This window comes from Clinocottus analis, unplaced genomic scaffold (assembly GCF_023055335.1).
Source record: "Clinocottus analis isolate CAN_PGR_092001 unplaced genomic scaffold, fCliAna1.0.p SCAF_16, whole genome shotgun sequence".
NCBI classification, from domain to species: Eukaryota; Metazoa; Chordata; class Actinopteri; order Perciformes; family Cottidae; genus Clinocottus; species Clinocottus analis.
This window is the reverse complement of record NW_027175887.1, coordinates 2,418,949-2,530,361: the sequence shown is the minus strand read 5'-3', so window position 1 is coordinate 2,530,361 and position 111,413 is coordinate 2,418,949. Positions and strand designations below refer to the sequence as shown.

Sequence of the window (111,413 nt, the reverse complement as noted above, 5' to 3'; positions counted from 1 at the left end):
TTGGCTTTTCCTTTACGACCTCGGCTCGGACTTGAACGGGAGCCAGAAATAGAAACAGGGATAAAGGATGAAGCACGGTGTTGCCAGGTGAGGCGCGGATCAGAACATCTGGATCCAACGAGGGTCCAGATGTGTTTCTGTTGTTCCGGAGCGGCTCAGATGACGCGCAGCTGCTGTGTGGAGGTGTCGATTCGTTTTGACGGCGTGGCGGGTGAAAATGTGTAGATTGTGTTTATTTTATATTTGGGGGGGTTTCGCAGCACAGATGGATCCGTGCAGTCGCCTCGGATGACTGAGGATCCGATTAAATATGCATGAATACGATCTGTCAGACGGAGCAACAAAGGAGGCACGCGGGAGGGGGGGGGGGGGGGTAACATATTTCTCACAATATGTTGTGAATGATATGTGTTGCTTTTTTTTTAACCAGCGGAATTAAATCTTCGATTGAACTAGAAAGCCTGTTTTAAACTCAGACTAACTTAGACACACGGAGAGGTGAGGAAACAATTATAATCATGGATTATTATATTTATTTTCGAACGAGACAGTTTTTTTCCAGACTTGAAGCCAAATATTTGCGAGTGTTTCTTTCCGTTTCAAGAGTCCAGGACTTTTTTTTTACGCATTGCACAGAGTGCGCGTAGTGCGCGTGTGCCGCATCCGTCGCTGCGTACACCGAAGGGCTTTATGCGGGTTGCATAACACGAATTAAATAATGAAAACGGATCAAAGTGCGGGTCAGATTATGCAATTGGCGAAGAAAAAAAAAAAATCACATATAAAGTCTGTGGCTGTGCTGATGCCAATGTGGCTGTCGCGCGCACACCAGAATGTAGGTCACATTAGTCCTGTGTGTGTGTGTGTGTGTGTGTGTGTGTGTGTGTGTGTGTGTGTGTGTGTGTGTGTGTGTGTGTGTGTGTGTGTGTGTGTGTGTGTAGAGTGGGGGGGGGGGGGTCAGAAATCCACCAAAAATAAACCCTTGCTCCGCCATAACAAAGAAAAGAGGCACGCATGCAGAAAGATAAAGAAGTATCTAAACTTATTTAATTGAGGGAAGCAAACACACCCTTCAAAACATAAGATCCTCTTACAGCCTCTTGCATCACCGTGCTTGGGCAACTGGTCGGCAGTTAACGAGGTAGGATGAAGGGGAGCGGCTCTTCGTGCCGTCCCACTCTGTGGCCCTCCTGGCTATTCCCTTGGGGGCCTCCTGGCTCCATGTGAGACCACCAAACTACGAGGGGCCGCGCTTTGTTGTTGTGCTGCGGGTCTGGAGGCCAATTACAGCGGTTAGTGGGCCAATGGAGCACATGTGAGGGCGCAACACATGCAGGCTCTCGGCTCCGGATGGGATCCGCCTCTCTGGCGTGCTGCCCGATTTCCTACCCCCCCTCCCCCTCCTCCTCTCTCTACAACCCTCGTCTTTATTATTCTCTAATTTCAGCAATTCAGAATTTAAATCAAAGCACACCCCACCCATGACCTCCAAAAACCTGCACCACGTGCCACACATTGCATTATTCCTGAGCGGAGGGTCTCTTTTGATTTTAGACCTGCTCCCATTTCCTGAAACGCTCCACACGCGCACGCGCCCGTCAGGGGTTGAACCCAGTCCACCGTTTCCAGAGCCCTCACACACATTTAGGCTCTCGCGGCTCGCAGCCACGCGGTTTTTAGTAGTTTTTTTTTTTCTTCTTCTCTCTCTCTCTCACTGCGCTATCATTCCTCAAGTGCCATGAGGGTGACACCTGAACGGCACACGGTGGACCGGAAGGAGTAAATCTAGGTCACGGAACTCCGCGTGCTGTGGGTTCCGCTCGCTTCGGCGGGCTCGTGTGCACGCGCACGTAAAAACTGCATTTTTAATCCCCTCGCCCCCCCCCCCTCCCGCGAGGTCACAGCCGTTGTTAATTACGGCGACAAAGAGGTGAATGAAACCGGATGTAGGTCGGTTTGATTCACGTGGTGGACTCCTGCGCGGTGCACGCGCACGAACAGCGCCAGCGTTAATAATTAAAGCACCCGGGTTCATTCATGTATCGCGCAGTGAACGTGTGCATGGTGACGTCGACGTCCTCAGCCTTGTTGCCACGGAAAGTGGTTTTCCCCCCTCGCCTTCTGCTTTCAGCGGTATGAAGCCACTGGTTCAGAGGGAAGGAGAGAGAGAGAGAGAGTCCGACATGATTGGCTGCCCTTTCTGTTCTCCCCTCTTTTTGTTGCTATGGGTGGCACTTCCCTTCTGTTGATGCCATACCAACATTGTCGCATTTGCCTCTGGTTGTCTTCTCCCCCTCCGATCCAGCGCCAGTATCATCTCTTCTCCGTCCCTCTTTGTTTTAACTCCCTCATTGATTCTCAGGGCTTTGTCTCTGCCTCACATGCTCTCACCTCCTCTTATATCAGGATAACGCTCTACTTCTCAGCTCATTGTTTATCTTATCGTCTCCTTTTTTTTTTGTTGCTCTTCTTTTTTTTTAAAAAACCTCTCCCTCGTCTCTCACCCGGCCTCACCTCTCCGCAATTTGGCTGACACACATATTCCAGGCGTGGCCGCGCAGCAGTGGCGGCAGCTCCGACGTGTGTTTACAGACTGCAGCCGGCCCACAGTTTCTGGGTCAGTGGGACACGCGCTGAGAAAGAAGTCTTATTCGGGCTCTTTTGGGCTCGGCAACCACCCGTCGAAAACTCGGGAGGATAACTTCCAACTGTTTGGCCAAGCGGGGTGAAAAAAATCCCTTTCAGATTAATATTTTGGAGCTATAATGTAGATTCTGTGGAGAAATGTCTGCATTGTAGAGGTAAAATACAGTCCCCCTCACCTCATGAATTGGGGCTGAAATTCCTTATATATTGCCAAGATACGCTTGCAGTTACGTAATGGAGTCAGATCCTGAGAAGAGCGAGGTATAAGCAGCGCAAACAGCACGCCAGATTATGAGATTACAGATTCAGACAGTGTAATAGCGCTTATGCAGGAGCGCAGACGCTTGTACACTGCAGCTGGTTCAAAACAAAACAAGAGGGGGTCTACTGGCATTACGGATGCATTTATACATAGATCCAGTTTAGTAACTGGTGTTGTGGCCTTATTACCACATCGTACTGGTTGCACCTGTTCATTACAGAGGGCTCCCTGCCGCGTCCGAGCTCCGAGGAACCCGCCTCCGTGGTTATTACGAGACGTCCGACCACCCTCGTGCTTCACCCCAAAACGCTAACAGGCTGTGTTGCTCCCGCCCGTGTCTCGCCCCCCCGTTTCCTTCCAGGAGGTCTTGACCTATATTTGTCGGGGGCCCCACCTCCCAGCTGCCTCCGAATCTCTCCCCGGTCTCGGCCTCTTCATCCTTGACCTGCTGCCTTTGTCTCCCTTATCTGCTCGCTCCGCATCAGTGATTTGGCATTGGAGTTGTTCTGGGGGAAGAATGCTGCCACATTCCTCCGCGGACGCAAACGCATTGGGTTGAGGAGGAAGGCCGCTTCTGCAGGGCTTGTGGATTGGGGTGTGTCCGTGGAAACGCAGTCCCTCGTGTCGTCTTTTTTTTTTTTTTTTTGGTGTGAAATGTTCTGAAATGTATTCAGGCGTCTGACTCGCTCTCTGTGCCCAAATGCTCCTCAAGGCAAACAAAGAGAGCTAAACAGTCGAGTTTTGTGCTCTCAGCATGTGTCAGACTGATGCAAATCCTGCGGTCTTGCAATATGTTATTATTAACTTCATGCGTGCACTTGCCTCAGTTGCCATGTTTTGGCATTAGTCTTTTATATTTTGGATATTTCGACACGTTTCAAACGTCTAGAAACGGGACCGCCCGCCTCAAAAAGTCAACATCCAAATGCTCGGGGTAAATGTCAGGAGGTCATAGGCCGCAGACGGAGCAGATCAATAGCGAGGCCAAAAAAGGTCGGACGGGGAGGTCTGGCGGCCATTCATTAGTTGCCAGGGGCGACACCGCGGCTTAAAGCCAGACATGTCAAAACAGCACAGGAGAGCTGTTGGGATGTAGGGATGTGTCTTTGATCACTGTGCAGAGAAATGACAACCAAAAAAATACCGCAGAATAAATCATTCTCCGGCTGCTATCTGAATGCATAATGGCGCACCAACAGTCCACATGAATTAACGTCCCCGTTTCCCTGTTTGTTTTTCTCCGTCTCTGCAGCCTTTCATCTTGCAGTCAACTGAAGAGAGACAGACGGACGGAGCAACAGCGAAGCTCCCCGAGAGACTGACACGCCGAGGTAGACGGGCTGACCTACATCCTGCCGTTCGCGTGGGGATCTAGGACACTTCTCCGCCAGCTTAGCTTTGACAACCAACGGCGGAAGAGCCAGAGAAAAGAGCGGAAATTTGTTCTTTTCCAAGACTGATCTGATCCACTGAGGATCTGTGACAAGTCTGGACACACAAAAAACATTTCAAACTGGCCGCTACGAGACAAAAATGGAAAATCTGACATCAGCACTCAAGACATTAAACAAAAACTCAGAGAATAATAACTGCGGCGAGACCTTCAGCAGTTATGAAGAGTCTCTTCCTTCCGCCGAAGGGAGTCCGAACCGCCTGGGCCGCCTGGGCAAGGGCAAACCCAGCCTGAGCTGCAGGCGAAAGCGCGAGTTCATTTCCGATGAGAAGAAGGACGCCTGCTACTGGGAGAAGCGCCGCAAAAACAACGAGGCCGCCAAGCGCTCCCGGGAGAAGCGGCGTCTCAACGACATGGTCTTGGAGAACCGCGTCATGGCACTGAATGATGAGAACATGAGGCTCAAGACAGAGCTGCTCCAGCTGAAGCTGCGCTTTGGCCTCATCAGCACCGCCGCCTACATTGAGAAGACCCAGCAGATGGGCGCAAGCAGCAACGCGGTCAATGGAGGCTCCTCCTCGTCCTCCTCCTCCACCCAGTACTACTCCAGCGGTTACTCCAGCGGCTCTCAGGTGATGATGAACTCCGATTCCTCAGAAACCGAGCAGTCTGGACACAGCGAGGGCCACAGGCAGATGGTGAAATACTCCCCACGCGGCTCCCTGTCGGACATGTCCGACGAGGGCTCCTCCAGGGACAGCCCAGAGCCGCTTCCTTTTGAGATCAAACAGGAGGGTGACAGGCTGGAGATGGACATTGCCAGTGACACCACCACCCAGATCATGTTCAACCTCCACCGTGGTCTGGCCTCTGTGCCAACTCACCACCAGATCCAGCAGCACTCTCAGGAGCTGGAGGCCGCATATCACAGCCAACAGCAGCAACAGCAACAGCAACAGCAACAGCAACAGCAACAGCAGCTACAGCAGCAACAGCAACAGCAGCAGCAACAACAGCAGCTCCACCAGGAGCCCATGACCGCCACCAACGCCGTCAGCCAGGCCCCCCACCCACCTGCTGCCCAGAGGAGCGTCATCCTGTACGGCTCCAGCAGCGCCTCCTACCCCGTGGACGCCCCGTCGAGGCACCAGGACGTCGATGTGCCGGCAGCCCAGAAGCAGAGCGGCGGCAGCGGCCAGACCTGTGCCAGCCGGCTGCCCCAGTCCATCTCAGAGAGCTCCATAGAGACACTGGCTGAGGTGACGAAGCAGCTGGAGAGGAAGACATTGGACTCCCCTCCATATGAGCTCTCAGACAGCCGTAATGAGGCTGGGGAGAGACAGGGGTACAGGCTTTGCCAACCTCCACAGCAGCACCTGGAGCAGGAGCAGCCCCAGCAGGAGAGAGACCTGTCTGCAGGGATCCTCCACCAACAAGTGGAGGGGGTCAACCACTCCTACCTGTACCACCCTCATCAGCAGCCCCATCATTCATACCTCAGTGCCCAGGACGAGGAGCCACCTGTGCTCACCTACGAAGGCGGGCACGGAAGCGAGGCTTACTACAGAGGCCAAGCAAACCCCTCGAGCAAGGACACGTCATCCAGCGATAAAGAAGCTTCCACGGACGACGACGAGTCCCCCTCCTCGTCTTGCTTGGATTTGGGCAGCTACCACAGCCAACATGTCGCCAGCCTCCACCATCCTGCCTCGCCTCAGCCCTCCTCCCAGGGCTGCTCTCAGGCGCAGGGCCGGGACCCCCAGGGCGAGGTGAAGGGCACGGCGTTGCCCCACAAACTCCGACTCAAACACCGGGCCATGAGCTCCGGGAGCAGCGGGGGTAACTGCTCGGGTCAGGAATCCCCAATGACCCCTCCGTCTGCCACGCCGCCTCCCTTGCCCCAGCACCCCTACTTGTCCCTCATACCGCAGCAGAACGTTACGCGAGAGAGCCCGGCCGGAGGCTTCAAACTGGCGGCCTCGTTGGACGGGGACAGGACAGAGGGCGGGACGGAGGGACGACGAAACAAGAGGCGAGATTAGGAGACATTCACTGTGAGAAATTTGTCACGACAAAAGACAATGACTCCTCTGAGAATCACCCTGCCATCATGCCTTTGCCCTCCAATCAACCCTGAGCCCTTGGGACCTCTCTGCTTCCTGATCCCCCCCAACGTCCTCAGAAAGGCTGGACATCTCGTAGGGCTGTATCATATTTGTATATATTGTACAGATTTGTCATTTCTTACATCCTCTCCATACTTACAGAAGCACTTTTTTTTATGTGACGAGAGGAGGAATGGAACTACAATGCTTTTTCCCCGTTTTGTCATCCAACAAAACACAGCAGAGCACATTGACATTTAGATCACACACAAGAATGTAGGACAAGGACAAGTTTTGAGCTTTATCAGTACTCTAAATTTGGTACATATCTGACTATAGACAAACATACACCTGTATGGCTTTTCTGCCTTAATCTAATGCAAACGTACTGGGGACTTTCCCTCGACCAAAGAAGCACCAACACTACAAACATCCAGTTCCATACCTCTTCCCAGACCCTACCTCTACCAACCCATCCCCGACCATCTCCATTAGTTCACGAAAGATCGCAGTCACCTTTATTTTTTAAGCACTTGGTTTGTATATTACTGTGATATATGAATATATGTATCTTATACAAATATATATTTTACAAAGAAATTTGAATACAAAATTCAACGAAAATGCGACACGCCTGCAATGGAGAAAGAGGGTTTTGAAAGTGACCATCTTATTATGATTCACAATTACTGTACAGCCACGTTGTCCACTGTTGCTACAGGACCCATTCGAGTTAATCAAACGCCTCTCTCTTGATTGTTAGCTTTAGCATTAATCAGTTGTTAATGCCCCGTTTACACAGAAATGGCCGTCCGGTTTGGCGCGCCAACAGCACTGAATGGACAACGCGTTGTTTCCTGAGGCGAGGGCCTCAATAAAACGTTTGGATTACTTAACCTTTAACCAGCCTTTAAATAATCGGTGGAATTCACCAGCTGCAGGCGACAAGCCTTTTACTTTATTTGAGTTTCATCAACCATATCTTCTTCTTCTTGTTACCGTTCACTGGTCCAATGTATTTATTTCCTCTTCTCCACACGCCCATCACTGTAGAAAAGCCCACGGGAACATAGACGGAGAATGTGTACAGACCTTTTGAAGATGCATCCGGCAGGTTGAGCTTGATCTGTAATGGAGGTACAGGATGCAAAGGGAGTTAAGGTTCACGTAAACATGAGCGAGTCTCTCTTCTCTAAGGAGAGTTACTGCACGTAAATTAAAAATGAAACAAGGTTTTGTCTCATGACCCTCGAGGCTCGCGTTGGCTCCCCAGATAGACAAGTGAAACTAAAGCTACCGCAAACTCCAAATTCTCTAATCCCCCAATTTGTGCCGGCGTCCCCTAAATCTGCCCGGCAACAATCTGAGACTAAATGAATGAATAAAATGGCCTCCCATGTCTCCCGCGTGCCTCCATTAATCATTTTAGGCGTCATTCATCCCTCTCTCGTGGTAGCTCGGCTACCAGACAGCGATGAAGTGCCTGCACTGGATCCTAGTTTAGCAAAAGTCTATGTACCACGTTTGGCTTTCTGGGTATTTGTGTATAAATGTAAAGCCCCCACACCCCCTGAACAACACTGTAATGTTTATTTCATTGGTTTTATATCCTCTTTTTTTTCAGTCAAGGTGTTGTTCTGTTTTCTCTATACGGTGTCTTTTCTCCTATTGACTGTGATGACATGTATTTGCCTCATTCCTCCTCCCCCTGCCACATTTTTTAAGTGTGTATTAATCAGTAATGTTTGTGGTTTTGCTGATGGTTTTATGAAAAAGACGCGGAGAGAAAAAAAAAAAGAAGAAAAAACAGGCAGAGATAGCGTGGTGTTTAGAGACGGGTGGTGGTTGGTCTGCTTGGTCATTACCATCGCTTCTTTTTGACATAATATGTATGTAAAGACACTAATGTTCATTGTGGAAGATATGAGAGCATTTCAAGGTTGACAAAAGAAAATAAAAAACAGAATGTTGACCCGATCAACATGCCATGAAAACGTCTTGTTTCTCTCCGTTCTTTCGTCGCCGCTCTGGATGTGACACACACTTACAGCACTGGCACTTGAACTGAGCAGCCGTCTGGCTCAGAGCAGCGACCGTCAACACAGCAATCCCAGGGATTGGGCAACGCTGAACTGGCAACGCGACTCGTCATCGTATCAACTGTCACCGCGCTCTATGACCTTTGAGCCAGAACCCCCGGTTAGGTAATATGTTACCCATCAGTCACTGATTGACTTGAATGAATCACCGTCAGCAACCAGACAGAATAAATTAGGGCGATAACAGAATTATAACCGTTCATGGATGTAATCCTTATTTTATAGTCCTTGAGGGTAATTATAAAGATTCTTTATTATATGAGGACATGCCCCTGTTTTCTGCAAAGGCGCCAATTTATTTTCGTCCTTCTCATTTTTGAGAGGAGATTCAGACGAACAACCTGTTTCCATTGTGCAGGGACAGATCTCACCATGCCCCGTGGGCAACTCGCTCTTTTTTTTTTTGGCATCACAGGCTAATCTGCGACGAGAGGAGCTTCGCAATGACACACTTTGCCCGGTGGGGACAGCAGGCTCCCTGGCAAGCCAGTCTGATGTAACACTGGCCTACTTCTCCTGGCAGACGGCACCGCCGCATGAAAGTACCAGCAAATGGTGCGCTCACAGCCCAACAGCCAGCCGTGAGACACTGGCCTGCCAAGACAAAGGATCTTTCTTTTTTTTACTCACAATTTAAGCAAACATGTTCCCCAACGCCTCCTTCATAAATCCAGAATATTTATAGCCCAAATCTGGGACATGTTTCAAACTTAGCAGCCTGTAAAGACTGAACTAAGAGCGCGGCTGTACGGCCGTATGGAGAAGACCAAACATCACGATATTTGAGCCCAATTACCTCGATGCTAATATTGCAACTGTACTGCAGGGTTGACAAATAGTCATAGTGGTTGAGGGCAAACAACAGAACCGTGAGAAAACAGTCTGGTGACTTTAGAAAATGACTTAACTCTAATGTAGCCTTTAAAACCAGAAAATAAACAGCGCCCATATTCAAAATATCTCCAAACCTAAGTCGATATCGAGTCTCATGTCACAGGAATCGATAGAATATCAATATATTGCCGGGCTCGTATCTGGGGGGGTCAGCTCTGCGTCACGCTCGGCTCTGAGCCGGTCTGAGCCTCTCACGGTCCCGCCGGCCTCCGGGCCGAGGCCCGCTGCATTTTTTTGTTCTGACACAGAAAAGCCTGCTGAGTTGTCCAAACTCACAGGCCCATATGGTACAATATGTTTTCATCATACAGCTTGAATATGAAGTCAATAATCAATAATCAGCTATAATGTCTTGCCTTCTTGAGACTTTGTGTGGCATTGTACTGCTGTTATTACACAACTGGTTCCTACAATGGGTTGTTTATCGAGTACATGCAGTCTATTTCATAATCCCTTTTTTCTCTTTTGGGGCTGCAGGAGGAGAGGAAGGGAGGGAGGAAAGGAGGGAGGGAGGGAGGGAAGTTAACCCAGTGCACTAACTTGATCTAAGCTTGCAAACAAAGCACCTCTTTGAGGCTGACGCGTCAATGCCCTTCACAATGTTCTCAGTCACACACACACACACACACACACACGCACACATACCGATGCACATTCCCTCACACACACATGCATCCAGCATAGGGAAGTGAAAAAAACAACATTTTGTACCCGAGTTGCTCGGTGAAACAGAGTGGGCACCCCTTGTCGCAGCACCCGTGGGCCCGTGCCAGGGTGACACACCCTGCGAGCGTTTTTGCTGCGTCCCACGTTTCCCTGATCCGACTTGAGCGGCTGCTGCGCCGTTTGCTCGCGTAAACAGGTCAGGAGGAAAGTAGGTCAGTGTGCGTGAGGAGGGAGGGAGGGAGGGAGGGAGGGAGGGAGGGAGGGAGGAGAGAAGGAGAAGCAAAAATAGGCTGGAGGGCGGATCGATGGAAGGTTATGGGACCATTCTCGTCGCCCTTGTTTGTCTCTGGCAGCAGAGACGCTCTCGGCAAACGAAGCAGAAACAGAGCTCTCGTGTTACCTGAGAGGGGGAGGGGAGGGGATGGAGAGAGAGAGAGAAGGATGAGAGAGCACAACAGTCGGGGAACAGGACTGCAGAGATCTGGTTTGTGTCCAAGATGACACACTAGGAGCTCGGTACACATTACTCTCGGGCCGGTTCCAGAGATGAGCAACTTGTTTATCGCTCACCAGCCCTGAGGGCAACCGTTCCCCGACGCTGGAGCTTCTCATTACGGGACCGCCGAGGAATCATCGTGACGTACGCAGAACAAAACATGAGTGGGAAAAAAAAAGAAGCACTCCAGCACCTGAAGCCAGTCAAAAAATAACAAGCACATGAAGTCAGGATGAAAAACATTTTTCTTCTTACATAAGTAGCTCGTAGCTCGAGGCTCTGCGCTCATCTACAGTAAGAGGGAGCGCCGTTTGATCGACAATAGAGAGCTGAAGCATGTGAGGGGAGACGAGAAGGCGAACACGGAGCGCCGAGTGGTGATAATGTGTGATGTGGAGCGAGGGTGCTGAGACGAGAGGTCAGGCAAACGGGCAAGAGAAGAGTTGAAGGCTAACGGAGAGGACGGCGTGGTGGGCGACACACTGAACGCGCCACGTATATGTGTGTGTTGTTCACACACACACATATTCAAACTGGTCTGAGGCGGCTGGCGGAGTGAACAGAGCTGGAACAGGGAGTGGCCTGGCCCCGATTTAGCTTCGGGCCCACTGCAGCCCCCACTGTACTCACCATACTTTCTAGGTCATGCACACACACACACACACACACACACACACACACACACACAGAACCTGTTGACCTGCCGTCGCTTCAGTTTCTCTCAAGAGAGAGACGACGTAAACAGAATCACAGGAATGTCAGAGGCTTTTTCTTTTTTTTTTTTACCAAACGAGTTAGTGAAAAAAGCAAAGCAATTCAAAGGATGTGTGTGTGTGTGTGTGTGTGTGTGTGTGTGTGTGTGTGTGTGTGTGTCTGTGTGTGTGTGTGTGTGTGTGTGTGTCTTCATCCACCCATTTCCAACAGCAGCACCTGTCCTGATATGCGGTGGGTGAAATATTGCTTCCATAACCTCGAAAGGCACCGACACCTGCAGGGCAGCAGGATTCCCCCCCGACTGTCCTCGACCTTTGACCTTTCAGCGACGCCGAATACAAATGCAGCCGTGGCTCTGTGGAGAGAATAGCACAGAGGGAGAGAGGGTGAGGAAAAAGAGACAGAGAAGTTGTGTGTGTCTGTGTGTGTGTGTGTGTGTGTGTGTGTGTGAGCAGGAATCTGCAACAACAAGAGGTAAAGCGGTCCAAGTGGGGAGAGGCCGAGGACACATGATGGATGGAGGCCCGGAGGGCACAGAGCGAGGGTGAGCGAGGGTGAGCGAGGGTGAGCGGGGGGGGAGGGGAACCCTGCAGGGAGCGAACACAAAGAATATGTGTGATTCGCCCCGTGGGCTTCCTTCCTGTCGGGCAGCGAGCCAATCAGCGAAGTAAAACCAAACAAACAGAAGGAAAAAGGTGCACTCGGTGAAGGCCCGATCCCCAATGTCCACACTTAAGGGCTCGAGGGCCTCGAGGCACGACACCGCAAAGTCCCACCGGGAAGTCGCAGAGTGCTGGAGGGCTTTCCAGCCGGATATCTTGAGCCCTTTATGGACGCTTTCACTTTGCTCTGGGAAATCACCCCCCGATTAATCGTGACGTTGAACGCGGGTTACCTGGGGAAAGCAAAAGGCGAAGCACTCCGCCGCGTCGGCTAAAACGTCTAAAAAAAAAAGTCTAAAACGGCCGATCACAGGTGTTGGGAGGAAGCGTGCGTCGCGGCCTTGAGCACGCAGCCATAACTAGCCACACACAACTCTGTTGCAGCACAATACAAGATTAGCAAGTGAACGGACAAGCGGCGTATAGACACACACACACACACACACACAAGCCTGCAAGCGATCGCATGATTCTCCTGGCAAGGGATAAAAAAATCTGCTCAGCACACACACACACACACACACACACACACGGTAGCGGCTCAGCCCCACCGGCACCTCTCTTGCCAAACAGTGTGTGTTAACTCACAGACGTGATGTAAGAGGTGTGTGTGGGGCAGAGGCGGGGGCACTAATAACACAAATTCAGTTGTTCGTGAGTTCATCGGAGCCCCACGCGGGCCCTCCACACACACACACACACACACACACACACACACACACACACACACAAGAAGTCACAGTCACTTTCCCAGGTAGGGAGCTGCCGATGTTCCGGATTCTCATCACGCCGGAGAAATGTAAAACACTCACAATGCGAAGTCAAGTGGAAACAGACAATGCATGAGAGGATGGCCGGCCGGCTGTTCGCCAGCAGCGGATCAACGTCGTTGATGACGTCACTGAAATCACAGCGAGCTCAGGTGCCGCCGCATAAACAGTCTGGCACCGAGTGACGCGGAGCAGGAATGTGTTGTGTTGCTTTCCCGTTGATTGTTTCACTTCGCCGCACAATGCCTTGAACGAGGGGTTTCACGTGCACGTGCACGTGCACGTGCACGGCTCCACTGTCTGTGACATTTCGAGAGGAACAGTCCGGGGGCCGTTTATTATCTTTCAATGGTTTGCCACGCGGAACAAAGAGCGATTAAGTGACGACAACTGGAATGTGTTCATACCGCGTGATGATAAGCAGCAACGCAACTGTTGCCCCAAAGCCAGTCGGAGGACGGCAACGGCGTGTGATGCTGCCGGAGGAGAAGCGGCCATTTATAACAGAAAGTGTCATAAACTGTGCTCATCTCGCTTAAATATGACTTGATGGCGCGCGCGTGGATGAACATGTCCGCGTGCCAGCAAGAAAAGAAAAAGACGGTGAAACAAAAAACCTGCTGGCGCTTCTGTTTGGTTCAAATCTCGTAACTTCTGTCGTGGTTATTTCAGGGTTTTGACGTCAACGAGGAAACACACTCGGAAAAAGTGATTACACACAGAGGCAACAGGACAACAGCGTGGCTGTCGGGTGGAAAGCAGGGGGGAGGGTGTGTGTGTGTGTGTGTGTGTGTGTGTGTGTGTGTGTGTGGGTGGGGAGGTATTACACAACATTAGGCAACCTGCTGCCTGTAGTTACAACTTGAGGAGCAGATACAGCTGCCAGTGTTACTGTGAGATTTGGGCAGGCTGGAATGTTTGTTTGGATTTCAGGGGCCCCTGTGTGTGTGTGTGTGTGTGTGTGTGTGTGTGTGTGTGTGTGTGTGTGTGTGTGTGTGTGTGTGTGTGTGTGCGCGCGCATGAGGGGAGGGTTCACTCGCAGGCAAATTCCCCTCACTTGCCTCGCCTGTGTTTTTTTTTGTTGTTTTGTTTTCAATTCCTCATCCGTGGCGAAAAATTAGGTCAAGCAGTCACACGTGACGCGTCTCAGCCGGAGGAGCAAAACAAGACGCACGAAGAAGAAGAAGAAGAAAAAAGATGAAAACGACAACGCCAGACATTCTCAACCTGTTTAGCGGAGCCTCAAACTGAAAAGCGCGAAGCTTCGTCGGCTAACTGTCGACTTTGTGAGGCCACGACTTCATCACCCGACAACAAGGTTGTGTTGCTTTCACCGAGCTCCACAGAAATGTCCGTGTGTCTCACTGTTGACTCTGGACGGGCCCCAGTCTGAGTGACCTTGTAGAAATGTGTGTGTGTGTGTGTGTGTGTGTGTTTACAGGCAATGGGCGTGGCAGGAACGAGGAAACGAGGAGCAGAAAATGAAGTCACAAGTTAATGTGTGTCGTCTCGACATTCATTAAAGGAATCAGTTGAAACTTGACTTTCTCTTTTGCTTGCAGGAGGAGCGGGAGCTAAAGTAAATACCACGCGGCCTCCATTCACACGCCGCCCACGAACGTGCGGCTGTTTGTGAAATGTTGCGCCGCGGTTTGTGTCGAACCCCCGGATTATTTACCGGGGCAACCGAACGGACGAGGGCTGAAGGGGGAAAGTACAAGCGGGACGGGGATGAAAGAGGTGACGCAGCTTTCGGCCGGCCTCGTTCCCGAACACACGGGCTTAGTATAGCGAGAGCAGAACAGCGACGGAAAAAAGAGACATTTCACAGCTTATTCACGCTTGTGTCAACCCATGTGGAATGAGCGTGTGGACAAAGGACACGCACTGCGTCGGTGTTCAGCGTCTAGACCGTGTCATCGGCTGTGAGATCAGCTCAGCGGGGAGGGACAAGACCCCCTCGAGGGAGACGGAGGCTCTGGGGCAGAGCGCTTCAAAACCACCTCGGACGTGGGGCTCTTGACCCTCGTGCGCCGGTCGGGTCTGTTTTCATTTCCCATCAAAACCGAAATAATGTGATTCAGTATCTTTGAACTCAGACTTATTGGCCTCGGCTCATTTTCTGCGAGGAACATATTTCAAAAACAAAATTTAATCGACCGCATACCATAACCCCCCCCCCCTCCCCCATACACATTTATATTACATACAGGGTGTTCAGGCTAATAAAAGCCTGGATATTGTGTACCTGAATGAAATGAACTATATTTTCTGTTTATATTGCTTCTCATTGGGATGAAGAAATCATCTGTCGAGTATTTCAACGTAAAATTGTTTGATTATGTTGAATTAAAAACCCAGACATACAGCGGGTCCAACAGACCCACAACACCTGCTGAGTAACAAAAAAATGAACGCCTTACGAGGGGTAAAAAAGGAGCGAGAGCAGGAAGTGACGCTGGCTGAGGGGCGCTGCCAGAAGGCACCGTCTTAACTTGAGTAATTCCTTGAAAGTAAATAAAAACTAAACTGTAATTTTCTGGAGATCCTCGTCATTGCTAATTCCCTGTGTTTTGCCTGTACTGATGTCGGGGATTAAGGATTACGACGTGCCCTGAGCCATGCGTGCTGTCACTGTCTGCTTTTCCACCTGTGAGCGTCGACAGCAGGGCGTGACGTGCACGCCATCGCCCCGTGATCGCAGCCTTTCTTTTGTTCCTCCTCTCACGTCGTGCTCTCATCCAGCGCTGTTCAAATCGCCCGTGTTTTGTGTTGCTCCGCCACTTAAAAACGAAGCATTACAAAGATGAACGCCGTTGCGTGCTGCAACGCTCTGTCAAGAGGGTAGTCCCACGTCTTCAGGCGCCTCGCGGCCAAAATCTAGACCAGTTATTAGTCAATCGGCCCTTTGTGGGGATCCACACGGAGGAAAAGGCCAATTTCTAAAAATGTAGGTCAGCTCCGCCCACTTTCTTCAGCGCGGGGCCCCGCCCTTTCCGGGCGGCGAGGCCTCGGGTGAACCCGCGCGCGAGCAGCTGAGGCCGGACGAGGCTGCGGGGTAACAGAGGGGTGAAGGGGTTTAGTGGGGGAGAGGCCCTGAAATTCAGGCTCGGCCCTCCTAACAAGGCTCGGTCTCTCGGCGACGCCTCCTTTTTTTGTTTTCTCCCCCTGACTTGTGAGGAAACCTCCTCTCCGCTCCAACAATCCTGACCATATACAGCCGCCTGTGAGATCACAGACCGCCGCGCTGAGCCGCGGTCACGTGTCCCAGCTGCCTTTGGAGTCCGCCTCCAACGGCCCGAGTGCAGGAATGTCGCGTCTCTGAGGCGACCCCTCTCCGGAGCGACCGGGTTTTCTACTTCTTCTTCTTCTTCTCCTTCTTCTTCTTCTTCTGTTTTTCATCACTGCTAATGCAAACGGCACATACTGCCGTTTCTCTGTGGAGGGAGGGGGGGGGGGGGGGGGAAGAAAAACGCGGGTTGCCTTTTAAGGAGGCAAAAAAACAAGGGTGCTATTTCATGTGTGGTGTACAGAAGAGAGAGAGAGAGAGCGAGAGAGAGAGAGAGAGAGAGAGAGAGATGGGGGGGGGGGTCTTTATTTTCTCCTCAGACTGGAATGTGAGTGGTTTCGGGCCCCCGGCAGCAGCTGACTGCATCAGTGTGGGTGGGTGACTACAGCTTTTTTCCATGGCGAGCGCGTCGTTCGGGGCAGCGTGTCACGCTCTCGGGGGCCGCGCTCTCCACGCTGGCCGACCGCGCGGCGAGCCAAGGAGTGGAATGGGTTAAATCCTCAGGCTTGAAAGCGTTGCACAGCCGGGCGGCAAGAACATTCTCGGGAAGCCGGCGGCGAGTCGTTTGGGCCTCGACTCGCCTTCACCTTGTGTGACCCGGAAGCAAAAAAAAAGGAATCTCGCCGCTCAATCATGGAAGACACCCCAGTTCCTAAAATGCATTCGGGTGGAGGAGCTTAAAACATCAGGTTCAACACAATTCTTCATCAGCTTCATCAAGTCCTCGTGCTTCAGCTAATGGACACCAGAGCCTCTGGTGTGACATAGCACAGCCTCACGAGAGCATGTGAGTCAATGTTACACGCTTAGAACACAATTCAACCATATATATTAACACAAACCTTTAAGATGACTTGAAAGACTCCAAAGTGACTCGCGAGAGCTCCTCAAGTTATAAAAATATACATTTTCATAACTTTAGCTCGATGCTACACATGAGTGACTTTTCTGAAACTCTTACGACCTCCAGCGTCCACCAATTGCCCCAAAACCACAGTAAGACAAAGATATTACCCACACTGCATTTCTTTCCTGCCAAATAACAGAAATATGACTGACTTATGGATTAAACGACTTGCTTGGCATGTACTGGTGCATCTGCTGGAGCAGAGCCCCTCTGTTGTGGAACCAGAGGCGTTCAAGGTCCAGGAAGAAAGTTAGGGCATTTTTTTTTGTCTTTCAGCAGAACTTAACTTACGGTTCACGAAATCTGCACTAAATGATTTACTGAAAATATTTAGCTTCACTTATTCAAAGTCAAACTTTGCAGAGCTTCTGTCAACACATCGTGATATTTTATAGTAGAAATAAAGCGATGATATGAATAATTAAAAACAGGAACTTTTCGTTTTTTTCCTGTGTTCTATTATCAACCAATAAACCAGTAACACACATCCTGCTATACGAACCTCTCCACTGGTCTCACAAGTGTTTTCTGTACGTTTTACCTTTTGAAATGATTCAAATAGCCTTTGAGGAGATGTTCTGTATTCATTGCAGGTCTGCAAACCATTCGGGATTTTTGAGAACGATGTCAGGAGTTCATCTGGGGCTGAACCGGTTAACGGTACTTGTCACTTCAATGTTTAACCATCCACAGCGTTAACAGTTAGTGTATCTCTGTTCAGATTAGGAATGGGGTTGAATGGGGTTGAATTGGTGACATTTAGCCAATCTGTTACGCACTTTCCATGAAGTCTTGAGACGGCACAACAAACCACTGACGAGTTTACCTTTCCACTCAATTGTTGTCTGATCCGAGCAAAACTGTTTTCACAGAGTTATCGAATAGTCCTTGTGCCCCACTCTTTATTGCTTTATTGTTTCTTATCCACACAAGACAAGGCCTCGCGTCTTTGTTCGCAAAGATATTTGACAGACCTTGGTGCAAAAGAGAGTGGGGGGGGGGGGGAGCAGGGTCAAGGACAAGGTCGGCTCTATTTTTCTCCGACTCTCTGTTTACGATTCATCATTTGAGAAGAGGAAAATCATCCTGAACCCTTCAGTCATGATGCCTGAGAACCGGAGGACTCCTCCTGATCATAAAACACTTTAGTTTTTTAGTGTGCCATATTATAATGGTCATAAATTACTGTCCGATAATAAAGAATTGAAGATGATCCCAGTAAAACAAAACAAAATCTTGAATTATTTCGAGCTAATTGAGTTAATTCAACGCTGATGCGTCAAGTTGGTCTTCATAAACGAAGCAGAGCATCAGTCGGGTCGTTTGGGTTTCATCCCCGTGGAGTCGTGCGCGCTCACATCAATGCAACACTGAACCTCCTCTGAGAGGCTTTTATGATATCAATTAATCTTTTACTGCTTGTAATTGGACCCGTTCGCCAAATGTATATCTTGGGAGTGTTAGAGGTGTCATTTTACTGTAACCGCTGGTCAGTAAAAAAAAAGAAAAGAACGATAACGATGATAATTGTCTTTCTTGGCTATTTAACCTTGATGGATTACCAAAGACATACTTTACCTCATGACAATCCAGTGAAACTGATTTAAACTTAAGCTGCATGACATCTCAGCAATGAGTCAAACGGCTTGTTTGACTCATTTCACTCTCTTATTTCCTCTTCTTTTTTCTTTCCTCTCCTCCTTTCTTCCTGTAACCGAACAGCGCCTGGCGTCCACGCTCCGAGGTCCCGCACATGTCCGCGTAAACAATGACCAGTTGTTCCGGCGTGTATCCTCGTTTGTTTTTGTTTTTTTTTTACCAGTAAAGACGAGAGGATAGAAGAAGAGCATGTGATGGAGAGCGATGGTGAGCTACAGAGACATGGACTGAGACACAAGGCCCGTCTTTGTCTGGGAGCTGGCACAAGAAACCACATCCACATGGAGGCTCGTGAGGAGTCCGGGCTCACGGCCCGGTCCTTTTGTCTGCGGCGGGAAGGCCGATGTCGCTGTGCGGCGGGAGGACACGTGTGGAGGCCTGTCAGTCAACGGGACACCCTCCCACACCTGCGGAGTGGTCCATATGACCCTGCTCCGACTTTTATCTGAACACATTTATGAAGCCGGGAATGTCAAACTACTGCTCTCCAGCGGGGGAGACGACGGTGACGACAAATACGCGCCGCCGGACGGCTCCAGTCCCGCCTGTCATTACGTCTGACCCGGATACAACACATGCAAAAGATACGTTTTTGTGATTGGCTGATGAGTGGCTCCTCGCGGGGGGAGGGGCTTGATTCCTCCGCGGTGAGGGCAGCGAGCGACCAGGTCATTAAAGAGCCTGGAGTGTTTTTTCAGCGCGAGACATACGATGTGTGGCGGGAGGGCGTGACTTAAGACCGATATGCGTGACAGTCACGCTCAATGCGTGACACTTGAGAGCCCTGCTGCTCTGATCCTGAGATCCGGCCGTCCAATATGGCCGACTGGGCGCTGAGGCCGGTTCCTCACGCGGGCCGAGAGGCCGAGTGTTTATTTGTCACGTGACTGGTTACGGCGCTTCTGTGTCTGTTTGAACCCGGTTGATGATCGTTACCTAAACCTGACGAAGCAGCTGTGTTGCCTGAACCCAACCTCATTTTGAAAGGCCGCGTTTTGAGCCTCGCCAGCGTAAATCGCCGCATGTTGCTGGACTTTTCGCAAGAAAAATCCAGAGTTACAAACTGTTGCGTGAGGAAACGTTGAACTCTTCCATCATTTCAAGCGGAGGCTGAAGGAAAAGATCACAGCCTGCAGACAGAAGTTAGTGTGTGTGTGTGTGTGTGTGTGTGTGTGTGTGTGTGTGTGTGTGTGTGTGTGTGTGTGTGTGTGTGTGTGTGTGTGTGTGTGTGTGTGTGTGTGTGTGGGTCTGTTCTCTCAGACAACAATTCAGTCAGTTCTCTCCCCCTCTGTGATGTTTGTCCAGTGTGGCTTTGACCTCTGACCCCGTCAGGAAGCGTCTCTCTTTTTTCTTTTTTTTCTTCTTCTTCCTCTGCTGACACCCGATTCCCCAAAACAATCTCAGGAACGTCCGCTCACCAGCCTCTCAGGTCTCAACTCACCTGAGGCTCCTCCGCCGCCGCTTTGAGACAAACCGGCTCGGACTGGATGAGAAAACGGGTTCAGTGGCGTTCAGTGTGTGTGTGTGTGTGCGTGTGTGTGTGTGTGTTTCACAACAGCGAGAGATGTATGTCAGCAGGTCACTGCATGGGGCTCGGCGCTACACCTCCGTCACCGCTGGTGCCAATACACAATTAACACAATGCCAGCTTCAGGATTGGACCGTTTGCGTTATGAATCTGTTAATGCGGTGATTCCAGAAAAAAAAAAAATCAAAAAGAAATCCCCCAAAAAAATCCCTGCATGGGCCCGGGGGCGGTGAGCTGGAAACAGTGGGCTGCTCGATTAAAAACAATGCCAGCGCCTTTCTCGTTTCCCAGTTTTGTACACCCTCGATTCTTTTCCTTGCCTCCTCTCCTTGCGTCTAAGTCCCGCCCACGGGAAATGTGATTGATGGCTTTTGAGCAAATGAGAGATTTTTAAAGTATTTGTAGTAAATAGGCCGCGTGTCGCAGCTGTGACCACTTTTTTTTTTTTATTTGAAAAAACTGAACAAATAAAGAGGGTCATATATTTTACATGAGAACGTGATATATATTTATGTATATTACATGAACAATAACTCAGCCCTGTCTATCTTGAGGGAGGCATGAAAGGCCTGTCGGGGCGGCAATTAACTCGTTCATGTTACCCATCATGTGATGAACGCAGTAAACTGCAGCCGGTCTTCTGAGTGGCCAGCAGGGGGCGACTCCTCTGGTTGTATAGAAGTCTGTAGAAAATGATCCTCCTTCTCTCTTCATTCATTCCCTCAGTCAACACTGTGAACATTAGTTTATGGTCTCAATCTCTTCAGCACACCGTGGCGTTCATGTAGTTTCGGCGACTCGACTGCCAGCTTCGTTAAAAACGCCGCGCTTGTCTTCGCCTGTTTTTTCGCCTGTCTTCGGCCTACATTATAGTTTCAACACTTGGGTTCATTACGCAACACCTGCACGACCAATGACACCCTCAGCTGTACTTTCTTTTGGATTAATGCTGCTTATGAAACACAGATACACACGCACCTATAATCGAGAACACGTGACAGTCTTTCCCGATTACACAATCGTTGTCATTACCTTCTCGCACAATCATTTTATTATGACAATGATTCCCCTTGTCCTGTGTTGGAGAGGTGGTTTCCACTGCACTCGTCTTGTGTGCAAAACACTGGCAGCACATTCCTCATATTAAACTGATAATTACAGATAATAGCTCAGAGGCACTGCTGCCAACATGTGAAGAAACAACCTGTATATCTAGGTCAAACTATTTCTTACAGTTGCTCATAGAGTCAACAGGTATACACACACACACACACACACACACACACACACACACACACACACACACACACACACACAAACTAGGTGGAGCTAAGTACTTTGTGCCACTTGTTCCACTGACCTTGAAACATTTCCTGGCTGTTTTACTTCCAGTTCCTCTTTATTGGCGTTGTTTATGACTGGCGGTAGGTAACTATGTACCTTTGACCACAACAGCTGCTGATAATACCCACTCCGCCCCGCACTCATTGAACTCAACACATTCTTCATAATACGGACCGAAAGATATCGACAATATGGACGCAACATTCGAGTGTTGAAAAAAGTTTTCAACAAATGTGTGTCAGCGTGAGTGAGAGTGTGCTCCTGCCCTAGTTTACATGGTGATTATGAAGAAATGAATCACTGAAGAAACTTACTCATCCATGCAAACACACACACACACACACACACACACACACACACACACACACGTCCAACGAGAAAGCACACACCCATGAAATGTCTTAATGATCAAATCACAGTCACATTATCTCAACAACCAGCAATCATGTCTGCAAGAACGGCAGGAGTGGCAGTGTGACCACACACACACACACACACACACACACACACACACACACACACACAGATTCAGACACATACAGTATATGTCAGTCACGTAAGCTTCTGGAAAAGAAGCCATGTGTGTGTCTGTGGTGCCACGTGAGTTGTTGCTCTAGTAGGTCAGTCGGTAGTCAGGAGTGGCAGTGAAGGAGTGCACAAACAGGCTCAACTCCATTACCTCATCCTGTGGATTAGTGTCAACAGGCCTCTCCATCTGTCTCCAGCCGTCCTGGTTCAAGTGACAGTAAGGAGAGCAGCTGGGATTCCTGTCCTCCTCCTTCCCCCTAAAAATGCCGCACAGCCACAAACGCACCTGAAAGCAACGCACACAAACATCCGGCACAAGGAGAGGGGGAGATTTCTTGAGCAACAACCTCATAAACACGCCTTCAGTGCTGACTGCAGGATGTACAGGAACTCACTGAACGTACGAATGCAAGGCGCTTCGGCCAATAAAGTCATAAAAGCTACACTGAGGAAGTTCACTGCAGTTTAAACTTTGTGCATCACTTAGAGGACAAACACGATCTAAAAACTGCTACGAAGCAGATATGAACACGTTATAATTTCACTTACACTGAATGAATCTTTAACTTCAGTTGATCATAACGACTAAATATTCATTCAGTTTCAGAATGTTAAATGTTAAATGTTCTGCTATTATTTTCACCAGCTTCTTGATGAATGTTGTCTGTGCAGGACATGTGAGTGACACGTGAGTGACAGGTAGTGACAGGTAGTGACAGGTAGTGACAGGTAGTGACCGTGGTTTTCTTTTCTTTGAGCTTGTTCACTGTAAACAGATTCCTGCTGCGTCCAGAAACACTCGATAAGAGCCGTGAGAGAGAAGCGCAAAGTGAAGAACATAGAACTGAAACAAAGAACAAAGGGACGCCGGGAAGCTGCAGACGGAGCCGACAGGGACCGGTTCCCCTGTGGGTTTGTCACTAAAACCAGTGCAACCAGTTAAGTCTTGTTATTATTATTAATAATAATTATAATAATTATACACTGAAGAAAATAATTGATGGATTCAACCCGTCAAGCCATATCATTTCTCATAACTGATCTTCAAAGCTTTAGAAAGTGATGTATTTACATTAATAAAGCCATTAGATTACACATGAGATTACAGCCTGCAGACAGGATGTATAATCTGTCATGTTGGAGCCAAAGTCTGGAGTCTCTGCCGGTTAATCATCACATGAAGTCCTGATAAGAGACTCACACCCACAACGAGAGAACATCAAACACTGAAGGGATCTCCTGTCACGGGAGCAGGAGGCACCGTGCTCGCTGCACGCCGCCACAGAACACAGAACACAGAACACAGAACACAGAACACAGAACACAGAACACAGGACACAGGACACAGAACACAGGACATAGAACATAGAACACAGAACATAGAACACAGGACATAGAACATAGAACACAGGACATAGAACACAGAACATAGAACATAGAACACAGGACATAGAACACAGAACATAGAACATAGAACACAGAACACAGGACAAAAGACATAGAATATAGAACACAGGACACAAGACATAGAACACAGGACATAGAACACAGAACACAGAACACAAGACATAGAACACAGAACATAGAACACAGGACATAGAACACAGGACAAAAGACATAGAACACAGAACACAGAACATAGAACACAGAACACAGAACATAGAACACAGAACATAGAACACAGGACAAAAGACACAGGACATAGAACACAGGACATAGAACATAGAACACAGGACATAGAACACAGGACACAGAACATAGAACACAGGACAAAAGACACAGGACATAGAACACAGGACATAGAACACAGGACATAGAACACAGGACATAGAACACAGGACATAGAACATAGAACACAGGACATAGAACACAGGACACAGCACCGGTAACAGAAGCACGAGGAATCGAGTCTTTTTGAGGTGGACGGAGAGAAGAGAGGCAGAAGACTTCTAAAAGTGTGCTAAACAAATACTAGAGTGTCAAGAGAGTGCTAAAAGAGTGTTAAAGAGTGTTAAAGAGTGTTAAAGAGTGCTAAAAGAGTGTTAAAAGAGTGTTAAAGAGTGCTAAAGAGTGTTAAAGAGTGTTAAAGCGTGTTAAAGAGTGCTAAAGAGTGCTAAAGAGTGTTAAAGAGTGGTGAAAGAGTGTTAAAGAGTGTGAAAGAGTGCTAAAGAGTGTTAAAGAGTGTTAAAGAGTGTTAAAAGAGTGTTAAAGAGTGTTAAAGAGTGGTGAAAGAGTGTTAAAAGAGTGTTAAAAGAGTGTTAAAGAGTGCTAAAGAGTGCTAAAGAGTGCTAAAGAGTGTTAAAGAGTGTTAAAGCGTGTTAAAGAGTGCTAAAGAGTGCTAAAGAGTGTTAAAGAGTGTTAAAAGAGTGTTAAAGAGTGCTAAAGAGTGTTAAAGAGTGTTAAAGCGTGTTAAAGAGTGCTAAAGAGTGCTAAAGAGTGTTAAAGAGTGGTGAAAGAGTGTGAAAGAGTGCTAAAGAGTGTTAAAGAGTGCTAAAGAGTGTTAAAGAGTGTTAAAGAGTGTTAAAAGAGTGTTAAAGAGTGCTAAAGAGTGTTAAAGAGTGTTAAAGAGTGCTAAAGAGTGTTAAAGAGTGTTAAAAGAGTGTTAAAGAGTGCTAAAGAGTGTTAAAGAGTGTTAAAGAGTGCTAAAGAGTGTTAAAGAGTGTTAAAGAGTGCTAAAGAGTGTTAAAGAGTGTTAAAGAGTGCTAAAGAGTGTTAAAGAGTGTTAAAGAGTGTTAAAGAGAGGTGAAAGCGTCCTCAGCGGCAGCAGAGGAGTCCGTTGACACAGAGGGCCTCCCTGCTCCTCCTCACCGCTCAATCCGTCTTCCACTAATCTAAACACCTGGAGGGGGCGGGGCATGAGGACGCTGCCGGCCGGCGCCTTGTGAGGGGAGCAAACAGGCACCCATCGTGTAACAGTAACATCTTTTTGGGGCCCAAGCGGGCGGTTGGGTCATGCAACTCCTACATAGACACACACACACACACACACACACACACACACACACACTATATGCATACATACAGAGGCGGTGGGAGCAATAGGGACTTCGCCGCATCAGCTGCCGTCTTGTCTCTGCGGTGACGAGCCGCGTGAAAGTGTGCCACCTTAAGCTCCTCCATTGTAACCGCAGAGTGGCGACACAACGCAACACAAAGGGTCAGGAGGGTCAGGAGGGTCCTGCGAGGGACCAAGACGGGTTAAACCGGGGTTTCACTCGCGAGCATGCGGGCCTCTGAACCCGTGAACCCGGGTTGTTCTGACCCGCTCCCACCATGCTGCTGACGGTAGCCGCGCTCCTTCAAACACTTCACTGCTGGATTCCTCAGCCGTGGTGACGGTCTTTGTTCACGTCTGGAGGCTCCATTTGATTTGACCTCCAGTGCGATCCTCAGTGACCTCTTCATGGTACGAGTCCTGCACAGAGAGCTCTTACATGAACATCAGCGACCGCTTTGAGCAGTTCGGACGTGTTGACATTGAGCCAGTGAGACCAGGTTATCCACAGGTGCTTAAACCGGGGGAATAATGGCTGCCATTATCTGTGAAGCAACAGGCAGAGCTGAGGAAATGGATGGGTTCATGGTTTGAATGATAAAAAAAGGCTGAAAAGATGGAAGAGGACGGGATGTGAAGGCAGGGAGCGTGCTGCCCGAGAGCCACGGGCTCGGGCCACCGGCGTGCCAGAGACTGAAACGCGTCACCGGATGACACACGGGAGGCCGAGCCGCCGCACACACACCTCCCCTCACACACATCTCCCCTCACACACACCTCCCCTCACACACATCTCCCCTCACACACATCTCCCCTCACACACACCTCCCCTCACACACATCTCCCCTCACACACAAACCCATCCATAAAGGTAATGCCTGCGAGGGACGCCGAGGCGTCTAAAAATAGACGGGCACACGCAGCCCAACCATGCAATGCGCATGACACACGGATGCAAAAGAAAAACACGCAGAGGAAATAGGAAAAGTACAGACGTTGAGCTCTCCTCCAAGGAAGCGAGGTAATCATGAAGCCTCCCCCTGATTGGCCAGAATATCTCAGAGACGAGTCAAACAGGATCTCTTCTAACTGGATAAGCATGTCCTGCCAGAGATATGTAATAATGACTCATGAGGAAGTATGATTATCATGCCCCTGTGTCATAACAAGACATTATATAATATTTCCCATCACACATGAGCTGATAAGTAATTAATTGACAAAAGGGGAAGCGAGCCAACGCAAGGTGCCGCACAAAATGTGTGTGACGCAGTTTCGTTTCATCAAATTTGAGATCAGAGAGCGATCGTTTCAGCCGCGAACAAGACACGCGCGTGCGGCAAAAACATCCCTACATGTGTTTTACACGCGTGTGAAAAGGCATAAACGTCTGCATGGAGCTGGTGGAGGGTTCACGTTCATGTCTTTGAGCATCATGCAAGAGTCTGTGTGCGTATGGCACAACCACGCTGCACCCTGCCGATTATATCAGCATCTGTCAGAGTGATTCAATGTTTAAATACATTTATTAGTGTGATGTATTCGTGTGTGTGTGTGTGTGTGTGTGTGTGTGTGTGTGTGTGTGTGTGTATATGTGTGTGTGTGTGTGTCGAGGAGGGGAGGTTTATTTCAGCCGCTGGAACATGTGGCACATGTAGAAGACATGGCAGCAGCTCACTGACCTCCACACACGTGTAATATCACACGTAGGCCACCGCATGCCTCTCATCGTCGGGCAGATGTTGCCTCACCTGCTCGCGGCCTCCACGCCCGTAATCACCGCGGTTATGAAACAACCAAAACATTGCGACAGAGGTGTGTGTGTGTGTGTGTGTGTGTGTGTGTGTGTGTGTGCGTTCGAAAGGTGGAGACGGGTCCTTACGCAAGCCTGAACGACCGACAGGAAAGACACAATGTGATAATAAATGATTGAGGCTCATGACCTCTGAGCGTCTGATCTCTTCCAACACCTCTTCTGATGTCAGCGTCCTCCTCCAGAGGATCTAACATCACATCCAAGAGGAAACTAAATGCTAAACAGGCGACCGTGAAGTGTCCCCCCGACTTCCCTCAAACACTCTCGGGGTCAACGGAGGTGGAGGGCCGGCGATTATATCGACAAGCGAAACACTCGGCGTCTCATCGCCGCTCGCTGGAGGCTGCGCGCCGGCTTCCTGAGAGGATCCAGATAAGACCTTGAACGTCTCACTCCAGGATCCCTCGGGGCTGTGAAGGGGCCGCGGTGATGCCGCGTGTGCACTTCTGTGGCTATACGTGCAGCTCGCTTGTACACGCGCACACACACACACACACACACACACACACACACACACACAGTCAAACTCATGGCCGGACATCTCAGCCCATGCATAATACATGAGAAAGTATGAGACGAGGGGCAGTGTCCTGTTTCTCCTCCAGAACTGCTGACCTGAGCGTCCACCCTCCCCTCCCTCTCTCTCTCTCTCCTTCACACACATACACACACACACACACACACACGCACAAACACATGCATGCACACACATCACAAGGGAAGTTTTAACCTAATGAATTCAAACCCATATCCCTCTGCTGAGTGTGCATCTACAGAGCCAAGAGCACTGAGTGGGAAGATTCAGAGCTCAATATAGAGGACAGGCTCTCTCGGGTCTTCTTCTACTGCGCTGGTCACGTGGTCAGGTGGTCACGTGGTCAGGTGGTCATGTGGTCAGGTGCGGCAGCTGAGCACAGCTGTTATGTCATGCACATCTTTCTTATGTGTTTTCTATTTATAAAAGAGATCACAAATTCCCCTCCATTCAGAGCCAACTTCTCATACAGGTTTGGCGGAATGACGCAGGGCCGATGACGCCCTGGGGGCGTGGCCTGCGCGCGGTTCAGAGCCCCGCGCGCGAGCACCCAGAGGTGTTTTCAGAGGGAGCGGAGGAGACGTCACCGCTGACACGCTGCTGCCCCCTCGCGGCGACCCGACGTCCGAGCGGTTTTCTTGGTGGATTAGCTCAAGCTGCGGCTGAGCAGGCGGCTCTCTGACGTCATCTGGTGGCGACGTTTGGTCTTTTTTTTGTTTACCTGTAGGTTTATGACGCGGACTGTTTTTGGAGAGCAGTCCGTGTCCGGCTCGAGGTTATTCCTCGACGTTACCCCTTTCCTCTGTTTTTATTTTTACCTTAATAGATGCGCCGTCCACAGTTTTGTGTGTTTTAGTAGCGAGGCCATGATGCAGCACGCGCGCGCGGCAGTAGGGGTCAGTGACGTCACGAGAGACAGGAACACAAAACCTTTCTTTGTGTGAAAGTCACTGTTAAAGTTAGTTACTTTATTAATTAAGTAATTCAAGTCTGTTTAACTTACAGAAAAAAACGGATAATAGACTCAACCAGTTTGTTTTATGCATATAAAAAAGTTATTTTGCATTCTTTATCATTTATCCATGTAATTACAATGTATAGAAATGTACTTCTCTGAAATGGATGTGTTCTCCTTGAGAAACCAATATTTAATATTAATTTAATCAATGTGTGTTTGTTTCAGGCTTTAATATTTTCAATTCATAAGGAAAACATCTTGAAAGCTGCAGTTTATTAATCAAACGGAGTTAAAATTTCAAATACAAGCTTTGAAATCAATTAAAAACAAATTTTAAAAAAAGGTTGAAGAAGGTCGTGGGATGGTTGAAAGATCTGGAAAAGCGTGGAATTTAAACCTTATTTTAACCAACGATATGGGATCATGTTATTGATCTCTCCGTGTGTAAAATCCTGCTGTCTGTATTTCACTTAATTTAATTATTTTCCTATCATTTATATCATGTTCTATATGGGCTATACTACATTATATTTTAGATCCAATTTAAAAAACAGAAGACATAGGCAATATACTCAAATTTCTATCATATAATAGAATAATTCATTGTTTTTGTTGGAGGATTTCAGGCCGTTAAAATTTGTGATGGCTTTCAAAATATCTTGAGGTCTTTTATGATGAGAAAAAAAAAATCATTGTTTACCTGTGACAAGGAATAAGTGCTGTAATGTTGATATTGCGATAAAGAGACACTTAACTAACCCACAACGCTTCATTGTGGTTCAGCAGAAACCATTCAGACAAATGGGACCGAAAAAGTCTGTCACACCGTTTATTTCTCTTCGTTTTACAACCGTGACACTTAATTCCTCGATCACAACAGAGATGAATAGCATTGTTACGTTGGCCCGTCTCAAAGCCCCAATAGACAGCGGCGGTTCTTCCCTCTGTGCCTTCGAGCAAGGCTCTTGACACTCCCGAGGGCACGCTTAACTCCTCCTCTTTGCAAAGAGTCCGCTGTGCGCCAGCTGTCCAAAATATGAAATATGATCCTCATCAGCTGTCTCACGAGAGTCTTGACGTCAGTTGACGTCATTGAAACGATTACAATCAAACTTAAAACCTCAGCCATTTGTGCAGCGGTTATGAACCGAATGAGTTTAATGCAATTTAACTTCTTTAATAATAAAAAACGGAATTTAATTAAAAAATAGTGTTTTTTTAAAAATGTTTAAACGTGGTCATTAACATTTAAAATCTCCTCAGAAGTCCTCAGGAAATAAGGCGTCTCTCAGATGATTACCTCACTGGTGAAAGCTACAGTACAACCACAAAGAACCACAGTGGAAAATAAATACAAAACATTAGAAAACATAAAAACTTCTGTTCGTCCTTATTGTCCTCTTATCGAGACGTGTGCACGCGTGCATCAAAAGTCTCTGCTGCCGGTGCCGCCGCCGCCACCGCCGCCAGGATTACCCCCCGACTCGGGAATGCCGTCCTTCCAGTCGGAGCTGCTTTCCTCACGTGATGACGATCACAGCAACGACCCCGCCCCTTTCGCCGGGTACAGGCATGGGGCCATATTCCTCAGATGGCTTGTAACACCACGTCCCAGAGGGGATCTTACCAACAGTCCGATCCAGATGTTTCTTCAAGCACCCGCTGTCCCGTCGAGGCGAACGTTCTCCTTCATAAAGTGCTTCTGCATCCTCTTGCTGTAAAATAAAACCTCACATTTCTCCCTCTGTGGTGTCCAAAAGGAGAACGATGGACCATCTTGGAGAAGATTTTTTTTCTTCTTCTTATAAAAAAAAAAAAAAAAAAAGGACGATGAAAAATAAAAAGACCTTTCTTCGAGGAGAGTCCCGCCTGCTCCGTTTAACTCGGAGGAGCTACTTTGTGTAGCGGCCCAGGCTGGACGTGGCCCTCAGCGGTTTCTTCTGGCCTTTGGGGAACTGGCGCAAAACAAAGTCAAAGTTCGACACCGTGGACATGGCGTAGAAGACGTTGGCTTTGTCGGGTATGAGCAGCTCTGGAAACACAGAGGAGAAATTGTCAAAAGGGACTTCATTTTATTCAGATTTTTTTCCCCAGTACAACTTTCAGCGATTCCTTTAAGAGCAAAGTCGTTCTGTGTCACTGACCTCGTTCCTGAGAGATGACCTGAGTCAGGCTGAAGTCCTGCCAGGTCATGTGCTCCAGGTGATGCTTGTCCAGAGCGCGTTGGATCACCTGCGCAGTTTTATCCTGGCTGGTCAACTGTGAGAGAGACAAAGAATAATAAAAAGTTAATAAAGACACGTTTGAGCTTTGCAGAAAGACGCATGTGCAGAGTTTGATGGACGTTTTGTTTTATCTGATGATGATGATGATGATGATGGTGTTGTGTGTGTGTGTGTGTCTTAAATCTCAGTCTAACATGTGCAATGAACAGGCATGATTTGTGACATCACAACTAGCAGCCAATCACAGTCCAGCTTGCAACTTACAAAATGTGATCCCACAATGTTACTTCAGGAAATGTGCAAAGTAGAAATACAAAACAAGACTGAAGTGGTAGATCTTCTATTTGAAACCGGGACTCACCAGGATGCTTTTGTACATGTTGCCGTTGTTGTGGCCCAGATCCACGCTCACCCGGACGATGCAGGAGTCGGCCACCTGCCGGTTGTACAAAGGCAACGAGTTCATGGACACGGAGCGCTTGTGGTGGGAGGCCAGCGTGGGTTTCGGGCGAGCGGCGCCGCAGGACGAGGCCGGAGAGCAGAGGTCAGCGCGGCAGGAGGAGGCGGAGGAGGAGGAGGAGGAGGAGCTGGAAGGCGTGGGGGAGTCTGGAGTGGAAGCGGCAGTGGAGCAGAGGGAGGACGAGGAGGAAGAGAAGGCTTCGGACACATTGTTGCAAGAGCTGTGGAAGCACTGAAGACAAGACGGGGGAGGAGCGAGAGAAGGAATAATGATGAGCGCCGCTGGATAACCGTGTGTGGTGGAGTGAAGCCTCCTCCAGCTCCAGCTAAGCACCCGCCCCATTGAACCTCCACCTACGGCAGTTTCGATGGCCCTTTAGAGAGAATATGTTGTGCCTGCGGGAGATTACACAACTTTCCCCGGTTTCAAAAGCCCTTCAACGCATTTTACTTCTTTCTTTAGAAACGCCTCGGGGCTCGTTTGACCACAGCGAGAATAAAAAATAAAAGCAAAGAGTAAATAGTGGAGGTGCGCAGACGGCGCGCGGCACAACCGGGGATGAAGAGTGTCGACGGACAACAAAGAGGCGTGCGGACGCATGCACAGCGGCTTACCTGCAGTCGGATGGAGCAGGCCGCGTTGGGCGAGGACGGATCCTCCATCTCGGAGCCGCTGGAGCCGGAGGACGAGACGCTGATCAGGTCGGCGGAGACCTTTTTAGACCCGTCGCTCACCGTCAGGAGCCTGGAGGACAAAACTCTTTTTTATGACGACGGTAATGCGGTTTCATACGCGATCGTATCACAAAACAGACTCTGTTCTTACGTATTGACACAGCACACAACAATTCATACTCAAAACAATTGATTCCTTTCATGTTGGGGCGGTGAAAATACTGTTCGGACTGGATGTGACTTGTGAGTGTGTGTCCGTAGGGAAACAGTCAAATGCAGCGTACTCACGAGGACAGCTTCTTGGAGAGCGTGCGATGGCTCCAGGGAGTCGGCGAGCACACGTCCAACGGAGGCTCCAGCTGTCTGGACAGCTCGTAGCTGGAAGACAACGAGAAATGAGAATCTACCGAGCGCAGAGGACAACGGCGTGCTTGTTACGAGTGTTCTCGCTACAGACGTTTAACCCCTGAATCCTCTTCGCCACGGCTCGGTTGTGTTATCTTCTCAAAACATTAGTTGTGGCTGACCAAGGTGTTGTAATCTTTTTTAACTCGACAATTCTTTCCCAAAACATAATTTTACAGAAATACAGTCACTAATCGGGTAAATTCGCTGCTAAAACTGGCATGACTCAATAACCAAAAACGTAACTTTGATTGAAACACTAATGGAAAGTGCCCGCGTCCTCCTGGTGCAAAGTCTACCTGAAGTGCGTGTCCACATTGAAGCGTATAGGAAATACTCCATCTCAGTAATCTCTAATACAGGTTTGTGAACCCTCAGGAAGCTGAACGCTTTCTGATCTAGTTCTCAAAAAGACGAACCTGCGTCTAAAATGTCTGTTATTTTAGTTTGCCCGTCACGTATTTGCCTTGTTTCATTTTGATGGACGTAAAATGTTTAATTGATCTGAATTTAAAGCATATTTGAATCGTACTTTCGCTATTAGCCAGCGGGATCATGATCTAAAACTGTATAGCTGGTTGTGTCTGGTTGAGACCATCAAAGGGTTAATCACAGAGACGGCGTACAGGACTCCTTTTCTTTTTGCTAAACACGGCAAATGTCACGGTTATAATCTGCTGTCCTTCATTTTGTATTCCTGGTATGCATCGACAGATTTATTGAACAGCATGAGCTGCATCACCACCAGAGTTCGGTTGTATTAGTTGTATCAAACTATTGCATTATAAATGTCAAAGGAGCGGCTCCTTTACGACGAGGCCCCGACAGGGGCCGCGCTAAACACACGTCGCAACTGATAACAAGAATGATTAGCTGACCAGACGCCGGGCCTCGATCTGACGGGACATTGTGATTAATGCTCACCGCGCCCAACAACCACCTTATCAACACACCTCTATTTGTCTGCATTTGTACCGCGCGTCCTTCAGACTCTTTACGGAAACTTTTATTGGGTTTCGGCCGGTTTCGCTCCGCCTGGGATCCGATCGCGGGCGCGTCGTGTGGATGGGCGAATTAAAAAAAACAAAAAAACAAACCGGCTCACCTCTCCTGGTCGGTGAGCAGCTTGTGTCCCTGCAGCCAGGCAGCGATTCTGGAGTGGTGCGGCAGGTTGTAGCGGGAGCAGGACGCCTGCAGCACACGGATCTGTGACAGCACCTCAAACTCCTGCAGGGAGGACGCAGTGTTAGAGACGTGAGAGATGTGCAGCGCTGTACTAAAGTGTTCCTTCATGAGACGTGTCAATGTCTAAAAAGGTCTCGAGCTATCAGCAAGTCATGCGTCCTTCTCTCCGTTCACTTTGGCAATGCAAATATACTGCACGATGTTACACAAGGACGCGTTTGTACCTTTTTTTTGACTACTGTGGAAAAGGAGAATAAATAAAAAGTGGAATACATAAAAGATGACACAAAGAGGAACCACTTACCCTCCTTCTCTTCTCAAAGTTTATGAGGCCACCCTGTGGAAAGAGACATATTGATTTAATGCATTTATCAATGATTACTTGGATCAGAAAATGAACTAAAACACTAACATAGCCTTACGTAGATATTAAATATCAATGATTAATAAAATGGTTTATAACATGTTGTTTAAAGGGAACATAAGAACCTCTTCTAAATATTTATTTATGTTGTTTACAACCCACATAAATCGTCCATAACTGATTAACTCTGTTTAATCTCACAACAAATTTTATGCCATAGAAATCTTATTTGAAAACAGCTTTTAAAATTTGCAGCAACAATAAAGACTTAAGTAGAAACCCAAGTAACTGGACTCTGCGTTTGTAATGTATTTATTTTTGTGGAGACAAACCAGCTAAAGCAGAGAAAGCTTTATCAAGCTAGCTGGTGATGTAGCCACTGTTAGCTTCAGCTAAAGCTAACGCCAAATGTCCACATTGCTTTTGTTCTCCAGCTCTGCAAATTATAATTCTACATTTAGGATAAACATCACATCTTGGTCATTTTGTTCAACGTTACAAAATGAGTCGGTAACTAAACAATGATGGATATTTAAAAATATATAGAACTAAACTACAACTAAAGGAAGCTAACGTTAGCTAAGCAGAACTCGGTGGCTGTCAGTCAGACGCCGAGCAAAACGGGAGTTTAAATACTGCTTACGAATAATTAAAAAAGGGGATTAAAGTAAAGTTGATGACATGTTGAGCGGTACAGGATTCGCCTAACCGCTGTCACGGTCGAGCAGAGGAACCCGGCGTCATGTACCTCCACTGTGTCCAGCAGAGCCGTGTCCAGCATGGTGAGGACGCTCAGGTAGGTGCCCAGGTAAGGAACCGAGCCACTGGAGGCGCTCTGCAGAGAGACATGCGAGCACACTCTGACCATGAGGGTTACAGCAGAAGTTCCCTGTGTCACCGTGTCTGGTTATTTGTGTCTTTTGAATCCAGTCATTATAGCTTTTTCTCCACCCCCCCCTCGCGCACACACAGACACACACTGAATGCGTTGAGTTCAACCTACATTCACACATGATAAGTCACAGTCGGCCGCACCGCAGGCTCGTGTTACAGCCCAGGAGAATGCTGCGTATGACTCATAAAAGATCCCGCTGCAGTCTATTATTACTGTCCTATAATCCTGGTGATCTGGGAGCATCTGAAACTTGTTCAACACAGAGCGAGGGCTAAAGATAGGTTTGGGTATCAGCCATGCCAGAGACACTCTGCCCACACCGAGTGAAATCGTGCTCCACTGTGGCTTTCAGAGTTGTGCGATATGGAATATTTCATGTGTCCTTTTGAAACTAAACCCTGCCTCAGGTTACACAACGTTTTATCAAATCATTATTCCAAATGTGGCAAAAGTGGAAGGCTGATAAACTTCTCACACTTTTCTCATCCTGAGGTTTGGCTCACCATCTGACTTGAGGTCGGACATCGCTTGGATATCTTTGGAGAAATTTTATCCGCGGTCGCTTGGCTTCCGTCCTGTAGAAGTAGGTCAGACAGAGCTATATTCAGTTATAGTCTATATTAAAATTTAAAAAAAAGGTATATAAACATTCAATTACATGCATGCACACATGCACGTACAAGGGCTTTAAATGAAGTTTGCTGTCAAACTGTAAACTGCCTTACGAAGCAAGTTCTTTAATAGAACATATGACTTATTACACATTAACTTTGACGTCCTGTTTAATCATTATCTTGTGAAAGGGAAGGGAGGCCACAACCAGGCATTCCCTCTGGAGTCGTCGTGAGTAATATCCGTCAAAAACAGCAATTAGGCTTTGAGCAAAGGCTTCGGCTTGCTCGCATAGATTAAAAAGCCTTCCTGCTGAAAGACACCGCCTGAAAACAACCACATTGAAAAGTGAAAAGGAGGAGAAGTTGACAAAAGTGGGGCGTACAAAAGTTTTGTCCAGGGAATAAAACCCCTTTGAATGTTTTTGTGACTCGGTAAATACTAGTGAAGGTTGCGCTGCAGTTGTGTGCAGAGGATGCAGGTCTATCTAATGCATGATGTATTGACTTTAGAGCCCTTTCATTGTAACTAGACACAAGTGGCCTCTGACGCAGTCGCCTAAAGGAGGCTTCATAAAAGGAAAAGAGGGAACACGGTGTGCTCGAGGCCTCTAGTTTCCAATTAACAATCTGTTAAACATCTCAGTAAATATTCAACTCAAAAATGAATGAGAAAGGAAAAAAAAATCCATACGCTTCGGAGGACATTCATTACCAAACATGTTTTCAATATGGGAAACATTCTTCAGTGTTACGTGTACAGTGCATACCCTGTTGCGTTTATGGTCACAAAAATCAATATATGACAAAAGGCATTATCTATACGATTTTACTTCAGAAAAAATGAAAAGTGAATGAGAGTAAAATTAGTGATATTATAAATCGAAAGTTGTTTTCACATTTACACACTATTTAGTTTTTAGTAGTTGCCAGTTGCTTTTTTATAGCTAGCCAACGTTGGCTTGCAACTAGCATGCATGTGTCAGTGGTGGATGAACTGCCTTAAACAAGCAGGTCAGCTAGCTTAGTAGCATAACTTAAAAAGAGAATTTTAGACAATTACTTTGTGAAGTCTATCATAATCAAACAACGCTACAAAAACAAAAATGTAGCTTGTTAGCTAAAGTTACTGTTGTTGTGTATGTACTGTTGGCGACTAAGTCAGCTTACTATTTATTTTTTGACAAATTGATATTTTGGGAATACTTGTGAAAATGCCCTGTTTATATCAGCAATCATAAACACTTGATTACATAATCTGTTAACACTGGAGTGAACCTTCGTGGTTTCCTTCTCACCTCCACCAGGAGCTCTCTGTTGGTCAGAACACAGTTCTCGTCGGGGAAGGTTTCCAAGAGGTTATCAAACGTGGCCATGCTCTCCCTACAACAACAGAGATAATATGTAGTAAAACATGCGGCACCGTAAGCGAAAAACCGGTACTTTTCATTGTGGACCAACTCTACTTGGTCCTTGACCAGATGTTTACACCATAAAGAGCACCCTTGACATGATAATGGTTTACTGCATTGCCCATTAACCGGCTGACTGTGGCACGAGGACATTTGCTGACTTGCTCTGTCAGTCACATTGAATTGCACTTGATGAGGGTTCAACGTCCTCCTTAAAAAAAGGGCAGGATACCTTACCTGCTGACAGCAGCCCAGGTCTTCCTCAGCCTGTAAACTGCGTTGGACTGGAGGGCCGACAGGATCGCCTTGAGAGAGGAGAAGTTCTTGAGCCGACGACAATCCTGCAGAGGAAAACAACTCGCATTCAGTGGCTCCACTTCAAATCAGATCGCAATGGTACCCATGCTTTGTGTTCGTCGTCGGTCTCCTTTTAGAAAAGGTTTGACTGACCTGGGCTACTCGGATCCACTTCTCTATGATGCGGGCCCTTTGAGCGGGTGTTGTGGGAGGCCTTTGGGAGGGGGTGGGGCTGGAGGTGGCGTCTGTGGGCTGGCAGAGCAGGGACATGCTGACCTGGCTGGTGATGGCGTTGAACTGCGTAACGGTGGCTCGGATGGTTGGCGACATGTTTTCCTTCTTGTCTCTCTGCGACCACACGCAGCCCAGACACTGGTAGGGGATCACTTTGACGAACAGAGCCTGGAACGCCACGAAAACCCAGTCAGCTGCCGTAAACCATCAATGTTAAACACCAGAAATGTGGAGGGAACATTGCAAAACACAGTCTCTCACGTACGGAGTCCGTTCGGGTGAGCTGTTCGCTAATAGCTGCGGCGGAGAAATCCATGATGCCACCTGGATCCGGGGAGCGTTCCAATCCTGAATCCTCGTCACCGGAAACCTCGTCATCCTGCTCCGTGTCTGCCGGCGCGGGACGGACGTTCGTCTCGGCTCCTGCTGGACAAGCAGCGCGGATCAAGAGAATAGTGAGCCGAGCTTTTTGCAGGACGATTGTGGGATAATGGCACTCGTTGGGCAAAAGGGCCTCGTCATTATTGGTCATGTCACGCGGTGGAGGGTCACCTTGTCCCTGGAACCTCTTGAGCAGCGCCTCAGCTTGCCCAGCCAGCGAGCTGAAGTTGGGCTGACTGCGCATATTGTTGTGAACTGCTGAGCTGATCCTCAGGTGATCCAACAGAAGCCTGAGTGCCGGGTGCAAAGGAGCATCCCTGAAGTCCTCACTGTACTCATCCAACCACGTCTGGACGAAGGCCAACAGAGGGCTGAGGACGCAGCAGAAAAAAATCATGACAGTTTAACTATTTCACACAACACTTTAAGCCGCAGTGACGTATTAAAAATCATAATATTAACCGGATAAGTGTTCAAGCACAGTGTAAACTCAAAAGTCATCCACTTACCTGCTGTAGCATTCACTGTTGTCCACATCAGAGACAGCATTGTCTCTATTGGGAGAAAAAAAAACAGAAAAATTATTATTTACGCCCATCTTGAAGTCATCCTGAGCCTGATCCCAAACATGCCAACCACAGCCTAAACCCGCTGTGCGCATAATTGTTGTTGTTGAAAGCCTCAAGATAATGAGCACCTGCAATGTGCTTATTACGACATCAAAGCAGGCAAGAGATGGTCGCCTCGTCAGGGAAACAATGTATAAAAAGATCCTGACGCATCGCAGTGTTTTCCCAGAATCCAGCACAACGGAGATGCTCTCCACCACGTCCAGAAAAAAGGAGCCTGAATGTTCTGATCGGGGCAGATAACCAGAGAAAGAGACCGGGCTATGTTAAAGGCTAAGCTAGGCTAAACTCTTAGCATTTGGTGGCGGCTGAAAGATTAACGGTAACTTAATTATGTACTCATGAGGGGGAACTGAAAGACATGTCTCATCAAGCTAACCAGCATACTTTGACAGTCCTGATAGAGGGTTAAATTAGAGGAAGGACACTCGGCTACAGTAAATATGATGCTACTGAGAGCAGCAGATAGCTTAGCATTAAAACATTGAATGGTAACAGTATCAACCTACCAAAACCTGAGTATCATAAAGCTAACCAATTAGTCTCATTTGGTTACCTTTGATGCTTTAGACAAAGTCAGGCTAGCTGTTTACCCGCATTTTTAGTTGTGCTAAGCTAATTGCCCTGTAACTTTACTATACAGACATGAAAGTGGCGTTAATCTTTTCATCTGTTAGTGTATTTTTCTAAAGAGTGACTGTACCTCTGGAACAGCAGCTCTATGAGCGTTGAGGTGCCGGTGAAGGTTCTGTACGTGGAGAGGAAGATCCTGCCGTAGTCCTGCTCCTGGCTGCCGGGGTCGAGGAGCCGGTTCACCAGGAGCTCCAGGGTGGCGGCCTTCAGACGCCGCACCTTGCAGGTTCGGTAATGAACGAAAGCGCAGCAGGGACTCTCCTCGCCGGCGTCGGGGTCGGAGGGGACGGGCTCCCGGCGCAGAGTGACCCCATAAATTGCGCCGTCCTCGAACTCCTCGCCCCACTCCTGCACTGGGTTCTGGGGATGGCGGAGGCGGGAAATAATGTGCGTCAATGTCCTGCTCGTGTCCTAAAAATATACAGTTACGGGTCAAATAAATAAATATTATACATATGTCTTGGATTGTCGAGTCAGAGGTTGGGCCATGAGAAAAAAAAGCAGCCAACCAACACAAACAAGTGACATGATATCCCACTAAAACTCACACTAATCCCATGTGGGCCACAATGATTATGCACTATTTGCTCCGGGCTCCTCGTACACATCAATCCACGCCAAGAACGACCGCACAAACAGTTTATTGCGCAACGATAATAATCATCAGATGCTCATTTCCCTGCTGCACAGCAATCTGAAATTTTCCCAGAATTTTGAAGGTTCATGCGAATGTTTATGGACAAATACCGGACTTTTAAAAAGGTTACGTCAACGAGAAGACCGCAGCAAAAACACCACGGCCGAAGCTAAAGTGTCAGCGGGTTTCTGTCGACATCACTCGTCCTCCAGCGACCGGAGGACCGTAATGGCCGTCGGTACAGCTCGGAGCGTCGTGATATTGTTCAGACACACTCGTTCTTTCTTTAGGTTCGCCTGCGTTTGATCTCAGCGAGAGCCATCAATCAGCGTTGGAGCGGTGGCTCCTCCAGAATGCTCAACAGCACTTGACACGGCGCACAAGTGGGAACGGGGTCACCGAGCGCCTCGCCCAGGCCCTCCGATTATGCAAAAGTATACCGGCACAACAGCTGTGACACATAATTTGTGAAGACTGAACAACAGCTGCATTATCAGGTCACTGCTGACAGAGCGAGGTAACCAAGCAGAAGCTACGTCTCCTTCCAAACTTCTTTCCCTTTTTGTCTTCGCTTCAGATGGAAGCGGACGTACGCCACTCGACAGACCGCCATAGCCGCCATCTTTACCGTCATTAAAGAGACAGCCTGACTTTTTGTTTCTAGCATGAATGAATCCAGCAAAAATGAATGAATCTAGCAAAAAAAAATGCTGGATCCTACATTTCCCATAATGCAACTTAATAGTGTCTGAGTCAAATCAGATTTGCAGTCTTTTTACACAAAAACAAATGTGTTTGACAGGAAGACATTTTTTTCAATATGAGACATGTTACTCGTAGAGCCGTGCAACAGTGTAAACACATCTAAGTGATTGGAAGGCACAAGCAGACGTCATACTTTTCATTACTAGCCCTTGAATATTGAAGAAAAAGTGGAAAATGGGAGGATTTGGGGCTCAAGGTAGTCCTTCAAAGTATGGGCGTTTTAATCTGCCCAGTATTTGATTAATGTGACAAACCAGGGACTGAATTCAAGATATGGAAAGCAAGGTCTCACTCGTTGCCATTTTGAGATGCAATGTGGACTCATACCTAGGAACCTGAATGTGTGTGAAAAAGGAGAGTTATGTATGAAAATGTTAAACCCTGAATATGGCATCCTGCCAAAGGACTTTTCTTTTTTACTTTTTTTTTTAATAGTGCCAATGGCAAAAAGAAAAAAATGCAGCTCTCTAGAGTTAGCGAAAACATTGTTGGGTCTCAAACAGCACATAGATACGGTTTGAAGTAAATGTGCAATGTAAAAGAAATACAACTGATTGATTTGACGTTACACTCGCTCTCCCTGCCAAAAGTCTTTCAAACAGTTTACTCCCAAAGCACAAAATGAGGTAAACCCGATGACATCACGATATTTCATCAGGGCCATTTTCTTACAGCTGTTTAAAGTAAACATGAGTAAAAATCTGTGTGTGTGTGTGTGTTGGGGGGAAAGCGGGGGGTCCTTTAAATGCCTCGTGGGTTATATAATATCAACACCAGGAGTCGATAACACATGACCCCAGTGGTTGCCATCCAAATGATTCACAGATCCATACAGATGCCCTGGAGTGAAAGCAAGTAGACATTCAATATCAGTTTCTGAGCTCTGTTCAGAATAGAAAATCCTTTTTGTCATTAGCTGCTAGACCTGATTGAGCAAGCAGCCAGAGTGAATACAGAGGTGGAGAATCTGCCAGCTCTCACAGCGATTATTTAAAGTCAGTCATCTTGACGAGAGGACTCACATTCTGGCATGTAAATGATCCTTTAAATGACTTTGTGCCAGGAGAAAAGTCCAGCTGCTGTGCCCGCCGGTGCCAACCAGTATCACACCAACCCCCATTGTCTCCAAGAGGTCGTTTGTTCGCTGCACAGATGTGAAAGTGTGCATTGTGTCTGGGACCGGCGGTACCGAGCACTCACAACTGCCTCGGATCAGAAAAAAAATGATCCATGGAGATGTGATTGTAAGGCCTCTGCAGCGTAAATATGAATGTAAAAGGTCATTTTCACCCACAAATAGAAGTAAACAGTCCCAGTTTGTGTCTCTGGTGTATTATTAAGCTACCTGCTGACCCAGACTACATATTAACATATGTTTATGTTGCACAAATGCACTTTTATACTGAAAACATACTTCATTTCCTGCTAGTATTGCAAATATGAGAACAAAACTAGGAATATGTTGTTATTGTGCAACTGACTGGTTGCAAGGATTCCTGAGAACAGAAAACAAACATTGACAGATACCAGTTTTAAGTGGACAATAACAATGCTTCGCTCTCAAATATAAAAAGGTAATACATGAGAGGAAGACACCAAACAGACATTTTGCAGCTTGACTGCAAACAGCTGACTCCTACTCAATGTTTTTTTTACAGAGATTATTTGAAAAAAGATTGACTTAAACACGAAGAGTGAGATTTAACCGAGTGGGACTTGCAGACCCAAAGATCTCGTCCCATAATATCGCATTAAAGCAGCAGATAGTGTCCACACTGAGCAACACATCGAGCACTTCTTACCATCGTCAGCTCCCATTTCCCCATCTCTCTACGCCTACGGAGCGCTGCTTTCCATCTTGACAGGAACAGTTGGACTGAAGAAAAAAAAAAACAATAATCAACTTCCACCTCGCGAAAAAGTTTATGGCTGCATCCTGATATAATAAAAGAGGAGCAGGAGGGTCACTGTCTTCTTTATAGCTACATCGAGGCGCCTGTATGACTCGCGAAAAAGACGACGTGTTTCGCTGCAAAAGTAATCTCTACATTGTTAAGCGTGCATAGAAATGTGTGTCGCTGCTGCCATTGCGACGAGGCTGAACTGTCCCGACTTGTTTCCTCCGCTTCCCGCTGCAGAGTCTCTCCTTCACTGCGGCCGGGGGGCTGAAACCCAGCAGCTTTATAGTGGGAGGCGGCTGTGGGAGGAGTGGGAGGAGTGGGAGGTGTGCTGGGTTTTTTCTTTCTTGAAAATGAACCCAGGTTTTTGTTTTCAGAGAAATAATGTTCACAAATGAACGCCACAATTTACACACAAACATGTTTTAGCCATGGATGTATTTCGGCGCGAGTATCAAGCTAACGTTGAGGCTACAACGCACGACTCGCTACCGCTAGCTCGACAGCGGTTTTTTTGTAGCGTCATTTAGCAACTTGCTAGCGACCGCCTTAAAAAAAAGGCTTCAAAACTCACTAGAGGGGTGATTACTTTACTTGTTTTACCCAATATCTAAACAAACAAACAAACAAAAACATTCAAAAAACCTGTTGACCTTGCGATGAGGGAACCAAAGTGCAAAAACGCTGACTCGTTTCACGGTTTGTCGTCTCCGGTTTCAAAGCTAAAGTGAGGAGAATATATTGTTCTCCTTTACTGAGAGTTAGATGAGAGGAACGATACCACCCTTATATGTTTGTATGGTACAAAATAAATACAGCTAGCAGCAGCCATTTAGCTTAGCTGAGCAAAACAACTGGAAACAGCCCCAGTTAGGAGAGGCTACATACTAAAAAACATAGTGAACCGGTGATGTTTTAAAAACACTTTGAGTCGTTTTGGATATATATTTAATATAATATTCTGTCCCCTGCCCGATAAAAATAGGTTTAAAGAAAGCCTTGATATTATCAAGAGGCTGACAGACAATCAGCCTATATTATCTTCTTTCTTTTTTTTACCAAGCTAAGCTAATTAGCTGCTCGCTGTACCTTCTTATTAGGCGTATATTGTTACAGCGATCAAATAAGAAAAGTATAAAGTACCACATCAGTTACATTTTGCTCCAACTTCGTCAAGTGCAACATTAAAGTTTGCCTCAATGAATCGATCAAGCTAATGCTTTAACGTCGAGCTGAAATGAAAATGGCGTCTTTAACCCTTTTAGATATCACGCAGCTGGTTATATTGAGCAGCAATACATGCAAAAAGAAATACAAAGAGAGCAATTCCTGCGTATACATTTACAAAAATCCAATCATCTTATGTATGCCAGTACCGACAATTTGTCTGTGTGTGTGTGTGTGTGTGTGTGTGTGTGTCTGTGTGTGTGTGTGTGTAACCACAGCACCTTCGTGTCACACTACATTCTGAGAACGGTCACCTTTTTCCAATCATATGCGAGGGATGTGATTTAAAAGCCTCTTGCAACTGTACACCACTCAAATATTGAGTTTCATTATATCACAGTACAGAAACTGTAGACGCTCCCACGTTCACTGACGGGGACTATACGTAAATATCATTACTGATACTTCTGTACTTTTTTGTAAACCGGGTACATTTCATACTGAGCATTACTTAAGTAAATGATCTGAATACTTCCTCCACCGCTGTACGTGACACAACATTTGAAGCTGTTTTAGGTGAAGGCAGCAGCTAAAAGTGTGAATGTTCTGCTCTCCGAAGTGTCCTGAGACACAAGAACACAAGCACAAAGAAATTAATTCATGAAAGTTGACAAAACGCTGCCAGGTTCATGTGACCGGTCCCTCTTGTGATCTTAGATAAGATAACAGCCGATACCTGAGAGATCGTGATCAAGCTGAAAGAGTTTGACAGCTAATAAAGACGTTAACCGGCTGCATTATGTCATCTCTCAAAAGTCCCTCAACTTGAAGTTCAGCATCAGCGGAGTTCCTTTTTAATGTCGTGTCACTACTGCTCAAGGATTTTGCTTTTCTTGCTTAAAATCACATTTAATTTTCCCCGCCACACGATGAAAATCACAATAGAATAAGTCCAGAGTGAGAGTGAGCGTTGATAGAGCGTGTGTGTGTGTGTGTGTGTGTGTGTGTGTGTGTGTGTGTGTGTGTATGGGTGTTGGTTTCAAGGAACAACTTACAGTTGGACCAACATGATGCTGGCTTTTCCAAGAAAGCATAAACAAGCTTATATCTTTTCTGTGAAAGCCGGCTGCTCCTTCCTGAGCGTGGCCTTTCGCTAACGCTACTTCACAGTGCTGAACGCTAGAAGAGTCCTCGTCTCAGCGAGGGAACCACTGACCCACTGGTTGTGTCTAATGTTAGTCATGTTTTGTATACTCCTGCGCCGCACGCCTCACGGGGTCACAGATACATCTTTTGTGTCCACAATAGCGCTGAGATGACGGGCACAGGTGACGTTTGTGTTTCCTTCTGGATACAGATTGAGTTTCCACGATCCGGCCTGAACAGTGAAGCCTCTGACGTGAAGCCTCTGAGGCCGATAGGTGCGGTTCATCGCCCGCTGGCCTTTCAATGTCGACAGCGTCGGTGTCATATTAAATGAGCCCGCTTCTGACCTGCTATTAGCATGTCACCTCTGTGACGAGGCTGTATCAAATACATTGTAAGTTCAATAGCAGGTCATGTCCCGGGGCGTTAGCGGACCTAGCTTACTTTGTTTCTAGTGTTATGAAGCCTTTTCTGCTGAAAGACGACACGATCTTTCCTGTGAGGTCGAGCGTCGTCAGTCGAGTTAAAGGAGAACTTTGGGCATCACAGCCCCGCTGCGCAGCGTCTCTGTGACGCTGTCCTTAAGCACGAGCAGCGCTTCGAGCTAAATGCGACGGTCCGCCATGCCGGTGTTTAGCACGTGTTCTGTTTATCGTGTTCACAGCTCTTTGTTTAACATGCTGGCATCAATTAATGAGCTCTGAAACACTACGTGCCACTGCAGGGCTGATAGGAGTGCCATTCCTTTTGAGGTGTTTGGACTGAAACCAACGTGTTGGACAAAGTAAAAAAAATTCAATTCATGGTGATTCATCCTCGGGGGAACAGGAATGGCCCAAATACGCATGGCAATACATACAATAGCTCTTAGTAGCTAAATTAAAAATAAATGTAAACATTATGGGGGAATCTGGGGGCCAACAGGGTCAGTAGGATTCACCCTCCGAGGACCATGAGTCCAATACGGTAATTGAGATATTTCCGTGGTTGCCCACTCAACTCCCAAAAGCCACGCGGCTAGCATAGCTTAAAAAGGTGTGCTAGCTACATATGATACAATCTGCAGGAGTTTCACTGCATGACACGATGCGACCTATGCATGCGTATCAAGAGCGCTTCAAGTGGACATTGCAGTCGATTACAATCTCCACTTTTTGATGATTGCAATCGTTGGGTTTGTAATTACTCGAAAGAAGTGTTGGCCAACGAGCTCCAATCAGCAAGGAATACAAACTGGGAAATCTCACACAATTCACAGACTTTGGTCCGTGGGTTTAGGAATTCGAAGACTTCCACTGCAGGCTGACGCACTGCGGTTACGGCAGCGGTAAGGAATGCAGATAGACTGTTTTCTTTATTATCGACGCAGACAGGTACCTTTTGAAGCGCTGAGCATTCGTGAGCCTTCAGGCTGAAGCATAAAGTTAACAGTATGTTCTGTGATCGCGCGTCAATCCCCACAGCACAACTGAATTCAGCGAAAGGAGAATGGGACAATGTACTGTGACGAAGGTTTAAGGTAATTCTCGAAAGCAAAAAAAAAAAAGTAAAATATAAAAGGTGGCAGTGTGGTGGCCTGAGGTTAGAGAAGCGAGCTTGTGACAGGGAGGTTGTCGGTTCATTCCCCCGAAAAGGCTGGATGGGATGGGATGGGTTTCCTCCACTGACGTGCCCTTGAGCAAAGTGCTTAAGCCCCAGCAGCTCAGAACAGACTGTGCTCCTGTGATCAGGGCGCTCCTGCAAAGAGAGGCGTCGAGGACTTGTCCTTGAAGGAGTGAAAGAATAATCAAACAACTCATGTTTGCTTTAATTCAAGCGACAACGTGTGCCAGCGGGTGAGGAGTTGTAAAACGTGATTCAGACACCAACCTTCCTCCAACATGAAAAAAAAAAAAGAAATGCAGAAAATGTAAACACGCAGAGCTATCGCCAAAAGGCCGTTCCACACCATTGACTCAGGGTCAAGTATCAAGTGCATACCGGGCCGCTCTCGAGAGCTCCAGCACTCCTGCTTTCATGACTCAGCGGCTCCGGGACGTTCAGGTGTTGTCGGCGGGAGACTGCCATGAGAGAAACCCCTCCAGCGCTGCAGCCACTCACTGGAGGCCCTGTGGCGCAAACCCGCTCAGGGAAAGCACAGCTTTCGAGGCTGGACGGGCGAACAACGGCTCGGTTCGCCCGCAGACAAAGAGAAATGAAGCCACGCCGCCCGCGGACACCGGCGGCGCCGATGAGTCACGCTGTGATTCAATGAGTCAGACATTTGGAAAAGGGTGTGGCACAGTTAACCTTTTAAAGGCTGCACAAAGAGATTGTGATACCTGGCATGAAATACAAACAAAAAAAAACACACACAATAAAAGTGGGTAATGTTACTGAAAAATGATCTCTAAATTGTGATCACGGATAATAGTTGACCCGCCAAATGCCGTCACAACGGCGGACAGTGGCAGGTGCCATTGCTGCCTCGTTCTCTTTGGCAAATACGTTGAATGGCTGCCGCTGTGCGTGTGGCGTTTACACATCCGACGTCACCAAGTCACCCGTCTGCAAGTTAGAGTCTCCAACACATCGGACACAGAGTTAGAGTGACGGGCGCCGGTAGGAGTCTTAGAAAGGTGTTTGTAGTGGAAGAGCTTTTCTGACGAGGCCTTCCTCCGCTCCACAGATTACACGCTGCACAGATTACACGCTGCACAGATTACACGCTCCATCTCATGGCCGACAGCAGAACAGCAGGAAGCTTTTCACGGCTGTCGTCATGCCGTGTGTGTGTGTGTGTGTGTGTGTTGCATGTCACTTCGGTGGTCATTGGAACTACAATTGTTTTATCTCTTATGTATTTTCAGCCTCGTCGTCGTTCTTATTTTATTATTGTCGAGCACTTTGTACCTTTTGCTTTGAGAGGCGCTGGATGAAGGAAGTTGTTTTGTTAAGGGAAGAAGTGTGGACTTGTGCATCTTGTAAAAAGTATTGGGAGGTTAAATTAAGAGAATCATGGTTTTAAAGGATTAGGGCATTTATTTATTAAAACCGGTACAATCTGTAATCCACGTTCATATTCACAGTCTGTAAAAAGCTCAGCGGCAGAGCCCTGTGCAGCGCAGAGCTTACAGGAGGAGAGACAGACTCATGCAATTACGTAAAAAACTATGTTTATTTCAAGAAAACACTCAACTCAACAATGATCAAATGAGCACCAAAGTATATCCCTATACATCCGTTACAATATAGATGTCGCTTTGGTTCCAGTTTAAATTTCTCTCCATTTGCGTGCTGATAAAGGCAATAGTTTCATTTGTAGGCGTGAAAGACTTCCACTATGCACGAGTGGCATCGTAATGGCTTTGGTAACAAGGTTAAATATTTATTCAAATATAATAGAAGATATATATATAAAAGACAAAGACAAAATAAACAACTTACGCAGATTGCATACGAACGAACCTTCATGTAACACAAGCATTTAAAATTTACCACAAGTTAAAAATACAATTTTCTTTTAGCTTTTAAATTTACAACTACAGTCAAAATGAAAAATGTTTAATTCCACAAAGCTCTGAATTGAAAACCAGACCTTTACAGATATGCAAATTAACGTTTTTTGGCGGTAACAAAACAGTCACTGAAGGTCACCTGTCGGCCCCCGATGGTGACCGACGCCGTCGGTTCTCGTCCACTGAACACAACCAGAGTCCGTCCCTCGGTCTCGCCTTGCAGGAGGAGCCGCTCTACTGAGCCGGCTCGGCCTTGTTCTTCTTGTTCAGGACTTTGCGGAGGCTCTCGGGCATCAGGTAGGGCCTCTCGACACTGCCGTCGTTCCTCTCGAGATCCTCCACTGGAACAAGAGTCAAGAGACAGTTCAGGACCAAAAAAAGAGGCCAGTAGAACGCCAGAGACTAGAATAAAGATAATAAAGTATTTTCACAACTAGTAAACGTGAAGGACAGAGTTAATTTGGCTTGTTTCCACTTTAATGTGCATTTAGTAAACACATGCATATTTGATGAATAGTTTGAATCAGCAATGAATCCATTCAAAAGATAAATTACTCAGGTTGAGGCTCCTAAACTGTTTATTAAACCAACTCCTTTGTAAAGACGCACTGAATGAAAAAACTACACACATCGTAAAAACTTACAACAAAAGAGACTGCAGAGAAAAATAAATCACCAATATTAATATTTTTTAAACATGAATCCCTGTTTTCATGGTGTGAACAGAAATGAAAGTGCATCGATAGTGCAGAACGTAGCGCTGATTATCTCGTTGTCCTGATTGCATAAACTCTAAAACAATCAGACCTCAAAAGGTGCAAACAGACCTGCGTTACACTGTAAATTAGGCACATGGACGGCTTCAAGTTTCTATCGGCCCTTTTGGCAGTGCGAGAACCATCAAAAGGCTTCAAAGAAATGTCATAAAAGAAGTCAGTTTGCGACAGAAATGTCACAGTAAGCCATTCACATGATTGTTGAAAAAGTACCATGAGCTGACGGGAGACATTTCAAGCACCACGTCATGAAGTGAGGAAACACCTGGCTGTCAAACGGTGTAAACTAAGTCTCATCGCCTCAGGCAACAACTGGCCCCGGGAGACGAGCTTCATGTTCAAATTGACCAGTCGCTAATGGGATCCGTTACTCTGACTGCTTCGTCATTTTGATAGGCAGGATTTTATGTCGGGTATTTAGAGAGGAAGTGTTGAATAAAACAGATTGTTCACCTGTAACGAGGATTAACCGATGTGTTTTGTGAACATAACGCCATCTGGAATAATGACTTGTGTGTACACTCACTGACGTAGCGTCCAGGAAATACAGTGAACCTCTTTTAGGTAAGAACTACAGGTTGTAAGCTAGTTAGCCCAACATGCTAACGATAAACAGCTTAATCCCTCCCATGAACCGTTGCTCCTCAAGTTATTCAAACTTCTGCCGAGCAGGTTACATTTGGTTACGGTAAAAACTACCGGCCCCGATTTTCACGCAACACGGTGGACAGATCGCAGATCTGAACCCTGGTCATATACACGCGTTCTCCGAGTACTCTTTAAGTTCGTCTGTCCCAACACAAAAGTCTAAAGCATCTGGCCTCAGGTCAAGGTCGCTAAGCTGTGATTGGACGATCGCTGGTCGGGGGAGGGTTTTAAGTTTTTAGCAAATGGTCGATTAAGAAAACAAATCCGTCACATCTGGTTTTCTGCATTTTCTTGTGTGGAAACGAGAAGGCAGAAGAAAATATGCACAACTAAGCGGCGGCTAAAGGAAACACTGACTCTCAGCTTCAAGGCATGGCGCTCTGCTTCTCTACCCCAATATAACTGTGAGGAGTGAGTTCAGTGCAAGGAAGGGCAGGACAACCTTCCAGCTCCTCGCGGTCATCGTTTAAGATCTTTAACTCGAAACCGTAAAACAAAAACAGTCCTGCAGGGGTTTTGTTAAGCCCGTAAATCCACACAACTCCTCTTCTCTAAGCCGCCTCCTCCTCCCGAGGCGGCTGGCGCTTCAGCTGGACGTCTCCGTCGTCCTGTTGCCGAGCAGAAGACGCAGACGGATCCTCCGCCGCGCTCTTCCACAGAATCTCGCGGAGCGTTGAGGAAATGTAATAAGGCCTCGCGGCTGAACCGTCATTGCGCTCCAGGTCTTCACCTTGTTGTGTGCGTGTATTTGTACGTATTAATGGTTGGAAAATTAGTATTGCGTTCAAGGGGGGGGGGGGGGAAGAAATAAAAAAGGTGTTAAAGGATAAGAAGGAGGTGAGTGGTGGGATGTGAGGGAAAAGAAGGAGACAAAAAAAAAAAAGAGAAAGACAGTCAAATGGCAAGCAAGCAAAAGGCACCCACAGGCATTTTGAAAGTTAACAGTTCAACACCGAGCAGCTGCACAGTTTCAGGTCCACGCTCTGGACGCCACACACCGTTATTTTGAAGTGTGGCACACCGTAGTCATGCAATTTAAGAATTAGTGACAGCCCAACACCAGAAGCAATGGGAGACTTGAAGGGAAGAGTGTTTTCAGCTGGTAACTAATGAGCTCGTAGCGTCGCACGTATGCGAGGACTTTCTCTAAAAAAGGCAGCAGATGCTGGCTCCTTTCATGTGTGGACGACGTACGACGTACGACGTATGACTCCCCCGCCCCCCTCACCCCCTCACCCTCACCCTCTCGGAGAATATAGAAGCAAGACCGAGTCGGCTGCACTGCTACTTACAGAAACAGAGGAAGAGGGTGTCCACACACATGGCGTACACGCTGAAGAATCCATGGGCAATGAGGTAGGAGCCAACGACCACGGTCTGACGGGGACGACACACACACACACACACACAGACACACACGGGTCAGGACCGAAGGGAAAGAGTTACACTCTAATTGTGTCGTGTTTTTGACGGCACAGCGCGACAGTTGCCACTCACCAGGATGGGCACCCAGTAGTAGTGGAGGTTGGGGGCTGTATTCTCAAAGGCCTTCACTCTGCCGGAGAAGAAGAAGAAGGCAAAGATCCCTGTGGAGGAGAGGACCAGATACACTCAGAGTTAAACCCCACTGACATGCACTGTATTTACTCCAGGCAGGCCTCAAAGGGCTCCATGCTGCACACCGACTGGCTGAGAGTATGCACATTATGTTCAGATCATCTACCTGACACATCAAAAGTCTGTGGAGATCCAGTCGGACACATTGTAATTTGTTTTGTGCTCGTATGCCATTGAAATATGAAAACGCTCCGTATTTCCCCACTTATCGAATGGAAAGAAGCTCATGATGACGACATGTATAATTTATGAGTCGTAGTTCACATTGAAGTCTGCAGAAGCTCCTTCAGCGCGCGTGGTGCAGCTGAAGGAGCTCATCACGGTGACCTGAGGCTCCGTCCGTTCAGTCACCGGCATCAAAACTCAAACCCACACGCTCACATCCATACGCTTTCATATTATAACGTCTGACTGCAGACACAATATACATCAAATAAAAATATAAATTTTAAATTTCTGCTTCTATCAGTATACCTGTTGCTTGTTTATTGATCAAATCAAACATTGGATATATTTTTCTATAACTATTCTTTTTTTAAATTATTCTATGAAGAAAATAAATGAATATACATAGTCTATAAATAAATAAAAATATTTAAAGAGATATATATATATATATATATATATACACACACACACACACACACACACACACACACACACATATTATATTATACATACATACATATTATATAAAAACATACATACACACATTATACATACATACTTTCATTCATTCATTAGCAGTTTTATTTGTTTAATAAACAAGCAACAAGTAGACTGAAAGAAGCATAAAGGCAGAACAGAGCACACTTTAATATCTATTTATTGCAAACAATATTGTGTTTGCAATATTCAGCATTACATCACATGTTCCATATTGACAGCCCTATTTAATGTCATCTAAATACTGTATTTGTCGAATGAAATATTCAAGCAGGAAGAAATAAAACAGACTCACCCACGAGCCCAACAATGAGCAGTTTGCCCAAAAACAAGAGGAAGTCTGTCATTTTGTCCAAGACGGCGACCCTGAGGAGCAAAGAGGAGCTTATGATTTGTAAAAGAGACACTTTTGATTACATGAAATCAAAACTTAAACAAAACATTACACTACTCTCACGCCCTGCGTCCACTCACCTGATCATGTTCCTCATGAGGAGGAGGAAGGCGTCTTTGGCGGAGGTGCAGAAGTTTTTGCCGTACATCGCCACCTGCAGGCCAAACACACTCATTACGCTCAGGTGACAACGGATAACCACCAGTTTCCCTTTTAAATGGCGGGACGAGCGCAGCGACTGAGACCACCCACCATGATGTACGCATTCCTGTTGAGGAACTTGATGCACTTCTCCAGACACCAGAAGCAGCACTTCATGCAGCACAGCAGGAACTTGGTGAACTTATTCTGGGCTCCTGTGAACGAGACGGCGATTGACAGGTGAGTGGCGGTCCGACCGACGCTGGAGACGGGGGTTCGACCCAACGACGCAAGAGAAGCTGGCGAGTGGAGTCGGGTCTGTATTGAAAAACAGGAAGCAGCACCCGACCTTTCAGCTTGTGGTCCAGATACTCCAGAAAAACCCTGATGATCTGAATGATTGAGAGGATGAGGGATCCGAACGCCAGAGTCCCCGTGTGATACCTGAAGCACAAGGCGGGCAAATAGCTCGGTTACACTTCAGATGTCAGGCGTGAGACAAACGCATGCAGACACACACACACACACACACCTGAGAGATCTCCCCAGGGAAGAAAAGATCGGGAAGGCGGGCATGTCGTCCGGCTTGACGGCGGCCCAGTAGTACGAGGCGAAGGCGCCGGCCAGGGTCATCTGTCCCATGGCCGTGACGAAGTTGGCGCACCAGAAGAAGAGGAAGACGTTGTAGAACTGCAGGCTGATCAGGTACTTGTGGTAGGCGGTCTCTCCGCCGTAGAAGGCGAAAAGGCACTCGGACGCGGGGCAACGCGCTTTCTCGGCACTGGTGGAGTAGTTCTGGGGCACAGGTGGAGGTTATGTGGAGAGCGTGTGGGCTGAGAGATTTATCCGTCGCGCGACGGGGAAACTATTCACTCCGCGCGAGAACCGTGTTGGATCGAGCACGAGACGATGTCAGGAGGAGGGGAAGAGTCAGGGCTTGAGAAAAATATTAACACGCTGCCTGCAGGATCCAACATGCATATGAAATGAAGAATCACATAAAAACTTACTGCTGGGTCACAGGTTTTTCTCGAGTGGTCGCATTCTGTCTCATTAAAGATTTTGTAGATGGGTTCATTCGAGGTAGACAAGAAGCTGATGGGCTCCGTCAAGGACAACGAGCAGAACATGCGCTTTTTAAGTTAACCTTCAAGGCTGAATCAAAATGACTTCCCTCACAGTGTGCATATAGGAAGTGGAGGCAGTCATCGTGACGTCACCGATGGGTTTGTGGACTGCGGTTTGAAGCCTTGAGTTTGGCCGTTTGGCCGTCGCAGGTTATTTTATTTTTACATTTTTACAGTAGTGATATGAGAGACCGGAGCCAAGTACAACCAAACGCTGAGCAAGATGTTTTTAGGCGACCAAAAGTGTTACAATTTAGTGTCATGAACGGGAAAAGCACTGCAAGGGTTAAAGTCATAACAAAAGAAAACCCCGGCCAGCTCCCCAGCAACAGGATTGTCCACCTGTTGCTCTACGTTATGGAGCCGCGCGCGACCGCAAGTCAATAAACAGTGACGCCGGCTGCCAATGAGGTGAAAGGATACACAGCAGTGACGGCCCAGAAGGCGATGACGATGGCCAGGAGGAGGAACGTGAACAGAGGGTAGAAGAGGGAACTCATCACATGACCGATGGCTCTGTGAACACAGTCAGACACCATGTGACCCATCCACACAAGTCACCGTCAAAAGGTATTTAGTTTCCACTCCTCCCCTCCTCACCTGCTGGCTTCCTTGATGAGCGCGATGGCGATGAGGAGCCTCTTCCTGAGGAAGATGAGCAGGAGGATGATGATGACCTCCATGATGGCCAGGATGATCACTAAAAAAAAAGGGAGAAGGGTCGCAGAGGGAGAGGAGAGGTCACGGAGGGGGGTCTCTACTTCCTAACGGCAGAATCTGCAGTGGCGTCGCGGCGTCGCGGCGTTGCGGCGTCGCGGCATGTACTGACTGAAGGCCAGCCAGGTCTGTCTGATCTGCAGGTAGACGGTGAAGTCGGTCTGGAAGCCCAGCTCCTGGAGCGTCACGTTGGCGCCCGCCTCCCCCTTCAGGTGGGCGTACTCCATGTAGCAGTGGAAGATACCTGGACAGCGATGACGCACACGGTGTTAGACAAACAGTCAGCAGCTGGACTTTCTAAACACAACTAAACGCAAGCAGAGTGCAACAAAAAAGAAACGAGTGTGATATTAAAAAAAATGCAGTAAATATCAGGAGTGAGGCTGAAAGAATACGGTTGTTTTTTTCCCCGTGAAGTGTTTAGTTAAACTCTGAGTTTGTGAAATGTGAGTTGATGGAAAGCTTCCTTTGTGACTTACTGAGCTTACAGGAGCCGGTTCTCTGACTGAAGGTTACGCTCAAAGCTTTTACGCACTTTTCTTTTCACAGCAATCTTTGAGTTGAGCCCTTGTTCAGATGTGGAGTACGTAACGTGGCTGCTCTGTCTCTCTGTTTAAGTCTGATGGCTTTTTATTGCCATCTACTGCAGGAAATAGAAAGTACACAACCCTTCTAAACGCAGCGATGAGACACTTTGATAGCGAGGAGGAGGAGGAAGAGCTCTCTCTCTCTCTCTCTCTCGACCTCTCCCTCTCTCTCCCTCTCTCTCCCTCCCTCTCCCTCTCTCCCTCTCTCTCTCTCCCTCTCTCTCTCGACCTCTCTCTCTCGACCTCTCTCTCTCGACCTCTCTCTCTCTCTCTCGACCTCTCTCTCTCTCTCTCTCTCGACCTCTCTCTCTCTCGACCTCTCTCTCTCTCTCTCGACCTCTCTCTCTCTCTCGACCTCTCTCTCTCTCGACCTCTCTCTCTCTCGACCTCTCTCTCTCTCTCTCGACCTCTCTCTCTCTCTCTCGACCTCTCTCTCTCTCTCTCGACCTCTCTCTCTCTCTCGACCTCTCTCTCTCTCTCGACCTCTCTCTCTCTCTCGACCTCTCTCTCTCTCCCTACCTCTCTCTCCCCTCCTCCCTCTCTCGACCTCTCTCCCTCCCTCTCTCGACCTCTCTCTCCCCCCCCTCTCTCTCTCTCTCTCTCTCTCCCCCCCTCTCTCTCTCTCTCTCTCCCCCCCTCTCTCTCTCTCTCTCTCCCCCCCTCTCTCTCTCTCCCCCCCTCTCTCTCTCTCTCTCTCTCTCTCCCTACCTCTCTCTCCCCCCCCCTCTCTCTCTCTCTCTCTCCCTACCTCTCTCTCTCTCTCTACCTCCCTCCCTCCCTCCCTCCATCCATCACAACTTTAAAGCACATTGACACGTTTCCCCTCGTTCAGATCATACCCTTACGCTGCAGTATTACCTTGTTCCACACGGGCATGTATCACTACACATCTCGAGCTCTACTGGATTAAAATGGAGACCCTGCTCTTCATTCTTCCATCGCTACCGTGAGTCCTAACGTCAGAGACGCGTTTAACTTCCTGATGTGTCCAAATGTCACACTGCAACCGAGTCTCAGCAGGCTCCGAGTGTGTAGTTTGTTCACACTGGAAAAGTGCAGAAAACTAAAACTGTCAGTATAGATCTTATAAAAACACACCTGATTGTTCAGTGTGCTGTTCACCCACAATGCAATGCACAAAAGAATGCAGCTAAAAAAATAGAAAGCAAGAAGTTACTTAGTTATTTTGAGGAGAGGAAGCATTCTGCCGTCCCTTCAGTTTGCTCATTAACTCCTCGGTAGTCTGATATGTTTTGAATCATTTTCTTTTGTACAGAAGGGTAAAATGTTTAGATTTCTTCGTCGTGGTGAACACGAGGAGTCGCGTGCGTCGGCCCCGTACCGTATCCCAGCACCACGATCAACAGGGCGATCATGATCCAGACCATGATCCCGGCCAGGAAGCGCAGCAGGACGATGAAGAGCAGGCTGGTGAGCATCGCGATGATCAAACCTCTGGAGAGAGTTGATGTGTGAGGAGGGAAGGTGAGCACACACACACACACAGATGTACAAAACGTGGGCGGGTGACTTACATCAGGATCCAGTACCAGGACTGCGTGTAATCCTCGAAGATTTTCATGACCGTCTGGCGAGCCTCAATAACCACGGTGGCGTTCCTGCGGAGAGATGCCCGAGTGTTAAAGCGCCGCGGGGTTCCTCGTCGGGTTTATAAGATTGTTATTGGCAAGACACGTTTCAACACGTGGACACACACACACACACACACACACACACACACACACACACACACACACACACACACACACACACACACACACACACACACACACACACACACACACACACACACACACAGCTGTTCACAAGAGCGATGCACTCACTTGACTCCGTCCACGAGATCCTTGGCGTCCCTCATGTTTCCACTTCCATCGTCAAAGTGCGAGTTGTTTCCCACGGTCACCACGCCTCCCGCCAGGCCCAGAGCGGGGAAACACCTGCGAGTGACTGAAGGAAAGCAGAAATGGGAAATGAGGCTGCTTGATTTGATTGAAATGGTTATGGCAGAACCTCCCAGATATCCAGCAGCAGTCCAGATGTTTGCAGCAGTTTTGCCCTCACTCACATGGTCTGCTGGGGGTCAGCATGGCGGGACAGAGGCCTAAACTGAGGAGTGTGGGTATTCCCTGAAACACAGCAGACACACATGAAGGTGGACCGTCTACGTCAGCGCATGGCGGCGGCGGCGGCGGCGCGTCCGAGGAGGCGTTGAGCTCACCATCGTGTCAGACACGCCCTCCTTGCAGAAGGTCTTGTAGTAGTCAAAGTCCTTCCTGTTGGAGTAGGCCTTCACCAGCGTCATGAACTTGTCGGGGCATTTCTCCACACACATCTACAGTGGTTCAAAGAAAAAAAGGAGGAAGCTGCACTTATTCACAGGCAGGACACGGTTGCGTGGCGAGCGGCTGGGGGCGTTCACTGGAGCGGAGCAGAGGGAGGAGTTCACACCTGCGTGGTGGGACACTGGAACTCCAGCAGCACCATGGGGCTGGCGCACTTCATGATGTTGAAGTAGAACAGCACCGGCTTGTTGCTGTGAAGAGACGCAGAGCGGTCAGAGGACGAGAGCGGCGGGAGAGCCACGTCTGCGCATCCAGCGACTGAACCTCAGCTTCATTTAGGTTTTTCACAAAGCCATGGTACAAATGAGGGGAGGGGGGGGGGGGGGGATCATGGAAAAAGTGTGCGTATGAAGAAAAAACAACACAGCAGCACATTTAATGAAAATGAATCGCTCTATTCTCGAAGTGAAGAGGGGGGGGTCAAAGGAGCCGCTGGAAAAAGGTGGATAAACAGCTTATTTCCAATAAACTCTTCGCAGCAAAAGTTAAATGCAGTCTTTGCTGCTTCCTCTTCCTCGCTGCAGTATTTGCATCCGTGTTTTTATTAAAGAACGGCCGCTGACGAAGCTCTGCATATTCCTGTTGCTGAAGTTAAATGGTTAGTTAAAGGCTTTTATTTTGAAACCATGCCAACTACCACTTGAAGGTGCTCCGTATGGAGGGAGGTCCTTTGGATTTTTAATTTAATTTTAATTTTTAAGTACAGGACAACAATAACGCTGCCATAAATAGTCGGTGAATGAAGCACGGTGTGCCGCGGGTCGTTTTTAAGGTTGAGGGACGTTCGCTGCACTGAAGCTGAAACCTTCCTGCCCATCAAGTAGAATTAAGACGTTGAAAACAACTCACGCAAGCGGCGTGCCAGCCTGCCCGCAGAACTGGCCTATGCTGTCCGTGGGATAGATCACCTTCCTGGGGTCGCCCTGGGACCAGGCTGGGAGCACAGAGGGCAAAGGTCACACACACACACACCTCTATTTGCATTAGAAACACTGTTTTCCTTACCCAGTATTCCCACTGCAATATAAGCCAGTATGGCAATAACGAAGAGGATGCAGCACACGATGTCGGTGCAGCCCCTGTAGAGAGACGACAGAGCAACGTGTGAGGTGTCCACCAGAAACATTTCCCTTTGTGATAACCAGAAGCCTCGTTCCCTCTCACCTGTTCTGGATCGGGCCCTTGAAGTTCGGGTCATACTTCCTCGGCTCGCCTGGGAAAAATGAAATAAAAAAGGGCGTGTTGGCTTTGTGAATTGTGAAGGCACCGCTTGGGGACATCTCACAGGGTGCGTTCAAAATAGAGCTGCATCTTGCACTCAGGGCTTTAAACCAAAGTAAAGGGGCGGTATAAGGTTAAGATCCCTGCATCCCTCCCCCCTCTTCCTCCTCTAGTCTTCCTCTCATTCTTCTGTCAGATGACTTTCCCCTCCAGGCAGACACGCCTGGCAACACAACAAATTCCTCCCTGGTGACTAAGCGGGGCAAACCCAAGAGAAAGAGGGAGCCCACACGACCACGAGAGGGGGACCAAATTATTTATTGTGCACACTTTTTAAAACGTTAAGCAACTCCATCCAACGAACAAAGCAAAGCGCGTGGATTTGATGGACCCATGCGCATTCATTCAAGTTGAAACATTGATATCAATATGTACACCTAATCAGACTTATATTCAGACTTCTCATCTTACTGTCGCTGTTTAATCTCACACACAAACTCAGCATGTCTCCTGATAGCAGTGAGACTGAATCTGTGTGTTTCTGTCTGAAAGAACGAGCAGTTCCTTTGTTATCACATGACCCTTTCTTACAAACCGCTCTATGGGACGAGGGGAAAGGTTCCCGGTTAGGCCGAAGACGTCATGAGGGTTTCTGTTCGTGGGTCATGATGAGTATTTAAGAGGTGGTTCTTTGAGAGATCTTGGATGTGCAATTTGTCACCTTGTACCTCTGACTCTGCTCCTTCCTTGCAACGAATAAATGTTCCTGTTTACTTATTTTACTCCGAGGGGGTCGAGTGAATTTTTCTAACAAAAGCACTTTACTGTTGTGTCATTTGTCGTGTCAACTGATGCTCTGAGAGCTGTTGCAGGAGCCGGCCTCGACGGGAGTTTGCTGCTGCAGGTTACCTGAGGGCAGCGCGTCAGGAGGACAGAGGAGCGTCTCCTCAGGCAGCAGATTCATCAGCGAACATTAGCGTCACTTAGCAGGTCAGCGCTCTCCAGGGGCCGAAATAAGAAATCCATGCACCACATTAGCGATGGAGTGCAGGCGGAAAATATATACAGAAATATAAAAAAAGGGGCGGGCTGCAGCCACTGCTCCAACACAAAAGGTTATTGGGTTTATAACCAAAACAAATCCATATTTTAACTGCCTTTTTAGAGCTTTACACCCTCTTAAAGCACCGACATCGGCCGCAGCCGAGCACCGTCTGCAAGAACATGTGAAACAAGGATCCAGACACCTTGAAGCTAACACGTGGAGAACCATATTCTCCGTGGCGTCTCTGCGTGTTAATTATGCATGTCGTCCGGGAGGCTAACGCTGCATCAGGCGTTTACCAGCCCAGCTCTCACAGGAGTCACAGCTTCCTGTTAGAAAGCGCATGGGTGCTGCATTTCATGGCGCCATGTGGCTGTCGTCACTCCCAGGTGCATTGTTTCTGTGGATTAACGGAGGTCAGAGACAAGGGAGAGGTGGGCCTGGTTAAGTTTGATGTGAAGCCGCAGAAACCAGCGTGAGGCTTAATGAATCATGGATTGGTAGGAAGTTAAAGCCTGCTCCCTGTAATGATTATCCAAACAAACACACCACACACGGCGCAGTCATGTGTGTGCAAATGGAAATAAAACACACTGATAAAAGATATCCCAGCTCTCGCCCACACACACGCGCTGCCAGCAGGAGCAGCCTCTCTGCACTACACTCACACACCCATCGCTTCCCCACAGTGTTGACATGCTGATACCGACACTGTGGTTTCTCTCGACACAACGTAGACACTTTTGGTTTCAAATGGGTGGGCAGGGCAAAGGGCTAATGATTAACCAATTAACCTCGCGTCCTTTGACTTCTCAGGGATTGATACAGAATGAAAAAAAAACAAAACAGAAGAAGCTGAGAGTCGATAGAAAACTAAAAGCAAAAAGAGCAGTTTACCATTTTTTCCATAGAATTCTCCGTCCTCGGGCATGTTGGAAGTGCTCTGTGGTGGAAATGATGGAAATGTACACAGAGCCCTTTCACTTTGTCTGCTTCACTTCTTCCTCACGCTCTCTGCCGGGACGAATGAGCCAGATCGGGGGAGAAAACCCGGGTATTGTGGCGGTGGAAACCAGTCCAACCTGTCTCAGTGTATCGCTGTGAGAGCGGGCAGCCAGCCAGCGCTCCTCCTCACCGCTGACTTCCCCTGGTGTTTATCCTGAAACAACTACCTCCTTCCAATCCGGGCCCCACCTGTGCGTCTCACTTTGTCTCCTCCCACTTCCAAACGAAAGACGTTCTGTCTTTCCGTCGGCCTTTTCACTTTTGTTTTCTGCCCCGAAAGACAACCAAACAGGCAAATCGGTTGATCAACAGGAAGTGTGTGAGAGAGAGAGATAGAGCGAGAGAGAGAGAGAGAGAGAGAGAGCGAGAGAGAGAGAGGAGCTGTGGGTGTGAATGTGGAGGTGGAGACTAAAGTAAAGTACTGAGATGTTATCAGAAACATGTGTTTTTGGAGAAACTCGCTGCCCCTAGTGGTGCTTTGTGTAGCTGCAGAGGAGGAGGTCCTATTACATTCAGGGTGTTTAATGTATTTTATTGTAGTTTTTTTTTTTTACAGATATATTGATATTACTAGGCGGGAAAGAAAATCCAATACTTTTTTATATTAAATAAATGCCGTTAAATTGCCATGTGGAGCAGCTGAAATACGATCAATTCAAATCTCTTCCCCTTAAAAAGGGGTTTCTCCCATCTCGTGGGGACACGAGATAAAACACAAAGCTATTTTAATTTGTTTTCTTCTTTCGTGCACTCCACACGTTGGGCCCCTCTCTGTTCTCTACACAACAGCCAAAGCCAATCAGAGTGTGTTAGATTAATTCATAAATCTCACAAAGAGTCCACAGAGAGACTAAATCAGAGACTTTAACTTCAGCTGGAATGACTGAAGGTTTCCATCCACTGTGTTCTTGTTTCATGGCCAATGTTACTGCGCATGGGGATTCCCATCAGCCTTTGCTGCAATGTAGTTTACATAACCCAAACATTTTCTTTCAACAAGTCATACTGACTCAGAGGCCGGTAGTTTTGGGGAAATTTAATTTCTTGGAAGACTTTCTTCCATCTGTTGTCCTTTGACTGTTCAACTGTGCGGTAAGTGATGGTTTAAAGGTTTAAAGTCAACCTGCAATTAATCCTGAACCTTTTGCTTGGGCTGGCTGACAGCAGTAAGTGACAGATGGTAAAGTAAAACCAACGATTCTGTTTTCTAATGAGGCTTAAATTAATTATTGGTCATCTTTCTTTCTTTTGGTGGCAGTGACCAATTGTTATTATCTATTAAAAGCCAAACAACCTTTGAGCATTTCCTAAAGTCATTAAAGAAAATACAAATTCAATTTGCTACATGTGTAAGAGCTTTGATTTCATTATGAAATGCCACACTGTTTCATAGAGTCTTTTTCTAGAGATAAGCAATCTGTCTTCATATCGCTTTTGTTTTGAGCACAGTATCATGCATCTCGTCACCAGAGAGCTCCGTTTTCACTGAAACAAAATCAAAAGTAAAACTAGAAAACCAAAAGTGTGTTTCCTCCTCACACACTGGATGTATTTTGTTCATTGTGTTTTGTGTCCTCAACGTTCAAGAGCTTCCCCGGTTTCATTTTGTTCTGACCTCTAACCTTCCCGAGGTGAAGAGACATCCGAGGGACCCCGCTGTGACAGCAGGGTCTCTTCCAATGAAGCGCGACCTCAGGGAGGTGGAGGAGGTTTGCGTGGCCCAGTGACCCGGCAGCTGTGGGGCGCGATAGCCGCTAGCAGGGTCCACCAAGGAGACAGTGGTCCCAGGGGAAGGGGCCAAACCAAGAGACATTCACTGTCCCCTGTATGGATCGGGCAGAAAAGAGTTACAGTTGTAATCCGTAAAAATCCCCGCTGCGAGGCTGATGAAGGATTATTTTATCTTATCTTAGCACTTCCTGTCGGATAAAGGGAAACCGGGGCTCTCTTCTGGAGCCAGACCTGGAAGGGTGGCCGGGCCTTGACGTGAGTCGCTGTCCGTTGTTTTATGAAGACGACATATTGTTCACTGTAAGCGATGCAGCTCATCAAATCATGCCCCCCCCCCCCCTCTTCCTCCCGCCTGCGCTTTTGGAAGCACAATACAACCCCACCCTGCCCCTAAATGCTTAAACTTAGTTATATTTTTTTATCCACCGCCAAAGAATCATATGCGAGCAGAAAGTCTCATTTTATTGAAATAATAGGAACAATACCTATTTATTTAACGGCAGACATCGTGACTCGTCCCAGCAGGAGAAGCACAGGTGGAGCTCGTAGACTTAACGATGCCTCCGTCCCAGCAATTAACGATGTGATTTGCTCCACCTGTGTTTGATCAGGTCAGCGCGCTCCGAAGTGAGGTCCGATCGTCATAAAGCAGCAAGGATGTGAAGCGTTTCGACGTGGAAGGGGCCAAAGCAACCAACTGTGGTGTGAAGTAGCACATACTTTCTTCCTTTTTTATGTCCGTGAGGACGAAAATAAGCGGAAGTGATCGTCACATCAATCGCAGAAGGAAGCAAGAAAGTGATTCAATTTAGTTGTTCGAGGGCTATATCTAAAAGGAGTGCGATGTGATAACCAGACAGCACAGTAGGCAGACTTTAATACCTCCTCAAGGTTACTGCAGCCCTCCATGCCCATCTCCCACATCCCTTTCATTACAGAGAGGAGAGGTTGTGGAATGTGTTGGAAAGAAAGCAACACCACAATCTCTCTGTCTCTTGCACACACACATCTTCAGTGCTACACACAGTACAATGTTGTTTCATTTGACACATCTGTCTCAAAAATGTCTGTTTCGAAACAAGTCATGAAAGGTGGACATGTCCTCCAAACCGCTGGAATGTGTCACCTCTGTTCCTGTTTCTACTCTCCAGCAATTTATTTCACTCACACACAGATGACTCGCATACAGAAAGCGAAACCCAGGTCCAGTTCAATACATGTAGACTACATGAGCGCGAGGCGAACAGGAAGTCACTGTCAAGACCCCACGTATGGTCTGAGCCTGACGACAGGAGAAGACCCTTCAGGAGACATAACAGCTGGAATTCTCCACCACAAAAGAGTTTAAAGTGTTGCTTTCTTTCATGTTAATAAAGATAAATATTTCTCATCAATGAGGAGGGTCCAGAGAGATCAGGGAACAGAGCTACAGGACTGGTGGAAACTAACTAGCGAGAGAGGACAGCTCACTGGGGGTGGTCCCGCTTTGAAAATCCCAGACCTCAACAACCAGCCTCACAAGGCCCAGGACGGGGCCGTTTTGTATTTCTGGACTGAGTCCCATGACCCCGTTTGGGTATTTAGGGAATGATGAAGCGCGTTTAAGTGGAAACCGGGCGACTGCAATGACGGGCTGTTTGTTCGTAGAGAGGAGGAAAAGATCCAACACTCAAGAACTGAAATTAAAACAGAACCGGGACTAAATCTGTACATGTAGTCCACGCGAGCTTCGACGAACCGCAAGGACATTAAAGAGAGACCAGAGTAGCTCAGCATCGGGTTTCACAAACCACTCTCCTAAATATGGCTTATAATTACTAATTTGCACCAGGGCATGGCTGCCTGGCTGCCTGGAGTCCTGTCATTGAGGTTTCTTGTTTAATCTTGGCCTGAAAATGGCTCCAGCATGTGCAGCTGGTGGATCCTGCAGAAAAGCTTCTGGAGGTTTAGATTATTGTCTTCGCGTCCTTTTTTTAGCCAGTCGCCCCTCTACACCAATAAATATTAATGTGCGTTGCACTAAGGGGTTTTCTCCAGGCTGTCCTCTCAGCCCTCGAGGCTTTTCTTAAGTGAGCCGGCAAGCCGAGTCGCAAACCATCTTCTCCTCCAGGTCGAAATACGATCGTGATTGTTTTTCCTCCGCCCGCATCCTTGACAAACTCAAGTGTTCGAGTATGTGTTCTGCCTCACGGGGAGGGGTTGGTAATGTGAGTCGGTTTGGGCGGAGTGGAGGAGGATGCGTGGGCAGAGAAGGGGAGGAAAAAGGCCACATCGTAGCAGACAGACGAAGGGCCTCTGGTTGTTTCCGTTACTTTTTTTGGATGGTTATAACATCCTGCAAGAGCTAGACACGCTCAACATGCAGAATATGCACCAATTGCCCAAACTCTGTTTTCTGAAATCATTTACCTACAGAAAAACACATTGTAATTTACCCAAAACTTACGCTTTATGGCCTTTGCTTGTGAGAAACCGAGCTGTATGTTACGCTGTGTAACAACAATTATGAGAGGTATTTGGGTAAGCAGGACAGGCCGAACTAAAGGGAGACTGTTTCAAACACATTTAAAACTAGATATTATGCAGTCTAGTGTAAAACTGAGCATGACATTGCTGATTTATGACGTCAACCACGGGCATCCTCTCACGCGCTCTATACATGGAGCTCCATACCAGTCTGAGGAATGTGGCAGCAACTGGTTGTGCTGCCACACAATGCACGAGGCACTCTGGAGCCATGGCTCTCTGACTGTGACCGAAATATTCGTTTTGAAATGCATGGCGGGCAAAAGGAAACCACATAACTGTACGTATGCACGTGTATTGGACGTGCAGACAATAAGCCACAGTTTTCAGTGACGTACAAGTTCATATTTAGGTGTGTATAAGTTCAAAAGGGAAAAGCGGTCCCCGCATAACGTGAGTCACCAGCTAACTACACGTACGTTACATTGTAAATATTTCAAGTATTTTAGCAGCAAATAGAAATGAAAGCCGCTGGTGTTGTTTACAGTCGTGACGTTACTTAGCTGACGTCCAGATCGCTGTCCCCTGGACTAAGTGGAGCAAAGCGAAACAGAACTTTAAATAATTACCATATTTTTGTTTCTCCTCCAGTTCCATGATAGCGGAGTGTTTCTTCCTGCTCCAAAGGTGTCGTCGGTATTGTTTTTGTTGTTTTGAGGGGGCGGAGACTAACTACAGCATATTTCCAGTCTTAACGGTCTTGACACTTTGACCACTCCGGGAGAAAATCCGCTCCAAAATCTTCCCCTGCTTGTTAATGTTTAGAGGGAGATTTCTCAGACGGGGAGTGCTGGCCAATGAAAACGCGGGATTCCGTGATTGACGAGGGTTTCAGCCAATCGCTGAGCCGAGGCGGGAGTTTACGTTCCTGGACTGGTTTAATTATTCGCACAGTTAACTAAAACAGGCGTAGCGGTCCAATGGGCTGTAAAACCATCTAACTAGCGCCTTATTTACTTAAAAAAATATATATTTTATAAATATATATAACTAGGTCTATATCACTTGTGCTTGTCAATCAGCACTCATTCACAGCAAAAATAAATCTACATCAGCCGAGAGTGCAGCCAATCATTTAGTGGAGCGGAACTTTTATTGGCCTGATGAAAATCAAGACCACATTAATTATAAAAGCAATCTATTCATTCATTATTCAACTTACATGCCTAACTTGGCCTGGGATGACTCTGCACTCTGTGAGTCTGGGCAGCTGCTCGTCGGCTGCAGAAGAGGGAGAAAAAACACCAAATAGTCAAATTAGAAATACTACAAAGTAAAAAAAGAAATACTACGTCCTGTCACACCGTGGTGAGGGTGGTCTTGTCTTGGGTTATTGTCTCGTCATTTCCTGTTTTATTTTGAAGACCTAACTCTCCTCCCGTCTCAGGTCACTTGCTCTTCCTCTTGTGTCACCTGCCCGTCATCCCTGATTCCTGATTGTGTCCACCTGTTCCCCATGGCCCTCATGTGCTTATAGTCTGCGTCTCCCCTTTGTCCTGAGCCAAAGTGTTCGTCCTTGTCCGCACACCTAAGCATTTATCGATAGTCAAGTTTGCCAAGAGCCTTTTGCCACGCAAGTTGTTTTCTGGTTCCTCCTTCGAGAGTGTTTTTTTTTCGTTTGTTAAAGTTTTTCTAGTTTAGCTTCGATTTGTGTTTTGTAATCTGTTTTCTTCCTCCCCTTTTGGAGCGATTTTGTGTTTTAATTAGTACTGGGTAGTTGTGGAGCCTCCTGTTTAGGTGAGCCTTTTTCTTTTGTCCCGTTCAGTAGTTTGGGGTTTTCCCCTCGTTTTTGATTTTTACTCTAGCTTTTGTTATCCTCCTTCGGGAGCGATTTATGTTTTAGGATCTTCCCTGTTTTTTGTCTCTCCTTTACTGCAGAATTCCTTTATTAGGCGTTGTATCGTCCGCGAGCTGTTCTTGCCAGGACTTTGTATTTAAGTGAGATTTTCATAGCCCAATGGTTTATCACTCAAAGAGGTTCTGAAACCAATAAACTGTGCTTGTACATAACATCCTCTGAGTCCTCAATCTAGTCAAAGCCTGACACGTCCCTAGTAAAAAAAAAAAAAAATCCAAACGTTACTTCAGTGATAATACAAAGAGGTATTAAGTGCCAAATGTAACGTGCAATTTTTTTAAACGTAAAATCATGAACTATGCAGAACAGACCTTCAGATGATTATATTGATGTAATCATGGGTTGTATTGCGTTTGGGTGACATTAAAGGGGCAATCCACCAATATTTCACATCAAGTGCACTTTACTCACAGAGAGTAGCCTCATGTTAAAATTGCCAAAACAGTTGTATAACGTATTCTGTGTAAAATAAATGACGGAAAGGAAGTTTATTTTATTGAGTGCTGCAACCTTCTGCTGTTATGTCATGTTTGTACTTTTGGAAAATGGTTGCATTGAACGTTTGGATTGGCCTCCTGCAAAGGAAACTTTCAGACAACTTGTCCTTTAGTAGCTCTATTAAGCATGTGTCATGAGAGGAGCACTGCTATGAGAATTTTGCGGTCAGGACCGGAGGGAGGTCTGAACCTATTGGGAAATTGGCAGTAACTGTCACCCTTTCTCTGCCATTTTTTTTATTCTGGGAACTGAAACATGAATACAGCACAACCACACGCTCCTCCTGCCAATGAGCCAATCACAATCGCCTGCGGTTGCTGAAGTTTCCCCCTAAAGGGCAGCCATCTTCAACGATGATGGACGGCACGAGCACATCCATAATGTTTATGTCAGTCTTAATAGTGCATATGTAGCGCTGCTTGCAGACATAATACGATTTTGCTACGAGAAAGCGTAGCAAAAAATGTTCATGATTTATTCTCGCATATTGACACGCCCAGCTCGGCGTGCTTTACGTGATGACGTCGACTGTGTTGTGACGTTCGGCGAGTTCGCCATCAACCTCAGTGACGAAACGGGGAAGCCAGAAGACGGGTTGTTGTCCCACTTAACGCAGGTACAAGCTCCTCAAACAAGTGACAACGTGTTTTGTACTGCTCTTCTCAGCGCACAGCGCTCATTCAGCACATTGTTACCGAGGTCACACGGGCAGTAACTAACGTTACGTCGTTTACGAGCTAGTTAGGAGCGAGCTAGCGCTGTTAGCTCGTGGCTACAACGACTTCACTGAACACGCAGGTTCACGTGTCTAAAATATAACAAAAGTCAACCCAACTGGAACGAAAGTCATTCGTTGGTGTCAATTTAACGTGTGTGTGTAACAGGTGTGTGAGCAAAGCAGTCCGGCGCTGCGTCAGAGTGACCGACGTCCCCTGAAGGCATCAGCTGTTCGCCATGACTTTCACCGCAAGCTGCGCGCTGGACTGTTTAGTCCGTTTCTCTTCGAGTTGTCAGTTCAATTAAATGTGGATTTGTTTGTTTTTTTTCTTTTGTAGACTCCTCTTCATCATGGCATTAAGAAGCGCTGTGTGTCGTCTCTTGGTGAACCATCACAGATGTGCCATCCTCTCCGCCTCCAGAGCCCAGGGGACCGCAGCGGCTGCCCGTAAGTCAGCACCGCGGGGCCGCGTTCAGTGTGATCGGCACAGGGTGGCAGTAAAGTACATTACAGTAAAGTACAGTAAAGTACAGTACAGTACAGTCCCTTGCGTCGCATGTGGCCACTGTCTAGACTGTAATGTTTCGGTTTTAAAAGCTAAACAGCAATGTGGCTGCAGCTGATGTCTGTAAACATTATTGGCAACGTGAAGGGAGACCCACGGTAGTAACTTCCAAGCTACATTTCATTTTCAGGGAAAACAGTCGTGTATCGTTTCTTGCAGGATAATCATTTTTCTCGTTTGAACTCTCCACAGATGCCGAGAAGGTTCAGCCGAAGTCCAAAACACGTAGGTGTCAACAGCTCCTTATTTCTGAAATCTGCGTCCGAGATCATGTTTTGAATTTGAGGCTTCTCACCGGAACATTATTATTTATTTATGTATCTGCGGTTGAAAGGTTTCTGAATTGTTCCTCTTCTAAATGTCCGACAGCGAAGGTCCAGTTCAACTGGCGCGACGGCCTGGACCTGGAGAGCCTTCTGACGGAGGAGGAGGTCATGATCAGAGACTCCTTCAGGACCTACTGCCAGGAGAAGCTCATGCCTCGCATCCTTATGGCGAACAGAAATGAAGGTGCGAGACTCCTCTTTGGTTTTTTTTTGTCTCCACGCGTGAGCCAGACTCCTCAATTCAGCGCTCGATTTATTTAACGCATGTTCTCAATAAGATCGTGACGTCTTATGTAACACATGCTGCAATATCACCACTTGAAGTTGAATATAACATCACGTCACAGCTGCTTGTGTCATTTTGTTTTTTACAGTCTTCCACAGAGAAATTGTGTCAGAGATGGGAGAAATGGGGGTCCTGGGCCCGACCATCAAAGGTGAGAGGCAATCCTAAATATGGTGTGTAACCTTTGAATAATCGAAACACAGTGGAAAATAAATGTGCAATCGTCTGATTAATTGTAGCATTTTCTTTATTTTTTTATGATAAAATGTCTATTTGTACTTCTGTGACATTGGACTTTGGCCATTTGCACACTGGACCTGTGTTTTGTTTGTTTTTGTCAATGGTGAAAGCGCCCACCCTCTTGTTAAACCTGACTTTACTTTCCGTCTTCGATTCTTTAACTTGAATTTGATGCTTCACAAACGACTCCTCTGCCTGCGTTCCACATGAAGGTTACGGCTGTGCCGGCACGAGCTACGTGGCCTACGGTTTGATCGCCAGAGAAGTGGAGCGCGTGGACAGCGGCTATCGCTCCGTCATGAGCGTGCAGTCGTCGCTCGTCATGCACCCCATTTACGCCTACGGCACAGAGGAGCAGAAACAGAAGTACCTCCCCAGGCTGGGTAAGAGGAGGAACACGACGACCACATATTAATGCATTCGTCATAAAACAAACAGTGATGAGCTCTTTGGTTCACTCCCCTCGGTCTCTGCCAGCTCGCGGTGAGATTCTGGGTTGCTTTGGCTTGACGGAGCCAAACCACGGCAGCGACCCGAGCGGCATGGAAACCAGAGCCAAGTACAATCCAACCAGTCGCACCTACTCTCTCACCGGCTCCAAGACCTGGTGAGTGTCAAGGAAATGAAATGAAGTGGATTAGAAGAGATGTTTCTCGATCTGTTTGCGTCTCATTGGAGGATGAACTCTTTCAGAATTCAATTTCAAGACCTCAAGTCAAAATTTCATGTAAAACGTTTTGCCATATTGTGTTATTGCAGGGTTTGGACTTTGTTGTTTTACTCGTGACATTAACAACTCTCCGATTGAAGGAAGAAATATACAATATATGTAAAAACTTAACGACAGCACGAACAATGTCTGCGTCCAAAAATAGAGAAAACAGTGTGACGTGTCTGATGGGGAAGAGCTCATATTAGTTCATCAAACCGATCACTCGTGTGTCTGTAATAACCAGACAAAAGATGACATGGCTGCATTATGTATCTGAAGGTAATATCTGTTATTTTTACACCGGAGTACTCTGAATGAATTCTCTGTCAACAGCATGGTGACCTTAGTTTTATGGGGTTTCTCTAAACTCTCTATGATGAAGAGTTGTGGCACAGGGCTCTGTGACATGAGCTGTCCACATGGTGGAGCTCTTCACAGTTTTAGTACTGAGTGAAACCCACAGAGAAAGCACCTTTCTCCCTCTAGGGTTTACCACGGTCACATTTGATGAATCGGCAATGGTCCTTTTTGTTTTATACATTTTATAACAAGTAAATAAGGTTATTGTGCTGTGAGGCAAAATAAGAAGTATTACAGTCCAGCTGTGAAGCACTGACTGATAGATACAGACTGCATAGCTACAGATCAGACCTTTATGTTTTACTCTGTAAGACTGAGGCTGACCAGTGCTCCTCCCCGACGCTCCTCTTTGCCTCCGCCCTCAGGATCACCAACTCCCCAGAGGCGGACATCGCCGTCGTCTGGGCCAAATGCGACGACGGGAAGGTGCGCGGCTTCATCTTGGAGCGCGGCATGTCGGGCCTGACGACGCCCAAGATCGAGGGGAAGTTCTCCCTGAGAGCCTCCGCCACCGGTATGATCGTCATGGACGAGGTGGAGGTCCCCGAGGAGAACCTGCTGCCCAACGTCTCCGGCCTCGCGGTGAGTGGAGCGAGACCTTCGCTTGTGGAACATCTAATCGTTCATGTCCCAGGGTGCAGTGTGGCTCAGTGTAGCACAGTTTAAACAACACACAGCGGTCATCGCTCATCACACTCCTCTTCCTGCTGCCAGGGTCCTTTCGGCTGCTTGAACAACGCTCGCTACGGTATCGCCTGGGGCGCTCTGGGCGCCGCCGAGTTCTGTTTCCACGCCGCTCGACAGTACACACTCGACAGGTCAGACGTCTCGGTTCTCTGTGTGATGTCACATGTTATTTGGTCAGAATGATATTGTTCTAGTTCCCTTTTGGATTGTTACTTAATAGACATGTGGCTAACACGGCGCCTCGTTGTCGTCTGCACCAGAATCCAGTTTGGCGTGCCGCTGGCAAGGAACCAGCTGATGCAGAAGAAAATGGCCGACATGCTGACGGAGATCACCATCGGCCTGCAGGCCTGTCTGCAGCTGGGAAGACTAATCGATGACAAGAGGTAAAGACGACGCTATCCTCTGAGGGAGGTTTATTAGATGGGGTCTCGGCATTTGGTGTTTCGTCGTAAAAGCACATTTTGACCAGATGGTGGCGCTAGATGAAAGGTTAAAGGGAACGCCGAAGTTCTTCAAAGTCAAACCGCTCTGACTTTGAGCCGGCGTTGTTCTCCTCTCGACAGGGCGGCCCCAGACATGATCTCCATGCTGAAGAGGAACAGCTGCGGCAAAGCCCTCGACATCGCCCGGCAGGCCAGAGACATGCTGGGAGGAAACGGCATCTCCGACGAGTACCACATCATCCGCCACGTCATGAACCTGGAGGCCGTCAACACGTACGAAGGTGAGGAAGAGGAGGGAGAAGAGACATGCGCGCACACACGATAATGTATTAGTTACTCATGGAGCAGATTATCTCTGTCATGCTGATCCCGGGCCGTCTCCTCCTCCAGGTACCCATGACATCCACGCCCTCATCCTGGGCCGAGCCATCACAGGACTGCAGTCCTTCACTGTGGGCAAATAGATCCGACCTCTTCCAGCCAAACAGGAAGAAATGTAACTCGCATGTCGACTCATGAGTGCCACTCTGTATTGTGACGATGTTTGTTTTCACTCTTAGAGAATATATAAATATATAAATATATATATTTAAATATATATATATTTAAATATATATATTTAAATAAATATATATATTTAAATAAATATATATATTTATTTATTTAAATATATATATTTAAATATATATTTATTTAAATATATATATATATATATTTATTTAAATATATATATATATATATTTAAATATATATTTAAATATATATATATATATATATATATTTAAATAAATATATATATATATATTTAAATAAATATATATATATATATATTTAAATAAATAAATAAGCGCTTTATTTTGAGAGAAAGAACAAGTCAATATTTAAGTGTCTGAACTTGCGGGCTGCTGTGAGGTGTCATTCTGAAGTAGATTTATTTTTAATCTTAAAGGGCTATTTTTCTACTCTCGGTCACAACACTATCACTTCTCCGCACCTCCTCCATTGCATTGTATAGACAATTTCTTTGTATGGATGACGGTTCTGAATGAGGTCAAGTTCTAGGTTTGCTGCTTGTTAAAACAAGGAAAACTCAAAGCGTTTCTATCGGTTTAGATCGTTTGAACCCTTTTGGGCCTCAAACTGTTGTTTGAAATGAAAGTTAATTTATTTGAGCTGCTGTGTTCATATTTGATTCCCTGCATTTCCCAAACAACGGTCCTCGCCTGTTGATTCATTCAAACTTTTCCATTGAAGTCAAATTTTTTTGGCATATCTGATCGTTTTGTCTGAAATAATCCCAACTGGCACATGTGTTCTCATCATTTTGACTTAAAAATGGACGACTACCTTCAACAAAAAATGTCTTGAACTGTCATAATATTCTGTCTGGTGATTTCAACATAAAGTAATAACTGGTCACAGATTGTTTGGACTTTTCTTTAAGTTTTACGGGTTTTATTCTGCAACATTGATTAATACGTCGGGCCTCAAACTGTTTTATACAAGAAACCATCTGGGAAAGACTTGTGAACTCATTGAGACGTAGAAACGCAGCTTTGAGGCGTCCTGCAGCGGACCTGTGACGCCTGAAGCAGCTTCAGAGGCGAGAGACAAAGTGCATTTGTGAAGTACATGCTGGCATGATGGAGTGAATACTAATGTGTGTTGCTTATTTTATATTTGTAAGAGATTGAGATCACTTTGTAGAGATTTATTTTCACTTTGACATTTAAAAAAATACAACTCTAAATTGCCCATAAACCCTTTCACTTACTGCTGGTGGGATAGAGGTTAAGCTGCCTGTGGGCCTCGGGCTGTCTCCCTCGGCTTCAGACCATTATCTGGGATTTAGATGATTGTAATAAAACTGAATGACGTTGTTTCCTGAAGGCCTTCACAACGGACTGATTCCTCTCTGAATTTAACTGACTGACGAACTGTTTGGTCACCGAATCCCGACACATGCTGGGAAATGTTTGTCCAGGTAAAGCGCCGTGCAGAGTCTAGCAGAGTGTCACCCTGCTCCCCTGGTGCAACAACAGGTCCCGCCTCCAATCCCATGATGCATTTCTGCCAATTTATCACAGGAGCCGATTGCAATACTGCAGCGAAAAACAATCCCTTTCTTCCCGAATACACCGCAGTTATTAAAGAGTCTAAAACAGGTTGTAAAATGTGACAGGTTGTAATGTAACATTACAATGTGACAGGTTGTAATGTAACAATGTAACAGGTTGTAATGTAACATAGTGTAACAGGTTGTAATGTAACAGGTTGTAATGTAACATAATGTGACAGGTTGTAATGTAACAGGTTGTAATGTAACATAATGTAACAGGTTGTAATGTAACAGGTTGTAATGTAACATAATGTAACGGGTTGTAATGTAACATAATGTAACGGGTTGTAATGTAACATAATGTAACAGGTTGTAATGTAACAGGTTGTAATGTAACATAATGTAACAGGTTGTAATGCAGGGTGTCAAACTCATTTTAGTGAAGGGGCCACATGCTGCCCATTTTGATCTCAAGTGGGCCGGACCAGAAAAATCACAGCATAACGCATAAATAACAACAATGTTTCTCTGTTTAAATGATTGTTGAAGGCTTTTAGATGATAAACTCTAATTTAAGGTCTTTCAATAATTACCTAGAAGCATAAAGACCAAAAATTCAGACATCAGCCCTGTGTTTATCTGCCTGGCTGTGCAGATTCCCTCGCTTTGTGACACGTTTGTGGCGCCACTTTCATGACTTGATCCATGTTCAACGACTTCTAAAACAATAACATCAGTGCTCGCATCAATTGCGACTGTGGATCAATGGTTTGCATGTCCGTCTTATAAAGCAGAGGATCAGAGGTTTGAATCCCAGCTCTGCTAATTCTGTACTTTTAAAAAAAAGAAAAGGTTTTGTTTTGATGGAGCACACTGGAGGGCGGACTGGACCCCCTGGCGGGCCGGATGTTTGACAGCCCTGTTGTGATGTATTGTAACCCTGTTGGTTGTAAACAGTGCAGTGTTGTGTTGCGCTCGTGCCGCGTCAAGGAAACTCCCCGAACAGCTCGGCTCGGCACTAATAGCCTCTGCGTCGGAAAGAAAAGGGCTTGATGGATTTTCCTACGAGGTGATTTCTCGGTAACTTGTGGGAATTAAGGGCACGAGGACAGCGGCGCGTGACCCTTGAGTTTGAGGACACGCGGAGCCGGCGAGTCGTCCAAGTGGGCGGAGCCGACGAGTTTATACCCGCGGCGAGGGCGCGCGCTTCATTTCAGCACCAGGGACAGAGGCGGCGGGGACGAGGAGGAGGAGGAAGAAGAGGAGGACGAGGAAGAGGAGAAGCTCTGAACTTGTGGGATTCAGTTTTTTTCCTGCAGGAATTAAGAAAAGTCTCGCTCAGGGTCTGGGCTGAGTCCACTTCTGGCTGAGAGAGGAAAAAAGAAACGAGGTCTCACTCGGTTGGAAGAATACGACCCCAACCATGAACAGCAACGTTGTCACGGGCCTGAACTACACCGGTTACGGTTTCCCACCGGCCACGGAAGAGCCCCTGTACCGGCAGTACAAGCCCCCGATAAAGGACCTCATCCCGCTGCCCAAGGCCGTGGTGTACGTGCTCATGGCGGCGGCGGTGGTGGTGGGGGTCGCCTACGCCATCGTGGGACATCTCATCAAGGATCTGGCCATCGACATCACAGGTAATGGCTTCCTGTCATTTACAGTCAGATACGTGGAGAGTTTCTTTTCATCAAGTCACGTTCATTTGAGCTTAAACTGGATGTTACTCATCACTGTTCATGTATAGGAGTGGATGTTGTTACAGGGTTCATACACATATTAAACCAGTGGATTTCCATGACTTTAAACCACTTTTCCAAAACCAAACATTTCGTGAAATCTCTGTGTAAACATAAAAAAAGTGATGAAATGTATTTAAACTGAGGATTCAAAGCATACAGTAGACCTTAAATGACACAAATGAACGAGAGACAATAGTTTGATTAAAAGAATAAACATTTATATAGATGTCTGTATGTATGCTGCTTATATTTTGAGCCTCTTTCTTTTAAAAGCATATTCATTTCAAACTCAATGAAGGACATGAACACATGAATATAACACATTCACATGGCTTTTACAACACTTTTGGGATTTATTTTTTATAAGGACTTTTCTAAGGCTTGAAAATAACATTTTAAAATGACCTTTCCAGGTTTTCCTTGACTGTTTGAACACTGTATTACAAAATATTATTTTAAGTGCATTTAAGTGCAAATTGACACTGACACGTAGCGAGTGTATAGACTGAATATACAAATATATTAGTTTTTTTTTTCATATAACTTGTCAATTATCTGCAACTATTTGAGCTAACGTCCCTCCACAGTCTTCACATATTCCTGGAAGCTGCAGGTCAGATCAGGCCTTGCTACTATTTTAAGGCCTGATCTTCAAAGTAAACCAGCCTCCATGAGCCACTGACCTCGTGCCCTTTTATTATTAACCGTATTAAATGTTTCCTCATTAAGAGTGTGTGCTGGGCCCGACCGGGGATGAAGAAAAGGACCTGGCCAACAACCAGCAGCACACGGCCTCCACCCACCCGGCCCCGGTGCACCCGTTCGCCCACAACGCCTTCCACGTGTGGGACCAGGACGACGTGGTCATCCCCCTGCACCACGACGAGAGCCCCCAGCTCAGCCCCATGCTGCTGGCCGCCATCCCGTACATCCCCTCTTTCTTCCCGCACACGCACAGCCCGACCAGTCACCACTCGCTGGTCTTCTCCAGCAGCCCGTTGGCCTCAGCCCGAGACCTCAGCATCTCCAGGGAGCTCTGATGGGGGACGGGGAGAGGGAGCGGAGGAGGGAGGGGGGGGGGCATGAAACACAGGCAGATATGATGATGCGCAACCGACGAGGCCGGATAAGACATGGTCGTCCCCGGTCTCATGTTGACTTCCTTCTTACATTTGGACGCTTTCTAAGAATTACGCAACGTGACTTAAGGAGACGCTGTCACTCACACGTCAACAAGTCAAACCCCCGTGAGAAGGGGAACCCAAGGACAAAACGGTATTATCGGAGGAGGTCTCTGGACGGCATCTCGTGTTTAGGTATTTTCTTATAAAGTGTCTTATTGACGGATCTGACTGGTGGTTTTTCTGTTGCTCTTGTTTTTGCTTCACCAGTGTGTATGTCTGCTGAAAAAAAGGAGAAAAAGGCTCATCAGATCAGACTGTTTGGCGTATAGTCTTCCAGGCTGTAAACCGACCAACCAGCTGGCTGCGTCCCACGCGCCCAGAGAGTAAAATGTTTATTTTGAGACACTGAGGGATTAGATTAAGAGAAAGACTTAACGGAGTTCCAGCAATTCAACATACGCACAAAACACGACTTAATCCCGCGGCCTGTACCCGCAGGTGTCACACACACACACTCACGGATACCGGCCCGCTGTGCTTTGGTTTGTTTGGCTGCTTTTATTTCAATTATAAACAAAGCTGCAAATTGTCCGAAAATCACATTTTTAAAAAGGCAAAACTACAAAGTACAAAACAATATGGTGGCTTTTTACTAATTTTAACAAGTATCTTAGGAAAGCACTAACGTGTACTCGGCGAGCAACTATTCTTGGGAGGTTTTGACCCTTTGCAGCCGAGCTGGTCCCGGGAGCTGGTCCCGAGAGCTGGTCCCGGGAGCTGGTCCCGGGAGCTGGTCCCGGGAGCTGGTCCCGGGAGCTGGTCCCGGGAGCTGGTCCCGGGAGCTGGTCCCGGGAGCTGGTGCCGGGAGCTGGTGCCGGGAGCTGGTGCCGGGAGCTGGTCCCGGGAGCTGGTCCCGGGAGCTGGTCCCGGGAGCAAGCGAGCGCTTGGTGAGGTCACTTCGGCCTGAAATGTCTCTGAACTCCGAAAACCTCGCGGGGTGAACTGCATTCAGCAGGCGGTTATAGAATTAGATCGCAAATGATTATTTAAAAGTCAGTATAGAGGACTAGAGAAGCACATGGGGGTCAAACGCAGCTAAAACTGACTCATTTTAAAGGTATTTCCATCCCAAGACGCGTCCCACGAAGCAGCTTTCACATGTTGAACAGACTCCGGGAGACAAACATGACAGAAGGAAAGGTTAAAAGGTGTAAAGATCATCTGTAATCCCGCGTCCCTGGAATTACAAACACAGCCGCAGCTTCTTCTGCTTCACAGACACGACACAGACCTGTCAGATAATCTGCATTTGTAAATTAGCACAAATCCCCAAAAACCCTGACATTTCGAGTTAGAAATGAGTATTCGCAATCTGGCCGCTTTAGAGAAATTAAGGATTTAAAAAGGTAGATTCTAAAAGAAACTTCCTTCATGTTATGTATTGTGTTTTTGCAGATACTTGTGTATCACACGTGTAATAAAATGATCAATTTTGAGGTTTCAGACCTTGTGTCATGGAGCAGCGAGGTGAGCCATTAAAAGTGGGACAGACCTGGAGATACATACAACACACACGTCTGGTTGTACTGGTGTGTTGAAAAAGCATTTTATTGAACCTCTTTTCCTGTACACGTAGAAACTGGTCGTCCAGTAATAAGTTCATATGAAAGCTTCCTGTGTGGCGAGGAACGCGTCCTGTGACCTGTGAGAGGAGTTGTTGTGAGTCGGAAACAGACTCTTCCTGCTGCGGTCGCCTCGTCAGACCGGCTGGTTTTATCGGGTCGGTGACAGTAACCGGTGCGAGGCGTGGAAACGGGGTGTCCCGCGGGGTCGGGCGAGCCTCAGGAATCCAGCCGACACACGGGGCTGTCGTAGACCATCTGCAGGTTCACCTTGTGTCCCACCAGCTCCCGGATGTTGTTGATGCCGTATTTAATCATGGTGGGCCTGCGGGTCAGAGGAGAGCTGGTTGTGGTCACGGGACAACGCAGCTCGGACAGAGGCAAAGCAGTGTGTGTGTGTGTGTGTGTGTGTGTGTGTGTGTGTGTGTGTGTTTGTGTGTGTGACTACCCCATTCGGAGAATGAACCTAAATGTGTTAAAGTGGGTCAGACAGAGAGGAGCTGGACCTCACAGCTTTAATCCCTAAATGGAAAGAGATTAGCAACACGGTATACAATGGCACAGATGTGCTCCCGGTTCCATCCCAGACACCAACCTGACCAAATAAACAAGGTCAGAGCGGCTGAGGAGCTGGAACAGAGTGTGTGTCTCTGTGTGTCTCTGTGTGTCTCTGTGTGTCTCTGTGTGTCTCTGTGTGTCTCTGTGTGTCTCTGTGTGTCTCTGTGTGTCTCTGTGTGTCTCTGTGTGTCTGTCTCTGTGTGTGTACCTCTCCAGAGACAGCCCCCAGGCGATTACAGACACGTCCTCAGGAAGGCCCATGGGCAGCAGCATCTCCGGTCTGAAGACCCCGGAGTTCCCCAGCTCCACCCACTTCTTGAGTCCTGCGTGACCGAGTGACAGGTCGCACTCAAATGAATGATTAATTGTTATAGCCACCAGAAACAGAACTGTCCTGTAAAAAGAAGGTTTTCGGGCTTTTAACAGATAGAAAGGTTGTAACACTGTATTTGTATGTGCCCTTACGTTTGTCTATTATGATTTAAATCAATACAACATATTAGTAGCAGTAGTATTGGTAGTAGTAGCAGCCACTGTGACCTTGTGATCTGCTAAGCTAGTTAGCATTAGCAGGGGTTTAGTCGGGGGCTTTCCCTCAGTCGTGGTGGGATTTAGCCTCCGTGTAACTCAGTTGTGGAGTAACAGCTAACTGTTTTCTCCAGGCCGGCTTTCACTTGGGACATTTAAAGGTTTCATGTTTGAACTCGTCGTGACGGCCGTTTGCCTTCGTGGAGCAGAAAACCTTGAAATGTTTCATTAAAAAAACTACATTGGGCATTTTTACTGCCATTTCTAACATCAGCGTACATCATGAAAATGTAAAACCATTTTAAAAAAACATACATTTGATGAATCCCGTCTTTGTTTCATGCATGCGTTCTAAACTTAAAACATAAGAACCAATAAATGCATTTAGGTGGGGTTCACAGGCGCTCTCTTTCTTTTCTCCCCAGCCGGTCATATAAACATATGACATTTATTTTATGATATTTATTTGGCGAAAGCGATTTGGGCATATTGTGAACCCGCAATAAAGAGTCTGGGACACGCTGCGCTTTACCTTCATGGTAGCTGAACACCTCCATGCTGGGCTCCGTGTACGGGTTGTAGGCAGGCTTGAAGCGTAGTTTGGTAATGCCTCGAAAGGAAACCAGGAAGTTAATGTTAGTGTGGCGTGGAAAGAGAGAAATGCAGACAGCAATCAGCATTTCATGTCTTCAACGCAGTAATACTAATGAGATGACAACACTATTAATCCCCTCAGGGAAAACTCAACAAGTTCACAGCAGACAAGAAACACTTTACAAAAGGAACAAATAACACCAGAAAATGCCAAATGAAACATGAGCGACATCAGGAAGATACTAAATATAAAAACTAAAGGTGTTCATTAAAAACAGTCTCAATGCTGCTGGAACAAAAGCCCTTCTGAGAGGTTCAGTAGAAGACTTTGACATGCTGATTCGCTCTCTGAGTGAACCTGCAGTGCAGCGTATTTCCTCCTCACCTAGTTTGGTGAAGAACTCGTGCAGGATGCCCATGAGGTCGCCCAGCGTGAGCCCGTAGTCGGCCACCACGCCCTCGACCTGGTGGAACTCGGCCAGGTGGGTGGCGTCCAGCGTCTCGTTCCTGAACACGCGGTCGATGGAGAAATACTTGACGGGGGTGAACTTCTCCTGGAGGGAGACGAGACGAGCAGAGCGCCACGTGGCGTGCATACGACATTGAGAAGGGGATGAAACTGTTGAGGTTTGATTATTGTGCAACAAACAGATTATATGGTAATTAATGGTGCACGGAGGATGCGTTGGGGAGAGACGCTGCTCTGTCTTCAGGAGGTTTCCCTTGAATAACCTTTTCTTCAGGACGTGGTTCAAGATTTCAATCCTATTAGCTTCTATTCTGGGGACTTGCCGAGCCGTGTTGGTGAAGCGTTTGTGTGCAAACAGCCGGGATCATCTTTTCCTGGCGTGCGACTCACCTGCTGCGCCAGTTTGTACAGCATGCGCGCGCTGACTGCCGTGGTGTGAGTGCGCAGGATGTTCTTCTGAGCCTCCTCGATCTTCCAGTCGTACTTGTACCTGAAAGACAGCAGCGGATTAGACGGCAGTCGCGTGTGTTGGAAGCCGAGCGGGAAACAATAATAATAATAATAATAATGAATGAGAATCCGCAGCGTGTTAGATGTCCGATCAGTGTTGATGGTAAACGTAGTCGACTGAGGACATGAAGTCCTTTATGCGTGTGCTGGGGGGACGCCCTAGTGTCAGAAGCCTGTGTGCAATGCATCATGGTACATGTAGGCCCCGCGGGTAAGGACTGCAGCGGACCATGAAAACTCACCGTTCAGACTGCATCACTGGTTCGAGCCTCAAGTCGGATCAACAGAGGGAAATGTTTCAAATATCAACTGCAGATCATCCATGACCCATAAGTCAGTGCGAACCAGCTTCCAAATGTGTTATTATACTTCGTTAAAGTTATTTGTGAACCATACAATTCAAATGATTGATAAGGAGATAAAAGATGATATTTCTGTTGAAACATTTGTAGTTTTATTGATGTATAAAAAGCTGCTTAAAGCTAATGTTGGGGAATTAAACAGCCTGTAATTTAATTGCTGTTAAAATATCCTGTTAAAACAACTGGATTTATTCACCAAAACCATGACATTTAAACACATCATGATACAGTTTACACTTATTTACTTTACTGCATCATAACTTAATAAATAAGCTCTCCTGCTGCTTTCATCACAGACGCGTCGCTCACACTGGAACATTGCCGTGGATCGATGAGCAGGAAGCTTGACGCTGATCCCCTAAACGCACATCTTCCAAAGTATCGGGCCGATAACGATCGACGGTAAAAGCGCATTTCACACTTTGATGGTTTAACTGTGGGATCATCAACCCCGGTCCGCTAACCGCCAGCAAGCCTCCTCGCTCGGTGCACACTGAGGAATGCATCGCTTCCCTCGACTACACTTACCATCAACCCACCGGACATCCACATGAAAAAAGGTGGCGACTCTTCCCTTTTGAAAACATTTACATTTGACTTAATGGCCGTCTCACCCTTGCGAGCCGTAGCCGCCCTCCGAGTGGACCTTCTTCACTCTCTCCAGGTAGGCCTGTGGGAACTCGTGTGCGAGCTCCGGGTCTGGAAAAATAAGAACACGTTTGTTTGTGAATGATCATCGGGAGCGAGTTGGGACGCGGCCGGAGAGCGACAGGACGAACAACAAGACGCCTCACCGGACAGGAAGAAGGTGTCGTGCTGGTCTCTGGCCGGGTGCTGCTGCGGCTGGAACAGGGAGTCGAAGTTCCAGAACGAGCTCTCGATGAAGTTGTTGGTCGGCATCTCCGTGAAGCTACGGGAAGCAGCGAGTTCATTTTGCGTTCGGCCTTTTTCACGTGTGTGTTTTTTGAAGTGCGGTTATACGCAGCCGCTCGCTCACCCCATCTCCAGGAAGATCTGCCTGAACTGTGTCCGCACCTTCATCAGCGGGTGCATGTGGCCGCAGTCGGGGGCCACGCCCATGGCCTCGAAGTTGTAGGGCTTAAAGGTCTTGTCCTTCCAGCTGCCGCTGCAACGCAACACGAGCGAGACGAAAGCCGTGAGGGGCGGAGTCTGGAAAGCTTTGGCTGTTCCTCCTCACTTCTTCATCGTCAGTAGGCTTTTATTGTTAGTACGTACAACTTGTTTGAGCATTTTTTTATTCATTCATCCGCAGCTCAGAGCGTCAGTCAGCGCAGAGAAGTGAAAGCAGCGTCACGTTGAAATATTTCTGCATGGGAACGAGGAACATCTGGGTGCTGCTTTTAGCTAAATGCTCTCTATGATTTGATTTCCTGCCAACCTTTTAATTCCACTCGCATAATAAACGTCTCAGCATGAAAACATAAGCTGTATGAGCAGAGCCAATATTTATTTATTCTTATTTTCTAATTCAACACATGTTACAGACACAGTGACTATTTAAGGTTTCAGTTAAGTTTCACTCAACATGCATTGAGACAGTCAAAAGCAACAATGAGTTTGCGTGACTATATGATGTTTAAAGGGAGCCGTGTAACCCGTCTGCTCACCCCTCCATGTCTCAGGAGAACTACGGCGGCCTTCAGGAAGCGTAAAAAACATTCAGGACTCTCTCAAGACTCCGTGTTTGGTTTGTCTGTTTAGTATTTAACACCGGAAGGGAAAACGATAAATGTTTCTCCGTTGACTTTGCGTCAGTGTGAAGGAGACTTCCAGACAGACTAATGGCCGCCTGCTGAGACGCACTAACAACAGAATAAAGAGTTTTTTTATAAGCTGCCAATGTTATGTCGATTCTTTGAGTCACGATCATTTTGTCCAGCCCAGCCTTTAGCACAGAGTCCATGTCTTTGAACTTGTCCCCTTTTTATGGGCGGAGCTTCCTCTGCGTCCGAGTCCCTGCACACTCCGTCACTGACAGACGGAGGAGGGCAGACGGGACGCGCGCACGTCATGTTGAGATTTTTGGAAATTGAAAACTAAACCGTACTCACTTGGCAATCATCTCGGGAGTGAGCTCCGTCTCCTGCTTGGTGACGGTGGTGCTGAAGGAGCTGCCCTTCGTGATCCAGTACGACTTCACCGTCCTAACCGCAAAAGAAAATGTGTTTTTGGGGTTGTTTTTTTCTCCTCAGTGGTCTGCTTGCTTTTCTGAAGAAAATGCACCTTTGGTGTCAATCCAGAGGACAGTTCAGCTGGTTTTACACCAAACGCATTCACACATTTTGGGATCTTGACTTGCTGCTCTTCAGAAGTACAGAGGACTCACAGTCTCTGATGTTTGAATGTTTAGAAAATTGGCAACAAACGGATTCAAACTGCAAAGTTTTGTTTTCTTACAAAAATATAATTATGACGTACTTTATGTGATCATTTATTTGGCAAATTCTTTCTTGATCAACTCATTTATAACTTGCCTATAAAACTGTGAAAAATGCCCACATCCCAGCCAAGATGCCATCCTCTATGACAGACAGGATAGGATCTTAACCTTGAACACAGAGCCACCACAAACCTTCTACCGCCTCCTACTGGTGGACCAAAGCATCACAAAAATCTGAGGACTTACAGCTCAGACAGCAGTTTTCTCTTCTTCAGCTCGTTCTTCTCTTTCTCTTCCAGCTGAGAGGAGTTCCCTTTTTGAACCAGAAGCAGCTTATCTCTGACCTGGTCCTCTATGCTCTCCATCTGAGAGAGAGAGAGGGGGGTGTCGACACATGACCACACGATCACACACTTTACTCAGCAGCCACGGCTCACAAAGCAGCCCGTGATAATGAAGAGTCAAAGATCAACTTGCCGCCTACCGTCCTGAATATCCTCGGGCCGCCCTCGTGAGCCTTGTCCACTCGGATCCACTTGTTGGACATGGCCTTGCTGAAGCCGATCTTCCCGAAGGACAGTTTCTGCACGGAGGGGACAAAACAATGTCTTCGGAAATATCCAAAAAGAGTAACTGGCTTTTGCCCTCATATTTTTTTGCATAGTTTCCGCGAGAGACCTTTTAATCCCAGTCTCAGATGACTACTTTCTAAAGTTACATGCAGGATAAATAGGCAAAGTAAACAGAGAACATCGTCGTCTACAGTAAAACTTCCTTTCATAAAGTGTCCCTCATTGGTCTGTTGCCATCTGGATAAAACAATAATATTATCATATCGTTAAAAAAAAAAAAAATGCTGTTAGGCAAATGTTTCCACTTTTCCTTCATTATTTCATCTCTTTGTCTCCATGCTATATAGTCTTGTACTTTCTGAAGAACAATGGGAGCAGGAAAGAACAATGGAGGAGAAAGATAGGATTTCAATTAAAGTAGTAATGATATGTTATAACTATAATTGTGTACTTTAGTGTGGACTATTAGACTGTTTATCATCATTAAATTTCCCCTTATAGACAAAAAAAATGTTTTAATTTAAATTTATACATCGCAAATATATACAACAGTCAGTGTGGCCTCCTTTCACAATTCAGAGTCATTACATTTTGCCTGTAAAATGCCAGAAAAATGTGTATATACTAAGATATACTGAGGTAAACTATTCCAATGTCCAAAGTAGCAAGATACTTAGTTAACTATGACAAACAGTTGTCACGTAACTCGCGTTGGGTTCCTGCTGCCTTCACACCACAAACCACACCGGCCGCCGGTGACTCACCATGAGGTCGCTCTGCGCCAGACCCTCCGGCGGGATGGAGCTGAAGACCCGGGCTTCGTGGCTGCCCTGCTCGGCTATCTCCGTGCCCTCACCCGACAGCTCCCAGTGCTTAGAGGAGCGCAGCTCGGCCGATATCATCTGAAGCAGCGGGGAACAGACATGTCAGCTCAGGGGGAGTGAGACGTCAAAGTGTCGATATTATATCTGCTAACTGGCTAACTTAAAGGTGTTTTAATTCACTGCGTGTCACACAATGCTGAGCGCATTCAACTTGTCGTCTATTTAAACTTGGACGTTATTGCGTCAGTCGCGCTAAATGCCCAATGTTGACGCCGACGGTTGGACTTCCGCCGCCGCTCAAAGCCCCGGAAAACTCACGTCGCCGAGGGCCTGCAGGCTCTTCACGGCCCCGACGAGGACCTGGTGGTCCACCCCGAGGCTGCTGGCCGCTTCGAGGCTGTCCACGCCGTCGTCCGCCTTCTCAATCCGCCGTAGGAGCGTCTCCACCACACCGGTATCCGCCATGCTGGAGCCCTGCGAAGCCCTAAGAGAGACCGGATGCGACGTCACGTAAACCAAGGCCGAACGTATTGGGAGTCGCGAGACGTCAGGAAGTGGGAATGGTGTACCGTAAATACTGTAGTTCATGTGTACCGTAAATACTGTAGTTCATGTGTACCGTAAAAACTGTAGTTCATGTGTACCGTAAATACTGTAGTTCATGTGCACCGTAAATACTGTAGTTCATGTGTACCGTAATTACTGTAGTTCATGTGTACCGTAAATACTGTAGTTCATGTGTACCGTAAATACTGTAGTTCGTTTGTTTTTGTGGTGCGCTTTTAGATGTTCATTTGATATGAATTTTATGACAATTAAATACGCGTCTCCAATTTCTGATATTAAACTATAGCACAATAATTCATTCATAAATGAAATTTCAAGGGTAAAACCCTAAACAAAGCTCAACTACCACACTTTGTTTTATTCATTTAATTTCTAAATATAAACCTTTGAGATGTTTTTATGAAATTTAAGTATTCCCTCCTTTAACAGTGGCCCATCACAACTATCTGTGATGTCAAATTATTTTCCTTAAACTATCCAAATAATTTACATTGTTTTATTAACCTGTTTAAGGTTCTCCGCCATTAATAAGAGCAAGTTTTGGGTTGCCAGGTTGTGAAAACTCTAGCTGTTAAGCACTGAATAGTAAGTCATTCAAAGTTAATCTTCATAATTCATTTCCAACTTTAAATTAAAAAGTATCAATTGTAGAAACTGGATACTTTAAGTCAAAAGCTTAATAAAGGCCTCTGTTTAAAATAAAAATCATTTATTAATACAAACACTTTGTTATACATTAACAGGAACAAATCCAACCCAATGAGAAAGCTACATTGAGCAGAAATGTGAACTCAGAATGTAAGTGTATTTTCCGGTAAACTCCAAAAAACATTAAAATAACTACATCACATTAGGTAAATTACAAAATGAGCCAAAAATACAAGCAATGCAGAAAAATAAGCTAATTGGAGTCTATTGAAACATTACAAAAGAAAGGAATACAACAAGCTTTATAGTTTGAAAAAACTGCAAAGATTTGACTAGTTTAACAGAAGAAAAGAAAACGGCCTGCGCTACACAGCTCTTCAAAATAAAAATAAAAGCAAGTCAAAGACAGTGGGAAACTTGTGGAATTAGCCTTCCTTATTTAGTGATGAAGATGACTGGTAGCATAGATTAAAAAACAAAATAAAAAATAACCTAAAAACACAAGACTAAGCACTGACCAGACCACTGAAACAAACCACTAAATTCAACCGAAACCCCCACTCTTAAAAAGTCCAGACAACTCCGTTTGTGCCCACATGTGCCACATAAAAACTCAAAAGCACAGAAGAAGCAAAACACGGAAAAGGCAGAGAGCACAGGCAGTCGCTTTCTTTGGAGAAGGCTCTGAAGACACCGCTGCGGAGCGCTTGGTGCCGATGGTTCACAGGCGGAGTGGTTAGAGTTTATCTGTACTGGTAGTTCATGCTGCCGTCGTCCCTGCCGTAGCCCAGTGGGTTGTGGTACTGAGAGTGGTTGGTGCCAAAGCCCTGGTTGTTGTTGCCACCGCCGCCTCCCACTCCTTGCGAGTTGTAATTGGACTGGTTGTTGAAACCTACAAGAAAGGTTTTGGTAGTTAGTGGATCGATTTCCCCCAAAAATTCCCGAATAGACATAGCAACACGTTTTGGCTTGAAACCGATGGAAAAACTGCAATTATATTTCTGGCCACTTGAAGGCGACGTAAACTAACGCAGAACACATGATACAACACCAAAAGAAGTGAAGATAGAATAATTTAGGATGTAGAGGTGTACCGAGAAAAATGGTGTAACAATGAGGTGTGTGTGTGCTTTAAGTGTTTGTGTCAGTGTCGTCGCAAATAATCCCGTCACTCACCATCATAACTGTAGTCCTGGCTGCCTCCGGCCCCGCCCGTCACCTGGCTCGGATAGGCGGTGCTGTACGAGTATCCATCCGTCGCCCCCTGGTTCTGGTTGAAAGTCTTCTTCCCCGGCCCGTAGCCGTACTGGTTGTAGGCGCCCTGCCCCGGGGGGTTGATGGGCTGGTACCCGCCTGGTATCCCACTGTTCGCCCCTGGGGGACCCGTGAAGGGCGCCTTCCCTCCCTTGTTCATGGGAGGTTTCTTTTTGGTGTTCTTCGCGGCAGACGTGGCGCCGTAGGCTCCGTCGTTCTGGTAGTAGGAGCCGTAGGAGCCCTGAGCCGATCCTGGCGCCGGGCTGACCGGGGGGCCGCCGGTCGGGGCGTTCGATGCCCCGGCTCCTCCGTTTGTGCCACCGTTGTTGTAGTAATCTGGGAGGCAACAGCACGGCACAAATCTTAAAAACGGGCACGACCTGGTTGTACTTTAAAAAGATGCTGCTTGCATACACTTTGGAATTAATTCAGACCCTGGAGTAACAGTGATGAATGGTGACGTAACATTTATTTTAAAAAAACAACGACTAAAAACATAAAACATTCCTTCCCAAACATTCCAAAACTCAGCAAGTCCGTGTGTGCAAACTTTGTGGAAACAGCCTCAGTTCATCAATAACGCTGTTACAGGTGGGATACTGCGACTACACACACGGCCAAAGTTAGACAAGCATGCATTCAGTGTAGCGTGGACTTAACAGTGTTGCCGATATGACACCGAGACGGCAGATTCTACATAAAACATGAGCATAAAAACACAACAAAAACAGACAGCTCAATCGCGTTTGGAAGTGACAGAATATTAAAATGAAATAAAAACACGTTAAGATTCCTTTCAGTATTCTCATCGAAGTAAACAGTTTGGAGGAAGAGCGAGCGAGCGAGAGAGAGAGAGAGGACAGGCGATCGCAGTCTTGACAATAATCCAAAAGGCAGTATGTTGTCCAGCTCCAACAGGCCTTCACTTAATCCTGATCCAAACAAACGGATACCAATCCCTTTGGCCGGTCCGACACATGGAGGCAATCCACAATAAATCAGCCCTGGTTTTATATTTGGGTGGGGGAGGAGGGAGGGGGCTCCAGGCGGTCAGGTACATCCACAGTAGGTGACTTTAGTCTACACGCATGCAGTGGCAGATCGTCTCCCCCGAGGTGTCAGGACGTGACAAGTGGAGAGGCACCACAGGGGGAGGGGGGGCTTGGGTTCACTTTAATCCCAGGGTTGCGGACTTGACGGTGAAGAGTTCTGTTTTTGTGTGTGTGTTTTCCTTTCTACAGGACCGTTTTTTGATTTTTATAAGACTGGGGAAGATCTATGTTGCAAACTCGTGGTAGCCATAGCAGTCTGAGACAAAGTCACCTAAAGAGTGAGACAGGGCAGAGAAGGGGGAAAAAATATATCAAAATTAGGTTTGTTTATTTGGAAGGTTTTTAATTTATTTTTTTTTCCTGCCATGAAATGGGCAGGCTTGTGAATAATTTGGTCAGATTGAGTTCAAACTGAGGTATTTAGTTGTTTTTTTTTAGATTTCTCTGCTCCTGTCACGCTCAGGTAGGTCAGTCCTCAGAACGGGCTGCCAGGGGGAAGAAAAGGGGTCTCATAGGAGGGGAGGAGGGGCAGGGAGGGGCTTGTCAAAAAACAGATACAATCCTGTGGCTTAAAGCAGAGAAATGTAAAATCATTGAACTGGGAATGTCCCAACATGGTTTATCATTATGTGGTGTCGTTTGCACTGGAGCCGTCTTCTCCAATAGGCTGTAAGTAACACTTGTCCAGTCCTGGACGGATGCACCACCCCACACCCACCACCCAAAGACACAACATCCATTTCTTACATGAAAGCTTAACTGCAGCCCAGACAACGAGCAAACATCCAGTCGAACCCGATTATCATAATGAATACTCACTGTATCCGGAGACAGCGTTGTTCCCATAGCCGTACGTTCCAAAGCCACCTGGCCGGATGAAACTCAGTTTAATATGCTGATTTCAAACCCCATCAATAATAATAATAGTAATAATAGTAATAATAATAGTGTCTCTTGGTGTTTTCCTAGAACAAAGGAGTACGTGTGCGGCAGTGAAAGGTTGTTACCTCCTTGGCTGTAGCCTCCTCCGTTATTGAAGCCCCTGTTGCCTCGCCCTCGCCCTCGTCCTCCTCTTCCTCGGCCTCTGGGCGAAGCAGCTTCTCCGCCCACGGACGCTCCCATCATGTTGAAGCCGGTGGCGTGCTGACGGGGACACAAACATTTTATTCGTACCCCCCTTTTTACATAATCTAATGAATAAAAATCAACGCTGAACAGCAAGTTAAACAGCAATTTCCCCTCTGATGACCGTAATTTAACCCGGTGAAGCCGAGCTCGTTAAACCTTTTGACAGAAAAACCCTTTGGGCAATTGGTCTATTTTTTGTTGACTGTTTTTAGCATTTATCGCAATTTTTATACCATGTCTAGTGGCCAGGAATATTACACTGTGTCCATTTACAATGTCTTTACAACTGACTGTATAGTTATTAAAGTTATTAAAGTTTACTTTCCCCGACTGCATCATATTGGACAGGAGAGTTTCTTACCATCGGTGGTCCTTTTTTCTTTTTTGCGGCCTCGGCCACGGAGCCCTCGGGGAAGAGCCGCTCCAGAGCGGCCAGGGCGGCGTAGGCCTTGGCCACCTTCTTGTTGGAGCCCGTCCCCTGAAACTTCTGGCCGTCGATCTCCACCTCCATGACGAAGCGCTTGTCGTGGCTGCCGCCGGTCTCCGAGATGAGCTCGTACTTCAGGCCGCGGCGCTTCTCGTTGAGCTCCATCACGGGGTTCTTGCCGTGCTTCGTCAGGATCGGTCCCTGTTGGCGAGCGTTCTGACAGACACAGAAACATGGTCAGTCAAGAAAATTAAAACGGGGCAGCCCAAAAATTGCCTCACACGATCGTCACTCGCCGACACACTGGGGGGGGGAGGAGCTTCTGTACCTCTGCGGTGTCCGCGGCGTCGGCATTGGCTGCTCCCGTGGCGGCAGCGGGGGCTTCGATGGGCGTTATGACCGGCTTCAATTCCTCCACAGCGACCACCACCACCGGCTCCTCTACTTTCACCGTCTCGGCGGCCTTTAGTTCCACTCCTGTGGGCAGGCCCATGTCCTGCAGCACCTGCAATCACACACACCGATTGTAGTAAAACATAAACAAAAAAACTCAAGTATAGGGGGAAAAACGGACAAATGCTGTTGTTTATGCTGCGCTCACCTTTACGGCTACGTGCAGCTTGGCAGTGCGTTTGGACGGACCAGAAGCCTCAAAGGTCTTGCCGTCCACCTCTACGGCCATAGTGAAGACCGGGACGTGGATGGGGCCGGTCTGAGAGAGCAGCTTGTACTGGAGACCCGGCTTCAGCTGGTTGAGCCTCATCAGAGCGTTCATGGCCTGGGGAGGCTCAGCCTTCTCCTCTGGAGCTGGTCCAGCATTACAAACAGGAAGAAACATTACTTTTTCATCAATGGGTAGATTCATACTTTTAACTTTACGTTCTAAATTTAAAGAGGTGACATTTTCAAATTGGTCATCATCTCTGAAAGCAAATGGTTTTCAATTAACGATTAATCCGTTCTCAACCTTCTGTTATCGAGGACGATACAAGGTTCATTCTGACGGAGGAATGAGTGCTTTCAGTAGGTTTCAACAAATACAGCGAACGAGCGCTTACATTTCTTCTGCAGCTTTTTCTTCTTCTTGTTTGGACTCTTGTCATCAATTCCCTCCTCTTCCTCGATGGGCCTTTTCATTGGTGGGGCGTACGCCGTGCTGGGTGGGATTTGCACTGCGTCGTACACACAAATAAAGCCATAAGAAGATGCAGGGCACCTGGTCGCGTTGCATCTATGCGGTGAATCTAAAAGCTAAATGACCAACCATCAGGATTGTTTGAGTCTCAGAGGTGAGCCAGCCCGGTTTACCTGTGTAATCAATAGGAGTCTCGCTACGGGGTTTCTTGGGCATCTTTGAAGGGAGGGGATCCATCCCAAGCACTTTGTGAAGCTGTCCAAAAGCCGACAGCCTTAAGGCATGCTGAAGACACAAGAGACTCATGTCAGCAACACGTTCACTAAACTGGAATAAATATGCACACGGGACCTCGTTTCACTCACTTGTGCGCTCGCTGTGATGTCTTCTCTCTGCTGGTGGTCCAAGTGGCCGATGGCATCTGTGGCCTCCTTCTCGCACGGATCAGAGATCCCGGCACCATCTATAGGAAGTGGACACGTGGGGGAACACTTAGAACTGGGAGGGGAAAATACAAATAAAATACTGCGAATGAAACTGAATGGAAAGAAGACACCTCACGTACATATACCTGCCATTAGGATGCCTGAAGCCAGACACTCCAGAACTCTCCGCAGAGCTTCCCCTGCCCCCATGGGCCGGTTCCCGGTGCCGATGGCTTTCTCACAGATCAGCTCCAGTGGCTGCAGAGCGAGAGAGAGAGCGAGAGAGAGAGAGAGCGAGAGAGAGAGAGGCTCGACGTTTGAGAATCAGACTCCGTTCATTTGCCAGGAATGTTTTCACAAATGAGGAATTTTCCTTGGCAGAAGGCGCAACATTAGACACGAGACGTTAGACAAGAGGAACGACTGTATTCAATTAAGTATGAGGTGAGAATAAAGCGCTCAGACAACAAATAACGTTAAAGTGTGTGCTAAAGTGTCGTGTGTGATTAAATAAGTGTAGGGGAGTGACCAGTAAGCGGAAGAAATAGTCCTGGGGGCGACCGGGTCAGTCAGTGGGGGCCGGCGCTCTATTGATGAGCACGACTGCAGACGGGAAAAAAGGGTGCACTTATTAAGCTTGGCCACTAACGGAGAGAGATGGGATGTCAGCAGATTAACAACTAGGATGTAGCAGCGTAAAACAATCATAACCATCTGATAATATAATAATGAGCGCTTCAGGGTTTTGGGGCAGGCAAGTCAGTTTGAGAAGCCACGTTCTCCTGCGCGTCATGAAGACTTTGCTGCATTGAGGCTGTGGAGAGGAGGCGCTCGCTCACCCAGCCACGGAGCGGGGCCCACGTGGGGACGCGGGCGCAGAGGTCCCGCAGGATCCGGATGACGATGACGCAGGAGCGCAGCCCGTTGGCTCTGGCCTGAGGACACAAGCAGGGAGGGGCACGGGGAGGACACGCAGGCCTTAGTCGACGAGGACGACCGCATGAGGCACAAAGCACCACAAATGGCAAAATCAATTAAAGTAAAGTGTGTATTAAAACGGAAGCCATACAGACTACAACAGCTTAGCTTTGTCATTATGGAAATGTTGAGTGACAGAATAATGTCTGGAGGCCCCTAAAATATGATCGGTCGACAGCGGTCGTGATCTGGTGCCGGGATCAGACGCAACATGCTCATACATTAACGTTCAGGAAGGAAAGTGTGAATAAAGCCACCTCAAACTTAATGCTAGCTTTAATGTGCAACAAAGAAATCAAATTTTGTGTGTGCCGTCATTTAAAAAAAAAGGCAGTGGTGAAGTCAGTGGTAGCTACAAAACAAAACAAAAAAAAACCTCAAGGTGCAATATTCCCGTTGATTTTGTGGCACACAGTGACAGAAAAGCCAGAGAGCAGGAAGTGTTGAGAACACATACTCTACAGAAGCTGCAGAGATGGAGCGCTGATTGTTACAGAGTGAGAGACAGAAGATGACGAGCCACAGAGCTAGAATGAGTCATCAACACGGCCCACTACAGGAAAAATGATGTGTTTTTCTCCTCAAAACTACAGAATGAGGCCACGGGGCTCTACGAGCAGCTTATAGAAATGTGAAAACAACAACAGCTCACTCACACCAACACTGACAAGAAATATTGCACCTGAATACAGGGAGCATTAGTCCCAGATTATTGTTGTTGATTGAGTAAAGCAGCTGTGAGGTTGGCTACAGAAGTCAGGGACTAAAAGCAGCATTGAACTTTAAAGAAAAAAAAGAGGCACTGCAATAGAACCTGTTAAGTTAGCAAAGCAACTCTACAACAGTGTAATGACAAAGGTTTCCTAAGAAACACACGTCCAGATCGTCAAGTATTACTACAGGAAGTACACTTCAAAAGAGTAAATAAGAAGAAAAAAAACACACTGAACGCCCAAATCAAGAGACAAAAGAACAAATAGCATAAAACCAAACTCAAAACTACTTCTGTTTTAGAGACAAATAAAGACAAGATCCAAACCTGGAACCACTTAGCGTGGCGGAGAGACGCCAAGGCAGTTAGGCATTTCTGCCTGTCCAGAACATCCGGGGGATCGTTGACTGAAAGCGATTCTATTGGCAGGTGGAATAAGAAGACAAGGTACAGTTTGACCAAGGGGAGTTCTGTCAGCCGGCCAGGGGGAACACAGGCAGCCTTCCCAGACCACGGGCAGGAAGGGGGAAGGGGAGGGGGACCCCTCCACTGCAGAACCACTAAGCACCGTCAACCTCCCAGTTGATATCGCTTTGTACGGCCCGGCACACAACGGTTGGACTTAAAACCCAGCAGAACGACAGTTTTAAAGTGGGTTGTAACCTGACTTGGCAAAAAATATATATACTAAAAAGCATCCCCATCGTAAACTAAAAGTGCATGCCTTCAGGGCTAATTGGTCGTATCAAATGGGAGGTTGTTTCTCCGTGCTTGCTTCAGTGCTTTTTCCTTTTCGGACGTTACCGGGAGGTAGAGCCCCTCCCCTTCGCCCCTACACTGGGTGCGCTGCACTTTGCCCCTTCCGAGACAGAGAGCGGCCAGTTGGTCAAAGGTCCAGCGTCCCTAAAAATTGACAAACTAGAAGGCTTGACAGAGAGAATCAGAATTGGAACCACAGGCAGAAGTTATCAGATGCACAAAAAGTGGGGTATAAAAACAAGTCCACACTGCAGCAAAACTGATGGCTTGAAAAGAAATAAAAAGGAGACCCAAACCGGGCATCGCTGTTCGCGCAGGGCTACAGATAAAGTTGAGGTTCAACACCTGCAAAAACAACGTCGTCTATAAATGGCTTCGCCACAATCAGGCTCAGTGATTACATACTTCTGTAATGATGCTGTCGTCTGTGACTCTCACAACTTGGGGCCGGAGAACGCCTTGCGTTTTTGAGCGTGCAGAATCCAAGTGTCCCTCGTCGTTATCTGTAACCCTGAGCGTTCCCTGCTAATGAACATCAGACGGTCAACAGGCCGCTGTTGGGTCGAACGACAGAGGACAGTTCCACCACTTGTTTTGCTACTCATTTTTGCTGCAATGCGAACCGTTCACCATCAATGATAAAACACATGCAAACAAAGTGGTCTCTCTTTTTGGTTAAATTCTCAGTAAGCCTTCATTTTGTTGGTGACCTTGATCGTTAAGGGAGGGGGAAGAGAAAGCCACGTCTTCAGAAGTCAGTAAGCTGCCTGCCCTATACTGTATATTGGGCCATCAAAAATGTACAATTACATCACATGGAACTACGAGAGAGAGAGAAAGAGAGAGAGACTAGAGAGCTATAAACATAGCACAGTTTCATTACGTGACAGTGCATTCTTGTCCCCCAGCTCCATTGAAGGCCCAATAAACAATATCTATCTAGCCTGGCTGCCGGCCGAGCCTGCCTGCTTGTTGAGAGGCGGCGGCACTGAAGAAGCACTGGGGCCCTCGGGGGGCCGGCGCTTACCTCCGGGCGTGACCTTCTCAATCTCCTCGCGGACCAGCGGGGACGTCAGGTGAATGGTGAGGCTGAGGGGAGGCTCCTTGGTGTTCTTGATGACAATACTGGCCTCGTGGACATGCTGGGTCACCACGTACTTGTCTTCTGTGATCGCCTGCAGGAGAGCAACATGTTTAGGACATGACAAAGGCAGTAGGGGTGGGAGAAGAAAAAAAAAATCAATACAGCATAGTATCGCGATATTTTGCGTGGCAATATTGTCTTGATGCACAGAAGCCGAGTATCGATCTTTTATTATATGAATTATGAACCTTTTGGTCCTAGAATAATTAAACTAAATGCTTTATCAGCCCACTAGATGGTGCTGTGTTTTCTGGTCAGCAGAGATCCCCGTATCAGCGTGATAGCTAGGACTTTGTTCAAAACAAAGAGAGAAAGAAATAAGAATTGCATCATCCGTGTTTTAAATCAAAAGTCTGGCGTTTACTGTCACTTGTAGTGCCGCTGCTCGCAAAGCTGTTGCACAACACAACATTTGCGACACACCGCTTTTTAAAAAAAAAAAAAAAAAATCAAACTGGCTACAGGTACTTTTGTAGCATTGAAAACAGCCGTCATCCTGACGCACGTTCCTGAAGTTAGGGAGCTGTGTGCGACTACGGGTAATATTAGGATCGCAGACACGAGGGCGTTTGATGTTCCGACGTTTTGGGGATTTCCACAACAAGTAAAAAGCAGAAATGGTGGTTATTTCCATGGTAGACGGCGAAGATGCTAACGGTTAAGCCTCTGTTGGTGCTCTGAGCTTGTTCACAGTCTGCGAGGGCCATCGCTACGGGGCCAAGAGCGGGTTTTAAACAAAGCTTCAGCCGAGCCTCGTTCTCACCTTTAACTGCGCCAAAAGGTTTTCAGACACTCGCTTCAGCAGATTGATGCTCGGCTTCTCCTTACAGAGGAGCACGAGCTCCAGGTCCAGGTCCCCCTTCAGTAGCAGGCCCTTGGCCACCAGGCCCACCCTCATTACACCCCGCAGAGAGCGGGTTGCCTGGTCTCTGTGCTCACTACCACAAAAAAACAAAACATGGCAAACATGGAAGACGCACATGACAGACAAGAAAAAGAGAGCAGTGGTCAGAGAAGAGGAAACGCGTCCTACTAACCGACTAATTTTCCTACGAGCTGAACATGAGGATGGCAGCCCTGACATCGCCTCACCTTTCCTTATCGGTGTCTGCGTTATCAGAGTCAGACTTCGGGGGTACCTTCTCCTGCTTATCCAGCCAGTCGGAGACGGCCTTGAGGGCCCGCTCCGTGTGGGAGACCATGTTTTGTACGCTCTCCAGCTCCTCTTGAGTTGGATAGATGACAGAGTGTTTGGCCATGACGTGGCGGTCATCGTTCATGAAGACGCGCATGGAGCGGTGGCGCATTGGAGGCGGCTGAGAAGACAAAAGATCCATATAATAAAGAAGACTATACCAGAGATTCATGCCGAGTCCAGGTAAGCAAAAACTAATTTATTGCAGATACAAAACAGACTGTGCTTTGAGAAAAAAAAGATCAGTATTCACATACAACAGAGACCTGTATGAAGGAAGCAGAATGACTGAACTAAGTAGATAACTGGACAGAAAAGAAACAGATCAACTTCAGACCATGTTGCCGTTTTGAAAACGCTCCAGGTTTGATTCAGAACAGTTATTCAACAAGCTTAATTAATCTTGCTTTATGAGACAGGCTAACGGCCGACCTGCAAAACGCCAGTTCTGTCAGTCTCTTGTCTTTGATCAATTAAAAACAAAATAAAGAGCAACGTGGTCTCGTGTCTGGGCCAAGCTTCTAACACCAGTGATTACACAAGCCCTGTGTACACACAGGCAGCCAAAGCCAATTTAGAGGGGAGCGGTGATGTGGAAGCTCGAGCATGTGTTCCTAAAGCCCCAGGCAGACGGCAGAGCGACGAGGCGCTGGCAGCAGCCCTGTGACTTAAATTAGAGGCGCCGCGTTTATTTGTCCCGTTACCAGTGATATCCCACATTGAGGGAAGCGTGCCTGCTGCTTCGGCTGCTGCTGCCGGCCTACTTGTCAGGCATCAAAACACATCATACATAGATGCTGAAAAGGAAATCATTACCATTGTTGTTCGAGAGACCGTGGCGACTCCCTTATCCAGTGAACCAGTGTTGAAAAATTTCTTCTTGGCTGCAGATGACAATGTTGCAGTCCGTCTGCACAGAGGGGAGGGACACAGACACGATTTAATTAGATTTCAATGACATTTCTGTATCTGAGGTTAGAATCCAAACACGTCCCTGACAATCCTTCTCTTATCTATCAGTGGCATAGAGTTGGTACTCGCTGGAACAAGAGGAGGATTGTTGACCCAGCACCGCATGCCTCAGGGATTAAAAACTCAACCAGGCTTTCCCCAGGCAGAGAAGCGGAAACCTGTGATGCATCTGATTTGTAAGCACACATGCCTCTTCACGCGAGCAACAGCTTTGGACACCTTTCATTGTTCTAGCAGGTCAAATGTGCTATGTTATAACGTTATGTAGGCAAGTATATAAATATACACGTCTGCTAGACTTAGTAACACACACACGTGAGGTCCGCGCTGCTCGATGTGATTGATCTCTGGGTCGAGGTCAATCCAAGTTATTCACGGATGACTGTCTGTTCATCTGTGGCGCCTCAAATGTTGTGATTGTTGCTGCTACAGAGCAGCAGCAACACGTGATGTGGGTGTAACAGCGGGGTGAAGTGAACATGCAGGACACCTTGTTCAGTCACCGGGACACGCCCACCCGCTAAGATGTTAAGATAATGTGACGGTCATGAGCAGCGTTACACGAGTGATTTACGTCAGTTTCCCGTTGCAGTAAAGGCAACGGAGTAAATCAACAACCAGGATAAACATCGCCCCTGTTGTTGTTGTTGTTGTTTTAATCAACAAGTTGCGGCCGCGTGGCACGGGCACCAACACGCCCCTGGCACACCTGTTAAACCGACACACAATTGTGTTGTGTATTGCAGGCTCAAGAGCGCGGTGTGAGTAAGAGTTATCCCGTCAGTTGTGGGTCCCAGACCCCGCAGCTCCATCAGGGAAATTTAAAAACAGACGCCATTTTAATTCAGTGCAGAGCTTTGACTGGCCGCGGCAGCTAGCTCGCTAGCTAGCTAGCTAGCACACAACCCCCCCCCCACACACAAAAAGAAAACGGCTCACCCGTCGTTTACAGCAGAGCCGCAGCACACACAGACATCACGCTGGTCAACCGAGTCACCACAAAGAAGTGCAAAGACTTCACGGGAAATTATGTTTCGGATACCGGACTGTCATATCAGACAGCAAAATGGTCGAGGAGACGAGACCCCGTTTCAACGCTTAGCCCCAGCTCGCACTTAGCAGGTTAGCTTAGCTGAACAAAGCCAAGCGGACACACTTCTGACGCACTTCTGAAATAAAACCCCCTCATGAACCGCTCACAGGCTTCGTCAGTTCACTTGGCGTCCAAAGGCCCCCAAACAACTAACCCCGTTCATGCTATGGGCTCAATTTATGCATTTCTTTCTTGCTCACCGTGGTGTCGTTGCTTCTAATGGACCGCTGCACGCTCGCTCCCGGTCTCAGCCAGGAGTGCGCACGGAAACGCCCACGATGTGAAAAACGGTGATGCTGATTGGACAGAGATTACTGGTGACTGCAACTGCAGCCAATCGGAAAAGGGGGCACAGAGCCGGGGGCGTGGCTACTAATGATGAATTTTATTAAATTGCCTCAATGCAACAGCTGGCTCATTCATTCAAAAATCATATTTCAATTTTACATTATATATGTATATATATATATATATATATATATATATATATATATATATATATATATTTATATATATATATATATATATATATATATATATACACACACACTCTCTCTCTCTCTCTCTCTCTCTCTCTCTCTCTCTCTCTCTCTCTCTCTCTCTCTCTCTCTACAGATATAGAAATATCTGGACACAGCTTGTTAGGTCACATGTTTTGTTTTGAGGGAGCTGCAAAGTGTAATGAAAATGAATTAACCGTATCAATGTCCTTTAAAGAAAACAAATGTGAAAGGAAACTCGTAAATGCATTTATTAAACATAAACATGGAATAATTCAATTGAATGGGCAGAGCTCTTCACCACAGATGGTTCGGACGTCTGACCCAAAAAAATAGTTCAACATGAGTTTTATACATGAACAATTAATATTGAAGTGTTTGCCCCCCTGCTCCTCCTCACAGTGTCCTCCTTCCCACCAGGCAAGGCTTGATGCCGTCTGGAGGAGGATGTTGTTTGGCTGCGGCCCTGAGTGAGAGGCACAGCAAGAAAACAAACGAAAGGAAACCCCAAACAATAAAGAGATCCAACTGTTATTGTCCCACTCGGATGGTGCCGATCAGACTAGGTCAAGATGAACTCTCTGCTTTCACTGAAGAGAGTAACGTTAGCTGAAGTTAGCTGGTAGCGCCGGGCATGCTGCTCGCATTTTGTTGAAGGCAGATCTCCAGCCCCAGGTCATCTATTATGAGTCCCAGAGAGGTGAAATGTGATTTTCTCTTCTTCTTCTTCTTCTTCTTCTTCTTCTTCTTCTTCTTCTTCTTCTTCTTCTTCTTCTTCTTCTTCTTCTTCCTCTTCTTCTGTGTACTAATAATTGTGTTCCCTATCATCAGAATGAGCAACTGAGCAACACCAAATATAGTGTAATAGAACTAGCAACCACATAGAGTACTGACAGAGTGAGTGTGCCGAAGAGCAAAAACATTTTAGATATCTTTTTTCGCTGTCTAATCTATTTTTACAACTCGTTCTACGTTAAATTGTTTAAAGATTAAAACTTTTGTAAGCATGTTGCCAACAAGAGACGTCATTCCTCCAACAGACTTCTACGTTCCAAAGAATCTCACTTTCATGGATCGCTTTGAATCACAAGACTTAGACATTCAAAATGACCTCATGTGTAACCTACATGAAACACAACAGTGCTGTAATACAACGTCACAATAAAGGGCTGAATTCAGCTGATTAGAAACGTCCGTAACGCAAAGTTTGCCAAAATGTGAATCTTCCTAAGGCTGATGCTGCAACGAAACACTGGATCCCAAGCCTGACTGTTTCCTCCCGTAGAGGATGGGGGACGGGTACTAAAGTGATTTTTCTGTGTATGTTACGGTCATCATTACAGCTTTCTATCTATTATGATACTTAATCCAATGCTTATTTAATAGTTACTGGTAGAGGAATCAATTAGATCAACAATTAGTTCCTGATGATTGTTATGATAATAAAACCGTGTGGTTGAAAGTTTAAATTGTTGTGATTGTTGCTTCAAGGACATGTTCTGTTGAATCCAGTTCCCTGGAGGTCGGATGACTCATCTCCAAAGATCGTGTCAGGGTTAAATACTATGTTGACATTCCCTAGCTTGCTACCACATCGAGTTGCTTTTTGCAAAAACAGCGAAAGCTTTAACTTTATTGATGATGTGCATATGTAAATCATTTTGGGTAACATGTATTGATGCGTTGATGAATTGTAAATACTATAAAACTCTGTCGAACAAATGTTCTGGGTCGGACCGAACCATCTGTGGTGAAAGAGCTCTGTTTAGTTATTCCAAGTCTCTGTGACAGCAGAGGTTAACCTTGTAGCTCGTTAAATAATTATATATTCTATTGAACCTTTGAACAAAAGTTTACTTTTTGTTTTAATCATATTTGAGAAAACTGATTTCCACATTCTTAGTTTGATTAGCTTGGTTTGTGAAATCTTTCCATCAGGACATTTATTCTTTGTGAAGACGGAGGAGAGTCAGAATTACAACATGATGGACAAATAGACCCAGAACGAGCTGAGCGATACCTCTAAAATACAAATGATAAACAACAGACCCTCCTGACCTCTATCTATAGATTCGTTGCGTCGGCCATAGTCACAAGACAACAAGGACCTGTATGTTCCTCAGCCGGAGGCAGACAGATACAACCGCTCATGTGACTCTACCAAGTAGTTTGCAGAGTGTCAGAGTTCACATACCTGCAGGTTTCCACCAGCGGTACCTGCCAATATCCCTTAGTCAGGTCCAGGGTGCTGAAAAAAAAACCTCTCAGGGGAATGACTGCTTTCAGTTTCAACAAATACAGCAGAAAGAGCATTTACATTTCTTAAGCAGCTTTTTCTCCTTCTTATTGAACTCTTATCGTCACTTCCCTCATCTTCCTCAATGGGCCTTTTTGGGGCGTTCGCTGTACTGGGTGGATTTGCACTGCTTCACACACAAAATAATGCCATAGGGTCTTCATGCAAGGTACCTGGTCCAAAAACTAAATAACCAACAATCAGGATTGTTTGAATCTCACTGGTGACCAGCCGGGTTTACCTGTAAACCATGTCCATGTCACAGGTTGTTGTACGTGTCCATGTCACAGGTTGTTGTACGTGTCCATGTCCATGTCACAGGTTGTTGTACGTGTCCATGTCCATGTCACAGGTTGTTGTACGTGTCCATGTCCATGTCACAGGTTGTTGTACGTGTCCATGTCCATGTCACAGGTTGTTGTACGTGTCCATGTCCATGTTACAGGTTGTTGTACGTGTCCATGTCCATGTAACAGGTTGTTGGACGTGTCCATGTTACAGGTTGTTGTACGTGTCCATGTCCATGTCACAGGTTGTTGTACGTGTCCATGTCCATGTCACAGGTTGTTGTACGTGTCCATGTCCATGTTACAGGTTGTTGTACGTGTCCATGTCCATGTCACAGGTTGTTGTGCGTGTCCATGTCCATGTCACAGGTTGTTGTACGTGTCCATGTCCATGTTACAGGTTGTTGTACGTGTCCATGTCCATGTTACAGGTTGTTGTACGTGTCCATGTCCATGTCACAGGTTGTTGTTTGTGTCCATGTCCATGTCACAGGTTGTTGTACGTGTCCATGTCCAGGCGGTCTCGTGATTTGTTTACCTCCCTCAATAAGTTCTTGTCCCGCTGAAGACAGAACGCAGCCTGGACTGCTCACACATCCCGGCGGTGCTTGTATGGCAGCGAGGACACTGTCTCCTCCTCGGGCTGGCCTTCTGTCTGTTCTTTTCACAGTGTCTTCCTTTTCTTTGTGGGGACAGGAAAGTGGCCTCTAGGGGGGTTTAGGTGGCTCATCCACACTCAGGAACTATACTAACACTGTTATTATTAAACCTCCACATATTATTTACCAAGAAAACATCACTTCTGTAAAAGGGGACGAATGGCTTATTTGATCTGTATCTGAGGCTTGTAACCCTGCAACGAGTAAAACACGTCACACTCACGTCAGCACAACCATTATCATCCACTGGAGCAGGTCCTACTTGTGCTCATAATCTTATTTAGTAGGTTAGTGCCTCTTGTGGCGTTCCACAAAGGTCAATACGTGGTCCTCTTCTAATCAGTCTATGTATGTTTCTATTAAGCCAGCTTTTTTTATTCTTCTTTCACATGATATTATCACATAACAATATTGACGCTATTGAGGACAAAATGCGTGAGATTTATCTAGATCTAGGTAAAATCTGAAAGGCATACAATAATCGCATCTCTTGATTCTTTATCTGTGAAAACAAGTGTGTCGGGCAAGTCTGGGTGTTGTCTCAGACACGGGTCTAAGTTTTAATGTCATATCCTTTTAGCATCCATAAGCATGGCTACAGTAAGAGGGGGGGGGGGCGAGGGGGGGTCCTGATGGTCTTTAGCATTGTGCTAATAGTTTTACATTAGATTAGCGCGCTCTAGAGGTGTTGATGTTACCTTAAGACAGAGCCTGCAGGCTGGTTCCCTGTTTCCAGTCTTTGTGCTAAGCTAACAGGCCTCCATCAAGACTACTGGTAGACATGAGCGTGCCTTGTCTCATCAGTCAGAATAAGTTGAATACAAGAGACATTACTTCAAAGCTTTGGCATCGATCATAAACCAGAATAAGATGAAACATTAACAGATCATTTATTATCCAATCGTACATTCCCTTTTGTTCACAATATCACATTCAATTAGCTTTTTCGCAGCTTCACTTCAGTCCCGAGAGACTCGGGGGGGGGAAATACTGCAGACACATTCACAAACACACAAAAACAGACGCTCGGTCACACTCATGTCACAGCACAACATTGTGTTCTTCACATCGTGAAGCTGAGGTAACGGCGCAGCCCTTCTTCTTTTGCTTTATTCGGCTCTCTCATGTGAGCATTTATTATACAAGTCATTGACTTTTACATTGCGTCGGAGAACAAAGCGAACCAAACCTTTGAGTTGAGATGTTTGCTTTAAGACTATAGGTACATACAGTCTTCACACATTGTTCTCCAACCTACGAAATCTCTTTCATTTGCGAGCGTCTCTCGTCGAGGACAGGCCGCCGTGCGAGCATGCGCTGCGTGTGGGCCTTGGTCTCTCGTGACAGACACGGTTCATATTTGTAGCGTAACACTGGCTCATACTGTACTCAGAACAACACACAAGCTGGTCGGTGATTTTTTTTAAAATTGGAACACGAGCAATAATAATAATCACTTTGGGTCCCAACACGTTTACTTCATTGACCCAAAGAGGGCCGGCCGAGCGAGACCTCCCTTTCCTTAGGAACCTTTCAACACCGAATATGGATCCAGATGATGGAGCGCTGGACTCAGTGCCGATCCCGCTGATGAGGGACATAGTCCTCCGTATATATATATATCTATATATAGATATATATATAGATATATATTCATATGTCCGTTCAAATCTTACTAACACTGTTCTTCTCTGAGTTCTGAAAGGAGCTGACCTCCCAGCGGACGGAGCGGAAAGTGCTCCCCTTGAAACTGGCCCGTCTTTTGGTGATGTGGTAGATTTTCCGGAGCACGGCGCGTCGCAGCAGGATGTAGACCCACGGGTCCAGGATCTGGTTGCAGGTCGCCATCCTGACGCCCATCACCATCAGTTCCCTATCAGCACAGTCGTTGCCCAGGAGGCCGCTGTAGGACTTTGTGGCCGACATCAGTCCGAAGACCTAAAAAAAAAAGACAAGATTTGAAACAATTAGAGGCTCATCTATTAAACTCGTATGATCTTAAATCAAAACACAATACTAGCCATTGATTAACCCTTTAAATTCATTGCAATGTCAGACAGTGCAGCCTCGCTTTGCTGAAACACACAGAGCATGAACTCATATTTGGACCCTGCACTCGTCCCCAGAGAGGGGGACTTGTATTTATTCACAGCAGAGATCAAAATGTACGATCACACTGAATGAGAGCGCTTGTGTTTTATTTTTATGTGCATCATTAGACTTTTAGAAAATAAAAAAACGACCTTTTTAGTTAAAGTAAGTCAATTTATAAAGCGCTTAAAGCACTCGGAGCACAACACAAGTTGGCATTCATGCTCACGCGCACACTGGCAGCATGTATGTTGGACGAGGACTGAACCGCTGACTAGTGGACAACCGCTCTTTCTCCTGAAGCATGTTATAATTGTGCCTAATATTTCGGGCACAAGGGTTAGGGTGAACTGCAACGGCCCCCTCCCACTAAACAAACTCTTTCAGTGTGAAGGCGTCATGGTCAGAAAGTCGGTGCTCGTTATTGTGACTTTAACTCAACTTCCAGAAAGACTGCATTTAAAAAACTAAAACAAACAGAGCTGCTGCTCTGTTGAACTTATTGTGGAATTCAAAACTTCCTGTTTCCTGCTGAACGGTTTGTGATGCAAAGCGGTGAACTGTCCCATTTCACATCCTCCTAAACAACCGTTTAAAGGGTCCGCTCATCACTTTGTCTTGGGTATGAAATTCTGTGCATAAAAATCTACCAAAGTTCTGTTCCTTCTTTCTTTCTTTCTTTCAATCGTTTTAATTTAAGTTTCTACAAGTTAAACATTTCCTCAAACTGAACAAAAAAAGTTCTGTTATTAAAAATCAGTCAGCTGCAGATGATGCGTGTGCTCAGAAGTGTTAAAGAGCGAGTATGTTCACATGTTCACTGGATTGCATTTTGGCGTATATTTTCTTCATATATAATATGTTCATATGATGACATGTTGATCTACATTTGAAAATCTGTTTCAGGCTGAAGAAGCCCTCTTCAAATGAGATGATTTCAGTCTGCTGGACGTTTCCCCCGGCACTCACCAGCAGAGGGCTCCAGCAGATGCAGGAGGTGACCATGATGCCGACCAGCTGGACCACCATCTCGGTGTCGTGGGAGCCGGCCGAGCGCCGTCGCGAGCACGACCTCTTCTTGAGCCGCGCCCTCACCAGCGTGATCCCGCTGATGGTGTTGCACACGAAGGCCGAGGCCAGGGAGGTCAGCGCCAGTCCGGAGAAGAGCGTCACGAAGGCCAGGTCCGTGGCGTCGGTGCCCTCCATCACCCTGATGAAGCACCACGTCCCCGGGTACTGGTATGTGTAGGCGCCCAGCCCGAAGAAGGGCAGGAGGGCCACGCACACGGCCAGCAGCCAGATCAGGGCCAGCGCCATCTTTGTCCGCGCCGTGGTCACCAGGCGAGCGTGCAGCAGAGGCCTGGTGACGCCCAGGCAGCGCTCGGCCGCCATGGCGCAGCCCAGGAAGAGCGAGCACAGGCCGAAGAACACCATGCACCCTCCCAGAAACAGACAGGACACGTCCGGGTTGTTGTCGCCGCTTTGGAAGCTGGAGACGGGGCCCGCCGAGTACCTCCTGAGCACGAGCGCTCCGAGGATGACGTGCCCCGCCAGATCCGTCGCCACCAGGGAGCTGGCGAAGAGCAGGAACGTGGCCTTGGAGCGCCGGCGGAAGCGGTTGTACGCCTTGGCGAGAATGATGAGGGCCACCACGTTGAACAGGATGCCCAGAGTCATGGTGAGGCCGGCGGACGTGGGCGTGCTCTGCGGACGCGTGGCATTGCACAGCTCCTGCATCACGGGCGTGTGGTTGGAGGAGTTGTTGTGCTGCATGGCCAGCATCACCGCCGGGCCCCGGGCCTGACGGGGCTCCTCTGGCTGAGCTGGTAAAGAAAAACCAGACAAGGTTAAGGTTCTCCGTTCCACGCGCCGCCTTTTTCCACCCAAATCACTTCTCACGCGGCCTTCAGAAGCTCCCCACGGCAAAGAGGCCCAGCTTTCAATCCCCACAAGTGAGTTCTTGAGGTCGCGGTGCAAGGAGCTCACATTTTCTCTTGATACGAGGCGGCGCTCTTAATGTCTGAGCAAGTTCTGACAGATGCTGTTGTCGCCGAAAGCTCCTGCACACATTCCTCTGAGAGTGGAGCCGTGCAGCAGCAGCGGCCGACGTACATGCACATTTATCTACACACGTAATGCTCAGCTCATATTAAATGCAGCTTTTAAAGTCACTTTGTACGCGGTGCTGTGTTTCATTTTGTCCTGTTCTTAGTGTTTATACTATATATATGTATTACTATATGTTTTATTTAAATATGATTGTATTGCTCTTTGTTAGTTATCTCTATGTTCATAATTCTCTCCTTTTTCTTTATATTGATTTTAATTTTTTACGAGATATATTTTCATGCTTAAATGTAATTATATATGCCTTCCTATACACAACCTATTAAACATATATCATATAATATATTACACATTTAAAAGCTAATAATATGTTATAAACATGATAAAAACTTAATCATTTACAAAACACAACACGATGATGATGTTACATAATAATACACACGCATTGCCAGACATACACCTCTGTAGCCCCATAGGGCTTAAAAGAGCATTTCAAACATTACATTTTCGTAATTAATATGATAGTGTTTCATTTATTTTTTGTACCTTTTTAGTATATTCAAAGTTTCTCCAAATAGTTTCAGCAAATTCTAACAGAATAAAACTCCCTGAACTTGGAACGACAGCCGGCGTGCACAGCATTTGCTCTGCACGCGGAAGATATTCAACCCACCTTTGAAAAAGCAAATCCATGAAGGGGGCGACCAAGGTCCCTCTGATCTGTACAGTTACTCATAACTGCAGCAAATAAGAACAAATTAATCCAGGTTGTGTTCTGGGATAGTTCCAAAGTAACAGGACGTCTTCTTCTTCTTCTTCTTCTTCTTCTTCTTCTTCTTCTTCTTCTTCTTCTTCTTCTTCTTCTTCTTCTTCTTCTTCTTCTTCTTCTTCTTCTTCTTCTTCTTCCTCACCGTTTCCCCATGTGCAGACTATGTGGTGACTCTCCTCTGAGAACAGGCAGCCTCTCTGTTACATTGCTCAAGCCTGTGACACTGCAGCAGCTTTTATACTGAGGAGCTGCACTGCGCTCACGTCGCCCCTGGAGGTCTCAGTGGGTCGAAACCCAGTCTGGTCCTCCCGGCAGAGGCTCCCTGGAGCGGACACGAGTGATGCTGCGCTACACGTCTAATATCTAAAACTCATGCTGGATCATACATCACTCCACCTCACCTCCCAATCATGAAGGCAGGGGCTTGAATATTAAGTCCGTAACGACAACAACCTGGAGAACTGAAACCTGCCCGAGGCTGGGAAATAAAACTCCTTTCAAGTATTACTTTTATAAGCAGTGATGCAGTTTTTTTGTGTGTGCCTGAAATAAGCATGACTTCATAATCACAAAAGCAAAAATGAGTAACAGTCTGATTGATGCCAGATTAGACTCTTCAAAGTAAAAGCCGGCCGTGTTGACGAGCTGAACGGTGCATTGTGCTTTCCCCCGCTGGAGATACATCGGCCCTCTTGTTTGTCAGTTGTAGAAATGAAAACACTGCCTTGCTCGGAGCCGCGTTTGAACAACATCGACATCCTGGTCGTCAGCTCTCATCAATTCAAACCAGCTGCCCCCCCGCCCGCCGCGACCAACACCGCCGTCTGCAGCTGGGCCTGCAAGGGGGTTCCCAGTCCTGCAGAAGACCCTGACCCGCTGCAGGGGACGCGAGGACTTAAAGAGACAGTTCACCCCAAAAGGAAAACATATTGTGCCTATTACCTGTGGTACTATTTATCACTCTGGATTGTTTTGGCTTGAGTTGACTAGTTTCAGAGATATCGGCCTCCTCTGTCTGAATAGTGGGACTCTGCGGCCCTCTGTGGCGCTCAAACCGCATCATCAAAATGAAAGATAAAACTCAAAAGCAGTGTCTCTGATGCCAGAAATCACGACCTGGTTGCTGAAGATGACTCAAAGGCCTCGCTGAGAGCAGTTTCATCTAGAAACTGTTTTAGGAGGCGTGCGTCTACTCATGGACGTTTGCGGCGAGCTTCAAGGTGAGCAGTCACGTTAGCGAGCGCGGTGGCGCTCGGCGAGCTAACCGCATCAAGTCTGGACTCAGGCTTCCTTCAGTGAGGTTGATGAGTTTGGTAGAAAGAGCTCCTTTGTGCTCCTTCATGAAACTGTTCACAACAAGGTCTGTGGACTATTGTGAGTCACAGGTTCGGGATTTCTGGAAAGACACTTTGCTGTTAGGTTTTTTTCAAATGTTTCTCTTTTCGGCACGTTGAGCGCCAAAAACCAAACGCCAAGTGCGGTGACATTGAAGAGACAGCAGGCTTCTCCAGGGGCGATATCTCCAAAACTAGGCAACTCACAGCTTGAGGGCAAATACCACAAAATGTGCATATTTGATTTGGGGGTGGACTGTCCCTTTAACAAAAAATCCCGGAATATTTTTGCGATAAGCCCGCAGAACAGATACAGACGCTCCACAAAAGGCTGCAGTGTCATATCGTGAAAAATAATCTGGAGCTTTTCGGATTCCCGTCATCACCAGACGGGCGTATCTTTGCACTCGTCTGAAATTCCTCCTCCAGAGAGAGAGAGAGAGAGAGAGAGAGAGAGAGAGAGAGAGAGAGAGAGAGAGAGAGAGAGGTCTTCTTGCTTCACCGCCGCCTCAGTATGTCAAAACAGCCGACGTGCTGACACACACAGCAGTGTGTGTCGACAAAAAACAACAATGTCCTCTTTGCACTGATGCGAGGGCCCATGTCCGCACATTTCAAAAGAGGGTTATTTTAATAAGGCGTTTCAAAAGCACACACCCGAGTCTGCAATGTTTGCCTGAACATGTTGGATTGCGGGTATGAATCCGGGCAGAGAGCGGGCTGTTGGAGACAGGTGCAGCTGCAGCAGTTGTGAGCGGGTGAGGGTTCATGCGCTCACGTCCGCCTGCGTGGTCTGGCTGAGGTTAGGGGCTAAGTGGAAGGGCTCACCGGGGAGGGGTCGGGCCCGTTGGGGTTAGGAGACAGGAAGCAAGTCTGCTCCGAAAATGAGCCAAACAAAAGAGGGGAGTCATTTATTATTAACCACAGCCAGAGAGAAAATGTTGTTTCTTTGTCTGCAACAACAGATGTGCTTGTGTTTACATTTGCTTCCTCTTAACTCATTGGATTCACAGCAGAACAAGTAGTAGTGAAAATGGAGCTGATCTCAGGTTGGATGACCTCACATGCCTCACGATGTTTTCGGCCGCGTCCGTAAAAATATGTGATCGACGACAAAGAGAAAGGTTTTCAGTAAAGAGCTTCATGAACGTGTTCTCGCTGCACTTTCATTCATGAACTTTCCCCTACTTTCGGTACCATTAAGACGTAATCGCGTAGACGGCCACGGCGTGGCAGAGGAAGAAATGTCCTCCTGAGTTGTCGGGTCCTTGCTGTTGTATCCTGACTCCACATGGATGCTATTTGCTTGTGCAGCCATGTTAATTGCACGTTTTTATTTGCGCCAAAGGGACATAAAAGTGGAAAACCACACGGCGAAAGCGGCTGTAAATAAGTCTTTACGAGGGGTTTTGAGTTGTACACTGCACCGGACCACAACGTGCAGTAACTCAGAAGTGACTCCAACCTTTCTGTCAACCCCCCACCGGCCGGCCCGAGAGGATCCGGACACGGGGAAGACCATCCTCTTCACGGCGTGACTGAAACACAAGCAAAGCGTTTCTTTTTCTAAAGGCCATCATCCTGTTCGCTAAATTCCCCCATTTTAACCGCGCCATGCCGTTTATAAGACTCTTTTTTGTGACACCTTCCTCGGCACCAGCCTCAAATAATCCACAGTAGCGGAAGAACGCGGCAGCCCGGTCGGTCGGACTCGATTGGATGCAGCTTGTTTGTTGCATTTCTTTTTACAACAGAGCCACAAAAGAACTGCAGGATTTATTTGTTGAAAACCTCATAATTACCAGGCTTGTTGTCCCGACATTTTTGTATAATTATGCATGTCATGCCCGTTGGTTTTTATATATATACGTTGAATTGTTCATCGTCTCGGTGAAAGTGCATTTTGTTAAAGTAGGTGCTAGTCTTGATAATGAGGTGAGATCAGCCACGGTTGCAGAGTTTCTGGCATTTCTTCTTGAATTATCTATCTTTATGGGCCCACATGGATGACGTTTTCAAGATGTGGATACATATATGCAAAGCGGGGATTGACCCATTAAGTCGTGTAGTCAAATAGTAACTGACCACATGCAGAGAAAGCATGTCTGTTGGTCCTTCATAGCGCTGTGGGGTCTTGAGGAGAGAAGTTATGGAGTTGCTGTGTTTCTAAGGAACATCTCTAAGCAGATTAAAGTCTGTAAAAACACAGTGTGCGGCCAGATGGTTTGTATTTGGCCCTTTTTTGGTAAACCAACAGTGGATGGGCCTATCAGCGATCGGTATAGACTACTAAAATAAACGTATGCCTCCGCTTGACTTAGTGGTTTTGTGGCTATTTGTTTGGTTTGTTTATTTGGTTTTGGGTCAAACTATTGAATAAATCTGCTTCAAGGGGACGAAAACAAAATATTAACCATCAACTTCAATGAATTAGGGACTAAACACATTGGAGGAAGGGCTGGATATCATGTTTTACTTAAAAATAAAGAGCCTTCACCCAGAATTATTCATATTACTTCTCCCTTGAAACCCTCCCAACAATACTTCGACAGTAATGAGTTGGTACAACTTGTTTTATTGTGTTGTCATGTGGTCGGTGTGTTGTTAGCAGCATGGGGCTAGCTAGCAGGAGCTCCGGGTTAGCCGGTTAGCTCATAGAGTCAACGATGGAGTGCGGGTTTCCACGATGGTACTTTACTCGACGGGTCTGCACGGCACCACCTTCACTAAACTCTGCGTTGCGTCACTTTTAGTTTAGTTTGCATCGCGGTAAAGACACAACTCTGTAACAGAGTCTCTCAAGTTACACCTAATATCTTTAAAACAATAATCACAATGACTATCAATTATCGAGTTGCTCCGAAGGATCATTAATTCCTGTTGATTCCATTGCGACGCACTCCTGCACGTGCAACAGCTAAATACAAAGAAACGAAGCAGCAGCAGAAGGAGGTCGTCCAGGCGGCTGCAGACTCAGGCAGCCGGGAGAAGATTTAAACACATGGGATATTCTTAACGCCCTCAACAACTGACCAGGAAACCGCAGCTTCCTTGCTACCGTTTGTTCCAGAAGCATGGGAACTAGGATATATATTTATTTACTGGACGATGCAAAAGGTCCTCAGCTGACCTCTCCTCAGGGTGACACGCATCATCCTCCTCATCGCAGGTTTCAAGCTCCTCCATTGGTCATTCCGCGGTGACACACTTACTATGTACATGTTGACATATTTGATTTGCTGTCAACGCATTGTGCACATTCAGACATGTCCAACACACTCATGTGACGGCCGTTCTGCTGCCTGTCCTTCATGTGTGCCGCCGCTGCCTGAGTGAACGCGACGGTAACAGTTCCCTGACTCACGAAGTGTGGAAAGCGCCAAAGCAGAGGCCGCTTATCATTCAGGGACTGCATACATCAAACCAAAACTTCATTACTATATGAATGTGGATGGAAGCTGTATCCAGTGTGTGTGAGAGACTATCACCCAAAGAGAAAAGTCACCATTGCGAAT

The 111,413-nt window shown here is 46.9% G+C and overlaps 7 protein-coding genes across 18 annotated transcripts in view; 2 read left to right on the top strand and 5 right to left on the bottom strand.

The window, feature by feature from the left end:
• The window catches only part of LOC137786994 (nuclear factor interleukin-3-regulated protein-like), a 9,580-nt gene extending 1,171 nt beyond the window's left edge, over positions 1-8,409 (top strand). For 2 of the 3 annotated variants that reach the window (XM_068579168.1, XM_068579169.1), the window contains exon 2: positions 4,161-8,409. In XM_068579168.1, the coding sequence (XP_068435269.1) occupies positions 4,442-6,343 (1,902 nt within the window). In that variant the 5' untranslated portion in view covers positions 4,161-4,441 and the 3' untranslated portion in view covers positions 6,344-8,409. Of the gene's footprint in view, positions 88-4,160 lie in introns of all 3 variants that reach the window. The other variant, XM_068579170.1, reaches the window with a different exon arrangement.
• A 20,025-nt stretch (positions 8,410-28,434) lies between these two features.
• LOC137786868 (ral guanine nucleotide dissociation stimulator-like 1) lies at positions 28,435-42,215 on the bottom strand. Of its 2 annotated transcripts, none has more exons than XM_068578987.1 (17): positions 41,876-42,215; positions 38,742-39,031; positions 37,919-37,963; positions 37,581-37,780; positions 37,294-37,454; positions 36,948-37,196; positions 36,735-36,838; positions 36,384-36,468; positions 34,978-35,049; positions 34,328-34,414; positions 33,520-33,552; positions 33,136-33,257; positions 31,914-32,003; positions 31,566-31,695; positions 30,853-31,182; positions 30,411-30,525; positions 28,435-30,298 (listed from the first exon to the last, which is right to left on the bottom strand). In XM_068578987.1, the coding sequence occupies exons 1-17, from the start codon at positions 41,897-41,899 to the stop codon at positions 30,159-30,161; spliced, it is 2,277 nt and encodes a 758-aa protein (XP_068435088.1). In that variant the 5' UTR covers positions 41,900-42,215; the 3' UTR covers positions 28,435-30,158. The 2 variants fall into 2 exon arrangements, with proteins under 2 accessions (XP_068435088.1, XP_068435089.1); XM_068578988.1 differs by having other exon boundaries at positions 37,294-37,451.
• A 5,090-nt stretch (positions 42,216-47,305) lies between these two features.
• Positions 47,306-65,100, bottom strand: LOC137786711 (choline transporter-like protein 2). Of its 4 annotated transcripts, none has more exons than XM_068578772.1 (22): positions 64,915-65,100; positions 57,982-58,030; positions 57,823-57,896; positions 57,667-57,751; positions 56,924-57,008; positions 56,694-56,807; positions 56,541-56,601; positions 56,299-56,422; positions 55,990-56,073; positions 55,797-55,909; positions 53,980-54,111; positions 53,751-53,850; positions 53,574-53,666; positions 53,034-53,118; positions 52,556-52,818; positions 52,373-52,467; positions 52,135-52,238; positions 51,963-52,036; positions 51,784-51,854; positions 50,703-50,791; positions 50,498-50,582; positions 47,306-48,122 (listed from the first exon to the last, which is right to left on the bottom strand). In XM_068578772.1, exons 1-22 carry the CDS (start codon positions 64,940-64,942, stop codon positions 48,016-48,018), a joined length of 2,115 nt encoding a protein of 704 aa, XP_068434873.1. In that variant the 5' UTR covers positions 64,943-65,100; the 3' UTR covers positions 47,306-48,015. The 4 variants fall into 4 exon arrangements, with proteins under 4 accessions (XP_068434873.1, XP_068434872.1, XP_068434871.1 ...); XM_068578771.1 differs by lacking the exon at positions 64,915-65,100 and adding an exon at positions 59,981-60,368; XM_068578770.1 differs by lacking the exon at positions 47,306-48,122 and adding an exon at positions 49,311-49,935.
• A 2,136-nt stretch (positions 65,101-67,236) lies between these two features.
• Positions 67,237-71,598, top strand: LOC137786782 (glutaryl-CoA dehydrogenase, mitochondrial-like). The gene is made up of 12 exons (XM_068578876.1): positions 67,237-67,317; positions 67,757-67,866; positions 68,177-68,209; positions 68,354-68,494; positions 68,685-68,747; positions 69,049-69,219; positions 69,314-69,443; positions 70,274-70,490; positions 70,623-70,726; positions 70,856-70,981; positions 71,162-71,322; positions 71,432-71,598. Exons 2-12 carry the CDS (start codon positions 67,770-67,772, stop codon positions 71,503-71,505), a joined length of 1,317 nt encoding a protein of 438 aa, XP_068434977.1. The 5' UTR covers positions 67,237-67,317; positions 67,757-67,769; the 3' UTR covers positions 71,506-71,598.
• A 5,927-nt stretch (positions 71,599-77,525) lies between these two features.
• Positions 77,526-84,915, bottom strand: farsa (phenylalanyl-tRNA synthetase subunit alpha). Its single transcript, XM_068578628.1, has 13 exons — positions 84,725-84,915; positions 84,347-84,484; positions 83,495-83,593; positions 83,257-83,375; positions 82,682-82,774; positions 81,607-81,735; positions 81,404-81,519; positions 81,224-81,308; positions 80,128-80,227; positions 79,654-79,822; positions 79,207-79,284; positions 78,355-78,469; positions 77,526-77,913 (listed from the first exon to the last, which is right to left on the bottom strand). The coding sequence occupies exons 1-13, from the start codon at positions 84,869-84,871 to the stop codon at positions 77,808-77,810; spliced, it is 1,494 nt and encodes a 497-aa protein (XP_068434729.1). The 5' UTR covers positions 84,872-84,915; the 3' UTR covers positions 77,526-77,807.
• A 750-nt stretch (positions 84,916-85,665) lies between these two features.
• ilf3b (interleukin enhancer binding factor 3b) lies at positions 85,666-98,155 on the bottom strand. Of its 6 annotated transcripts, none has more exons than XM_068578092.1 (18): positions 98,096-98,155; positions 96,647-96,740; positions 95,728-95,951; positions 95,399-95,573; positions 94,519-94,666; positions 93,060-93,151; positions 91,882-91,977; positions 91,183-91,300; positions 90,983-91,080; positions 90,791-90,902; positions 90,541-90,654; positions 90,084-90,289; positions 89,811-89,987; positions 89,417-89,698; positions 88,935-89,070; positions 88,747-88,794; positions 86,798-87,211; positions 85,666-86,513 (listed from the first exon to the last, which is right to left on the bottom strand). In XM_068578092.1, the coding sequence occupies exons 2-18, from the start codon at positions 96,647-96,649 to the stop codon at positions 86,365-86,367; spliced, it is 2,592 nt and encodes an 863-aa protein (XP_068434193.1). In that variant the 5' UTR covers positions 96,650-96,740; positions 98,096-98,155; the 3' UTR covers positions 85,666-86,364. The 6 variants fall into 6 exon arrangements, with proteins under 6 accessions (XP_068434193.1, XP_068434194.1, XP_068434195.1 ...); XM_068578093.1 differs by having other exon boundaries at positions 91,189-91,300; XM_068578094.1 differs by lacking the exon at positions 98,096-98,155 and adding an exon at positions 97,742-97,812.
• A 4,391-nt stretch (positions 98,156-102,546) lies between these two features.
• LOC137786934 (prostaglandin E2 receptor EP1 subtype-like) lies at positions 102,547-106,604 on the bottom strand. The gene is made up of 3 exons (XM_068579080.1): positions 106,469-106,604; positions 104,698-105,551; positions 102,547-103,575 (listed from the first exon to the last, which is right to left on the bottom strand). Exons 2-3 carry the CDS (start codon positions 105,508-105,510, stop codon positions 103,303-103,305), a joined length of 1,086 nt encoding a protein of 361 aa, XP_068435181.1. The 5' UTR covers positions 105,511-105,551; positions 106,469-106,604; the 3' UTR covers positions 102,547-103,302.
• Between the last annotated feature and the right edge of the window lie 4,809 nt (positions 106,605-111,413).

What these genes read in the sequence shown, in the direction of transcription:
- LOC137786934 (XM_068579080.1), bottom strand. Translation starts at nt 105,510, where the DNA reads ATGCTGGCCATGCAGCACAACAACTCCTCCAACCACACGCCCGTGATG. An exon ending in TCTGCTGGAGCCCTCTGCTG is followed by an intron (nt 103,576 to 104,697) that starts GTGAGTGCCGGG and finishes TTTTTTTTTTAG; the next exon opens with GTCTTCGGACTGATGTCGGC.
- LOC137786782 (XM_068578876.1), top strand. Translation starts at nt 67,770, where the DNA reads ATGGCATTAAGAAGCGCTGTGTGTCGTCTCTTGGTGAACCATCACAGA. An exon ending in CCTGGGCCCGACCATCAAAG is followed by an intron (nt 68,748 to 69,048) that starts GTGAGAGGCAAT and finishes TTCCACATGAAG; the next exon opens with GTTACGGCTGTGCCGGCACG. An exon ending in CTCACCGGCTCCAAGACCTG is followed by an intron (nt 69,444 to 70,273) that starts GTGAGTGTCAAG and finishes CTCCGCCCTCAG; the next exon opens with GATCACCAACTCCCCAGAGG.
- LOC137786868 (XM_068578987.1), bottom strand. Translation starts at nt 41,899, where the DNA reads ATGGGGAAATGGGAGCTGACGATG. An exon ending in AGTGGATCCGAGTAGCCCAG is followed by an intron (nt 36,839 to 36,947) that starts GTCAGTCAAACC and finishes TTTCCTCTGCAG; the next exon opens with GATTGTCGTCGGCTCAAGAA. An exon ending in GGTCATCTCTCAGGAACGAG is followed by an intron (nt 30,299 to 30,410) that starts GTCAGTGACACA and finishes CTGTGTTTCCAG; the next exon opens with AGCTGCTCATACCCGACAAA.
- ilf3b (XM_068578092.1), bottom strand. An exon ending in TGAGAAGGTCACGCCCGGAG is followed by an intron (nt 93,152 to 94,518) that starts GTAAGCGCCGGC and finishes ACCTGCCAATAG; the next exon opens with AATCGCTTTCAGTCAACGAT. An exon ending in CCAGGACTACAGTTATGATG is followed by an intron (nt 86,514 to 86,797) that starts GTGAGTGACGGG and finishes CCTTTCTTGTAG; the next exon opens with GTTTCAACAACCAGTCCAAT.
- farsa (XM_068578628.1), bottom strand. Translation starts at nt 84,871, where the DNA reads ATGGCGGATACCGGTGTGGTGGAGACGCTCCTACGGCGGATTGAGAAG. An exon ending in GGCGGCTACGGCTCGCAAGG is followed by an intron (nt 80,228 to 81,223) that starts GTGAGACGGCCA and finishes GCTGTCTTTCAG; the next exon opens with GTACAAGTACGACTGGAAGA. An exon ending in TGGGGGCTGTCTCTGGAGAG is followed by an intron (nt 77,914 to 78,354) that starts GTACACACACAG and finishes TCTGACCCGCAG; the next exon opens with GCCCACCATGATTAAATACG.
- LOC137786711 (XM_068578769.1), bottom strand. Translation starts at nt 60,014, where the DNA reads ATGCCCGAGGACGGAGAATTCTATGGAAAAAATG. An exon ending in AGAATTCTATGGAAAAAATG is followed by an intron (nt 58,031 to 59,980) that starts GTAAACTGCTCT and finishes CATTTTTCCCAG; the next exon opens with GCGAGCCGAGGAAGTATGAC. An exon ending in CTCATCAAGGAAGCCAGCAG is followed by an intron (nt 53,667 to 53,750) that starts GTGAGGAGGGGA and finishes CTGTGTTCACAG; the next exon opens with AGCCATCGGTCATGTGATGA.